The 110,874-nt window shown below is 39.0% G+C and overlaps 6 protein-coding genes across 9 annotated transcripts; 5 read left to right on the forward strand and 1 right to left on the reverse strand.

Moving 5' to 3' along the window:
• Nucleotides 1-830: 830 nt before the first annotated feature.
• Nucleotides 831-8,515, forward strand: soul4 (heme-binding protein soul4). Of its 2 annotated transcripts, none has more exons than XM_063012580.1 (6): nucleotides 831-909; nucleotides 2,684-2,801; nucleotides 3,663-3,754; nucleotides 4,531-4,672; nucleotides 4,798-4,981; nucleotides 5,799-8,515. In XM_063012580.1, the coding sequence occupies exons 2-6, from the start codon at nucleotides 2,720-2,722 to the stop codon at nucleotides 5,971-5,973; spliced, it is 675 nt and encodes a 224-aa protein (XP_062868650.1). In that variant the 5' UTR covers nucleotides 831-909; nucleotides 2,684-2,719; the 3' UTR covers nucleotides 5,974-8,515. The 2 variants fall into 2 exon arrangements, with proteins under 2 accessions (XP_062868650.1, XP_062868649.1); XM_063012579.1 differs by having other exon boundaries at nucleotides 867-909; nucleotides 2,641-2,801.
• Nucleotides 8,516-11,683: 3,168 nt separating this feature from the next.
• LOC134331764 (myeloid-associated differentiation marker-like protein 2) lies at nucleotides 11,684-12,613 on the forward strand. The gene has a single exon (XM_063013277.1). The coding sequence runs from the start codon at nucleotides 11,705-11,707 to the stop codon at nucleotides 12,611-12,613; it is 909 nt and encodes a 302-aa protein (XP_062869347.1). The 5' UTR covers nucleotides 11,684-11,704.
• A 9,789-nt stretch (nucleotides 12,614-22,402) lies between these two features.
• On the forward strand, nucleotides 22,403-30,659 carry pycr1b (pyrroline-5-carboxylate reductase 1b). The gene is made up of 8 exons (XM_063012541.1): nucleotides 22,403-22,521; nucleotides 23,819-23,893; nucleotides 24,112-24,182; nucleotides 25,014-25,193; nucleotides 25,525-25,746; nucleotides 26,327-26,419; nucleotides 27,777-27,940; nucleotides 29,283-30,659. Exons 2-8 carry the CDS (start codon nucleotides 23,827-23,829, stop codon nucleotides 29,440-29,442), a joined length of 957 nt encoding a protein of 318 aa, XP_062868611.1. The 5' UTR covers nucleotides 22,403-22,521; nucleotides 23,819-23,826; the 3' UTR covers nucleotides 29,443-30,659.
• A 6,019-nt stretch (nucleotides 30,660-36,678) lies between these two features.
• On the forward strand, nucleotides 36,679-66,534 carry mafgb (v-maf avian musculoaponeurotic fibrosarcoma oncogene homolog Gb). Its single transcript, XM_063013072.1, has 3 exons — nucleotides 36,679-36,818; nucleotides 65,430-65,496; nucleotides 65,967-66,534. Exons 2-3 carry the CDS (start codon nucleotides 65,461-65,463, stop codon nucleotides 66,441-66,443), a joined length of 513 nt encoding a protein of 170 aa, XP_062869142.1. The 5' UTR covers nucleotides 36,679-36,818; nucleotides 65,430-65,460; the 3' UTR covers nucleotides 66,444-66,534.
• Nucleotides 66,535-76,325: 9,791 nt separating this feature from the next.
• Nucleotides 76,326-85,174, forward strand: cp110 (centriolar coiled-coil protein 110). Of its 3 annotated transcripts, none has more exons than XM_063012348.1 (10): nucleotides 76,326-76,668; nucleotides 76,753-76,878; nucleotides 77,853-79,899; nucleotides 81,222-81,325; nucleotides 82,438-82,683; nucleotides 83,131-83,247; nucleotides 83,423-83,521; nucleotides 83,848-83,964; nucleotides 84,099-84,181; nucleotides 84,823-85,174. In XM_063012348.1, the coding sequence occupies exons 1-10, from the start codon at nucleotides 76,534-76,536 to the stop codon at nucleotides 84,938-84,940; spliced, it is 3,192 nt and encodes a 1,063-aa protein (XP_062868418.1). In that variant the 5' UTR covers nucleotides 76,326-76,533; the 3' UTR covers nucleotides 84,941-85,174. The 3 variants fall into 3 exon arrangements, with proteins under 3 accessions (XP_062868418.1, XP_062868419.1, XP_062868420.1); XM_063012349.1 differs by having other exon boundaries at nucleotides 82,489-82,683; XM_063012350.1 differs by lacking the exon at nucleotides 82,438-82,683.
• Nucleotides 85,175-88,344: 3,170 nt separating this feature from the next.
• On the reverse strand, nucleotides 88,345-108,046 carry trappc10 (trafficking protein particle complex subunit 10). Its single transcript, XM_063012637.1, has 23 exons — nucleotides 107,917-108,046; nucleotides 103,888-103,969; nucleotides 102,292-102,427; nucleotides 101,379-101,575; nucleotides 98,563-98,758; nucleotides 98,328-98,439; nucleotides 97,722-97,969; nucleotides 97,355-97,501; nucleotides 96,452-96,566; nucleotides 96,267-96,343; nucleotides 96,008-96,099; nucleotides 95,529-95,669; nucleotides 95,027-95,139; nucleotides 94,093-94,628; nucleotides 93,743-93,884; nucleotides 93,426-93,584; nucleotides 92,807-93,036; nucleotides 92,543-92,643; nucleotides 91,821-91,947; nucleotides 91,478-91,642; nucleotides 90,557-90,737; nucleotides 90,269-90,463; nucleotides 88,345-89,723 (listed from the first exon to the last, which is right to left on the reverse strand). Exons 1-23 carry the CDS (start codon nucleotides 107,975-107,977, stop codon nucleotides 89,473-89,475), a joined length of 3,804 nt encoding a protein of 1,267 aa, XP_062868707.1. The 5' UTR covers nucleotides 107,978-108,046; the 3' UTR covers nucleotides 88,345-89,472.
• Between the last annotated feature and the right edge of the window lie 2,828 nt (nucleotides 108,047-110,874).

Consider the following 110,874-nt stretch of genomic DNA (forward strand, 5'->3'; position numbering starts at 1 on the left):
CCTGTTGATTATTAAAACATGTTAAGAGAGAATTGTTCTTGAAAAAATGTTAATTTGTTTAAATTAAAACTGAGAATGAATTTTAATGAAATAATTTTTAAATGTTTGGTGTATTCTTAATATAATCTGTACAATCTTGTAGTGCTTGTAGTCCCTTTTTTCACAATATTGTTGCACATTTTAAGGATAATTAAAGCAATTTTAGTTGGAAGCAGTGGGTGTGGTTGAAACACCAGTGCATAATAATTAGGATGGTTTTTTACTGGTTTTTTTACATTTTAGTTTTTGTTGTTTAATTAATTTTTGAAACACTAAAATGTTTTCACTTTGTCTTCATATGTTAAGTGTAGATTAGTATGTAAAATCAAAAACACAATAATCCAAAAAGTCAAGGGGTCTGAATACTTTCCAAATACAAAATAGTAAAGTGGGTGGTGAGTGTATATATTTTAAGGGAGAACGAGTGTTTCTGTATAATGACAAAATTAAAACTGTGGTTGTTTATTTACTATTAATTAGCATATTGAACTATTTCATTAGTTATGGAGCTTGAGATTTTGTGCTAACATTTTGACTGGCCGCTATATGCCACAGACAATTTGAGGCGTAAAATGTTCTTTAAAATGTATAATGACCTGCTTAAAACAAGTATTAACTGAATGTATTATTGACTGTAAAAGTAATAATAAAAGATATTAATAGTAAAATCACATTCGACGCTGAGTTTAACGTTGAGGACCTGTGGGGTTTTGCTTTGAATTATTGCATTGCTGTTGAGGAAGGTCACGTGACCGAGTGCTGTCCTATCAGAGGCGCTGAGCAGCAGGGCAGTGTGTGTGTTTATGTTTATGAGCGAGAGGAGACGGATTACACTACAGCTCTCACTGCTGCTTTATCTCTGTATAACCGGTAAGTATTCATGATAAATTATCTTTAAACGCTTGTAGTTTTGTAATAAACAGGGACATTTTATATTTATGGTTGATGCGTGCTTAGTGGTAACGGCGCAGGACTCGTGATCAGATGGTTGCTGGTTCAAGCCCCACCACTGACAAGTTGCTACTGTTGGGCTCCTGAGCAAAGCTCTTAGCCATCATTGCTTGCATTCTAGTTGTAAGTCGCTTTGAGTAAAAGCGTCAGCTAAATGCCGAAAATATAATGTAATATTTTAGCGTGGCTCTGTATACTGGTTTAGCGACATTGTTTCCAGTTAGTGAGAGTGACATAAAGTTTCCAGTAAATCTAATTATTGTGTGTGTGTGTGTGTGTGTGTGTGTGTGTGTGTGTGTGTGTGTGTGTGTGTGTGTGTGTTGAACGGGTAGAAGACATTTGTATAGAGGTGCTGCTGTTTTCCTGCTGGTTGACCTACTTTCTGATTAAAGGAACAAAAGATGGATGGATGGATTGATGGGGGTGGAAACACACTGACCTACATTCTAATTTGATTTACTGTCGAGCCAAGAACTAAACCTTTACTTTAACTTAACTCAGATACAGCTTATTAACACCATTCTGATTTACTTATTCTAATGGAGTAGTCCACCGACCTCCATCGTAAAAGCAGTTTTAATAAACTCCTGTGATATTCTTATCAAAAATGGGGAATATAGACTCATGGACCAATTTATTATGTTCATCTAGTATATTAATTGGTCATGTTATATGTCTTTGCTGTGCACTCACCACCGGTAGCCAGTCAGGGTGGTAGTATGTCAACAAAAACAAGTTTCATTTTTAGTTTCATTTTCCAGACTACATGAATAATGTCAACAGCACAAGCCAGAGCTCCAGAGTTTATTGTAATGCATTGACATGTAATCATCCGCACACTATTTTAGCAAGCAAGGCTGTGTGTTGGACATTTGATGTTCTTTTAGTTCAAATTGTTTTGTACACCATGTTTCAGCCCTAAGGCTGTTTTTGGGACGTTCATGCCACTGTTGCCAAGTTTTCCTGGAACTATAATGTGATTTGATTGGAATATTATTTTAAATCGCAGTCATTCACGCTGATACTCATCTGTACAGTGAGGGTGTGTGTAACCAAGAGAGGTGTCAGGTAATGAAACATGACTCTTGAACATTTCAGATGGTGATTTTTATTCAGTCAACACAAATGTGAAATTGTCTTATTATTTTCCTGCCTTTGTGCAGGTTTCATCAGTTGTTTTGAAATTTTAGTTTAAATTCAGCTACAATTTTGTTCACTTTTAAAGCACAACATGGTGTTTTGACCAGAAATGGCCAAACACTATATGGCCAAAAGTATGTGGACACCAAAGACTAATCAAAAGCCTAGGTAATAGATATAGAATTACTATAAGTTTTTAATAATATTATAGCTGTAATATATAGACATGTTTTACTAGAATATTTAAAAACTACAAATTTTGTAATATTGTAATTATATAATGTAATAAGCATGACAAAGTCAACAGGAATTTAATTATTAATTGCAATTATTTGGATGACCACCATCAGCAAAAACTCTTTATAGTGACAGGCTGTATAACAGTCAGTTATAAGTGTGTCTTCTCTTCATGTTCCCTATTCTATTGTAACACTGTTTGCTAGTAACTCTCCTCCTTCCACATCTTTTGTTCAGTATATGAAAAGCTTGCTGTGCTTCTGGCTTTTTTAGGTCACGCTGCCATTTCGTGCTAATGGCTCTCATCTCTTTTGAGGATCTTGCTGAACTGGATGATGAGCAGTTAGATGAAATGACGGATGACGGGATGCAAGAAAGGCTACTTGCTCACTGGCGAGATGTGGGTAGGACTCATCATGTCTCAGTTCCAAGAGGTACGGCTTCTGTATTAATTGCCAAAATAATTTTTAATTCCTTCTAATCACCTGAAGTTTCACAAAACCCTACAATACTTTTAGAGGACTTTAGTAGAATTGCAAAGATGCCTGGACTGTAAAAGTTTACGAAAGCATTTTTAAAAAGCAAAGTTTTCATTTATACTAAACATGTTCAATAAGGTAAAAACTTGCACCAGAACATACTTGGACCTGCCTTTGTGCACAAGAGCCCAGCAATGCTAAAACTGGTCATTGACTACAAAGTCTGTGCTACAAAATATGAAGGGTATCACTTTTTTGTTTGTGCCATTTCCATTAATTAAAAAAAAGGCTGCTCCCGTTAGGGTTCGCCACAGTGTATCATTCATCCACATATTTGATTTGTCACAGTTTTTAATGCCGGATGCCCTAACTGAAGCAACCCTCCTGTTTATCAGGGCTTAGGGCTGATAGTAAGGGGCCACTGATTTGTAGACCCCCACCCCCTTCCCATATCCATGCCCTGGTGAAAAATGAATCCCAGAACTCTGGCACTGCTGTTACTAGTAATGTGGCTCTTACAATTACACCACCTAAACTCATCATTATTGATTAAAAAATTCAGTCGTATATCAGAAGAAAGTTTACTGTTCTGTTAAATGTGAAATTAAGAACACTGGCTACAGTTTTGAATTAGAGAAAGCATTGGGTTTTTTAAAGAAGGTTCAACTGTATCAGGTTTTTTGGCCACATTTGTAAGTATTTTAGCATCATTTCTGTACTGTTTAGCTCTGTAGAACCAGCTGCTTCATACAAATTATGATCCATCAGTACAGGTGAAAAGGCCTAATGTTTAAAATCTGCATATCTTTCCACCAGAGATGGCTGGACCTATTGCGGAGATGACCAGGAGGAACCAGGAAATGGAAAATGAACAAGTTCCTTTTGTTACCATCTCAAGACATGAAAAGGTACTGCGCTTCTCTTCATTTTACATTTTTTTTATTTTCTTGCTTTACCACAGCTTTATCCTGGTCTGGGTCACAGTGGGTCCACTTTCCACCTCAGACAGGTCGTCAATCCATCACGGATTCGAACCCTGGATCCCAGTTGTAGTGGGCCAACAAAATTTACTGTTGCTCCACCCAAGCACCTCTCATTACTTTTGCCTTTTAAAAATTCAATAAAAAATGAAAATATACAAACGTCATACAAGTTAGACCAGTACTTTTTGTGAACTGAATGGGGCAAAATATTAAAAAAATAATACCAGATGGGAAACTCTAAACCTACGAGCCCAATGGAAAGTGTGCATCAAAGTTAAAGGAGCAGTAAATGCTGTGATAAGCGTCTTTAAAAGTGTGAAGTCTGGAGCTTTTATCGTTCATTGGATCAGTGGGATGAAGGTAGACTTAGGTGTCCATTAGGCCAACAATGCATATAGGAACAGAAAAAGTAGTTGTCGATCCTTTGTATCCAAAAATTTGTGCCTAATCTTATGAATGATCTTTTGACTAAATAAGCGTAGATTCCCACAGACACTTAAACGTTCTGTGGAAAGTCCATTTAGAAAAGTGGAGGCTGTTATGTCCTTAAATTAATGATCAATGTAAAATGTCTATGGCTTTTGGATCAGAATTTCAACAAGATCATGGTCAAGTCATTGTCATGAACTTGAGAGATGTATTATGAATATAATCTTATTTCTCTCTATTTCTATTTCACTCTCTCTCTCTCTCTGTGTTAGCTTGGGGAGGTGATGTATGAGGAGAGAGTGTATCCACCAGGTAAATGGGCGTGTATCAGTGTAGAAGACAAGCTGTATGAGCAGAGCATCTCGAATGGCTTTATGAAACTCATGCGCTTCATCTGCAAGGAGAACTCAGCTGGTACACAAAGCTCATTTCAGCATAAAAGAAATTCTGACTAGCATTTGGTGTAAATGATGATACTTAGATTCCTTAGGGTTAAAGGTTAATCACTTTCACTGAGAATGTATTTTGTTAATGTCAAGGTCGTTACTTGGGCATGGCAGTGCCGGTTTTGAACGGGATAACGATGCTGGGGGACTCCAGCGGCTTTGATAAAAATGTGCTGACGGCATTCTACCTGCCTGCAGAGTTTCAGGCCGACCCACCCCAGCCTGCTGACCCCGATATAGCCATTGTTCACAGGGACTCGATCCGAGTGGTCACCCGGTAAGATACTGTCCAATATCTGGTAATAGTCAGCCCTAAAGAATCCATTTTTTCTCCTGTTTTTTTTTTTTTTGCTTTATCAATCAGGAACTGTTCAATGCTCAGATATTAGACATTATTGTGATAGATGGTAGTGTGGTAACACAGCTGCATGGTGCCTGGGGAGCAGGGTTCAGTCTTTGCCTCTGGTCACAGTTTAAGAGAAGTTTTACATGTTTTACTGTTTCCTTTAGATTTCCTCCAGCCTTTTACATTTCTGCTAAAGTTTGATTGGCTGCTCTAAATTGCTCCTTGGTATTAATGGATAAGTGAGTGAGTAAACACTGTGATGTGTGCAAAACCGCTTTCTGCTGGCAGTGCCACTGAGAAGCAAGCTTAAGAACAATACGAAATATTTACATGCAGTTTTGTATAAAACATATTTTTGTTTAAAACAAGAAAGCTTTGGCAATGGTCATCATTTACAAGACATGAGAAGATGAAGAAAGCGAGTTAACAAAACTGTTATTTGGCTAATTAAAGGGCTCATTAGCTGCGGCAATTCCAGGATTAGTAAACATGAGATTGCTACCTAACTGCAAATTCAGTCTCGTAGTTTTACAGCTCATTAGTTGCCATGCATTTTTTTACACAGTGTAATTGTACTATTAACATAGAAAACAATAGTTCTTGGTTTTGTGAAACAGTGAAAATCAGTGTCTGTCCACCATGTCTGGGTGCCAAAATGGAGCAGCAGGCAGTTCTAATATTTTGTGTCTGTCATGAAGGCAGCATACTTTCAAATAAATGATTGTTCCTGATCTGACCTTTCAATCAGGGTTTTCTTTGGAACTACCACAGAAGAGACCATCTCACAACAGATCAGCCTGCTCTGGGAGCTCCTGGGACCGTCCGACAACTTTCATCAAGACACATACATGGTGGCCGTTTACGAGAACCCTGGGGTGCCATCTCGCCGCAACGAGATCTGGTTTATCCGCAGGAACCTATAAAGGCATTTCACTGTAACCTTTACCCCACAAACACACACAACCATTGTTCACCCCCACCCCTGTGGCACCAGAGAGAAGGTACAGGGAGTGGCATGAAATAGACTGGATGGAGATTAAATGTTATAGGATTGCGGTGCAGATTTCAGGTCAGGTTGTGTCAATAAGTTTTTGTGCATGATGTATAAGGTGGTGCAGTGCTTTCGAAATCTAAAAATATTGTGGTTTGAGTAGTGTAGCCAGAATCACAGTAGACAAAATTCTCAGCTTGTAAGCTACATGTTATAAAGAATATTTTGTGTCTGTGTTTGGATGATCTCTTTCAGATTGTTTGTACCCCACAAATCTGGATTTATAAAGGTCACTCACTTATGTTTAGAACACTAAAAAGCTGGGGTCAGTGGTACCCACATTGCTGTACCTCAGCCAGGTTGTAGATGACTGGCAGGAGTTACATAATTAGATGTGGACATTTTCATACAGCTTGATGTAAAGGAAGGACAGGGTGCCAATTCATTGCAGGGCTTTAGCTACCCTCAAACATAGCCATGTCTGTGTAGACTCCCTGCAGGCCAATAGCAGTAGTGACGATGGCCTATTAGGTTAATGGGCGATTAACCTGTTGCTCTGTTTTTATCTCCCACCTTTTAAAAACATGCCACTAGGTAGATTGCCCAGTTGTACCTGCGATGTACAGGCACCTGACCAGAAAAAGAGATAAGTGAGAAAGTTCAAAGTCTAACTGTAAAATGCCTAAGGTATAATGCCTAAAATGTCTAAGTTTATGCTTAAATTATAGTAAATACTATATGGAGATTTATTCTTATTCAGTAAGTAGTGAGAGTGAACATTAACAAGTAAACTACTTTGATGTAGTTTTAGGTCAAATAAGATAAGTAATTATTGCTCTTTTTTAAACGTAGCATCCACTGTTTCCCTGTGGTCGGTAAAGTATGATGTCTTTCAGTATTTTATTGCATATTAATGAAAACCAATTTTATTTGTATTAATGTAACCATGATGCACCTTAATGTAACTGTGAAACACTCCACTTGCTCGACAATCATTTAAATCTTTAAAGTGGTCTTATCAAATGAGTTCTCTTAAACCAAGTGCACACTACACAACTTTAAATTATCATACGTCACACATTACTCAGTCTTCTAGAATAAGTGGAATTTTGATTGTAGATCAATGATCAGTCCCCAATTAGGGGGTCATATTGTGTGCAAATTGTAGCTTGGGTTGTGCAGTGGTAAAATACGCTAGCCCACTACCGCCAAGATCTGGGGTTTGAATCTCAGCAGTGCTATCGGCCGATAGGGCTATGTCTGATGGTGGTGGCCAAACAGCCTAGCTATTGGGAGGTGCACTTGTCAGTTTGCTCTCAGTGCCAGTCCCAAGCACAAATAGAAATAAGGAGATTTGCTCCAAAAACAGTAAACTGCATAAAACCAGATATTCGGACCAGAATGATCCGCTGTGGCGACTAAAATATTGGAGCAGCCTAAGAAGTTTGGTGAATTTCCCTGAAAATTTGTCAGTAAATGGAAAAACAGGCATGTAGTTGTGTAGTGTGTGCTAGACAATACAGACGCGGTAAATACATTCACCAACTTTGCTACAACATACCAAAGGTTCATATAGCCAGAGTAATTAGGGGCCATTCCATGGATTAACTACTGTGACTATTTAATACTTTTTATTTAATTGAATTATTTCAGGATAAAATTTAAACATTTTGTTATAATCACAAAAGCACCAAAGAAAATATATTAATATTTTTACTTACTGTGAGCTTACTGAAATGATTTAGAGATTTAAACTTGTGTATATGTAGGCTGACTTGCTGTAGTATACAGTCTATTTGACCACTAGGTGGACAAAGCTTTAATTTTGCTTTTAGGATGTCCTGACCTTGTTCTTAGTTTAGAGGAGCAGTTCTCAACCCAGCACACATAAAGGTACAGCCAGCATTCTCTACAGCAGCATATTTCTCTATACATTAATGCATATGTGCAGCCAGTTGCAGCCCAGCCTACAAAAACTGCTGGTTAAGAAAAAAATGATAAAACTTTATTTTTATTGAAACACACATGGATAATTTGTGAATGTTCCTCTGTGTGCCACTTTCCTTTCTGCATTTGTGTTTCTCATATTTATATAGAATGTCTATTTTATGTTATATACTGATGTTTGTTTCACTGTAAATGTACATTTATTGTGCTGTGGATGTTAAACTGATTGTTAGTTTTTTATTAGATATTCTCTACTGTTCAGAATAAAGCAACATGACAACTTTAATGGTTATTTAATGTGTTTTTTGCACATTATGTTGTGTTTTGGATTTGATTTTGAATCATCTAATGACAGTAATACCTTATTTAACAGATTTTAGAAAATGAAATCATCAAAAATTGATTTGGCCTGTTGCACTTTGAATGTACAGGAATCAAGGCCGTAATTACAATATATTGTGGTGATATGCACAAAATGCCCCCAATATACCCATGTAAAAATATAAATAAACATATTTCACTCACTAGTTTTGCGTAATGCTTGAATTCATCAGTGTTTTTATCAGTTCCTATCAGCACCACCAACTTCCAGCTAAGTCTTCATAACAGCTCTGACCTGCATTAAAAGGTCATGTTTATGTCAGTATGTCATTTTGCGCAAAAAGTGTTATTGTGGAAATAAATAACTTTTGTTTAAATGTGTCAGTAATTGTATGAAGTAGAAACAAACGTTTTTGGTGAAAATGGGCCGACTTGCTAGTGCTAATCAATTACCCATCATCTCTAACATTAGCTATCAGCTAAGTTACCAGGAAAGTTAGTTAACCAAACATTGACGCAGCGACCAGCAATAGTCCTGAGCTTATTCAACCAACGTTAATGTATTTATGTTTTATTTGTTAGAAAACACATGTGAAGTCTCATTAAAGTGTTAATCATTGTAGCGATACATGTGTAACGTAGTAGACGGTCGTAGCTTTTAGTTATTGCATGTTCCCTGTGTAGGAGTGTAAGTGCAAGTCGTTTTATTTTTAACTTAAATAAAAACAACCATTTCCTAAACACAAATTCTGCACTTGCTTTATATAACAATGCATAGTTAGTGTTTGTATGACTGTGGTAGTACTTTGTTAACCCCTATATTAGAATACACAGTTATTAGCCAGACTAAGATGTAAAATAAATCAATAAAAAGTAAGTTCATCTCAGTGAATATTTAGAATATTAAAAAATTATTAAAACTCAGGTCGTTATAAACCATATAGATCTGATAGCAGTATGTATGTAGAGTTTAATTAAGAGGAGGGGTGACCACTGCTGGCCAATATAGTTTATCAGAGTGCTAATTGGCAGAGGTCGTTTATAGATGGTATATGTTGTTAAGTGTAATCAGTTTAGTAAATCTTAACTGTGTAACTAACTATGTTACGTCCATGTCAGGCTCTTTCTTTGTGTGTTTAGTTACCTGTTAAATTTGTATCCCGTTTAAAACTCAACATGCTGTATTTTTACCTCAGTTTGTTATTGTTTCCTCTCTGAACACTAGATGGCGTGAAACATCAGTTCTCTTCTCCTTAACGCGTTTAAACTCATTAGTGTTTAAAGCTTCATGCTAGTACCGCAGCGTATTAGGGCGACTGTTCATTTTTATATTTAACTTTTTTATATTGAACCTTTTTATGTTTAAAGTCGAAATATTTAGTTCCTACAGTAGTACTGCATAGTACGTTTTAATAAGATAAATACAGATTGTTGTGCATATTCGTAATGTAAGTCGATTCGATTGATATTGTGGCGTCGTCCACACTGAGTAAAATAATGCATCATGAAAAATCCAGCTACAAAATAGAATTCATAAACATATTTATGTCAATGCTGTAGTGATACTAACATATACATCAAATTAAAGCTAAAATGTTTGAAATGTACTTATTCAAAGCCTTGAAACAGTACCTCAGCTGTTCATGTGTAACCTACACCTTAGCAAACATGCTAATAATATACAGTAAGTGTATTGTACATTGTGGAATTGTAACTGGAAATCTAAGCAGTAAAAAACTGCAAAGCAACTACACATTCTAAAAGCATAATTAAAGAGAAGGGCAGTAAAACTAAAGTAATAATTTATTAATCCATGAGATCCAAAGAAAATACAGCAGTGTTTAGCAGCATTAATCCAGTATAGGGCAGTTGTAACCTAGTGGTTAGAGTACTGGACTAGTAAGCAGAAGGTTGCTGGTTCAAACCCCACCACTGCCAGGTTGCCACTGTTGGGCCCTTGAGCAAGGCCCTTAACCCTCAATTGCTTAGACTGTATAATGTAAGTCGCTTTGGATAAAAGCTTCTGCTAAATGTTGAAAATGTAAATGTATAGAACAATACAGCAATACAAAATATATTTATACATAAGAATCAATACAAAAATTAAAGAATTAAAAAGAAACAATAAACAAGATGAGGCTGCAAATATAACAGATGGTTGTGCAAATATACACCTAATTCACAGATGATAATAGGCTAGAGATAAACAAATGAGGTAGCATTTAATCCTGATTGGAATAGTTGTCTAAATCAGGTTGTATTGTGCAATTACTGAAATATCAATCCAGTAGCAGCAGTACAATGATGCAAGCTTCACAATAGTACAAGAAAGGATGTGCAATACAAACCAAACTGCTTTAACAAATCTCCTTAAACTTTAAATACATATGAGTATAAAATCACTTTTAGTTCAGGAATTGTTGATACTGTTATCTGTGGTAATTGCTTGTACAATATAAATACAGTAGCCAGACAATTAGGATAAAACATATTCAAGTGCTTCATTAACAGTGGGAAAAGGAATTTCTTATTTGAACTTGGCAGTTCTGCACCTGTAAATATTTCTGTACAGGTGTCTTATTAACTGCCATTTGTCTGGAGTCTAGACATCCTCGAAGTCAGGAGGCATGAAGTGACCCATATCCTATATCCATATCATGGCAGCAGTCTTCAACCCTGTGTGGAATCTACCATTACTATTTATATCTGAACTCTGGTTATTTCCCCCAACAATGCTGGGGTCAGGTGCTTGTTGCCCCCACTGAGATGCGCATACCAACTCTCACCCTCGGACATCCACACCCAAGCTCACACCAGCTTAAATAACTTTCTCTTGGCTTCCTTGGTTACTCAGTTTGAGAGCTGTCCAACACGTGAAGTCGTAAGAGCTACATTAGCGTGGCAGACTTAAACGGATATTTACAGACCGTGCTTGATGCCGTGCTGGGATTTTTTAATACCCTGCTGCTAATCGACTGGAGATCAACTTGTTTGGTTACTTGGTCCCTGAACTGGATGGAAGATTGTAAACCACAGGGAAATAAAATCATTACATCTTGGAATCTTTCATCTTGGAACTTCTAAAGGATTTCCTTCTGCATTCCTGTGGTAAATATTGAACATCCTGAAGATCTAAAGATATTAACTGATGTCATTGTAGTGAATAGTTCATGTTCCAGTAGAGCCGAACTGAATCAGCCGTAATAGGAGTTTGAAGTTTTGACATTTTTCTTGGTGACAGATTGTGAGTCAGACTCTTCAAAATAGAGACTAAGTTACTGTCCATGCCCATGAGGAAGAACTAGCACTAGAGGGAGTGTGAAATTCAAAAACACTTACTGTTACCTTTCCTACTCTGATTGAGAGGGGTCATGTTCGAGGAGCGGAAAGTTGGCATGAACCACCAAGGTGGGTCCTATTTAAACAAGACAGCCGTGCTGTCTCATCATGGCGCTTTACATTTGACTCAGCTTGCTTTGGGATGTACTGTCATCTCCCTGGTGGCTCACATTGCTGGGTATAGTGGCATCTATGGGACTTACTGCATGGTAGCATGGTGCATTTGCTTTGCTCTGTCTGCCTCCATATTCGCCCTAGATGTCACACGTCTCAACTTGTGTATTCAGGTATCCTGGGAGAACCTCACAGTAACCCTGGCAGCATTGGCTGCTTTGCTTTACCTCACAGCGTCCATCGTGTACCCAGCTGTCTTTGTACGTTCAGATTGTCCCTATAAAGACTGCGAGGTGAGGAACTTCCGAATTGCTGTCACTGTCTGCTCCTGGGTGGCGTGTCTGGCATATGTTGCAGAGGTCTACCTATCCCGAGCCAAACCTGGACACAGCTACATGTCCACCTCCTCTGGGATCCTAAAAGTCATCCAGGCTTATGCAGGGTGTGGCATTTTCATCAATCTTGCTAATGGGACTGAGTTCTGGCACCACGGAGCAACTGTGTACTGTGTAGTGGTGTTTGTGTTGTGTTTCACAGTTACAGTACTGGTGGTGGGACTGAATGTGTGCAAACGCACCACCTTTATGCACCTCCCTCTCGACCGCTTTGTGGCACTCTATTCGTTTGCAGCGGTGGTGCTGTACATGAGTGCCGCTGTGATATGGCCTGTCTTCTGCTTTGACAAGAAGTATGGAGCACCGCTCAGACCACAGGGCTGCCCAGGAGGGAAGTGTGCATGGGATAGCCAGCTCATTGTGACTGTGTTCTGCTTTTTGAACCTGGGGTTGTACATCGCCGACCTTTGCTGCTCCCAGAGAAGACGCCAGGTGACACGGCAACCGCGCGTGTAGCAACGACACAATCAGAAATGCAAATTTCTACACTAAATAGTTACCTCTCTAATTCTGAGTCATATGTACTATATGTATGTATTTAATGTGTTCATGCTGTCAGATGTAGCACAGTAAAATAAAACTTGGATGATGTACTGTATTTGCTGAACAACTAAAATATGGGCACTTAACACGCCACATCTTGTAACACAAAACAAAGGACTTCAATAGGACAATAGAACTGATTCGCCTGTTGATAACAGTGGTACTTCTACTTGTTAATGTACATGAAATAAAAAATATGTACTGTACTTAATTAACAGTTGGTTAAGTAAACTGGCAGCATTGAACACAATCCAGTGTGACAAAAATAGTTAATGTTAAAAGCTTTAAGCTCGAATTCCAACATGTAATTAATACTGCATAAGATTACTTTTTTCATTCACCTGGGCTGTATTTAAACGGTGTCACAGCTGGTACAGTGGATACAACAAGGCGGCATGAGCTTTATCCCTGCCTCCAGCCACTGTCTGTGACACTCACACTTAGGGCATGTCTTTGGACTTGTGAGAGGAAAACAGAGCACCTGGAGGAAACCCACAAAGACACAGAGAGAACATGCAAACTTCACACATACAGCACTCTTTTAAATATGTAATTAAAGTTATTTAATTTACTTGTTTTTTATGGGTTTACACTAGATTTCTTGATTTTTTCTGTATGATGTCACTGACTAAATAAATGTACCAATAAAATCACAAACAATTAACTAATTGACTGGTATTTATTGTTTCAAGGGCAGCCTGCATGAACATTTTGTAGGTATTTACCAGACAGTCCAGGATCAGTGATGGACACATCAAAAAGTCAACCATTTGCCATACATTCTCATGGGCTCCTTGGTCCAGTCTACATTGGAACCCTATAGGCCTAGCTTTTTAATTAGCTGGGATTAGGAGCCACCTCGTTTTATTTCAACCCAGTCTTTCTAGATGCAGCCAACTGTGTCTGTTGAGCACTTAACGAGGCCAATATTAAATTCGGGACCTCAATTTGACACTGCTTCACCATCCGAGTGCCCATCTATTTTTATTATAATTATTTACTTATAGGTATTTCTAATTTATATTTAAATGTACAAATGGTTACTGTTTGGTTTTATTGAACCTGTATAATGTGTACAATGTCATTTAACTATGTGGCATGGCCTTCTAAATGCTTATTAGAGATTTTAATTATTTTAGTAGGGATTCAATTAATAAGTCTTCAAGCTTTATTTAATTTAAAAAAAAATTGCATAACAGAATGGATGTGGCAGTAACAGAACAGGAAAATGAACCAGTTTAGCTTTTAAAATGTTGACAAAGTCAGTAGCAAACGGTTTATTAAGGGCTAAATGAACATGTTTATTAAAAACTAAGAGCTTAAAGCTTTTTCTGACAATATTAATGTAGTGTTCTTACAATAATAAGCAGAGTTTTACTTTTATACTGGGACATGATGCAAAATCTTCACATTTTTTGTAAATGAAAAAGTAAAAGGCAAAAAGACAAACAAACAAAAAAATTTACTCCGAGATCCACATGTGCAGAGTATAGCATGCAGGCTAACTCCATACTGTTGCTAACTAGCTTCCACTTGTTATTTTATTTTCAAATAGTTCCATCATTAATGATTTAAATAATATCAATGCTTAAAAAGTTTTTATTTTCTGTAAGGAACTGCAGCATTCTTTTTTTCTGAATATGTAATTGGTTGTTTAATCACCCGTTAATCACTAACCTTCCTTTTTTACTGTTAATAGTTGCTAAATTAGTCTGGCTGACTTAAGAGATTGGTTAGCAAAGACTAGTACATGCTATATTATGTACATGTATTAAATCATAGCAAACAATGTTAAATCAACAAAATCTAATCTAGTAACCTAAAATACACAAGCTATTAAACATTACACATCGCTCCTATCATTTTTGCCATTACTTAAAAATTGCTGAACGATGTTTTTTTTTATCTTTTTACTTGACCCAAGCTAAAGTGCTAATTGACCCTGAAACATGACGTTCTTAAACTGAGACCTCCCGTCCTGATGCACTCTTGAAAGCCAACTCCACTTTAATCCTTTCATAGCCATCTTTTTGAGGCTGGTCCTGAGGGTCTGCACCCCTTCCCCTTCAGCCAGCTGGTTAGCGACTCTCCTTGTCAGCATGTTCTGCTCTCCTGAGGAAAACAACCACCAATTTAGCCAGCTCAGCAACATGCTGTTCAGCTAGGCAGAATTTTACTCTTCTTGTTTTTTTCTATATCAAATCTTCTTGTTAATTTAATATTGCTTATCTTTTCATCCACTGCTGATTTTACATGCTTTTGTCATCCAAAACATGGTGTTAGGTATCTTTTCTCCTCTGTCATATTGGTATTTGTTGGCAAAATGTGTAGTTAGCATTAAGAAAATGTTGTAATGTTTTATCTCATTTCATTTGTATCACTTTCTTTATCCTGGTCAGGATTAATGTGTGTCCTGCGTGGTTAAAATACCCTGCCAATCCTTCGTAGGGTGGGCTAGAGTAATAGACCAATACGCCACTCAAGCTTCCTTTTGTTATGTTTTTTCAATTAGAGAGCACTTCATCCTGGTCAAGATGACCATAAATCAAGAGTTTTACCTTTGATCTGCACTACAATGATGGACTTGTGGTAAATAACAAAGGTGCTTTGTTTTATGCAAAGACATCCTCTAACATTTGTGGGGTGTTATGTACCCTCTCACACTGTAATGGGTTATGCTAGTATGAGGGTTCTTCAAAAAGTGTCCAGTGTTTTTTTTAACTCTATTTATTAAGAAATTCAAAAACAAATGACATCACTTTTTTTAGTCACCTTCCGATGCATATTTCCAGCGTCATACCAACTTTTCAGCAAAAATTGGTTTTGGTTGAGCATGTAGCCACTGATACACCGCTGCTTTCACATCATCATCACGTGAAAATCTTCTTCCCTTTAAAGCTTCTTTAAGCAGACATGACCGATTACTACTCCTCAAACTTTTTGAAGATCCGTCGTAACACAATGCATATACATGTTTCAAATTTTGTCTATACAGATCTTTTTTGAAAAACTAGGGACGTCTGATTTTCCGTATAAATGGGTGGTAAAGGATGTAAAGACTTATTACAAAAGAAGAGTGTTAGTAAGTGCACCACATGCAGTACAAGCTGGCAACTGCATCCATATCAACGTTTATTTTCATACTGTACAACACTTTCATAAATCAGACCTTTAGTCTGGTCTAGTTCATTTTGCATGCTTCATTTGGCACAAGTCTTTTATAAACTTTAAAGAATTAGAGTCTAGGACTTTTAATTAGAACCGGGTCTGTTTTGTACTGTTAAAGAAAAAATGAAGAGAAGGTATTTTAGGGGGTAATTTGGAAATGTATCAGCTGTAATAGAACATTTTTAATACTACTGTTATAGAGTAAGAACGCACTGGCATGTTTAGGTGTGTGTGTGTCTATGTCTGTGTGTTTGACCACCCAACCAACAGCTTCTCCCCTTCAGAAGGTGCTTACTGATAACATAAGCGAGGATAAGACTGCTGACTTGCTGATGCAGATAATCGTTCTCATTTTTTTTCAGGCCATCGTTGATTTTTCTGCTTTGCCTTGCTTTATTTGCTACCACTCTCTCTCTTCCTCTTCATTTATCTCTCTCTTTCTTCCTTTCTCTTTTCTCTTTCTTCCTCTCTATTAAACCCCAGCCCCCATTATGGGGTTCAGGGATGCATCAATAGACAGATGGTAGAGAGCAAAGGTTAGACGTAGAGTGTGTGTGTGTGTGTGTGTGTGTTGTTCATGTTGAATGTGTGTCCCCTCAGGTAGCAATCCTTACAGATTAGCTCAATCCTTCATCGCTGAGCCAGCGTGTGCCACATTTCCGATTTCCCATCTCCCCTCGGGGCTGCTCATAGCCTGTGACATCTCAGAATCATCAGCATCAGACACCGCCAGTCTGGCAGACCTCTCATCATTATGTGTGTGTGTGTGTGTGTGTGCATAGCTCAGAAATACATGGGTACATGTTCCCCATGGGGCCCATCACTCCCCTTCAGAATCAGAGGGGTAATGTGCCAGTGGCATGTTCCTCTCTGTATCTCTGGCTCTGAATGTAATGCTTTTTATTCTTGATGCCCATTTCTCCACTGTGGGCAGCTGAAGTGTCTGAGCAGATTAACCCAGACAGCTTTCCATCAGAAGTCTTAGAACTCTAGAGCTGAGGGCTTCTGGGTAGAAACAGGAATAGTATCCGACTGTCATGCTGAATCCTTCATACCACACATGCAACAGATATTATCATGGCTGTACAGTCTGTCACAACCAAGAATATACAGAGATAACAACTTTGATGGAAATGTAAGGAATACAGTAGGACTGAATACTCTGGACAGTAGAATTAACATGTTTTCCACTGTAGTGTTAAGTACTAATACCTTTGCCCACTCTTATGTGAATTAAGAACTTTCTGTCTAGGGATAAATATAATGCTAAGTTGTATCTCTCAATTCAAGGCTAAGCCAGCTTACCTTCCTACCTTCCTTATTCTTAAAACAGATGAAAGTGTATGAATAAGTCTAGGCTCAGCTCTGCTAGGACTTACCAGAAGATTATGCTAACTGCTTTTTAGTCCAGCTGTCTGAACCAGGTCTGGCAAACAGCTTCCAGCTTCCCTAGGTACAGGTACATGCACAGACCCCAAATGGTGATGAAGCACCTTTGGCCCTTAGACTAGATTAGACATGGTATTTAAATTGACATGTTATTGACATCATTGCAGCAATTCATTTTTAACAATGCAAGCTGTCGGTAAATGAGGGACATAGAGCAAACACAGGGAGGCTTAAACCCTTGTAAATTTTGGGTAGGGCTTCTTCTAGTCTATTTTCTTCCTCTCCTTTTCTCCCAATTGCATTATGCTTCCTCTCTACTGGTGCTGACCCCCGCCCCGATTAAGGAGAGCGAACTGACACGCCCCCTCCGACACATGCGCAGTAGCCGACTGCATCTTTTTACCTGCACGAGGCGAGTTCATATGTGAATCAGCTTTGTGTATGGAGAGCCACACCCTGATCGCATTATTCCTCTACTTTGTGCAGATGCCATCAATCAGTCAGCAGAGGTCGTAATTGCATCAGTTATGAGGTCCCTATCCGGCTCCCTCCCTGGATAAACAACAGCCAAAAAGTTGTTTATATAGCCTCCCAGCTCAGTCGGATGGCAGAGCCAAGATTTGATATGATTCAAAATCCCAGCTCTGGTGCACTAGTGTATTTTTACCGCTGTGCCACCTAAGCGGCGGTTCTAGTCTATTTCAATATACAGTATATCCTATTATTATTATTTATATATAGATATCATTGTATGCTTATATCTACAGACATTGTGGATAAAATTAGGTATATAATGATAGAGGATTCTTCTAAGGAGTAGACTGTTACACAGTATTGCCCTTGTAGTATTTTGCCATGTCAATCAAGAGGAATTAATGTTAATTAGAGGCAATTAGCCGCCTGCCTTTAATAAATCCCAGGCACTGCTCGGTAAATGCAGGCAGACTTTTAATAATGAACTTGTGAAGCATTTCAAAGCACACATTCATTTGTATTCAGTGAGTGTTTCTTGTACACGGCTGTTGGCATAGTGCAAGGTTTAGATACCCTCCTCGACCTGCTGGTTTGTTACTGTGAAGTCTTAGACATCAAAGAGCCCCTCACATTAAGGATTTTGAGATATAAATCCCCTTAAGGATAGGCAAGGGCCGTCAGATCCAACCACCAGTGCTTCACGGCTCCTCAGGTCCTTTGTGCTGTAGTTGTAAATGGACAGTGTGGTAATTTTCAGTACAGACATTCAGTGCAATGCCTTGTGTTGAGTTTTTTCCCTCTTCCTATCTTTCTCTCACTTAACTCGCACTTTTGCCTTTCTTCTTTTTTTGTTGGATCGAAATGAGCCCCTTCAAAAACTGTCAATCTTTGGATTTGGCTTGACGCGTCTTCTTCTACATGCCAAGTCTTTCTAATCACAGCGACATAAAATTGCCACCCATGTTTCGCCTGAATTCCCTTTTAGACCGAACATATTCACATATTTCTGTATTTTAAATCTGAGGGGATTTGAGGGGGGGGCAGAATGAGTGTCTGCACGCTCCGGCGACGATAGAGAGGCACATTGTGCCCACACAGGGAGGATTTAATTGAGTTTTTTTAAAAATTCATTCAGACCTCCTGTGGCAAAGTTGGCTTTTTCCAACTTTTTGTCAAGCACTAAACTTAAAAGCACAGAATTCGAAACGAGATCAGCAGACTTTACTTTTATGGATAAAAACAACAGCAGGGTTGTTGGTGATTAAGGTCATGCGTCTATGATACGAATATTTTGGTGGTTTTTTACGGGTTTAAATAAAGTAGAACGATTTAGATAACACTATGTTTACATTGATTCTACCGGTCACATTACACATTGTTATTACTCACAAATAAAAACATAGTGGACAATCATGCTAAATGGTTGGCAATTTCAAGTTAGTATTGTAATGAAAAAAGGATTTCGCTGCTGTAGTGATAGCTCAGTGGTCAAGGTACTGGACTAGTAAACAGAAGGTTGCCGGTTCAAGCCCCGCCACCACCAAGTTGCCACTGTTGGGTCCCTGAGCAAGGCCCTTAACCCTCACATGCTCATCGTGTTCCGCTCATTGTGTAAGTCGCTTTGGATAAAAGCGTCTGCTAAATGCTGAAAATGTAAAATGTAAAAATGTAGTGGCACTAAGGCAAAAATACCATAAGTCCAATGAAGGCCATAGGCTGACTAGAGTTGCTCAGCTGTTAAACAGACAAAAATGTGTCTAACCTACAAGCATAATTAATTAGTAACTTTTATTATGCTCTTTTTTTGTTTTAATGTAATATAATAGAGTATGATGATAACACTTTCTATGTAGCAGTGCAACAGAACCTCCTGGAAAGGATTAGTTATTTAGGATATGTCAATAAATTAACCAACAGTTCAGGAACAATGATCCTCCATAAGTGAATGCAAGCATTTTAGCTATTTCACCCTCTACAGTGCATGATATTATTAAGATTTTGTGACAGTGATGCCACAAGCCTATACAGACACACACCTGACTCCAGCAATGACTCTGGTCCAGTATGGTGCACCAGCAATTAGCCGTGGAGAAACATTTGGAGTTTTGCCTGTTTTCTTATGCATGTTACAATTCTATGCAGAAGTTCACTGAAATACCTGATGGCTTCACACCTGCCAGAGGAGACGTATGCTACTATGTGGTTCTTTTTAGGCCAGCATCAATGTTGTACATAAGGCAGAGATTAAAAATGTAGTGGGTGGATACATTTTTTATGTCTAAACTGTAAATAATAAAGAAATATGGTTCAGGAAATTCAGGGAAAAAATCTTATAGCCCTCTAGATAATTTACTTGTTTTGTTGGACTGCATGACTTGCATGCCATCCATGCATAATTTTAGACAGCCCCCGAGACCTACCATGGCTCTAATGCTACCCAGCTGACAGTATGTGACAGCTGGTACAGTCTGATCTCTGTAGATACGTCCTGATGTATACATAGAACCATGGCATGAAAGGTATTCCACATGCTGCATTCCTCTCCTTCCTGGTCTTTACATTTGTGCACCAGCCTAGTTATATAGCAGGACGTGTAATGATTCAGCAGTATACAGTAGATCCTACTGTTTTGACAGATTTTTTCTGTCTAAATTTACCTTTATGACATAATCCAGAGTGTAGTTTACCCTGAGGTTAAGAGAGCTTTGTGTGTCTGTATGAATGTGAGCAACATTCTGAAAATGGAAGTATTTAAAAAATATCTGACAGACTGGAGACGTAGCACTGTTCGAATTTCAGACCTATTTGAGATTTAAATGAGTTTAGACTCAGCATGTGTTGTCTTAAACAGAGGAGTGACAATATCATGTTCAGTTCATATTACGTTGCATCATAAAAGTCATAAAGGCTCCATTATTATTTATTCTAGGTACAGATTGTGGGGTTGCTTGGATTTTAATATGTGAAATTGAAGATTTGGAATAGGTTGTCCAACAAGTTCATGGTTAGCTGTCCATATAATTTGTGCCAATACTTATAAATAAATTTGTATTTCTTAAATAACAAAAAAACACCTGTGAAACCCCGTATTTGATGGGGCTAAATACGTTTCTATAATTACATGTTTACTTTAAATAGTACATCTGTTTAAAAAATCTCTAATCCAGGTGTATCAGGTGACATAAGAGGACAGTTGATTATGTAAAGCATGTCAGCTATGTAATGCATGTTAGCACAGCAATTCAAAAAATGTCTTACTTCACAGCTGTCATTACTTTGTCATCTCTGCACTGCTATCAGCCAGCCCGGCGTCTACACAGACATCACTGGCTATGTCTGAGGGGCGACCAAACCTCTATAATGTCTTTCACTGCATCCCTGACCAGGATAAAATGAAATGACATGAATACACTTTTTATTAAGCAAGCAATCAGAAAATTTCTAATTTGGCTAATTTAAGCAAGAGCAAAATATTACAAACCTTGGACATATAATTTGATATAATAATACCCACATGTAATCTTTTACTTTCCTTTTTTCTTCTTTTCATGGAATTTCTTAATCATATCAAGTTTAGTAATGCATCATTTCCCTCCATGAAACGAACATTTCATGTTCTTATTAAAAAATTGCAACCCAAACTGTTACTTGGTCTGTTTGTAGAATAACCTTTAAAGCCTTGGGATTATCCAGATGCCTAGGGCTCAACATATGAGAACAGGTCTGATTAAACACAAGTCTGGATGTGTTTAAATAGTGAAGATTAATTTTAGTTAAAGCTGGCTTTAGTTTAGCTAAAGTGTGGGTAGTTAATTGGTAACAGGGCTGCACAGTGGCTCAGTGGGTGGCACTGTCACCTCACAGCAAGAAGGTCCTGGGTTTGATTCCCAGGTGGAGTAGTGAGTCGAGTTTGCATGTTCTCCCCATGTCCATGTGGTTTTCCTCTGGGGGCTCCTGTTTCCTCTTACAGTCTGAAGACATGCAGTCAGGTTAACTGGAGATGCTAACGTCTCCCTTGGTATGTGTGTACTGAGTAACAAAGAGGGCAAACCATAAACATGCAACAGGTTAGCTGACTGTCCTTAGTCGCCTCTGGGAGTGAGTGTGTCATTGTGCAATGGACTGGCTCCATCTCCAGGCTGTGATTCTACATCGACCAGAGCTAGACCTGCAGCGACCCTGACCAGGATGAACTGTTTAGGAAAAACAATTGAAAAGGAGGAGTCAGCTGTGTATCGGCCATGAATTAATGCTTGTTTTTGATTTGGATTTTAGTTAGAAAGCTAATATTTAGTTAGAGAGACACGTTTCTAGTTCCAGTGCACCGACATCAGTGACTGAATCTGCACTGTGATTTATGAGTGCGAATTATTAAACGTTATTTTGATGTTGTACCAGTTTGCATGTGATATTTTGTCTATGATGTTGTATACGATGGTTTCCATGTGCGGATGATTTGGGGGATTTATTTTGTGTTGTTTTGTGCACATGGACCTGAACATGACTTCTATCCTCCTTCGGTTCAATGTTTGGTAGTGGGAATGATGCAAGGGGATAGCTCACCCGCAAAGCCCGCCTACATCATTATCTTATTGCTGATTGGCTAAACGGGGTAGGAATCTCTTCTGTGATTGGTTGCTTGACAGTTTTGGGTTTGTTGGTGCAACTGCATACACAGAGTAGGCAGCCACGTTGACAGTGGGGAGTAATCTTAATGATTTAAACTGTAAACTGGAGCTTTACTGATAATAACAGTGTGATTGATTTGATCTTATCAGGGAGCTGTAAAGGTAAGTGATTCAGATCATCTGCTGCTGGGAAACGGTTTTTATCTAGTTCATGTCTTTATTATGCTAATGATGCTACACGTGCTACAAAGTAACAACAGCTACTGTATATACTGTGTTACTGTAAAGGTTAAATGCAGCTGATACTAATGATTTGTATTTTACAATACGTGTTCATTATTAAGCAGTTTAGGCAGAAAATAATGCACTAATTTATAATTTACAGCTGTTGGATAGACAAGTTTTGGGTTTAACTGAATGTTGGCTCAGTACAAAGCTTGTAATTTTGCATTATTCCAGACTATTAACAGCCTGTTGTAAATCCTGTTACATTTACATTTTTAGCATTTAGCAGACGATTTTATCCAAAGCGACTTACAGTACTGGGACAGTGTACTGTCTGAGCAATTGAGGGTTAGGGGCCTTGCTCAAGGGCCCAACAGCAGGAACCTGGCAGTGATGAGGCTTAAACCAGCGACCTTGTGAATACTAGTCCAGTACCTTAACCACTAGGCTACAACTGCCAACTGTAACATTTCTCCAAGCAAAACATTAGTTTAAAGATTAGGGATCTTCCTTTTGTTTTATATTTCACAATTATGTAATATTATATGTCACATTAGAAAAGGAGATGGACAAGGCTGGATTCTTTCATCGTTCCAGTTTGTACGCTGAACACATAATGAGAAACAGGACTGCAGGAAGATAGTCAAGGGTTCAAAATTGGAACATTACACTCAACTAAAAAAACAGGATGACATGAAGGCCCTTTTAAGAACAGTTAAAGAGTGAAGATATAAAACAAATAAGTTCAACATTATTAGAGAAGGTGAAGAATAAAGGAACTGAAAAGTTGTAATATTTGTCTTCCAAACAAAGATCAGAATCCTGTGGTCTATCCATGGTTCTTCTTAGATAAAGCTAGACAATAAAAACAGGACTGAAAGAAAATCAATGTCTTTGAAATGTGGTGCTAATGAAGACTTTTGAGAGGCCCATTTAAACCAAACATGCCATTTGAAACCCAGTTAACCAAACTGAAGAGCTTAAATTTTGAACACATAATGAAAAAAAATTATTCACTGGAAGATACAATCATGCTTAGAAGAGGTAAAGGTAGAAGTTAAAAGAGGAAAAGGACAGCAGGCAACAAGATGAATGAATACAATTAGAGAAACCAAACACAAGCCATTAAGAAGCCTAAAGAGCCAAACAGAAGGGAGGATGTTCTGGAGAAATGTTATCCATATTGTTAAAATGTTAATTTTAATAATATTCATGCTCGTATTTTGTATTCCAGAAAACAGAATGAGTGTTGGCTTCATTGGAGCAGGTCAGTTGGCCCATGCCTTGGTGAAGGGCCTCACTGCTGCAGGTAAGATAATGGTGACCTTGACCCAAACTTTTTTTTTATCACACACAGAAGCTTATTTACATATTTAACTCTGACCTTGAACTATCCAATTTAAAATGTAGAACATTTATTATACATGGCTTCTATTTTACAGGTTTGATTAAGAAATGCTGTTTTTGGGTTCCTTTGTAGTGTTCATCTGCTCTTACCTATCTGTTTTTCTGTCATGCCTCTCTCAGGTGTAATTGCAGCTCACCGGATCACGGCCAGCTCCCCAGATACAGATCTACCAACAGTGTCCGGACTCAGGGTCAGTGTGTTCTGTTTTAGTAGGTCTCTCTCTCTCTCTCTCTTTGTGTGTTTAAAGAGCACTGAGTGACTTCTGTGAACCATGAATGTTGTTCATTTATCTGATAAGTAACTTCTGGGCAAACAAAACAACTTCCACCAATGGCTGCACTGTATTGTTTAATGTTAATAGGTCATGATGCAACAAGACAAATGCAGCATGAAGTTAATTGTCAGATGTTGGCAAGAGCAGTAGTGACACAGCGAGTGTTGTGTAAAACAGGTTTGAAACTAGGTGTTTCTACTGTTTCTACTGCTTTTAACATGACAAAATTACCCTATCAAAGGAACGAGCTAAACGTGCCAGTGTGTCCAAATAAATGCCATGTCAAGTCTGTAAACAATCATTAACATCCAAATTCACTTGGTCTCGAAGAAGTCTAAGGGTTTAAAAACATTACTCAATGCCAACTCAAGTACTCTTATTGTCTTAAGTACCCGAGGCTGTTTGTAGCAGCGTGGCCTGGAAGACACCCTGCACACAAAACAGTTAAGAGCTAAGAGCTAAAACAGAGCTAAGAGGTTTTGTAACTGGACTGTAGACATCTGACATGATCAGATTCGATTATTGCTTATCAGTTATTAGTATATAATAGACTAATATACATTGTTGTCAAGCATCTTTACAGTGAGACAAACCGAATGAAAGAAATGGTGAAATTAAAAAGCTTTTTGAATTGTCCATTTACTGGAAGAGCTAAATTGACATGGACTGTCTAATTATCTAAAGGCACTGGTGGAATCATTACCTGATTAAATATTAAGGGGCTGTGTCTATATAATACTGTTTCAGAAAATGGGGGTGAACTTTACAACCAGCAATAAGGAAACGGCCAACAAGAGCGATGTTCTTTTTCTGGCCGTCAAGCCTCACATCATCCCGTTTGTCCTGGATGAAATCGGACCAGATATTGAGGACAGGCACCTGATCATTTCCTGTGCTGCTGGAGTCACCATCAGCTCCATTGAGAAGGTTTGAGATAACAATAATGTCATTGTAAATTCATACTTCAGTTAAAACAACAGCAATTTTTATGCAGTTTCCCCCATTTTCCTAGTCATGTTTGAATACCTGATTTCGCTTCCTCCACTGCTCCAGACCTTTATTCCTGATTGAGGAGGGTTGTGACTAACACACTCTCCATTTGACAATCATGTGGTAGCCGACTGCTCCTTTTTACCCTCATGAGGCAGGTTCATATGGAGATCCTCGCGAGATTAAGATGTCAGCTCTGGTGTGCTAGTGTGCTAGATTTTACATGATCTTATATTACTAACTCCTCTTTTTTCATCCTAATCCACAGAAATTACTGCAGTACCGCACTGACCCCAAGGTGATCCGCTGCATGACCAACACCCCGGTGGTGGTGCGAGAGGGTGCCACGGTGTACGCCACAGGTACACACGCTGAGGTGGAGGACGGGAAGCTCCTGGAGCAGCTGATGGCCAGTGTGGGATTCTGTACAGAGGTGGAGGAGGATCTGATCGATGCCGTAACAGGACTCAGTGGCAGTGGGCCGGCTTACGTGAGTGTAACAGTCACACTGAAGTTTTGCGGTTCTTTAAAATTATGAGGCAGCAGTCTGAACATGGCTTAGGAATTCATGCACTATGTAGCGAAAAGTATTTAGACACCTGACCATGAGCTTGTTGGACATCCCATTTAAAAAACAAATGGTATTATAATAGAATGACCTCTATGTCAGCTTTTCAGCTATAACAACTACTCTTCTGAGAAGCCTTTCTCACAAGACATTAAAGTATGTCTGTGGGAATTTGTGGCCATTCAGTCACATTTGTAAACCACCAGTACTGTGGATTTTTTGCAAGTTTGCTGCTCAGTGGCACAGTCAGCTGCATGCGGTTTTGCCGCATATCATGTAAAAGGCTTATATGTTGCCTCGCAGTGAAGTAAGCGCAAAACCACCTTAGTTGCATGCCGAGCTGGAGTCAATTAAATGGATGCTAATGTTAACCAGTTATGTAGATAAGCTGATATTATTTAAATTAATCACATTGAATCCAAAGATTTATGTATAAACAGGTAAGACTGCTAATCCATGCTGTTTATTGAGGTGAGTATTACTTCTGTTTATATGGTTCCAGGCATTTACAGCTCTTGATGCTCTTGCTGATGGTGGGGTGAAGATGGGTCTGCCCAGAAGACTGGCTGTGAGACTAGGAGCACAGGCCTTGCTGGTATGTAGAAGTAAAACTATTCACACAGCTTTTTACAAGAATTACATCATTCTTACTGCATTCTAAAATCATTCCCTTTTGGGTTTATGAATAAAAGTTATGATGATTGTTCTTTTTCCAAGGGTTTTGGATTCATAACTCACAGAACAAATCTATTTGTGTTTTGCTCAGTGATATGAATTGCTTGCACAACATTTACTGTCTTGCTTTTTTTTTTATTCATTATATTATTTGTACATAAATTTGCATTAATTCAATAAAAGTATATTTAAAATCAGTACTTGTTTAGCATGCAACGTCTAAGTTGTACAATACTAATATTCATCAGTGTTGTAGTCAAAACCTAGACATTTTTTAAATGATCAAGCTCTGGCGGCACGATGGCTCTATGGATAGCACCTTCGCCTCACAGCAAGAAGGTCCTGGGTTCAATCCCCAGGTGGGGCGGTCCGGGTCCTTTCTGTGTGGAGTTTGTGCATGTTCTCCCCGTGTCTGTGTGGGTTTCCTCTGGGAGCTCCGGTTTCCTCCAACAGTCCAAAGACATGCAAGTGAAGTGAGTTGGAGATACAAAATTGTCCATGACTGTGTTTGACATTAAACTTGTGAACTAATCTTGTGTAACGGGTAACTACCATTTCTGTCATGAATGTAAAAGTTTGTAAAACATGACCTTTAAATCCTAATAAACAAATACAGTAAATAAATAAATGATCAAGATCAAACGAAGAGCTATAACACTGAGACTCCACAATCACTTTTTATGTCTATAAGATTATTTACATTTCTATCTTCATTAAACTAAATCCACAGTATATTAGAAACGCCCCCATGTTCTCCTGCCTTACAGTAATAGCATCATTTATCCTGAATCACATACTACTGTAATTAAATAGTGTGTCTAATAAGTGCAGAACCACAGTGTAATTAGCACTGATTCACAAATGTGGGCAAGCTAGATGATGTGTTGGCTGACTGTGTGGATGTATAGTAAGGAGACAGATAGCTTAGCTAAGCAAGATTACACTCAGTTAACAAACCACTTTTGGCAGAATTTGCCTTAAAGACCATAGACCAGTTCCATTTAAATTTAGGAAAAAACACCTTTGATCTACAACAAACGAGAAGGATTGTAGCAAAACAGGCTCAGGAACCACAAGCATTTATTACAGTATAGTGAAGAGTGTTATAATTATAGTGCTTTGATCTCGGCTGTCTCTGGTCACGTTTGTTTTCTTGATAACGTACACGCCCGCTTAACAAAACAAGTGGAGGAAACTGGACAGACTGTTCAACTGTTACAATCAAATCTTGCTAACGTGTACATTATAAAACATCCTGTGTTTGTTTCCTTCCTCAGGGTGCTGCTAAGATGCTGCTGGACTCTGAGCAACATCCAGGCCAGTTAAAGGACAATGTGTGTTCACCAGGTGGCGCCACCATCCACGCCCTGCACTTTCTGGAGAGCGGAGGCTTCCGAAGCCTGCTTATCAACGCAGTGGAGGCATCATGTATCAGGACAAAGTATGTTCACTGTGTTTATCCTCAGAGTGGCTATAGACAGAGAGATTCAGAGTTCAGCAATGACTCCAAAATGTTCACTGACCAGTTTTTTTTTTAATGTTCCAGTGATTATTAATGAAATTTTTCTGGTATTTAGTTCATTGTTAATATGACTAAACTAACATCATAATATTTATATTTTTGCCCTGAAAAGCTGATAGCGTTGGTGCCACACAGGTCAAGAAACCTGGTTTTGATACTCACCTCAGATGTGGAGAATTTGGCTTTTTCTTATCATGTGGGTTTCCTTTTGCTTTAATCTATCAAAATTATGACAAAAAGTAGGTTGGCTATTCAAATTTGTTCTTAGATATAAGTGAGCGAGTGATTGTGATGTCCTCCAGTAGACTGGCTGTACACCGTTTTACCCAAAACCCCTTTCATTACATTACATCATAAAGCACATGCTACATAGTGTAACATTTGATGCCTGGAATGAATTTCACGGAGTAAAAATGGAAAAATATGGATCAGATCTGAATCCAGCTATTTCAGTTCACTCCTCTGAGTCAAGCAACAGAAAGTGTTAGTCATATCGCTAATTCAAAATCTGTTCAGTGCACACTCTGCATCTTCGTCACTTGTGATTGTTAAACACTTTGATTTGGCCAGTGCCAGCACAAATTACAGTGGTACCTTGAAACTTGACATCAGTTGGTTCTGGGACTGGTGATGAGTTTTAAAGACATTGAGTTTCAAGGTATTTTTTTCCCATAAGGATCAATGGGAAACCTGCTGAACAAAGCTGCCATTCATTGTTAATTTGAAATTACATTTTTAAAAACATTTAAGGCTGAACACATCGAATTTAAGGGAATGTACAAATTTCTCCCTGAAGTGCATCGAGTTTTAAATATTTCGAGTTTAGGGGACGTCGAGTTACAAGGTACCACTGTAGATTGTGCTGGCACCTGCCAAATCAGTGTTCAAAAGTTCATTTATAGTTTGTCCCTCCAATGTACAGATATTTTTTTTATGTTTTTGTACAATGTTGTGATTGAGTTGGGTGTAAGGGGGGGTCATTTAATTTCGTTTCGTTTTCTTTTTTACCACTGCTTTATTCTGGTCAGGTTCATTAACTTAAATAACCTCAGTTGAATATGAAGAATAAACTCTAAATAGAATAAATAGGGAAAACGATGATTTTTGTGTTTTTTTGACTGCTGCCTGAGGAGTGGTATTAAAATTTGTTTTTATGGTTTCTGGCAGAAGAAAAATCAGGATCCGGTGTTTATATTCCACATTCTTTGCAGTAGCACGAGTAATAAAATTGAAATGAACACTTCTTGTTGTTTGTTTTTAGGGAGCTGCAGTTCTTGGCTGATCAGGAGAAGATTTCCCCCGCTGCCATTAAGAAAACCACACTGGACAAGGTTATGCAGCAACCTGGTGTCACTGCCAACACAGTGGGCACCAATAGCAGAGTCAACCTTTTTAACAACCGGAGTGGAATTAAGAAATAAGAAAATGAAAAAACATCTCTCTCACTCTCACACACACACACAAACAAAGATTTGCATCTTTCGCCAGATGTTGTTCAAGCTATTCTGATACATTTAATAGGTGGGTGTGATATCTGTACACACATAAACACACACATGTATGACAGAAGTGCATTTCCAGCATGTTGGCTGTCGCCTCATGCTTCTCTACAGCAGCAGACAGTTAACTCTCTCAGGTTCAGCATCAGATGTTACAAGCAGCAAATGCTACATGGGAAAGTACCTTTAAATTGTAAAAAAATTTTTTTGCATATTTGTTATATTAAAACAGAATTTGTTTAAATCTGTTTAACACCCAAAACCATCAGCATTGTATGTAATCAGGCATGATTCTAATTATAAATTTTTTTTCTATTTTTCTTTTTATAAGCATTAAATACAAATGGATAACAAATTACAGGAACTTAACTCAGTGTGTTTTAGTAAGATACTGGCCTGCCACAAGCTGCCAGATCAGCTTTAATGCACTTTGTTATAGATTTAATGGGTTTGATGTTGGTTTTGAAGAGTGCTTCAGTCCAAAAGCTATTTACATTTCGATTTACATTATTTTTATTCTGTCTGCTCGCTCCCTGTGAAAGAGGCATTGGCATCCTAGAAAAAAGAACTACTTCCATCATGATCGTAATGCTTCATAATATTATTCAGGTGACTCATTTTTATTAATTTGCAATGAATTTTTACTAAGTGGACCCAAAACATGCCACCAGAATGCCACTCTACCTCTTCAGTAAAGGGAGCAAGCAAAAAAAAGCATGTAGAATTTTCTAGTAGGCCAAGCATTTATTTTGTTTTAAAAACAGCCCCTGGCAACCTAAACCCCAGTGAAGAACCTCTTTCAATTTGAAGGCAGGAGGATCCCCTTGGCAGGATGTTGTTAACTGTGTAATGCAGATCCAGTGTCTATAAGAAAAAAAAAACTGCCCCTGTTGAACACGCCTGCAGTCAGCAAGAATTTACTGTAATATTTTATCATCTGTAGAAGGAAGTACAGATGCAAAATACCAGACGTTAGTGGTCGTTTTTGCAATGTCATGTCTGCTCTGTCAGCACAGTACCAATATACAGTATAAAGCATATTCAGTGCTAAAAACATTTACTATTATATACTTACTGTATTGAAAGCAAATTGCTTTATATGTAAAGTCACTTTAAATAAACATTTTGTGCTGTTTGTTCATTAGTGTCTAAATAAATCTTTAGAATAAAGATAAATCAGATTTCATCAACCAACATCACTTCCTGACCTTAGTAATGCTCTTGTGTCTGAATGAAAGCAGAACATTGCACACAAGTTTCAAAATAGTGGAAATTCTTTAGCACAAGCGTGGAGCTTGTTGGACCAGCTGTGTATTAATATCTTTCATTTTTAATGTGAGGTTTAAGTGAACTTTTACTATCCTGCAGGTATTTGCTAGAAAGGAATTAAAGGTCATTTTCAAGAACCACTAAACACCTTTAATTCAGAGTTTTACTGATGACCCAAGTTTAAAGAAAAATTTGACTTGAGAGATAAAACGAGTTTCAGATTAGGCAGGAAGTTCCATTTATTTGTTCTCAGTGTGTAATTATAGCAAGAGGATTGTATGCATAATTAATAGTTGGCTAATTGAATTAACTGGAAACCTTTCCCTGAAGTCCATTAATCAGACTTACAGGGCAAGTAGTTTGAAGACCCTTTAATAACCTGCACAATTTATCATTTAGCTGCAGTACAAAAGCACCACTTTTACTGCCTTTGCGTTTCAAAATTATTTGGTTAGTATCACTCTGCATATTAAAATCAACTCAGAAGAATTACATGAAAGCGTCATGTTTTACACTTAGGTTCCATTCATGACAGGACAGGTAGTTACACGTTACACATGATTCATCAGTTCAAGTTCACTCTCAAACACCATCACAATCTCGTATCTCCAGTTAACCTAACTTACATGTCTTTCGAAATCGAAAGTAAATATTTCTGGAAAACATTATTAGGCTGAATGATTGATTTAACCCTTCATATTTGTTACGCCACAGCTATATATTGACTGCTTCATCCTGGTCAAACTTACAGACCACTTGTCACAGTTATTAGCAGCCTTTCATTTTGTAATTGGTCTTACCTCTGTAATAGCAACAAGTCTTCTCTTATAATGCTTAATAAGTAAAGAGAAACCAGAGCCAGGAATCCAGCAGCATTCTTTAATATTGTTCAGGCTCTGAGGTAAATAAAAGTTCTGAATTAGAACTAGAATTGTGTAAGCCATTGTATATTGTTTTATGGAACATTCTAAACCATTCAGTCGTTGTGCTATTTCAGTTGCTTGTAAAACTGGATCTGTGGGGCAAACTGTAATCAAAATGCGTAAAGAAAAATGTTGTGCAATAGAGAACTAAGTCTTTGTTTCCTTCCACATTACTTGTAAAACTACCTAACTGGATTGCATAATAAGAATGTATCACTTTTCTTCATCTGCATAACATTTGATCTTTTTTATAGTCGAATTTGTACACCATCAGTTAAACAACATTACATATTAAATTAAAATAAAAAATAAATATACCTATACCTATATTTAGTCCAAATGTTAAAATATTTAAACACCGACCAGGCATAACATTAGTGGGTGGGATATATTAGGCAGCAAGTGAACATTTTATCCTCAAAGTTGATGTGTTAGAAGCAGGAAAAATGGCAAGTGTAAGGATCTGAGCGAGTTTGACAAGAGCCAAATTGTGATGGCTAGTCGACTGGGTCAGAGCATTTCCAAAACTGCAGCTCTTGTGGGGTGTTCCTGGTCTGCAGTGGTCAGTATTTATTAAAAGTGGTCCAAGGAAGGAACAGTGGTAAACCGGGGACAGGGTCATGGGCGGCCAAGGCTCATTGATGCACGTGGGGAGTGAAGGCTGGCCCGTGTGGTCCGATCCAACAGATGAGCTACTGTAGCTCAAATTGCTGAATAAGTTAATGCTGGTTCTGATAGAAAGGTGTCAGAATACACAGTGCATCCCAGTTTGCATAGCCACAGACCAGTCAGTTAGGAAGGTGGTCATAATGTTATGCCTGATCGGTGTATATCAATATCATTTCAGTAAGTGCTAATAGTGGTGCCGTTAACAGGATTTTATTATGATTACTTCTTATTTAAGATTCAGTTTAACTTTAGTTTGCAGTGTAGCTTTTGTTTACTTTGAGTTTTAAACATTGTTTTTTATATTTTACTGTGAGATTAAAAGTTCTGAAGCCATTTGTCTGCCTGTGATTAGATTTGCTTATAAACAATATGCAACAGGATGAAATTGCCATTTATGTTAAAGTGATCACTTAATGTGGCTAAGTTTTAAAAAGTGGTTTCATGGCCTATATACTGAATCATGAGAAACTGGTTTGTCATTAACAATGTTTTATTTTATTTAGCTGTATGTAAAAAAATGTTGTTTCATCAGATTCTTTCATTTTTCTTGTTTTACGTTTTTAATAAGTACAGAAAATAAATCTCCTGTGACAGAGGATACAACCCCACAGGCACTGGAAGTACCCAGACAGACACAAGTCATGGCTATTTATAGAAGAGAATTTGTATAGATTTTTTTCTGGCTGACATGGAGAGGAGCCAGGATTTGTCACTGGAGATACAGGGTTCCTGTTATAGCAAACTGCTGTCATTGCCATTTGCAACAGGACACCTCAGGGATGACCCACATGTCACACTTTACACTGACAAAAAGACATGAACAAGCAACATAATAGGTTGAAAATCTTTTAAACTTGTCGATTGAATTAATTCAGCCAAAGTTATTACTAATAGGTGCATAAAAGCTCAGGAATGTTCGAAGTGGCACAGTCATAAGATGCCAACCAGTCAGCTGTAAAATTTCTGCTCCGCTTGAAAAGCTCCTGTGACCTACAAGATCCCTGATTGTTCAGTGAAAACATCAAAGTGGTACAGTCATAAAATGCCAACCAGTCAGTTGTCAAATTGATCCTGTAACCTGTAAGTTTGTGTTAAGTGAAAACATTTAGAAGCAAACATCTTAGCCGTGACGTACGACTCACATGCATTACAAAACTGCCTGTCCTCAAATTTAGAGCTTGTTTTTGAGTTCCTAACTTGCGTTTGGTTTCATATAACATTGTATTGGGCAATACCAAGCGTGCTCCAATGTATATGGCCAACTGACTTTAGAGCAGTGATAAAGCATTGCATTTACCATAAGGCAGTTTATTGGTAAGTGCCAGGTGAACACTACCTGTTTAAATACACTGTGCCAACTGTAAGGTTTGGTGGAGGAGGAATAAAGGTCTGTGGCTGTTTTTGGAGAGCTTGGAGAATGTGTCCTCCTGTTTCAGCATGACAACACGCATACAAACACACATAACCTGACCTTAACTCCATCCAAGAAACTTTGGGATGAGCTGGGATGTCTAATGGAAGCTATACTTTAGAGCCTAACATCAGTGCCAAACATCACAATGGGCCTTGTGGAAAAATGGAATATTATCCATGCAGTTTCTGTTTCAAAATCTGGTGAACAGTTGTACAAAAAACTTTTGGCTGTCTGTTTGTCCACTAACTCTTGTGCTGATAATTGTGTATAACTGCTGTTGTGTATGTTCCTTGCTATTATGGTGCACCGTGCAAGCCTTTTTATTGACACATGACTCGCTCCTGGGACTCCGTAATGACAATTTATGTTTCGCACCTGTGATAAATCCAGTTCATTTCCAAACAATGCCACTTAGATTGCTGGCAAATGTGCAGAACAGATTAACCCTCCTCATTATAGATGAGCATGGTAATGAGAAACATGGGAAGTGCCCGTCTCTACTTGAGGGGGATGTTTTTACATCCCTCGAGCATCCTGAATGACAAGCCGTGGCAGGATTAGTTCCAGTGTCAGCGTGGTGATTAGAAATGCCAGCCTTCTGCGGCACTTTCCAAAGGCCACTGTTTATTCTTCTGCATGATGGGAAGTCAAGAAGGCACTAAAGTGTGTAGTTAATCCTTCTTTTATTCCAGCTCACCTGCCCCATCAGTCTTAAACACTGATAACTCCACACTCAAACACCTTCCATTAGGAAGCTATTTTCTTGGAAGATATTAAAATTGACCTCAACCTTGTCTTTTAGAAAAGTAGCCAGAACACCCATCTTGCCCTGGAAAACAGTTCTAAACTACAGGGCCATTTGTAGCAGCACTTACTCCCTTCAAAGCTCCTTATCATCCTGCCCACCCTTGGTCCTTTTGCATAAACCACAACAGAATAAGTGTACAGAGGATGAAGGTGCTTGCTAGGTGGAGGGGAGAAAGAGAAACAGGTCTGTGAAGCAAATTTTTATCATTTCTGTGCAGCTGGTTGCTGGAAGGGAGAAAAGAGCAAGAGAAGGGCAAGTCTGATGCTGGGTAAGACTGCTTTCCTGCAGCCGCAGTGAATCATCTCTTTGGCTTCCATTCCCAAAGCCAGCAGCTCCAGCCAGGCACGGCGCTGATCTCTGAGCCCGGCTTAGATATAATTAGGCTGGAGGACGTCAGTGCAAATGTTGCATGAATCCAGCATTCATTCTATAGGATTTACAAAAGACTGCTTGAGCAAGACGTGCCAACTGTCTAACGCCACAAGGATTAACGTGTTGGATCTATTTACAATATACGATATAAATATACAGGTAATCTCATGCATCACCAGGTGTGATTGGAGATGGAGCAAAAAAAAACCATCTAATTTAATCAATTCCCTTTAGGTTTCTAATTTACTTACCAATATTTAGGGGCAGTTTAGAGCAGCCAATTTATCTTCGAAGTTTTGTACGTAAAAGAAAACCCAAATACCCAAAGAAAATCAAACAAAGGAAACACCAAAGATTAAAGGAGAATGTGCCAAACTGTTGAAACCCAGGTCCCCAGGACCCTGGTGCTGAGCAACCCCCCACCTTCTGCTTTACCATGGCTTCCAATAATAATAATAATAATAATAATAATAATAATAATAATAATAATAATAATAATAATTTGTACCAGGGTGGCGCAGCAGTAAATTATGCTATCCCACTACCACTGGCATCCATACAACACATATACTATCTGCTATATCACTATGGCACACCTGACATTTTATCTTTTTATATTTAAAAAAGCAGAAAAGCTGAAAATTAATCTAATTTTATTATATTTTAATGCAGTCTTTTTTTTTTTACATTAAACTGTCATTAAGCTCTAAATTTGCACTGAGTAATTTGTCTCTGATGATTCTGGCATGTGTGCAGGAGTTTTCTCTCTTTTCCCAAACACTTCCAGTAGGTGGATTGGATACCCCAATCACAATGCTGATCTGAATGAATCGATATTGATGATGAATCAATTAATAAATGAATTTAAAAATATTTGAATAATATTTGACTGAATGTGTTTGCACATGAGTAAATGGACGGCATGGTTGCACATCTGGCAGACTGGGTGCCGCACACCAGCATAGGTCCTGAAAACCTGCGTTCGATCCTCGGCTGCAGTCACTGCTTCTCTCCCACCTTCCAAAAACCAACAGAAAGTGGATTTGCTACTCTTACACTCTCTCCTCCCAAGGTGTTAGCAAAAGGGTAAGTTATATTCCCGTTTGCTTTTTTTGTTACCAATTAGCGCTGGACTCACAGCGACCCTGACGCGTCTCCCACGTCGTCTGCCCGTCTGGCCGCACGAACAGGTGGTAAAGTAACGCGCACCTGCTCCTTTAAGACTTCTTCAGGTTGCGTAGACGCTTCATGAATGAAACCACGTGACCAAACATCATATGACGTCTGGCCTGCTCGGCACAAGAGAAAGCGGATCAACAAGGAGAAGCAGCGGCGGCGTTACAACCATTTCCCAGCCAGCAGCGGATAAACTTCACCTCCACCGCTACGCGCTGCTGGACGCCAAACCCGGGCCGGCGTGGAAGAGGCTCTCTGTTGGGATTCGGTGAGTACAGGGGGTTTTTTTGGAGGGTGTTGGGGGACCTGAGGTTGGGAGAGTCGCGTCGTGTCAGAGTGTCAGAGTCGCGCTGTGGCTGCTGCTTCTGTTTTGCTGAGTGCGCACGCTTGTGTGTGTGTGTGTGTGTGTGTGTGTGTGTGTGTGTGTGTGTGTGTGTGTGTGTGTGAGTGTGAGTGTGAGTGTGTGAGTGTGTGAGTGTGTGAGTGTGTGAGTGTGTGAGTGTGTGAGTGTGTGAGTGTGTTGCGAAATGCGAAGGGCTTATTTAAAGGGGCTCTAAGCCGTGCTGATTCATCACGATCGGGGTCATATCGAGCTGTGTTTCTCATCCAACCAGAGGGGCCTTTAATATAAGCAGCACACAAAGGGGCTTTAAGAGAAATCAGAGCTGTGAGTAGATGTAAATGATTACAGTATTTCCTGAGCGGTCTGTTAGTGGAGGTTTTAGTGTTGATGTAATGATCTGAGTGTCTCTAGATGCCAGGCGGCGCGTCTGATTACGAGAACAGTATTAGTCGGAATGCTTGGTAGCGGCTTGTCAGGAAAATCTCACCGATCCCGGTCTACCGACCCAGTGCCAACCGACCCGGGCATTATTTCTTACAGCTCTATGATTTTGTTGGCTTAACTAATAGAGGGAATAACATGTTGGCATTTGATCTTTGGTAAAAATCTGGCGAAATAAATAAGCGCCTCGCCAGCAGACATTATGGAGCAGGTTACGGACTTACCGTTTATTTGCCCGCTGGAATGAAACAGGACCGGTAACATCGGACCGACCGACCGACCCTGTTATCGTTGTCGTAGTAGCGATTTAGGTAATAACATGTTAACCCCTGTTGGGTCACGGGTATTGTTGCTTTTGGCAGATCTCGGTTGTCACAGGTGCGTTAGTACGAGCCAGGTGTGTGTGTATGTGTGTATGTATGTATGTAGATAGATATGTGTGTATGTGTGTGTGTATGTAGATAGATATGTGTGTATGTGTGTGTGTGTGTGTATGTAGATAGATGTGTGTGTATGTGTATGTAGATAGATATGTGTGTGTATGTAGATAGATGTGTGTGTATGTGTATGTAGATAGATATGTGTGTGTGTATGTAGATAGATGTGTGTGTATGTGTATGTAGATAGATATGTGTGTGTGTGTATGTAGATATATATGTGTGTGTGTATGTAGATAGATGTGTGTGTGTGTATGTAGATAGATGTGTGTATGTGTGTGTGTGTATGTAGACATTTATGTGTGTATGTAGACATTTATGTGTGTATGTAGATAGATATGTATAGATGTGTGTGTATGTAGATAGATATGTGTTTGTGTGTGTGTATGTAGATAGATGTGTGTGTGTATGTAGATAGGTGTGTGTGTGTGTATGTAGATAGATGTGTTTATGTGTGTGTGTGTATGTAGATAGATGTGTGTGTGTATGTAGATAGATGTGTGTGTATGTAGATAGATGTGTGTGTATGTGTGTGTGTGTATGTAGACAGATATGTGTGTATGTAGATAGATATGTATAGATGTGTGTGTATGTAGATAGATGTGTGTGTGTATATATATATAAATCTAAATAAATAAACTCTTACCTTTGTGAGTAAAAGCTTAGTTACAGTTTCTTAATTATTCATCTGATATTTAGATGACAGCAGTATTTCTACCCAAAAATATAAAGAAAGGTTCAATAATGATAATAAATTTAAGAATTTTTAAATGAATTTTTTACTTAAGTAAAACCATTTATTTATGAGCCATCAAAAGATGATATTGCTTTACATTTCTACATGGTTCTTAAAATCCTAAATGTTCCTTATAGACCATTAACATTTTAAGATGTTCTGCCTAAAACCCATTCTCAAAAGCATTACCCTTAGACAAAGTAGAAACTATAAGAGTAACGAGACCTAGATGGAGTGTGTGTGTGTTGGTTTTAAAATATGAATTCATGCTTGGTAAGGCTTTTTTTGCACCTGTAATTAGACAGAGCATGCACTATCATTCTGCAAAAGGTTCCTTCGGTGGCTAGATAGAACAGCTTGTACTTGGTTGTCTTGAGTCTTGTTTGTGAGCCACACGCAGGAATCAGGATTGTTTTATTGCATATGAGGATTCTTTGTGTATCCAGATGTATTATAAACAGTTGCAGAGTTTACTTATTGATTATTTTTGCGAGATTCCAGAAAGCTTGAGCTATATGCAAGCGAGTACCAGCTATCAGAAAAAACGATTCCATAGTGGTGCATTAAATTGTTCTAATCTCATCTACTTTAAGATTGAAATACATTTTCCCTCTGTTAATGGTTTGTTGAACCTAAAAATAATCCTCCAGTTTTTTTTTTTTTTGCTGGGTTCATACGTTTTGGCATGTTTGTGAAAAATAGCTCAGGTTTGCTGATTAATCAGCCCCTGGCATCTATGCAAAATATCTGCATGGTTTACATTTCAAGTTTGAACTGCTTCTACCTGAAGATCTAAAAGATATTAAGAGTCAGTGTTGCAGCATGAAGTAAAAATCGATACTTTAGCCATACAAACTACCCTCCTAAGAAAAAGGTTCCTCCGTGGCTCTTTATATTGTAGACGTTATTGACTGTTTCAACTTGACATATAAAGTCTAGAAAAGCTTGCTACCATGATGGTTAACCAGTGTTGGTAAAACTGTTTCTGCTTTAAGCTGTTTAAAATAAATGCACGTGGTACATTTTTAGGATGATATTAATATTTAAGTAAATGTAAGTACTTATTTAACTAATTACTTACTAATTTAAATGTATAATTGACTAATCAGCTTTTTCTTGTGCTTGTGTGACTGTAAGAAGTGTACGTTTATAAAACTGGTTCCTCAGAGGTTCTTTAAATGGTAGAATTGGTAGTTTTATGTCTACTTAGGACTTTAAAGGACTTTCTCCAGCATTTTGAAACTATAAAGGTTTTCTGAAGTTATAGCATGTTTATGAATGTTGGCTTGGGTTTGAATGAACAGATGGAGATGCTGCTTAACCAGCTGTTGGCATTAATGGCAAATTATCGAGGTGTTTTCATTGTCCTAGGTGAAGCCATTTCTGAATGTAAAATCATGTGTTACTATTGAAATTTAAAGTTTTTTTTGGTTGGTTTACTTTAGGTTCCTTACCCAAGCTAGCCTAAATTAAACTACAGTAGATCAGTGTAAAATGTACTAGGTACTTTGGGGGGGGGGGTATTTTTTTAGAAAAATCTGTTTGGTTTTGGGTTCAGGGACAAACCAAATAACATAGAAGAACTTAAGTGGTATTGAATCAGCAAATTAAATATGCTGATTCGTCTAAGTTAGATTTTTCCAACAAAGAGTCTGGAACAGGGAGCCTGGTATGGGATTGGCAAAAGTATGATATCACCCTGGCAACAGTGGCAAAAAAACCAAACTGGCTGGTAAAATTTCCTGTTGAACTATTTTGATCTGAATAAAAACAAAGGGCTCTTTATAGCCTTAAAATACCTTCTAAAACTTCACATTATAAAGGGTTCGTGCTTGGTTTCTCTCTTTCTTTCTTGAATTCCTTCTTTTAAGAACCATCCACTGTAGGCACAACAAACCCAAAGAACAGAACCCATTAGGGTGCTGAATTAAAAAATAAAGAAAATTGGATTAAAAAAATATATATATTGTAGCATCTGTAATTTTATTTCGAATTGATCAGGCAAATTGAGATGCTGATTCATCAGCCGTTGTGTCCCAGTCTGACTTTACCAGGCACGACTTTGGCACAAAGAGCCTTGCAGCATAACATCTGCCTGGCAACAAAGCAGAAATACCTGGCTGGTTTTATTTTATAGGTATAATCATTTCTATGCTGCCCCAAAGGTTTTTTGTCTTTAGAATTGTTTTTCAAACATTGTTTTGATTGACTATTCATACATTTCTTAACTGGTTCTTTAGAAACAAAATAAGCATCATGTATCTGGAGGAAGAAGTTCAAACCAATTTATGGTGCTGATTGGAACCTTGTTTACTTCATGTAGCAATTGGCAAAGTGCAAAATGTTTTAAGACGCGTTGCATTCTGTTACACCTCTACTTTAGAGCATGTGATCAGTAAATTCTTCTTCTGATTATTGCTTGCATATATATATGGATTTTGCTCATCTTTTGAGAGAGGTGATTGCTCTGTAAACACCTTGGCTTGTATTTGAATGAACTATTTAAAATTTGTCACTTGTATCTGAGTTTGATTGCTATTGTTTGGAAATGTTTCCATTTCTAGATAAAGCCATTTCTTCTTAAATAACATCCACAGGTTCTGGCAGCACCAAAGACTTCCTTAGTCTAAAGTGTTCTTTAGGTTTTTCATTTTAGGTTTATGGTTTTTCTATAATTTATTGAAGTGATGCATTAATTGAGGAAATCAGAACACTGATTCATGCTGCCCAATGCAGTTCTTTCTCTCTTCAAATAGACTACTCCTATTTTAAATTGTTACAACATTGAACCGTTTGTTTTTAGAACCATCTGTTGTAGGGCTTGACAGTGAGTAACATTTTAGAATGCTAAATGAGACTGAGACAAACTCTTAAATCATGAGAAAGGAAAATTTCTCGTCTTATTGCTGATGGCAGGTATATGGATGTTTTATGGATGTTATGTGAATGTCTGACATCAGTGCCAGAAGCTCTGGATCTGTGTGTTTATAAAATAAAAAAAGGTTTTTATGGTTTCTTTTGGTTTACTCTTGTAAGTAAACAGCTTTTTGTAGGATGTTTTACTTCCAAGAACAATTGTAGAACACTAAAGAATCCATTAGGGTTGGGTGGAACTTTTTCCTGGAAGTGCAGGAATGGGCACAGGGCATTAAAAATAATAATAATAATAATAATAATAATGATTGGGTGATTTAGACTGTTGAAATATTTATTCATTGTTCATCTGTCTGATAGAGATGTCTGTTCTGTAATCATTTTGGCTCAGGTTTAAATGACCAAAACAAGATGCTGATTCATCAGCTGATGTGTCTGAGTCTGACATTTGTGGGCGAGACTCTGGCACACTGGCAGCAGCAGGACGTCTGCCTGGAAACAATGACTAAAGACCTGGTTGGTTAACTGTTGTAGGCAGAAGCATTTATACTTTAATTAGATATAGAAGCTCTTGGCTGTTCCGAACGGTTCTTGTTGACTTCCTACAGTTTAGTGTTCACCTTTTCTAAAATGGTCCTTCGTGGAACAGGCAGGGCATTGCATCAGAATGAGATCAGTGTCAAAAGGTTACTAGTTCTAGGAAGAAATGCAGAATACGTCTAAAAGTATTTGGACACCTGACCGTGAGCTTGCTGGTCATCCTGATTAAAAAACAAATTATATTAATATAGAGTGACTTCAAACAACAGCTTCTTTTGAGAGGGCTTCTCACGAAATTTTGAAGTATGTCTGTGGGAATTTGTGCACATTCAGTCAAAAGAGTATTTGTATGGCTGGGTCAAGAAAGCCTCAGTTGATGTTTCAGTTCATTCTAAAGCTGGTCAGTGAGGCTGAGGTCAGTACTCTGTGCAGGATACTGGTTTGTTTTTAAACCAAGCTTTTCTTCATGTCTTTATAGAGCTCGCTTTGAGCATGGGGCACAGTCACGCTGGAACAGTGACGGGCCTTCCATAAACTGTTGCTGTAGAGTTGAAAGCAAATAATTTCTTTTAAGTAATTGATTTATTACACGTGTCACCAGTAGTTGGCTAAAACACATGGATTTAATCATTAGAAGAAGTGTCCCAATACTTGTACGTAGTGTAGTTTGACTAGTTTGAGTTCTTGCTTACTGCCAATTTTTAATTTCCTGAACCATTTGGCACTGGGTTCAACTCTAAGGGGCAAATCAAACAACTCTTTAGTTGAGTTTAAAAGAGGTTTAAAAATCCAATATTCCTGTTAATCCTAAACATACAGAGTGCCAGCACTCGTGTTATCTTATCTCAATAATGATTCTTATTTGAAAGATATGAATCAGAATTAGTAGACGTGTTTCTTATAACGGGAACTGGAAAACCTGAGGACTGTAACCCAATTGCCCTCATGCTCAGATTTTTTCTGCACAAATCAATTACAGATTGTCAATCCCAATAGCAAATTGATTACAGGGGTGCAGTGTAAGGACGCTTGCGGAGAGACATCCTCCCTTTTAAGAGCCACATCCACCATATCCGCCATATTACCCCCAAATCGTCTAATAACATTTGAATTGTAATTTGCGGCCAGCGCTGCAATTAGCAGTGCAAATGGTCCGGTTGAGAGGCCGCGGAACAAGTGTAATTTGATCAGCCGAGTACTTAGGCTGCACTTTAGGCAGTGCAATTTTTGCTCCGCATTCACTTTCTGCTGCTTAATTGAGCACTGACCGATGCTGATGGGCAGAATGTGCTGATGGTCGGATAGAGAAGCCGAAGGAGGAGAGAAAGATAAGATTAAGAACGGGGCTGGTGGAGACTGAGGAGAAGCACAAGAGCATTTTTGTCTTCAAGACATTCTCTCGCTCTATCTCGCTCGCTTGCTCTCAAAATAAAAAAGCAAAAATGCTGAGGCAACCAAAATGCTTTCTCGTTTGACAGATGGCGTTTGCACTCGTTCCTTAGCTTGCTGTTTCATGACTTTGATTAGAATGAAGTGTTAAATATGCGTAGCAGGTTTTTGTGTAATTATTTTAAAAATATTATTTAAAAAGCCCAGTGTTTGTAACTGATAGAGTGACTGGAATATTAACTTTTCTCATTTCTGTGTTTATTTCTATAGGCCTTTCTTTGTATCATTTACTTTTTAATACTAAATAGCTGACATGATTCCGCCTGCATGCTAAAGCAAACACACTTGCACGTAACTGGATACGAGAAGGATTTCTAATCTGTTTAATTTTTTAAGCTTCTCAGAACTAGTGGTAGGTCCCGAATTAATAATATTTTCATATATAAAGCGTCAGATCTGGACTGTAGGTTGCATAAAACCACCTAATTAAAGCTACTATACTGTCTGTATTAAAGCCTAAGAATATCTACTTTTTAGCCATATAATCTTTCATTGTATTCACATTAAATGTTAGCATTGTCAGATCATATATAAAAAGTATGAATAAAGGTTAATATCAGTATATATGTTTTTCACTCATCATTTGATCAAGAATCAACCAATCCAATCAATCCAACCGACTGTCAAGATTAAGATCATGCAAATCACACTTTCCAACTTATTGGGCAGCACGGTGACTCAGTGGGTAGCACTGTCACCTTACAGCAAGAAGGTCCTGCGTTCGAACCCCAGGTGGGCCGGTCTGGGTCCTTTCTGTGTGGAGTTAGTATGTTCTCCCAGTGTCTGCGTGAGTTTTCTTCTGGGAGCTCTGGTTTCCTCCCACAGTCCAAAGACATGCAAGTGAGGTGAATTGGAGATACAAAATTGTCCATGATTGTGTTTGACATTAAAACCTGAACTGATGAATCTTGTGTAACCAGTAACTACCAGTACTGTCATTAATGTAACCAAAATGTGTAAAACATGGCGCTAAAATCCTAGTAAAATAAATAGATAAATAAATAAATCAGTCAAGACTTTATTAAAATTGGATGCACTGAAATTCCTCAATTAAAAAGGCAAAGGAACATAAACAAACAAGCTGCTCCAGCTGTTAACAGGACCGAGTTGAAGAGTTTACATGTTCACATTGGCGTACAGTGAAGCTGTTGGCTGAATAAAGGATTCTAGAGATTGTGTGCATTGGGTGTTAAACAGTGCAGATCATATAGACATCTGATGACTATTAGATAGTTATGGAGTTAAATATAAATTTTTGTACAGCTAATTTTAACATGTTTTATGTTTTTAAGAGTAAGCATTGGAAAATGTCATTTATGTCATGGGCTTTATTTTTCTGCGGATATAAACATGCAGAATTTGGTTTATTGATTTATTTATTGATTTATTGGAAAAATAAAACATTAACTCTTAACTGTGACATGTCTGCATATGGCAAAAGTTCTTTTTTCTTTTTTCTTTTTTGCATAATTGCTATCTTTAGCAAATTTGACTGGTAAGTTTCTAAAAGTGACAATTTGAGATGAAAAGAGACAGAGCAGATGCAGTTGCACTTGCAGAAATAGAATTATCAAAACCTAGTCTTTTCTTGATTTTTTTTTTTTTTTGGGGGGGTTCTCTACTGCATACGAAATACCTTGTACATTATTTTTTGTCTGAACACAATACCTTTGGATTTATTCATTGTGCAATCTCAGGTGGATACAGTGCGAGTAGTTTAAGAGGTTGAGAAATGTTACCTTGTTGAAATCATTTTGTGAAAAAACAAAGGGGGTGGGGTTAAATTTAAAAAAAATGCGCCTCTATGCGAAGCCGTAATGTTCTTGTCTGCATCTGTGCAGCAAGCCGATTGAATGTGTGTTAACTTAAACCAAGTGTACTCTTTTTTGCTTACTGGAGAGCATCGAATGCTGCATGTGCAACTTTTAGGGGAATAAAATGCGACCCTTGCATCACCACTACACCATAAAGAACTGCAACGGTTTGCATTTACAGTATGAGTTTTGCAACAGATGGCAGTTTTTCTGCTTCCTCTTTCTGCTAACAGGTAGTCTAATGCCTCTCGTGTGTTTTTTTTTTTTCTGTCTATGCTGTTCTGCTTTTCTCTTCCAGCAAAATGATGACAGAAGCAAATAAACAGAGGTCTGGAACAGTCATTAATGATCTATGAGTGCAGGTATAAAACTCCCATAAGCTTGTGTAAATGAACAGGTATTTAGAGACTGGGTAATTGGGTGAATGACATTTACAATTCTGTACATATATCTACATTTAATATAGTTAACGAGAGTGGATTTTGTAAGGTATCTAATATTTGTTTTGCCTGTGCGTATGAATTTAATAATAAATTGAAGTCTGGCCCACCCAAAATAGTTTCTGTAAATATTAGCCTTAAACTTAACCTTAAATCTAGAGCTTTAGCTTTACAAATTATTACTGAATGATCTGAATCCTATCCCACTAGCCAGCTTTCTCCACATACACAAATACATGGTCAAGTGCATGTGCTGCATAACACACAGTTCACTTTAAATTACTAATATAACAACAAGTTTATGACTGGACTCTTCGGCCCCATTCGTGATAGAGAATCACATAAGTCTTAACATTAGCCCACCGCTTGTATCTCGAGTTCTTGAGTTTAAATACCAGCTGTGCCTTTGACTGGCTGGGCACTTACGCAGATACACGATTGGCTGAAGCCAGGTTTCATGTTGATGCCAGAATGACCTTTGCTGGCCGGTTGAGGCGCCTGCATGGGGAGAGGCTGATCACAGATGTCAGCACGTGGCTCTCCACACACAATACTGCATACTGTAAGACTCCGCCACCTGGCAGGTGAAAAGAAGCGGCCACTGCACGTGTATTAGAGGGTGCACGTGACAACCACTACCCTTTTTGTCCAGGAGGTCAGAGTTGCAATGGGTCCAGAGCCGATTGGAAGAGACTATAGGAATACACCCTGAACAGGACTCCAGTCTGTCACAGACGTCTCTTACTGACTTACATCTAGGGCCAATGTAGTGTAATCTCTCCACCCACTGGTATGTTCTTGAGAGACTAAACGGGGTACTCACATGCACACAGGGGCAGCTTGTGTATTGCATTTTTTTTTTTGTATTTAACTCCTTCCATAAGAGAACCTTTGACCCAGAGCTAAATACTAATGTACTAATGTCAAATTTGGTTAGCAGGTGTACCAGAGAGTGTCATGTGGGTGGTGCAAGAAGCCATGCAAATTGTTGATTTGTCAAAGAGCATAGTCAAAGAATGACCACTGGAATGAGACCATACAAGTGCAACATTTAAAACCCAACTGCAATAGATTGTATTTACAGGAATGGTGTGACGGAGCCTTGTAAAAGTATGTTATACACCAAAGGTTAAGGATTATTTTTGGTCAGGTGACTAGTTCCAAGCTCTTACCACTGGAAAGGAAGTGTAAGGAGCCATGGCGACCCTCATATGAAAACGTTTTTAGCAAAGTTGTACAGAGAATACCATACATTGTGTACCAACGTACAGCAAGGTGATGCCATAGCAACAAAAGAAACGGCTGCTGAAAAATGAAAGACTGCAAGAACCACAGCAGGACACACAGAAAATCGCTCTTGCTATCGGTCACAGTATTTGCTCTCAGTGTCTGAAGAATGCTGTCAAAGCCTCACCTTCAGCAAACTCCTCCTACGTTTATGAGTACCCTTGTGCAGTTGGAAGCAGTACATTAGGTATGACACGAATAGTTCTGGATTTGGATGCGTACTGTACCATAATTTAGTGTACTGTGCTGTAAAAATGAAGTGTAATTTCTTTCCTAAAATCTAGACTAATTCATTGGTGCTGGAACATGCTGATATGTTAAATCACCCATTACTGCTACTCTGCTCCTTTGTCTGTGTTCAGGTGTTACATGAAGAAGGTGACCAGATTTGGAACTTTTGTGAGGCTGAAAAATGTGTCATCCATTTTTGGAAGAGCAACCTTAATTTATTAATGAGGTTCGGCGGCACATTTTTGCCATAAAGTTCTCAGAAAGAGTGATGGACGTTGCAGCCCTTCCCTCCTGCTATCTGTTCCCTCACACAAAGCTTGAGTCTCTCTGTCTGTTTAGATTCGGTGTGTTGAATTAATGCGTGTTCATGTGTACGCTGCAGTTATGAGGACAAATAAATGCAGACGGTGTTCTGTAAGTAAGTGGAACAGACGACGCTTAGATCTATCATCATTTGGGTAGAGGATTGGAAGCGTGTACAAAGCAGAACTCTGTGCTTTATCAGCTCTGGTTTACTCGCGTGCACATGTTTCTGAAGCAGCTTTATGCTTATGTGTGTAACACCCATCATGTAGGGTACACTTTCGCACCCACTCAGTCACTCGCACCTATGCAGAACCTTAATAAGCTTTGCATTGTGGCAGGTGGCTTAAAGTAAATATATGCTCAGGGTGATCATTAACCGGTTCGTCATGAGTTTAACCTTTTACCCTCTTGCCTGATTTTAACATAGATTAAAATTGCTTGACGAAATCTTAAGGAGTTTTTTGATCAGTCAGGACGTAAAGAAGAAACTTTATGGAAAATTTATGGAAACTGACTTTTAGAGAAACTACAGTCAGTAATTGTAGAACTACAAAGTGCTCCTATATGGTAAGTGGAGCTAATAAAATAGACAATGTGTATGGAAACAAGGAGGTGATTTTAATGTTATGGCTGATCGATGTAATTATAAATAAGTGTAACATGATCAGAATGTTTAAACAGTAGTAAATAACAGATAATAACAAGTTGCAAGTGTATAAGTGCATAAGCTCGGTTGCATTTTGCTTTGAAAATTTGTTAGAATGACTTTAGTTTTACATTTATTTTTGCAGAATGTAAAGTTCATTTCTCCCACCCAAAACTTCAAATCTACATTTACTGAACAAAAAAAACAGCAGAAAATTCATCTGTTCCACTGCTTTATAAAGGATGCCAATCCATAGCGGTGCCTCGTATACCCCCTTCCTCCCCAGACTTAGCCAGTCATGTCTGTATGTAGACACTGGCATCCAATAGCACCGATTATGGACAGTAGTGCGTAAGCATCATTTACAGCTGTGCCACCCGAGCACCTAATCTCCAGATTATTTTTTATTAAAAAAAAAAGAAATATAATTGTTTAAATTGACGTCCTATAAATGAACGGACATATTTGTTAATTCCTTTACATTGATGACAAAAACGTTGGTTCAGTTTTTCTGGCTTTAACTATACAGCTTCATAGTGGATCCACCGTGTGCAGGCATCCGCCAGAGCCCCACAGAGACAAGTTTGAAAGCTTCCACAAGATAAAGAGACCGAAGGTCTCTCGAGAGGGAAGACAGACAAAAGGAGGAGGGAAGAGAACTTTGGGGTGGCAGTAAGGAAGGAGTGGGGATCAGGAGAGTCTGTTTTTTGTTGCTCTCTCTCTTTCTCTCTCACTCTATCAATGATGAAATAGGTTGTAAGAAGATGAAATAGGTTGTAAGAAGCGTAATCTCAGCTCGGCAGTAGAATATCTATCTCTTGCATGATTCTCTCTGCTTTTTCATAAAGAAAGCAGAACAGAGAGCTGGGATGATTTATAGGTGCTTTCTGTGGGGGAATCGTACATTTCACAATGTTCGTTACAGACGTTGACCACAAATGGTTATCAAGGAGGTTTTACTTTGGTGTGTCTGAGTTGTGCAATAAAGGTAATTTAGGGAAAAGCAGCAAGGTTCACTGGGATTGTTTATAGGTTAATAACGACAGGGCTAAATGAGGGCTTTTCTATCAATCCAACCATTACCTGAATACAACAAGGGAGATTATGTGGTATTTGTGGTATATTGCTTTTAATTACTATTCTTTTATATATACTGTAAGTTTACACAAAATGTCATTTGTAATTATAAAGATAAAATAGTAAACAACTATCTTTTATAAACTGCAATTGATTTGGGTGAGAGAGGCGGCGTTTTAAATGTTATATTAATATATTTATATTATTTATGTATGTCATATCCATTGCAGGGCTTCGGCCATCCCACTCCTGGGTACGTTTGTGAGAAGTAACATAGTCCTATTTATTTAGTCATAAATCATAAAATAGAACTTTTACCCAGCAAATTAATAACTGAAGTTGCTATATTAATGTTTTGATAAATCCACCATAATCCTATGAAAGAACTGAATTTTGAAAGTTATTTTTGGACATGTTTTAATAATTTATCAAAGTATTTATATACTTGGTCAAATATTTTTAAGGGTTTAATAATTAATAATAATTTAATAACTTTTGTGTAAGGAGGGGCAACTGAAGTAAAAACTGTGCCAATTTAGGTGCAAATGCTTTTGCTTTTAGAGTGTTTGAAAAAAAAGAATTTAAAAAAAATTATGCTTTTTAAAGTTAAAATCAATCTGAAATTAAGAGCAGCATATTTGGTAGAAAGTAAGAAGATTAATAAAGAATGTAAATAATTTAATGCATTGACAAGGTTATTACCAATCATCAGTATAGTCATATTATAGTTCCAATGTATTTTAATAATCTCATGCCCACTGAAAAATCATCCTGATTCTGACTGGCTGGCAGGTATGTATTAATTACTATTAACAAAAAGCTCTAAAGTTAATAGATTAAATATTTAATGTGGTACAATGATTTCACACTATAATTAGTGTTATGATTACAGCAAACAATAATATCAGTGATATTAAATCCACAGTCACCTGTTGCTGTTGCACCACTGAACTTAAATAAAAAGAAGGAAAACTTAAAGCTTATAACCTTAGATAAATTTTTTTAGAGAGCAAAAAACTAACAGAGCCACGAGAATTATCATGAACCCACAGAAGATCAGTACCAAGGATTTAAGGAAAAAATGTATACAATCTATACAATAGAAGAGGAGAAGCTTAAGGGGTGTAAAAAAACAACTGAACTAAACCCAGGGCATGATGTGATGAAAGAGAAATCATTCATCTTGATTATTTATAATAGGTACATGTTGTACAAGTTGTTAACTGTCAGCTAATGTAATTCATGGATGAAAAACTTTTTTGCACCTTGGTCTCAATACAATATAAAACTGACCTAATTGATTTTTGTTTTTCAAACCCTTGAACGAGAGGAATAATCAACCCTGCAGGCATGTGATGTGTACAGCTTCTCTATCAGACACACTTCAAGAATGATGTTCCACATGAATTTAGATGTAATATTTCTTTTGAGGTTATTAAGAACGAGCGCCGTCTTTCAAGTGTCCCTGATAATGCTGGCTTCAGCCTGCTTATTATATTTTGGAGTGAGTTTTGGTACCGGTGTGTTACTTGACCCAGTTGAGTGGTGCAGCAAGTACTGATATTCATAAGGTCTTGTCTTGTTTTCTTTTTGAGGCGTTGAAGGTTTTTTCGGACTGCGGATTCAGGAATGTCTCAGAGTTGCATCATCTCACCAGCAACATGCCGCAGTTTTTACCCGCAGTGCCGTGCTGCTCCTGCCATGCTTCAGCTACGAAAAAAGAAACTAGGCGGCCAAAAAGTCCCTCCAAAAAATAACTCGGACAGAGAATGAGAGACTTGTTGTTGGTCCTGTGGAGCTTGGTTTCAAGGACAAGTGGGTCTTAAATCTGAAGCTAGAGGGAAAGTTGAAATGGACACGACCTTGTTTTTTGGCAGTAAGAGACCTGTGTGCGGTCCTTTATAAAAGCTGTAAGAAGAAGAAAAGAGGGGAGTAGAAGTAAATAGAGAATCGGGATAAGTGGGAAGAGAAAGGAAGGAAAGAAAAGAGCCGAGCTGAGAAGCAGTGCGGGGTACAGGTTAATGGAACAAGATAAATACTTGGTGATGCTTCAGGGCACATGGAGAGTCGAAGCTTTAGAAATGTTGTCAATCAGGGTCACGTCCGCTCTCGGATTCGTGTGCAGATTTACATAGAATTACACGATGAGGGTGACTTCTGTAAAATGTACCTGTCAACATGTTAACTTTTAAGTTTAGTGCAGGCTTCTTATTGTCAGCCGGATTTTCGAGTCATGATCACACCCAAGTTCAGCCTTCCTCTCAGGAGCACCAATGTACCGTTTCTTGCTTAGAGACCCTGTTTCTTTAGTCACTAATGATACATTAATCCTCTGGAATCTTCCAGCCTGTTCCCAGTCAGTTTCTTCAGTCAGAAATGTAGTGTGCGCTATTCAGGTATTTAAAACCAGCCAATGAGAGAGTGAGAAAACCTAAGAATGGGTGTGTTAATTAAACATGTATAATATGAGGAGCCCATCGCAGGGTTCATGTAATATTTCAGTGGCCAGTTACTCCATTATTTATTAAATAGTGACCCAAGTTGGTTCTCCATCACTGCTGAGGTTACTATTTTATGCAAACTTATACTGTATATGCATAAATAAAGGGTGATTTAACACACAGCCCTTCAGTTTTGCTGCTGATGCAGCATCCTTCCCTAATACACTCAGTCTTGGACTTTAATTTCTAGTATTTTATTTTACAATATTCCATGCACCCCCTAAAACAGTCCTCATGCTTGACTTTATGATTTTGATTATTTTCTAGACTAGTTGTTCTCTCACACCTTTACAGTCAAGCTCTGGTGGGGTGTTTGTTTATAATAATTGTCCATTAATATTTAAATTTGTGCATTATTTCAACAGTTACATAAAGAATGTTTATGTTAATCCCTTTTTTTGGAGGGGGGGTGCAATCAATTTGCGATGAGGTCCTCTGTGTTTCTCATTGATGACTGATGGCAAAATGATAAGCCCAAGCAACCGAGTTGAGCAATGTTAGCCTTGTGGCTCTAGTGCAGACTAAAAAAAAAACAAGCATCAGACAACATTGTGGCCAAAGCTCTCTTAATTCACCCTACTTTGGTTTGTAAGAACCTGACAGGCACAGAGCTTAGCGTATCTGATCCATCTGTAGTAATCCCCCCCACCCTTTGTCCGTTGTTGTTTTTGTGCTGACCTGGAGGAGTTGAGGGGAAAATAAGATTTAGTTAACTTTATCTGTGTGTGCCTATAAAGAGGCTCGGGGAGCAAATTAACCTATGAGCTTCTCTACTGGAAAAAGTCCTTACTAGATAAAAAAAAAAAAAAAAAACACACACACACCCGCTTCCTGACTCTGCTCTTTTTTCTGCTTGTGTTAGGAAAATTTGCCATCACACACATTTCTACCTGAGATGAGAAAAAGTGTTGATAGAAACACTTTTCTTTTCAATTCAACCTTAAACCATGCAGCAGTTTCAACTCGGTTTTGCTTGAACTGTCCTGTCTTTTTTTTCTTGTGTTTTTTCATCTTAACACTTTTCTTTATGCTAGGGTTTGTAGTTTTGTGCTACACCATCAAAATTATGAGGGCAGCCAATAAAGACACCCATTGTGTCCCATTGAACAAGCATTGGCAATGAAAAGTCGGTCTCCACTACATTTTAAAACATGACTATGCGGATTCTCTTTCAATTAATCACCACTTGGCCACTGATGAAGACCTGCTATATTTCAGTCTAGCATGACCTGACTTTAGCATGTTAATCTTAGGCTTGTGTTTAAATCTTGATGAACAGTTCTTTTGCTAATGTCACCTCCAGAGATAGTTTGAATCTTGGTAACAAATCGGTATTGTATGTGCTCTTGGTTCTGTTCTGTGCGCTGTGTTGGCTTGTTGTTTCCCATCTGAGCTGTTGTTGCTTCTAAATGTTTCCTGTCAATAAGGGCAACATTTTACATGAACTGAAGTGATAGAAAGGTGAAATCATCTGACAGTGCAGCACCTAAAATAGCTAAGCTTTTAAGTACCACCCACTCATCTGCCAATGCTTGTTTATGAATATTAGCTGGCGACATGATTCATAAGCATTGTCGTTGTTAACCATAATTCTGTGAAATTGTCAATTTTGAGAACTTATTTTGTAATATTTTCCTAAAGGTCTTGGGTCACTCTTTTAGTTCTGCTGTTGTTGGTATTTTTAAAGGACAAGCACACATACTACATGTTGTAGGTTACAAAATTAGACTAAATGCAGCAGCAAAGTTGAACCATCCACTGAGAACACATACAAATTACAAATGTCCAGCAAAACATGTAATTTAAACATGTAATGGGCAAATACAGCTGATCGAAAATCATAAGAAGGTTCTACTTTCACCATTTCGTTGGCCAGGTGGCACAGCAGTAAAATACACTAGCCTACTATTGGGCGGTTGGGTGTCTACACAGACATGATTGGCTAGATTTAAGGTAGGGGTGGCCGAACTGCCCAGCCACTGGGAGGTGCACTTGTCAGTTCATCAGTCCCAAGACCTGACAAAATAATTAGTGTTGTGTCAGAAAGAAACTCAGGCCGATAAATGATCCAATGGGGTGAGCCCTAATATAGAAACAGCCTAGAAAAGGGCTGTGGGGGGGAACTGGGAGTTAAAAATTCTGGTTTTATCTCCTGACTCCTGTGTTGGCCTGGCCAACAATTTTAATTTACAAGTAGCTTGGGAGTCACAGAATTTGTGAAAGTACAGATGGGAAAATTACTTTTATTCATTCTTAACATAAAAATGCAGATTACTGTAGCACAATATTGCTGTCATTTTATTCAAACCGTGACCATCCTGTGCCTAATTTTATGCACCTGTTAACAGTGAATGTGGCTGACATAAATAGAGCTTTTAACTTTTGACCATATATTGCATTTTCCTCCTTTTCTTTCTCTCTCCTTTTCTCCCTGTTCAATTATTCACTTTTACACTTCAGTGGAGAATGTCTCCAATCGATAGCTTGACTGACTTTTGAAACTTGGATGACAAGGAGACTCCTGAAAGAGATCTTCTTTCTATCCATCACTTTGCCCTGCTGTCTCTTTTTTTTTTTTTTTTTTTTTTTGGTTAAATGCTGGTTCTGTCTGGTTTGCAGATGCTCTTTTGTCTGCAGATCAAATTCAAGCTTTAATTCAAGGATAAACAAGCGCCTGAGATTGAACAACTGAACCGATTTTGATGATGTTTATTACACCCTGCCAGGCATCACAATACAGTGCCGTGTTTCATTCGCTTTAATTGACATGATACAGCTGGGGCTCTCCAGATAACTAAATCCCTTTACTGTGCTGTATTTGAGTAAAGTGTCGTAGGATGGAGCCTTTCTCGGTTAGATCTCACCAAGATGCTCTCGCTTCATACGGGAGCATCAGATGAGATTCATACAGCTAAGACACCAGATGTTGTACTGGCTGCATAGACACATTCTGACAGGAGACGATGCACCGACCTGCCAAACACACAGATCCTATTCAACTGTCCCACAAATAGCTTTGTAAGACAAATATGTTACGAAATTGAAAACCTGAAAGACATATTTGAGAAGACCCCACTCCATAAAATCCTGGATTTCTTGAAACACCTTAATTTAAAGCACCTTATATAGTCACTGCAATATTATAACCACTGTATCTAAGTACTACACTGTAAATGCCAACAAGAGGAAGCCATAATATGGGCCATAAAGGGCTAATATGGCAATAAACAAAACAATAAACATTCATCTAAGCACATTGCATGAAACAGTCCTCTTGCTTTTTGTGCACTACTTTTGTCAACTGTTCATCTTAACTTGCTTGGATTGTATTTTGTCACAACTGTAAGTCAGTTTGGCTTAGTGTGGCCAACTTTGTTGTGATTTGTGCTTCTCTGTAATTGGATAAATATGTTTTAAAGGCTTGATTTTGTTTGTATTTGTTCTGTGGACAGTCTTCATCATGCTGATAGACCTTCCAAATGAAATGGTCTGTGTATCTTAGTAAATGTAATAAAAACAGCTGATCCAGGATTTTTTAATTATCAGCTTGTTAGACTTTACTGTAGATGTGTCTCATGGGTTTGAGTACTTGACATGAGTACTTGACTTTTCCCCACTATTTTCTTTTATTACATTTCAGTAAATTATTAAAATGCTTTGGTTTTTATTCATTTAACATAATGTAATCTAGAAAATGTTTAGGGGCTGAATATTTTCACAGCACTGTAACAAGCTCCAGTAATCACTGAATATTTTCCGTTTTCATGGTTTCCTGATGACGGTTTATAAGCTTATTTGCACATTTCTATGTATTTGCTGCACTAACAGATCTGATTACAAGATCATGTAGTGAATGCACTCTTTATGTGATTGCTCAGATATCTCCCCCAGAAGACCCTAAATTATATATGCATAACTTTTGAAAACCCCCATCAATCACGCACCACCATTTAATTCCCCTTCATCTCATCTCTCCTCATCCATCTGTTTTGCTATCCTTTTTTAGTTGGGACCCCCCCATCCCCCAATCTCATGCTGGGCTTGTTTGGTTGTCTCAGCAGTAGTGCAAGTGGCGTGTTGACGGCCTTGCAGTTTTGTAGCTGCGGATGAAGACAGAAACTTTTCTAATTGGTGGTTTTAGTTGCGCTGGATGCTGAGTTCAGGGCTTTTCTCCCCTCGGCACGACCCCAATCCTCCTCCCAGGCCACTAAGCTCCCACAAATGTGTTGAGGATGCAGTTTTGTCCGGGTGCTTTTCCTCCTACCTCCCTCGCAAGCTCTGCCTCCTTGCACTCAGTTTTGCCGCCCTATCTCTGCACAGCTCCCGGCTTTATAACTTTTCCTTTGTTTCCATCCTTTTGTCTCTCTCGGCTTCTGTTTGTGTAGACCTGCTTCTTGTGCTTTTCCCCCATTTTTTTCTTTTAGTTTCATACTCAGCACTTTTCATTCCCTGTCTTCTGTGTGTGGGTATTAACTCTTGATGTCAGTGTTGTGTGGGCAGATGGGGAAGAATTCAGAAGAATTATTTTCATACCTTTTCAGAATGTACACAAAATAGGCAAAATGATGTCATCACCTATCCTACATTTTGAGTTCAGGTGTTATGGCCACACCCATTGCTAACAGGTAGATAAAATCTATTGGTTTTCGTTTTTTGTTTTCATCAACCTCTTTATCCTGGTTGGGGTTACAGCGGGTCCGGTTTCACCAGGAAACACTTATTGCAAGTCAGAAATATCCTGGACAGGGAGTCAATTCTGCACAATGCTTTGGCCATTCCCCACAGACATAGTCTGTCAAGTTTGTGTTTGTGACTCCCAGCAGGTTGATAGCACCCGGGTTTCAGTGCCTGTGGGCAGGTGTAATGGACCACTGCACCACCCAAGTGCCAAAAAAAGTGCCAACTGTGTGGCAACATTTTGGGAATTCTTTCAAAAACCTGTGCTCAAAGCAAGATTCATAAAGAGACAGTTTGACCTGACGTCAACTGCATTGAACATCTTTGGGATGAATTAGAACATTGATTGCTAGTCAGGGCTTGTCATCCCACATTAGCACCTGACTTTTGAGTCATTTTAGCATTTATAGGAACTACAAATTGTAGAGACATGGCTACATTGTGACTGGGAGAAGAAGTGTAAACAAACCAGTCTGGACCCTCGATTTTTAGGCACTTTATTCTTAGTGGTAGAGTACTTATTTAAAAAATATATATTTATTAATGAAATGTGTTAAAAATAGAATACCATTGTCATATTCATATACAGGTGTACAGTACAACGAAATTCTTTCTTCAGGTATTCCAGCTTGCATCGTACGGCGCCCCTGGGGCAGACAGGGTTAAGAGCCTTGCTCAAGGGACCAACAGTGGCTGCATGGCAGAGAGGATTTGAACTCTCAACCATTCAGCTGCTAGTCCAAAGCTCTACCCACTAGGCTACCACTGTCCCAGTCGTGGTTAACAGTAGTGGTTCATAGCAGTTTAACAGCAATTAAATACTGAATTGTGTATATTAAAAAAATTACATTAATACAATGTACATTAGAATACAAAATTACACATTACACACAATATTAAAAGACAAAATTACTCGTCGTTTCTATATACTTAAAATTATATATTGATCTGGTGATAAGACACTCTCTGGAATGTGTGTCCTTTGTCAGAGTTAATGAGGCGTGTTTTGGCATGGCGGGAAGATGTCCGTTTCTCGTCTGTGACCTCTCCTCAGGAGGAATATTAAACACAATCAGCATAAGTGTGTGTGAGAGAGGGTGTGCTATATGTTTGAGGGTTGGTGGGCTGATAAGTGTGTAGGTGGTCTTTTAAAAACTGGGAGTTATGACGCTGCCCTGATGTCCTTATGGTTACGCATCTTCAAAGTCAGATTGCTGTGTACGGCAAATATGTGAGTGGAGACAAAGTGGGGGAGCTGTTATTACATGGCGTGTACCCATTATCCTGAACGCATGTTTGGTTTAGTCTCCTGTTACCTATTTCCTCTGTTTTATATTGATTAGACAAAACCCAGAGGTCTGTTAATGCCAGTCTGAGGTGGCAGGGAACAGCTGCTGGAGTGTAGTAGCTGCTCTTGCACATTGCACACTTTAGTCCACGTGGGTGAAAACTGAAATGTAGGCTAGACGTTGCCCGCTGTGTGCACCATATGGACGTGTCTTTTTTTTTTTTTTTTTTTTTTTTTTTTTTTTTTTCTCCTCGTCTACAAATGTTGCCCTAAATCATCATCCTAACCTTTTCATACCGGTGTTCTTTACAGACTGGAGGTAGAGAATGTGAGTATGGTACTTTGTGTGGGGGGTGCGTTGCTGGCTGGTGGCATTTCTAGAGCAAGGCTGATGGGGGATGGGGATCGGGCACCAGGGAAATAAGACGAGGCCTGATAAAGATGGAGCCCCTCCTTCTTAGGGTAGTGCATACACTGTGTAGTGATGTATTTGACTCTCTGTTTTTTTCATATACAGTGGGGCCAAAAAGTATTTAGTCAGCCACTGATTGTGCAAGTTCTCCTACTTAGAAAGATGAGAGAGGTCTGTAATTTTCATCATAGGTACACTTCAACTATGAGAGACAAAATGAGGAAAAAAAAAATCCAGGAAATCACATTGTAGGATTTTTAAATAATTTATTTGTAAATTATGGTGGAAAATAAGTATTTGGTCAATAACAAAAGTTCAACTCAATACTTTGTAACATAACCTTTGTTGGCAATGACAGAGGTCAAACGTTTCCTGTAAGTCTTCACCAGGTTTGCACACACTGTAGCTGGTATTTTGGCCCATTCCTCCATGCAGATCTCCTCTAGAGCAGTGATGTTTTGAGGCTGTCGCTGGGCAACACGGACTTTCAACTCCCTCCACAAATTTTCTATGGGGTTGAGGTCTGGAGACTGGCTAGGCCACTCCAGGACCTTGAAATGCTTTTTACGGAGCCACTCCTTCGTTGCCTGAGCGGTGTGTTTGGGATCATTGTCATGCTGGAAGACCCAGCCACGTTCCATCTTCAATGCTCTCACTGATGGAAGGAGGTTTTGGCTTAAAATCTCACGATACATGGCCCCGTTCATTCTTCCCTTAACACGGATCAGTCGTCCTGTCCCCTTTGCAGAAAAACAGCCCCAAAGCATGATGTTTCCACCCCCATGCTTCACAGTAGGTATGGTGTTCAACTCAGCATTCTTCTTCCTCCAAACACGACGAGTTGAGTTTTTACCAAAAAGTTCCATTTTGGTTTCATCTGACCACATGATATTCTCCCAATCCTCTTCTGGATCATCCATATGCTCTCTGGCAAACTTCAGACGGGCCTGGACATGTACTGGCTTAAGCAGGGGGACACGCCTGGCACTGCAGGATTTGAGTCCCTCTCGGCGTAGTGTGTATACTGATGGTAGCCTTTGTTACTTTGGTCCCAACTCTCTGCAGGTCATTCATCAGGTCCCTCTGTGTAGTTCTGGGATTTTTGCTCACCGTTCTCATGATCATTTTGACCCCACGGGATGAGATCTTGCGTGGGGCCCCAGATCAAGGGAGATTATCAATGGTCTTGTATGTCTTCCATTTTCTTACAATTGCTCCCACAGTTGGTTTATTCACACCAACCTGCTTGCCTATTGTAGATTCACTCTTCCCAGCCTGGTGCAGGTCTACAATTTTCTTCCTGGTGTCCTTCGACAGCTCTTTGGTCTTGGCCATGGTTGAGTTTGGAGTCTGACTGTTTGAGGCTGTGGACAGGTGTCTTTTTTATACAGATAACGAGGTCAAACAGGTGCCATTAATACAGGTAACAAGTGGAGGACAGAAGAGCTTCTTAAAGAAGAAGTTACAGGTCTGTGAGAGCCAGAAATCTTGCTTGTTTGTGGGTGACCAAATACTTATTTTCCACCATAATTTACAAATAAATTCTTTAAAAATCCTACAATGTGATTTCCTGGATTTTTTTTTTCTCATTTTGTCTCTCATAGTTGAAGTGTACTTATGATGAAAATTACAGACCTCTCTCATCTTTCTAAGTAGGAGAACCTGCACAATCAGTGGCTGACTAAATACTTATTGGCCCCACTGTACACACACATACACATAAATACTACATACACTGATCAGCTATAACATTAAAACCACCTCCTTGTTTATATACTCACTGTCCATTTTATCAGCTCCACTTACCATATAGAAGCACTTTGTAGTTCTACTATTACTGACTGTAGTATCTCTGCATGCTTTTTAGCCTGCTTTCACCCTGTTCTTTAATGGCCAGGACCCCACAGGACCACCGCAGAGCAGGTATTATTTAGGTGGTGGATCATTCTCAGCACTGCAGTGACAGTGACATGGTGGTGGTGTGTTAGTGTGTGTTGTGCTGGTATGAGTGGATCAGACACAGCAGCACTGCTGGAGTTTTTAAATACCGTGTCCACTCACTTTTGTTTGGTGGACTTTTCTCAGTCCAGCAGTGACAGTGAGGTGTTTAAAAACTCCATCAGTGTTGCTGTGTCTGATCCACTCATACCAGCACAACACACACTAACACACCACCACCATGTCAGTGTCACTGGAGTGCTGAGAATGACCCACCACCCAAATAATACCTGCTCTGTGGTGGTCCTGGGAGAGTCCTGACCATTGAAGAACAGCATGAAAGGGGGCTAACAAAGCATGCAGAGAAACAGATGGACTACAGTCAGTAATTGTAGAACTACAAAGTGCTTCTATATGGTAAGTGGAGCTAATAAAATGGACAGTGAGTGTAGAAACAAGAAGGTGGTTTTAATGTTATGGCTGATCGGTGTAATACTACATATACACATATGCATATATACTTACACAATATACATGTATACCAATTTAAAAGCACATATACACCGGTCAGCCATAACATTAAAACCACCTCTCAACAAGGAATAAGAAATTAATTTATTCACAAAAGTATTTAGATGCTTTGGAGCATCCTGTTTGCTTTAAATATCCTTATGATGTGTCTACAACTCAGTTGGTAGCCGCAATTTGAATTGATTGGACAAAGTTTGGGAAGGCCCACATCTGGCTCCACAATTTACTGTGCATTGTTAAAACAGAAATCAATGAACTCAAGAACTCTCTGTGGATCTCCTTAATCAAATGAGGGCAAGAGTATAAAACAATATACAAGGCTTTGAGTGTTCCCAGGACCACAGTGACCTCAATCATTTTAAAATGGAGGAAGCTCGGAACAACCTTGTTCCTTCCGAGAGCTGGCTGTCTGGCCAAATCGGGCGTCTGAGTAAGTGGGACCTTGGTCAGTGAGGTGATGAAAAAACTGACAGTTACTCCAAAGGAGCTGCTATAATCCTATGCAGATGAAAGAACCTGTTAGACAGACAACCATCTCTGCAGCACTTCATAAATCAGACCTTTATGGCAGAGTGGCAGGACTGAAGCCGCTGATGGGTAAAAGTCATGTGGTGAAACACAGACACTGCACATCACCTGGATAATACCATGATATCATCCCTGTGGTGAAACACAAACACACACACAGACTGTAAGTAATGGCATTAACTGACATGAACTGCTTGGCTGCAATGTTACGAACAACACTGAACTTTCTCCTAGTCGCTGTTACAGGTGCTGAATAATCAAACTCTCACAACATGGCATCAGTTTGTTGTTATTTTCATGTCCTACCTGTTATTTTGCTATTTAGTAAGGAATGGTTTATCCAATCTGTCCAGAATATTTATGATGCACTTGCATTACAGTGAGGTGTGACATCTTGGATCAGAGTGGTTCACAACCAAGTCTCAAAGAATGAGGACTGTTTTACAGAGTGAGCACAATAACTTTATATGGAATAATTGGTTACCATATCCCACAACTCTCTATCGGGCTGCACACTAAGAAAAGAGGACACTGCTTTAGCTGAAAAGGTTGAGGGCTGTGTCCTAATCCACACATAATATCCTATACAGTGTGCTTAAAGTAGAAGTCTTGCCTATTCATTTTGAGATACACTTAAAGTCATTTTCACAATGTACAATGTATGTGTGAAAGGTTCGTAAAAGTCAAATAATTTCTTAAAGCTTTTAATTATTAAGGAATTAATTATATGATATGAAGTTATTAATGATATGACAAGAAACTAATTGGAGACAAAAATGGGTAAAACGGCAGAAACCAGCAATAATAGTTCACTAGTGGTATTAAATAACAAATGATGCTCTGTAATGTAATAAAATGATTAAACATTATTAGTGATTGTGAGCTCATGTGACATATTAAGAACCACACTGCTGGTTACAGAACTGAGTTCCAGTGGTTCAAATCCCAAGCTGGGCTCACTAATACAGAAGGCAGAAGCAGTATATGAATATAGCCATTGGTGGGACACGTCTGTGCACCCTTAGTGCTGGTCCCTAGTCCAGATAAATAGAAGGGCTGCGCCAGGAACACATAAAAGCAGTGTAAAACTGTTTCAAATCAAATATTAATTTGGTTCTAATGGGAGCAGCTGAAAGGAATCATTCATTCATTATCAGTGCAAGAGGGTTGTGTGTCCATGTGATCTTTTGCTATTTTTATTGTTTGTTAACCAATAGACAACAGTTTAGCTTTCTACTCATGTGGTCCAACAGGTGGAGGATTTTTTTAATGGTTATGTTTTCTTTAGTTATTTCTTAATTGTAAAAAGCTCTTTGTTTTGTTGGAAAACTGAACTGATGGATTGATTTGATAAATACAGCCATGTGCTTTTTGTTTTTTCTCTTGATATTCCTTCTACTTTCAAGTATTTATGATGTTCATTTAGTCTCAGTGTTCTGAAATGTCTATAAAATCATGGGGAAATGTACTTTCCTGAGCCAGAAGGAACAAAACAAATAACAGAATTGCTGCTCAGCGTTGATCTTTATTAGCGATGTGTTTTGCATCAGGTGTGTTGCTGTTGCATGCTGTCCATCCTTTGTACTGAGTTTGCTGAAGTGAAAAAAGGAGACAGACAGGTTAATCAGTCTAATCCTGAGCCTGTGGGCTAGTCTACTGCTCTGTACGGAGGGATTTAATTCAACCTGTGCTGGATCAAAACACACACTCGTCTATCTCTCCTATAGGGTCTTCTGGGATTAGTAGATTCTCATTACATGGGGTTGTAGTCGTCCGACTGTGATCTGGTGCTGGTAATGTGTGTAGCTGATGGCAGAGCTCATTCTGAGAAGCTTCTGCCAGGAAATGACTTCCTGTAACACACACACACACACACACACACACACACACACACAGGCTCTTAATCTCTTAATATGCGGCGGGTGTGTTTACCACTGAGACGAAGGTCAAGGCATCTGACTCTGCTTGCTTCCTCGGGTTGAATGACTGGTTTTAAATAAATGAAAAGCCCTCTTTGAAAAGCCTTTCATGTAAAAAGGCAAACCTGGACGGTTAAATTGATGTTGAGAAATCTTCACTTGTGCGTGAGTGGAGAAGTACTTGTGACTTGTGTATACATTTTTAGTCTTATTTACCCAGACATGTCTTGGGGTAAAAGCCACATTATTTTTGCCCCTTGACCTTCTTCGGTTCTGTTTTGATTGACATTGATGTGGTCAGCTGCCGGATGACGGATGTTTTGGAATGTGTCAAGGAATTCTCACTAGGGCTCATAAATAATGTTGGATAACTGGCCAGAACAATGGCTTTATGGAAGCACCCAACTGCCTCAAGTGTGTCATCTCTGTACCCCCTCAATGATGCCTATTGTAGAGGTCTGTGTTTGTGTGTGACGTTAGCTTAGCTAGTAAGCTTTGCCCCTTTAATATAAAAAGGAAAGTGAAGGTTTTTTCCTCCCAAAAATCACTTAAAATTAAAATAAAACATCTAAATGAATAATTTTATTCACATAAATTTTCAGACTCTTTTTTGGCATTTTTATCCCTTTTTTTCCATGACAGATCCTTTCAAGCTCTGTCAGATTAAATAGTAAGTGTCTCTGAACTGCCATCTTCAGTTCTTTCCACCATGTGGTTTAGAAGAATAATGAAGAACACTTCCCAGCTTGTTTGGAAACAGGGGTCAGAGCGTGGGGTCAGAGCGCAGGGTCAGTCATTGTACGGCGCCCCTGGAGCAGACTGGGTTAAGGGCCTTGCTCAAGGGCCCAACAGTGGCTGCATAGCAGAGCCTGGATTTGAATCAACAATTTTCCAATTCATAGCCCAAAGCTCTACCCACTAGGCTATCACTGTCCCTAGGTCTGGGCTTTGGCTGGTCTGCTCAATGACAATCAGAGACTTGCAAGAAAGATACTCTAATGTCATTTTTGTAATGAAAGATGAACTGTTGTAACAGTCTTGTTTTAAGTGTGCTCTTAGAAACACATTTATCCTTCCCTCATTTCTTACAAGTCTCCCTGTTGCTTCTAATAAGAAGTGCCTCTGTAGCATGCTGTTGCCACCGTCATGTTTCAACCTAGGGACGGTATTAGTCAGGGGATTTTGCAGTGCCTTTTTTGCCAGACATAGTGTTTGCTTTTTTGCCCAAAGAGTAGTATTTTTATCTCATCAATGTTTTTTTTTTTTTTTCAAATCAGAGACCTTTACATACTGTTGAGCAAACTTCAAGTGGGCTGCTGTATGCATTTTACTTACAAGTGGCTTCCGTCTTGCCACTTTGCCATAAGAACTTGATTTATGAAGATAATTGTCCATCCAGCAAGTTTGCTTAACTGTGCACAGGGCTTAGGACTCACAGGCTCTTGTAGAGTGACCTTTAAGTTCTTTCCTGCCTCCTAGATCATTTTGGCTAGATGGAAAGTCTATGAAGGTTTATGGCTATGCCAAGTTTTTTTTATTTCTAAACTATTGAGCCACTGTGGTCCTGAAAACACTTAAAGTCATGGATATTATTTTATATCCTGGTCCTGGTCTATGCTTTGTCATAGTTTGATTTCAGAGATTCACAGGCAATTCCTTTGACTTCATAGCTTGGTTTTTGTTTTGACTATGCAGTATATATTTTAGGTCCTTTTAAACCCAGGTGTGGGCAATATGTAAGCTCCAGTTAAGTGCTTGACACATTTTATAGATAATCACAGCAAACTTTTTGCTGTGAGTAAAATCTCCCCTTTACTATTATGCATGGACACTAAATATTAGGAGAAGACCCCAGACTTTGCGAAGAATGTCAGACACCTATGACCATAAAACACATCCTGAACAAATGCCCAAGGTACAACGGTGAAAGACAAAAAGTACATATGCCTAATACATCAACTCTTACACAAGGTAATACAGAAATAACCAAATTATTTGGTAATAGGACTGAAACCATACTGTATATGTGATGCCAAAAAATAAAACTAACGTAAAACACTGATTTCCTGCTGTGAATATCATAAATGTGACGTGGCATTATAAAAACAAACTATTTGTGTACTTTGATGGGTAAAATGGGTAAAAATAAAAAAATATGTATTACCCATTCAAATTCGAATCCACAACTCAGTGTGCTAAAAGTGAATACTTTCTGAATCCACTATGTGTAAAGAGAATGAATGAGTAAACTAAACTTGGTGCTTTTTTCCTGGCACGCTTTGTTAGGCTTTAAATTGTGAAACTTACGAAAAAGTGTTTTTTAAAAGGTAGATATCAGTTATTATTTTAGATTGGTTTCCTTTGTCTAATAAATATTTAAATTCTACCCCATTTGCAAATTGGCAAACATGCTCTAATAAGTCACTCTTTCTTTCTGGTAATCCCCTGGACTGCTGCCCATGCCGCTACTTCCTCTTAGGCTGCTTGGCTCCGCCTTTAGATGTTGTTTCCCAGCCTATCAGGGACAACAGAACTATCATAAAACAAGGTGTTGTAGACGTTAAGTGAAAGCTTCCAACCACCAGAGCCACACAGGAAGTTGGAGACAGGAAGCCAGAGGTTACATGTTGGCACTTTCACTACTCCAGGTCTCTTGTCAGATAAAGCTACACTGTACACGTGGTGGGAAAAAAAGCTTTTCTGTGCCCTTTTTTTTATCCCAGCAGTTATAGATATTTAAAAGTGATTTCATTCAGGCCTTGCTTATTAATTTCTACAGAGAAAAACTTTGACCTTGTGTGTTTTTCCAGCCCATCATACATGAAATTGATGTGTTTTTAACTGTACTTTTCCTGTCTTGCAGATCTGTGTGGTTTGCAGGCGGCTCTCGTGGCATGACGACCGCTAACAAGGGAAACAAAGCCTTGAAGGTGTGTCAGCTCTTCACATCTACTTCTCTTTACACCTGTCCTCCAACCTGTAATTCCCACAAAAACTCTGACTTCTGAGATGGAAGAACATGACATTTTAAAATAACACTGCCTATAGTGCAAAGTGACAACAAAAAATGTTTTTAGCCCTTAAGGCAGACTTCAGGGTTACTTTTAATGTTAAAATGGGTGACAAATTGGCAGAGATTGGCATAGTTTCTGTAGCTCAGGACTCCACTAGATGAGAAACCTTTCTTTTAAAAGATTTTTCCTCAACTGGTGTTTTGCTAATGGTAGAGGAGAGCACAAGCCAGCACATTTTTCTTTTTAACTGTTTAAAATCCATGGACCACCAAATCCCAAACAAATCCTTTTTAAATAAGGCGTATCTGGAAAATTGTAGGTTAAATTAAGACACTTAGTACCACCTAAAATCAAATTCCCAATTCTTCTTTATTTCCTCATTTTAGGTGAAGCGGGAGCCGGGCGAGAATGGCACGAGCCTCACGGATGACGAACTGGTATCGATGTCTGTGCGAGAGCTCAACCAACACCTGCGTGGTCTCACAAAAGAGGAGATCGTGCAGCTGAAGCAGCGACGCCGTACGCTCAAGAACCGAGGCTACGCCGCCAGTTGCCGGGTCAAGCGTGTCACGCAGAAGGAGGAGCTGGAGCGACAGAAGGCCGAACTCCAGCAGGAGGTGGAGAAGCTTGCCTCGGAGAACGCCAGCATGAAGGTGGAGCTCGACGCCCTGCGCTCCAAATACGAGGCACTGCAAAGCTTTGCCAGGACTGTGGCCCGGGCGCCTGCCATGCCCGTCAGCAACGTGATGCACGGCTCTGCACGTGGGCCGCTGGCTTCTGTCATAGGGCCACTTGTACCGGGGAAGGTGGGTGCCACCAGCGTCATCACAATAGTCAAGTCCAAAACGAACGCCAGGTCTTAGTACAGGCTGGAGAGGAAGAAGGGGGAAGAGAGACAGGACGCAAGTGGGTTGGTCAGTGCATCACAGTTTAGGCACGGAACTTTTCTGGTGTGACGGATTATTTAAAAGGTCCATTTTAAAGGTTGATGCCTTCAAGTATTAATCAAATGTGCTACGATTTTTTGAGTTTCTTCCATTCAAGTGTAGTTTATGATTTTCTTTGTGCAGATTTGTATAATAGAGGAAATTCAAAAAGTTTACAGCGGCTAATGCTTCTACAAAAAAATCGTCCACAGTTTCCTCTACTATGATGAAACGGTATAATCAGACCCTGAAGTCAGAAGCTCAAGTATTTGGAAATGATTTCCAAAGCTCCTATTTGTAATGACATGACATTTGTTTTACCTTGTAATAAATCTGATGGCACTTGAAGGCAGCATTAGCACAGATTCCTCACCAAAAAGACATTGTGGTTTTCATCATATCTCGATACTTCCATTGATTGGTCAGTCCACTCTCTTCCAAATGTACACACATACAAAACAGTGATCCCACATTGGGGCCTTTTAACACTAGAAGCTCCGCATGCTGGCCATTCCACCGCTGTGACATCCTACTTAAAACGCCATGCCTGTTTGTCCTACTTATACCTTGTGTCTGTAACAGCATCTTTGCCTAAAGACTCGGCGGTCTTTTGATCGCAACACAGCGTTTGTAGTGTACAGTCAAAAGACCAACACTTGGTGCTTTTAGGTATAAGCAGGTCGACACGGTGCGGCACTTCTAGTGTTAAGATAACTGGGCTTCCAGTTCAATCTCCCGAATAAGGAGATCAAGAAGAGGCAGCAAATTAATTCCTCTTTGATCCTTATGACTGCATGTCTGTTCTGTGGTGTGTTTTTTTTTTTTTTTTTTTTTTTTTTTTTTTTTTTTTTTTCTTGTTTTTTTTTTTTTTCTGTCTTTTTGTATGATAGTATCGGACGTCAGGGTGCAGGGTATCTTGTGTGTTTTTATTTTCTAACAACATTTGTTAAAGTATTTTCTGTTTCACTGTTGTGCTGTTTTAGTCACAACACTGATTACAAAATGCAGACCTTCGTTCTCTTCCGCTCTCCACCTTGTGCTTAAAAACACAAGGATCGTAAGAACAAGGCAAGTTTTTTAATGAATTTCTTTCAAGTTGCAAAAGAGATTTCCTACCACATTAGGAAAGAATGTATCCAGGACCCACATGTATGAATCGTTTTGTATTTGTGTTTTTTTTCTTCCCTGACCCTGTACTGTCATTCCTGACACAGAGATGCTTTGAGTGCCAGTTCTGAGTATGAACTACTGTACAAGCTTTTGTGCTTATATTAACCGTCGCCTAATGTTGTGCACTGACCAGCTGCTGCTGAAAAAAAAGTCGTAAAAATTTGAGGAATCAGCTGTTGTTCGTATGGTAGCTATCAGGATAACTGAGACCAGTTTATGTGATTGGGTAGTCCTTTTTTCCACAAAAAATCTGAAGAATCTGAAGATTTCTTTCTTTTTTTTATGGTAACTTATTGGCAAGGCAATAAGATATTTATGTTGTGAAAACTGAACTGCTGTTATAGTTCCCATTGCAAAGCTAGGGAAAATACTTTTTTTATAGTTTTATGCTGACAAAAGTACTTATTTTGTATTTGTGTTACCCTGATTATAAAGTGTTTTCTGTTTTGCGTATTAGTACTTCACCCCATATGATTTTTAAGTTTGGAAGGGGAATAATGCCTTACTGGTTTGTCCCCTTTTTTGCAAGAAGCTGATCAATGGTAAAAAGGGAACTATCCGGTTGCATAAACCGGCGATCTCTCACAAGCTTTACCATAAATCTGTCGCTGTGAAATTGCGTAACGTATTCTAAGAATTTGTCTATATGGTGAAGTCTTGAATTTTATATTTAAAAATCACACATAGAGTATCTTGCATTATTTATAAAACATTTAAAAAAAGAATATAAAGTTGTTTGATATCTCTTTTTTGCTAATTGTACCAAAAGTGGCTTAACTATTGAAGTCGATAGCTTTTTCTAGTGACTAGGCGCGTAAAACTGTGGACTAGCGCGTGTAGTGTGATGTGTAAGTGATAAGGTGATGGTACTGTTCACTATTTTTGGATGTAATGCTCTTTTATTATTTTTTAGCCAAACCAGGTGATGGACACATTTCCCACAGTCTTGTATTTACTTATTTTTCATGTGGAAACGGGCCAGTCCTATCACATTTGGCACTTGAGGCAAGATTAAAGCCCCCAAATTCCCTTGCAACCCTTCCTTGAATAGGACCTGTATAAACTAGTATGTACAAACAGCCCTAGTACTTTATAATGTTCAGTTTTCAATAAACAGCAAACGGTGTTTATTTCAAAAATGAAATGTCATATTATATTATGATAAATATACAAATGTGGTTTAAAAGTAGACTACATAAAGCAAATAAATAGATAATGGGGGAGGGGTATATTAAACATGTATTTAAAATACATTTTATACCACACACCTTTTACCAGAAAGTTTACAAACCTAAACTTTTAGGGTTTATAAACTGGAAAACTAAAAATTAAGACCTGAATTACCCATTAAATAGCTTTAAATGCTCAATTTCATTAATTATTATTGATATTCTTTTCATCAGCTTTATCCTGGGCAATGTTGTGAAACAAACTAGGCAGAAATTACCTAGACCGGGTGCCAATCTATCGCAGGGCTTTGGCTATGCCCTAGGAGATGTGGGAGTGGCCAATTATGTCTTTGTAGACACTTGGCCTGCTAATAGCCCTGCTGAGATTTGAACCCAAATCTCCATGATGGTGGGTTAGCATAATAGACTGCTGTGCCACCCGAAGGCTTTACCAAGCATTTAGTAAGGCAAAATCAGATGTCCTTAAATGTATCCAGGTAGGCACTACCTATTTTTTTTTTTAACTTTATTTAATAATAGATACATTTTAACCATAGTTTTAGGATGACTGAAGGGCAGGACATCATATGTTACATATATTACCTGATTTCCTCTCCTATTGGTCATTTACAGATCATTTGTTTGGGGACTGGGCACCCCCTTGTGCAGCTTTAAGGCCCTTGTGCCCACCTTCCACCCTCCTGTATCTCCCATGGTTCTGGCACGTAAAGCCGGTTAAATAGAATGCCAGCGGCCTCTTGGAATTGGGTTTAGATAGTATTTTTGATGGCAGCCTTATCTCTTCGTTGTTGCACTTGCTTGAGGAGCAACGGGGAGCAGATGGAGCGAACTATCTTAATCTTGTCACCTCCTTGTCTACGGCGTGTTAAAGTGCTCCCCGGAGGCTTTACAGTGTAGCAGCACTGCTGAGTGCTTTTACACTCTAATGCCAAAGGGACTGGACTCGGTTTCCTTAGCATCAGCAGGAATTGGTCTTTGTGCCCCGTTTAGTAAGGACCGTACTTGCAAACTCTGTATTTATCTGAGGGAAAAGAATTCTCAGGAAAGTAGATGTACAGTGAGGGTCTGTGGGAGGTGTGTTCACGATCCTGCTGTCTCATCACCTCTGTTTGATAAAGTCTTTTTTTGTGATGTGTGATTTTTATATTTTTGGTGTAAAATGTTTCTATGGTAAATTCTATTTAATGTATTGTTTTATTTTTGGGTTTTTTCTTTTTTCTTTTTAAATGCCAGGGATGTGACACTGCACTGATTTCAATAAGAAAAAAACAAAGTAGTGCATATCTGGTTTGACTGTAGGTTGAGGGAGTACTACGAAAAGTAAAAAAAAAAAGGTGGAAGGATGTACCTTTCACATAATACTGAAAAATACACAAGCACTGTATGCAGTAATGGTACTGAATTTTGTTTCATTTTTCTAAGTGTTAATTTTCATAGTTTAATGCAAAGATTTAGCTCAATTAGGCCTTAAAAACCAAACACCAGCTCATTTCTCAGCCCCAACTAGACTGTCCATGTACTTTATAATATAACGTCTCCAGAGTTCAGATTTAGGCTAAGCCAGGTTTCCTCGCTTCTAGAGGACCACAGCATTTTTTGTTTAATGGTATCTCTGCTCGAGTACTGATTCATCTCAAAAAGGGCTTGATAATCAGCAGATGAATAAATTATAGTCACGCTTGAGGAGTGCAGCAGCTCGAGTTTAACAAAGCCTGGTTTAAGCGGACTCTGTACACAGAGCTGAGTGACAATCTGCAGATACAGACAGCACGATCGCTCCCATCTGTTACTTTTTAAAAAAATGACACATCCACCAAGCAATCCACTAATCTGGATTTTAAATAGGTCCAGCTATTCTAAGATCACAGAACAATTTTAGCTCGAGGCTGTAACATGAAACTGTCATTTCGACAGAAACTAAAAGGAATAGTAAAGGCAAAAATGAAAGACAGTTTTTCATTGGTAGTCGATTAGACATTTTACCTGTCTAAAGTTTATTAATCTTATTAGAATAAGTCTGTCACCTTTAACCTATATGGCTGAATTTATCTAAACCAGTGGTTCTCAACCTGCACACTATGGAACTTTTGCTTTCAGCAGTGTTTCTCAAATGAGCATATTAGTACCCCATGCTGGTACTATAAGGAAAATTTATAAAAACACTTATGCTACTGCATAGAACATCACAAATGAGACAGGCTGTAATGGAAGCTAAACTGGTGGGCGATAACTACATCATTGTCAGGCACAGGGCTAAAATACACACTAGACACTTTGTGGGTTGTGAAAAGTAACCAAGGGAAGAACCACTGGATGAACCATAAGGAAAATGTGCAAAACTCTCCATAGACAGTGACCAGGGATCTACCTTGTTGAAATAGATCTACCTTGACCTTTGAGGAGCCCTTTACAGCACTCTACTTTTAGGTGGCGTGCAACTAGCAAATCTGTTTATCTGTTTTATACAGATGTATATTTTTACCCAAGGCTGTAATCTCAATATATAAGGGGGGAGACACCTTCCCCTCCCCAATATTTAGATATGCTCAAAATGTCCCCTCGGTGTGCTGATTTTAAAAGTAATAAATGAACATATTATTCTCACAAGCTATATGGTAAAATTGCAGGAATGTTTTAAGAATGGCAGGAACACACACCGCCCATGCCTGGCAGATTTAGCTCTCCTCAATGTTCATAAAATTGAACTTTAAAATGTGTAGCTATTGCCTTGTTTTTACCACAAACTGTATATTTTTCCCAATTTTCTATAGAGAATAATGATAAAAAGGTAGTTGGATTAAAATGTCTTAAAAGGGAGTACTGTTGCCAAAACAGTTTGTGAACCACTGTTCTAGATCTGTTATTACTATTATTACTATCTAACAAAAATTGAAACCACTATATTTAAATGGTACTTTTTAGAAACACATTCATTTGTCTATGGATAAATGAATCCCATTTTTTCTGATTTGGATACTGATACCCAATTGTGAGATACTGACATTGTAACAATAACCCTTCCGCCAAATTATGCAAAATAGGGTTTGAGGAAAACGACATTTTCAAAAGCAATATAAATGGTGTTGTTAACAGCATAAAATAAAAGTGTATTGGGTCGAAAACTGTATTAAATTCAATTAGATTCTGATGTACTGTTAAAGTAGATAAAGCCCTCACTCAGTATCAGATCAATGCATTCATAGCATCAGCTTTGAGCAGTCCACTTCAGGCTTTACTTACGATCAATGAAAAAAAAAAATCACTGCTGTTGGCAAGAAGGCCTTATACATTCTGAGCTGCACTTATCTGGCATTTAGTCTGAATAAATATTGTAGGTCTATTTCTTGCTTTTCTCTTTCTAAATCAATGTAAATCAAGAAAAAGAACTTCCTGACTGGTTAATCTGTGAATTTGTTCTTTAATGGAGTCTTTTGGTCCAGTTGCTTTCGTGACCAGTGGTGCCGTTCTCCTATTGGCTGTGGCAGTTCTGTGGCGTGTCTGGCGTTGTGTGAGCAGTGTGTTTTTTAGGGGTTTAACTAATGCTACTAGCTTACTAGCAAAAACTCGTGGAAGTGCTTGTGCTCCAGGTAGCGCCACTGCCTTTCTTAATTCTTATGCTTCTCCTCTTCCTGTCCCGTCTCCGGCGGGGGAGGATGGGGTGGCTCGGCTCGTTCACGTACGTCTTTGTTGTCGTCATCGTGGTGACTTGGTGTAGAAGAAAACATATTATGCAAATTTGTGGGCAGTAGGGAAAAGTTACTTTTTTTCCAGCAACCACAAACACTGAGAAAGCAACAGTTTCCTTCCATTTTCCCCCGTTAGTATTACACTGCTATAACATTAAAGTAAGTGCAAAAATTAACCTCATTAATTTACCTCATTTTGTTGGAGTCATTTATAAACACAGCTTTAGTGGTTTTTACATAGAAACTGCATTCACGTTATGTTTCACCTGTCAAAAAAGTGCTATATCCCAAGAGCCAAACACAGGATAATTTGAGACAATCCTGGGAACAGCTTTCAGGATTGGCTCAGACCCTGCATAGTGACCTTGCTGGGAACAAAATGTGTGTAACCACCAAGTCGAACTCTTTTGACCCTGAGCCCTGGCGGTTCTCTTATTGTGAGCTGAGCAGTAGGAAACCTACATGGATTGACTGTTGCTCACTCTGGTTTCAAGTGTCCGTCTGTTGCTGAGCAAAAAACACAAGACTTTGTCCTACTTTCTGAGTGTATTAACTACACTGTTATGGTAATAATCGTACTGAATGACTTCTATTTGTTCTTGCTTTCCTGATTGCCCAATAGTGTTTCTGCTCTGCCGCGTTCCCGGTAGGCTTTTTCTTCAGCTCTCCTGGGACAATTATTAAAAGGTTTCATTTCTCCACACAGACAAATGAGTCTCAAATTCTTTGCATTTTTTAGCCTTTGTTGAGGTTTAACCAAAAAACCCAGTTTTCTTTTTAACTGCTGTGGGTTTATCGGATGTTTAAATCATGGATTCATTATTATTGAAATGGTCACAGTTTTTGCTGTTGATGTTTGGGATGTTCTTATCGTGCCACCACTTCTCATCCGGAGTTTTGACTAGTAAATCAATGAAATGAGGATTCCCACACACCATCTGACATTTTATATGTTTATATTGATGCATCTCGCCATGCTCCTAACATATTAATGCTTGTTGATTTTCTGACTCCCCTGTGTTGAGAAATGAAATCATTTAAATCAAAATAAATTTTTATGCACCACTTGGGAGAGTTACATTTTTGGTTTCTTTTTCAATGACCAATTTTATATATACTGTTATATATAGTTTGATTTCTGTCCTCTGCATTCATTTTTTTTTCTCTGAAACTGCTATCATTACAACAAACCTCATAATAGGAGCAATGTTTTGGTGTTCTCCCAAAGTACACAATAAGAAATTTCAAGCTATAAAAAATTATAAACATGGAAAGTAACATCCTTGTTTGTCTGTTAAATATCTGTTCTGTTTTTTTCTGTATCGGGTGTAATAAATTCTATTGCAGTACTTTGTATGGGAAATATACATACAGTAAAGTCCATTTAATTGTAAGTATTTATCAGCTAAGTTATTGAGTTATTGTACTTTTTGGAATTTGTAGATAAGTAATATAATGTATTGGTATATTAATAATGAAATTAACTGTATCAGTCAGTCTGGGGCGTCTTTTAATTTATTGATGTATATACTGTATGTTTGTTGATATACAGCTTACTTTATTTTGTATATGACCAATAAATACATTTTGAAAAACAGTTTGATTAATGTGGTGACATTGTATGACCTGTTGTAGTTTGACAAGTACCAGAGTTTTTTTTCACTCACTATGAATAGCTTCTGCCACATTTCATTTTACTTTTCAAGGAGCCTTGAAAAGTAATGTAGCAGCGAATGACCTAGTTGCAACAACTTCTTGGCAGACATGTTCTTGGCCTGACATTAGTAAAAACATGACAGTCATGATGGATCATGTAATGGCACCATGCCGCCTCACAAGGGTTTGCAGCCATTTGATTCATTCCAGGTTGTGAATACCTGCTACCGAGTCAAATGACTAAAATATCTAATGTGCACACTGTCCTCACAGGGAATGTTGGTGCTTATTTACACATTAGTCACTGAAGCAATACTGCAGTAATTTGCAAACACAACCACTACTGTTACCGCTATTGTGGGCACAGACTCACTGAAACTGGACCATGTAAGATTGGGGGAAAATGTTGTCTGGTCTATTTAATCTCAATTTCAGCCTACATGTAGATGGAAGGATCAGAAATGGGCATAAACAAAATAAATACGTGAAACTGACCTGTCTTATGTCCAGTGTTTAGGTTCATATTGGTGCTCTAAGTGTGAGGAATGTTTTCTTGGCACAATCTTGCCCCATTAGTACCAGCTGAGCATTTTTTAAGTGCCTTACCCTATTCCAGTAGCTGTACATAAACATAATGGTCACTTGTGTACTAGATTCACAGCAGAAATGTGCAGCTGACAAGTCTTCAATATAATGATTCGGATAAATGGAAAGCAGAATTTTAACTCACTCTTCTTTGCAAACCTGCTTTTATTCCACCATATTAAAGAGCTTTTGAGCTGTTAATTTTGCATCCTGCCACAACTTCTTAATGGGGTTTAAGTTAGGATTTCAACAAGTGGTTGGCAGTGGTTTTCAATTGAAAATCTTTTTTGTCTCTTTCTAATAGTGAAATCATACATGCTGGCCTTATCTGAGGCAGGAAAGGCTTGCACTTAAATTCTTCTTTGAATTCTTTTGTGACTGCCTGGATGAGTTGTCAGTTTGCTCTTCAATTAATTCGGCAGCCCTGCCATTTCTGGAAAGATTAGCTTTTCCATTTGGAGATATTATCTCTCACTGTGGTTTGCTGGAGTTCACAGTAAGAATAATGTATCCATTTCCAGGATGTATTACAACCAATAACACAATGCAGTAAAATGATAAAATATGAAATACTCTTAAATTATTAGTAACTATGTTTTAACAGTCACAAAGTGTGCATGCATAATTACATTAGTTTATAACAGCGGCTTTACTTCATTTTATCATCCAGGCTGCAACAGTGGATAAAAGCCAATCTTTCAGGTTAATAATAAAGAAGTGAAGGCCTGGGGCGCCCGGGTGGAACTGGTCCCACTGGGAAACTCTGGGTTATTTGGGTTTATCCAGCCCATCCTTTGTTCTCCTAAATGACTTTATGTTCTTCCACATCTCCAGGTGGCACTGTGGGAAACTACAAAACCGTTACACTAGATTACCGTAGACAATGGATGACAGGTGGAGAAACTGTATTTTATTCCATACCCATTTTGCGTAAAAGTTCCCTCTGATTGACTTAGCATAACCAAGCCATTGATTGGTGCGCTCATTATCTCGCGCTGTAGGCGGATTCCTTTTAGCCAATCCTAGAGTAGAAGGTGGGATTTGTTGGAATACGGGTGGGAAACCGCCAATAAGATATATTTGGGCTGTGTCTCAAACAGCATACTAGAGCACTAAATAGTGTGCACTATACCACCAAAACTGCCTTTAGAGTTCAGACATCATATTCAGTGTGTAGCATGTGGTTGCAGACACAGCCGTAGTGAAGAGGGTAAAAGTAAACATTGGTTAAGCTTGGAAACGTTATCGAAGACAGAATATAATCGTATTTTTTTACATATTTAATTTTATTTATTTTATATATGTGTGTATTCTTTGTGCGGTATTCGTTTTTTTTCAGGGGTTAATGCGTACATGCAGGGGGAAAAAGCCTTATTGTTTAAGTTGGGCTAAAGTTTGGCATTTTTATCTCGTTGCTAAGCTACGATAATTTAGCTCGCTAGCCCGTTGCACCAGATTGTTGGCTAACCACTAATGAAACCGTTGTTATTCTTTTAAAAAGCTTACTTTTAATCTGCAGTTTTGTTCCACAGTGAAGCAGCATTAGCCTTGTTGATGTTACAGAGCTAAATAATAGTTAGCAAGGTAGCTACTATAATGAAAGTAGTGCCAGCGAATGTACTAGCTTAACGCACTTCTATTTTTCGATGTTTGGAACAATTTGCCGGTGGACTTAGCTTGGTCTGACTTCCTGTTAAGCTTTATTTTGACAAAGTAGCCATTGTGTAGCCATTCTGCAGGATGGAAAGCTATGATGAGTTCATTACAAAACAAACAAACCGAATAAGGAGTAACATCACTGAAACACCTGAGCTAACAACCCACCAACAGTCAACAACAATCCGATTTCACGGGTTTTCCATTCTGCCTCCTGTGGTAAGAGTTTTTCTTTATTTGGTGTACAGTGTTTATATAATGAGAATTACAAATCTAATGATATGATATCAAATACATTTTCAGTTGAACAAGGAGCAGAAAGAGGAAATCCAACGGCTTAGAGAAGCAGCTGCTAATCTACCGAATAACAGAAAACCATCTTTCTCCTCTCGGATCTCACATGTACAGGCAATTCTTGACAGCGTTCAGGTAATAAACAAAACATTACTAAAGCTATGTTTATTAGTATTTGGAGCTTAGGGTAGTACTAAAGAGCTATGGAATGTAACATCAAGCCCTGACTGTCATATACCCAGGATCACTGTCTACCAGAGTTGTTGTTTGCTTAAATACTAAAGCTACTTGATTTCTAGTTTAATTTTACAACCTGTTTGAGTCTTTCTTCAGTAGCACAATGTACAGATCTATAGTGGACTGTAATACATGTGTTTGAATTTAAGCTCACACGATGCTTGAAAGTAATCAAGTGTTTAACTATAACACGAGCCAGACTTAAATTCACTTCAGTTCTATTTTACTTAAGTGGTTTTAGTGTGTAGTCACAGTACGCATTCAGTTATTTTAGAACAAGTAGAAACGTTACAATATTAATAAGATTAAAATAGATAATTGTACACATCTAAAAAGCAGACTTCAAAAAAAGGTTTGCATTAAATAAATTTTCATATTATTGTATTGTATTGTATTGTATTACAACTGGCTGGTTTGTGAATTTGTATGTTGTGCCACTACTTCATTTCCACTTCTAAATTCTACAAGATTTTATATATAAATAATGTAATTGCTTTAAAATGCTTATAACACTGTAATAAATGCATGGAAATAGATAAAGCAAAAGAAAATAGATAAAGCAAAAGCTTTCTTCTACTTCTTTTTAGTCAGTCTGTTAATATAACTTATTTATTCCCAGTGTTATTTAACACTAGTGGCACTTCAACCTGATATAATATTTTTTTTCCTCCTACTACTTGTTACACTAAATCATAAATCTCTGTAAACTGTAAAAACAATTTCTAATCTTATGTGGACTCATTTATGAAGTCAGAAGTAAACGAATTGGCTTTCAAGTCAGTATTTGTAAATGTTATATCTTTAATATTGGAATTGCCTTGTAACACATCATTGATTTCTAGTTGTTACTTCTTTTTCTTTCATTGCTGTAGTTACGAAGGGCACCGACAATAAATGACTTTAAGGATGAGACTGGACCTACAACTACACCGAACACTGCATGCCAAAGTATCACTTTGAGTTCTGGACTTAAAAATATGTGTGATGACATTACTGAAAATCAGTGGAATTTATCCTCCTCACCTACTCTTCAAATACTTGGTGAAAAAGTGCCAATAATGAGCAGTCACCCACTCACGTCTACAGCTTGTGAGGTCCATGCCGGTTCTAGCCTTAAACTTTTTAAAGGAGAGGATTTATTAGAGAGCAGCTGTACAACTGTTCTGTTTGAAGGAGTTCCTGTGTTGGGGCACAGAGTAGAACGAGATGCTGATGTAAACACCAGTTACAGAGCTGACTTTCTGCTGTCTCATTCGGAAAAACACACTCATTTTGATGTTAGCCATCAAGCACTGTCATCCGGATATGTCACCAATGAAACTTCAGATGCAATTTCAAGCTTAGCTGAGGAAACAGAAAAATTCACAGAAGGCACAGAGGGCGAACCATCGGAAGTTGGTGACTTTGTATTAAATACCTTAAACTTGAGAAACAAGAGTGAAATTATCAGCCACACTCCGATAGATGGAGAAGTCCTGGAGGAGGAGTATGCAGTCTCCACCCAGGTTCCTCATAAAGTAACAGAGCCATTAAATCCAGTGGAACCAGACTCAACTGACGGACCTTACCGTACAAGTCTTCAGAACCTTCTGAAGAAATCCCAAGAGCACAGACGGCGCCAGCGTCTGCTCCGCAACCAGGCAAAGGCTTTAAAAGCCACTGAACCTGGATGTGCTGGTGAACGGAGCCTGTCTGACAAAGAAAATGAGCTGATCCTTCCTGGAACAACTGAACTCAGGAAAATAAAGGAGAAGACAATGGACCAGGAGACATGTACATCAGTGGTAGAGAGAGGAAGTATAGAGCCACTTGAAGTGGTCAGCCTTGCTGAACAAACACGCACTACTAAATCGGATGTTTCACTTAATATCATTTCATCTACAAAAAAGTCAAATACTTCCTCTGGAAAAGCATTGTCATCTTTTGTAAACCATCCAAATAAAGCCGGCAGTCCTGCTCGGCCCAGTACAGCACCAGTACCCACCACAGCAAAATCTCTTTACCAGTCAAAGGGAAAGAAAACAGGCAGTTTGCTGCCCAAACCTTGTCTAACAGGGAACAAAAAATTTAAGAATGTCCCAACCCCTAAGTTTTGCTTAAGCCCAGTGCGCAGTAAGAAAGGCAGTGCCATTCCTGGCCCAGTCAACAAGCTTTTAGCAAAAACATCTCTCCCACTAAATAATGAAACAGTGCCAAATCCATTAGTTCATGCCAAATGCGAAACTGTGACCTCAGCAGGTACTGAAGTGGGTGCATCATTTTGCAGGAGCATGGATCAAGCTGAGCAAATTACTCAACTCGAGCTTAACCTGTCCAGCCTTAAAGTACTGATCTCAGATCTGGAGTCCACAATCACAGAGTCTCAGGCACACAATCCAACAGAGTCTGCCAACAACTCCCAGCTTGCAGAACAAAGCATCATCAGTCTGCCTGCCAGTGATAGAAAATCTCCATGTGCTGTTCCCTTCAGTGAGCTGGTGCAGCAAGAAGTCCTAACTAAGGATTATGGGATACAGATCAAACAGCATGAGCTGGGGCAATGTGTCACCTCCCTGGTGCAGAAAATGAGGATGACAGAGGCTTTCCCTGCTATTAACAGTTTAAAACAGAGGACCGCTGTTTTTTCAGATGGTTACAAACAGCCTGAAGAGTGGAAGAATGCCTCAGGCGAGAAAAACAAAGAATCTGAGAACACAGAAGAGTCACTGAATGGCTCATCTCTTAATCGGTCGTATGATGTGGACACTCCTTCAGGACTGTGGTCACAGGCTGGGACTGTAGGCAAACAGTTGACACCGGAGCTGGGAGGTCAAGAGGGAGTGTCACGTGCCAAACGCAGACTGCTTATGAATATTACAGATGGGAAAACACCAGTGCAATGGGGCGAGGAAAAACAGCCTCAATCCAGCACTCCTAGAGGTTTGTGAAACTCTTTAAATGATCTTAGATCTGGGTGGTGATTTTTTTTATAAGTAACATTTCATTGTGGGTTTTCTTTCAGTGATTTTTAAAACAATTTGGCAAATTGTTTACCGATCTTTTACTGTTTTTCATTAAATGGAATTAGACCGAAAAGCCTAATACATTTATTACTATTAATCCAAGAGAAACAAACTCGAGGCATGAGATAATAAACAGCTCTGCTTTCAGAATGTTGTTAGGTAGTATTTTGCTAAAATAAAAATAGGAATAGCTTAGCCTAGCATTAACCGTTAAGTATGGAATGCTTTGTTGCTGCAGGACCTTGACAACATGTCATTATATAAGGAACAATAAAGCAAGTCCACATTAAAATGTTCCAAAATACAAAAGCCAGTCCATGTGTGTATGTAATGTTAATCATGTTTTAATTTCAAGAAAAGCCAAATTTTCATCTTTAACAAATTTAATAAAGAGTAAAAAGTTTATTTTCTTTCTTTGCATTTTTACCACCATTTTATCTGGTGGGTCCGGTCCCCCAGAAGCACTGGGTGCAGTGCAGCAACACCCTGAAGAGGGTGCCAATCAATTGCGGGGCTTCAGCCCCTCCAAGACAAAGCCAATCATCTACCCGACATGCTGGCCGACAGCGCCTGCTGAGATTTGAACTTGCATCTCAGTGGTCGTGGGCTAGCGTAATAGAGTTTTCCACCCAATAACATGAATCTTAAAGAAACAGTCCAGTCAAACAGGTTGTTGGATATCATATTTCAAAACCATGGGCATTACAGTTAAGGTTTTTTCAAAAAGAATAAGGCCATGCTTTAGAAAGTTGTGTATGCGGACATTACAGTGTTATGCTAAATCCTATTTTAAAACCATAACATTTAATTTTGTGAAATAATCACAATTATTTTCTTTTACACCATGGTTATAATGGTCTCACCTGAAACACAAAATTTGGAGTGGCAACCACATAGTTTTGGCCATACAGTATGGTGTATACAGTATATGTATAGAACAGTATGTATATGTGTGTGGAGGTATTATGTGCCATACAGTTATAAATGAGATGTGTTTTTGTCAAGCTGACTTTATGATCCTTTGGAAATGATAAACCCCCTTGTTGTAATGATGATGGTAAGATAATAGTCCTGGCTCACTCATGATGCCTCTTCAGTACTATGTAAGAACCGGTGCTTATTGTGCAGCATCGCTTTAAGTGCTTCTGCAACGATTAGTCGATCTGCCATCATCAGACTGAATTGTAATTAAACAAGCAATATTAACTCACTGTGGGATTATACATCATATGTGTGCAGCGATGCAGAAGCCTGTGCATGAAGAGCAGCAGAGTGATGAACATGAAGCGCAGGGCATGGCTCTGATGGAGGAACAGCGCAGACAGCAACAGGAGCTGCTGCAGGTCAGAAATACATTACCCAACAGACAGACAGTACCCTTCTATTGCATAAGAAATACATTTCTACTAGATCATTTACATTTTATAGCCCAGTTAGAATATGGAGCTGAGATGTGACCTTTGTTGGAGTGCGGTCTAGAAATTGACAATCGGATCCAACATTTAATCATTTAGGTCTGTTTTAGAATTTGTTTCACATATTCATACACGCCAGGGGTTTACCAATACATCATATCATATCATTTAGCACAAAGGATCTGAGCCCACAGCAGCAGAAGGAATAAAAATAAATAATAAATAATTATATTTCACCAAATCTTTGCATTCTAGTGCAAATGTGAATGATTTAGAACACAGCCCATGTGTGTTTGTAATTCTTGGCACAAGTACCTGTAAAGCTACATAGGATTACTTAACGCTATGACACTACTGGAAACATTGTGAATTCACCTGAAATCATACTGGCTGAGCTGAGCTCTCTCTCTCTCAGACTGCTTCCACGTCTCATGTTTGATTGAAACAACATTTGTGCAACTGTGTAAAAAGCCCTAGTATATCATTATGAGAAGCCCAACAAGCTTTGTGTAAAAGTTTAATTAAATTCTTAAGAGAACGTGTAAGCTCTGTTTGTGATGCTCTAATCCAAGGACTCTTCAGTTGGTTTCTATTTCTCCTTCAATATGTTCCCTGGCAGCCGGTGGCCTTGTGCCATTCATTACTTGCTGTAATTGATGCATCTAACAGGCCTTTAATGAACTCGGACTACTTTTTGTCGTGGCTCTGGCATCTCTTTCTCTCTATCTGAGTGTCTGGGCGTGTCAGGTCAAGGAGAAAACCTAGCCCTGTTGTGGGAATTGATGTAGAAAATGGGAGTGAACATTTTGTTTAATTGGTGAGTGTTTGAGCTTAAGTGCCTTATTCCTCAGAACTCTACTGCTTATGTTCATCTTTTTTGTGCTCTCATTGGTGGGCAGCTGGTTTGTGCCACCCTCAAATGATCCTTTATTAACATTTTTGCTCATGCCCAAGCAACTGTCCTTTAATGGCCCTGTTTTTTCTCTTTGTCATTCCCTGTTCTCACTGTGATGTCTTCCTACTTCATTTATCTTTCTCAGCCTTTCTCAACCTTGGTCCATCCATTCATATCTTTTCTCTTTCTCCTCCAGTCTCTAGCAACAAAGTACCAATTCCTTAGGAGCGTGTCCTTCCCGTGTTCCCGTGCAGGGCTACGTCTAGAGGACATGGCAACCTCTTCGCTATGCCCCTCCTCTGTTTCCATGGGTCTGGGCTCCTCCTCACACCTCCCTGAATTTACACTGGCAGAGCTGAGCTCTCTCTCAGATTCCTTCCACATCCTACAGGTACTTACACTGTCAAAGCACCACTGCACAACAGCTGCATACATAGGTCGGCTGCAAATAAAATGTCAGTCAGCAAAGAAATACCTTCATTGCTGCTGACATTACCACTGGAATTAATTCTCAGAAGATTGCTGGTTCAAACCTGTTGTGTCGCAGAGCAAAGTTCTTAAACCTTAATTGCTTGCATTTTATCAGTCACCAATATAAGTTACTTTTAGGAAAAAACATCTAAGTGACAAAAAATAATAAATGTCAGACTACAATTGGGGTAAAAAAAACGGATTTTATTTTGCTGTACTGTATAAAATGACATTGTGATGAAGCAGAAAGCAAAGGGAAATAGCAATGGTGTAGTTACAGGTTACTGAGGCTCGTTGGTGTTGTTACTGTATCTGTCTCTGCTTTGCTTTGTTTTGTATTCAACACCGTGTGCTGGTACCGTTTCAGTCCCGTGGCTCTCTTCCTGCGTGTCATCTCCCCCTGGTGGCAGCAGCTGTGAAAGGCTACCTGACTCGCAGACTTCTCCGCACAGACAGAGTGGTTCAGCTCATCAGGACCATTAAGGTAAACCAGTACTGGTTTCTATTCATGTGAAATCTGCAGCTTTGAAAGGACTAAATGCTTGTTGTAAAAGATGAGCTTTTTATCTGTAGGAATTGTTTTGTATTTTGCATTGATAATTTTACCAACCTAATTTACTGAGTGTCGGTATCAAGACTGTGCTTTGTCCATCTAAAAGGACACTCGGCTCTTCCTTCAAGGCTTTCAGCCTCCCACACCAGGTAGAGAGTACAGCAGCAGGCAGGACCAAGCCCTGCAGGAGCGAGTCTCACTACAGGTAACTATCACAGGCTTAATTCAGAAAATTCATTTCCTTTTCTTGTTTCAACCCACTCCATCTTATTCTGCCCACAGCAAAATGATGCTTAGCTTTTTCATTTGCCAGATAAATAAGTAATGAACTAATCTTATTATCTTGGTCCACCTGGTCTAACCATTCCATTTGTACATCACCATGGAATACCTCATTATATCAAGTCAGGAGCCATATTCACTGAGCTTCTCAACACTGTTTTAATAACAGTTCGTGTGCACATGCCTACACCATCCCCATACAGTGGTATCAGGTATAGTGTGTAAACTAATGTCTGTAATATCTTACAGCTGCGCTCAGCCCGCTTTGAACTGCATGACCTGTTCTTCAGCGTGACTCCTGCAGAGCGCATGCAGGTAATCAGCTGGGACCGACAGCTGGCCAGAGAGAGGGAGCTCAGACAAAAGGTAATATTATGGATTCAAGGTTTTTGTACAGAAAATGTAACAATTGTACAGTGTAAAAAAACATACTTTTATTTAAACGACTGGAAACTGTGTAAAATCGAGTCAGCGTAAGATGGATGGGTTGTATTCTGCAGGAGAGTAAGGAGCTGCAGGGCAGAAGGAAAAGTTCTCTGTCTGCTGCTACCAGGAAAGCTTTGGAGAGGAAAAGGACAGTGATGTGAGTATTTAACATGCAACAGACTGCAACTTGCCCAACGAGTCATTTATTTACATGCTTCTGTTTCCTTTCTAATTTGCATCAGTTTGCTTGTTGTCTTGTCTCACTGTTTGGCAACCTTTTCTAAATAATTACAAGTACTTTGTTAATTATTGAATGCTGGACTAGTAATCAGAAGGTTGCCAGTTTAAGCTCCACCACTGCCATGTTGCCGCTGTTGGGCCTCTATTGTGCAAACTGTATTCAGTTACTTTGGATAAGGGTCTGCTAAATATCATAAATGTATATATCTAAATGTAGAATTTAACTCGACAGGGTGGTTAAGTCTTCAGCCAGGCTCATTGTGGTGAATGCAGCAAAATTTCCTGATACTGCAACTGAAGTGCAACCATAATGCAACTTTTCTTTATAACAATATTCAAAGTGTTTGTACCTTTAGTGAAATGAGGATTCTGTGTATTTCTACCACCTCTGGTGACAGAGAGTACCCAGTGATAGGTTTAGGTTTGGATCTGCAGTAGTCTAAAAATAACAACAGAGGGAGATGTCAAATCCCTGTATTTTTCTTTCTTTCCAGACCCTTAGGGTGACATTTGTTGAGGACAGATGATGCAATTTTTGGTTTGTGTTGCTGTTGTCAGGTTACAGAAGAAAGCAGCAGAAAAGACAAAGCTGGCAGTGGGTGTCGAGAAGGAATGGACATTTGTGCCAAACCCAAAGAGGGTGCCAAAGAAGACCACTCCATTACGGCGCAGGTGAAGAGCTCAAAGCTCAGTCTGCTGCAACCACAAAACACGGAAATGCCAACAGCTCAAGAGGCCTTGCTGACATTCACCACCTCATATTTTTGTTATTGCAAAATGCCTTAATTGTTTTGGAATTTAGAAACATTTACTATTTATTTAAAAAATGTAGTGAGAAGTGTTTAAAAGCCTTGTGACCTTTATCTTATTTTGTATTTGTGTCACTTTCTAATAAATTATTGATAATAAATGCAATCTGTTTTTTTTCAGTTGTGCAACAGCTTTATGTGTCCAATGTATTTAACAGTAACACATCTACCATACTTAGTTAAATATAATAATAATACAATAATTCGAGCACTCTGGTGAGGTAGTGGGTTATTACACTAGCATAGATCCAGTGGTTTTCTCAGCCGGCCAGGCATGTACACAGACACGATTGGCTATATCTGGGGAAGTTGAAAGACGTGGAAGCCACCACCCCTCTCCTCAGACACAGCCAGTCCTATCATCAAGATGCGATGGATTGGTTCCCTGTCAGGGTTGCATCAGAAAAGGCATCTGGCATTGAAACAGTGTGAAATTAGGTTTGCAGACCGGAATGATCCGCTGTGGTTACCACAAAGATTGTGGGAGCAGCTGGAAAATTTTTTAACTTTAAATAGCTTTAACGGAGTTGTTAAATATATTATTTAATGTAATTTTACATCTGGTTGCCTGAACATTTTGTTAATCATTTTTTTGATTCAGTAAAGATTCTGCAATGCATTTTTTACTTCAACAAACAGGTCCACACAACAGCATGTTTTAAAACATATGTATTCTTTTATAATTGTTTAATGCTTACATATTCTTTTCATTTAAATAATTCATCTAAATACAATCTGTGGTGCTCAACTGATGGAATAATTTACAAACAGCTTGTGAAAATTATTGACATTATTTGGCTGACCCACTGATTCACATGATGTCGTCCCGCAGTCCGTCTGCTGAAGTGTGAGACTCCCACATGTATGAAGCGTTTTAAAATTCCAGTGATCAGATCAGGACCCACTCTCTCTGTATTAGCATGTTGATCATCACTCAAACGCTTACAGTTTAAATACGTGAACCCTGAATAATTCGTCTGAGATAGCGTAAAAGATTTATTCACAGAATAAATACTGTGCTAGTCATGAAAATCAGAGGATCTGCCAGCGAAGCGTTACACATACAAGCAACAGCGCTACAACCAGCTTCTTTTATAAAAATCCTACTCTCCACAACAACGCCTTACAGCGACAGAAAAAACAACTGTTCAGCCAGAAAGCACACAGCACAATGTCAGCATTCAAACACACACACAAGTGCTAAACATTTCAGGCTTTCCTCCCCTCCTCACAACAGGCTGGTGCCGATCACTTATCCAAGCTAAACCATGTTATGTGCACTACAAAGTGCATCATGCAGTTTTCAATCACCACAGACTCTTTTTTACTGTCAGTACACAAACACACAAAGCCAAGCATTAAGGGTGGACTGAACCAATGTTTTAACATTTTTTATTTTTTTTTTTAAACCCAATTCTGAGTGGCATACAAAGACACAAATCTGTTTCTGACACCCTCAAAGTAACCAAGTAATATAAAATGTTTAAGAATTGATGGTGGAGGCAACTTTTTTTTTTTTTACAGAAAGTATGATAAGGTGACATAATTGACCAGACCCTCATGGGCAAATTGGGGTGTCCCAACCCCCCGGCTGATCATATTAGAAAAATCCCATATTTGAAATTCCAGCTGCAGCTCTGTTGTTATGTTTCGTTGTATTAAATTGTGATCTTTTTTGTGTAAAATCGACACTCTGAATGCTGAACTAGCTCTGCTGGTGTTCAAGCTCATGTTACTGTTTTACATTACTGCCACATTAGGCAGAAAAGCTTAAAGCCAAGTCGTGTTAATGGCTTGTCAGTTTATGATAAACTAATGACAGTCAACAATTCAAAGAATTTGCATCCTTAGTCAGAACAAAAACCTCATGCAACATATTTAGCATAAGATTGATTCTGGTTCAGTTAAAGAAAAGCATACGTTAAACATCTCACTGCTAAATCAGGCTGTCAAACATAAATAAAACATTCTACAGAACTGTAAACCAGACTAATTTTACCCTTTAATTACCCCTAATAGTCACTTGCCGGCTGTGACCGGACCCCAGTTTGTTAAAGCAAACAGATTACCTGACACTGACCGTGCAATACAAGGTCAGCCTAGTTAACTGGACTTTTTTTTCCAAGTAACGTGTTTCAGAAGTGCTCTCAGACAGGGCTGGAATGTCAGAAATAAAAACTGTTTGTGAAATTGCAGCAGCAGTGGAAACCCGACTGGGTGATTTTTCTTTTCATTTTCATATTTTACCACCGCTTTATCCTGGTCAAGGTCTTCATGGGTCCAGCTTTCTCGTAATCATTGGGCGCAATGTAGTAACACACCACAGACAAAGCCAATCAAGTCTGTATGTAGACACCCACCTGGCCAATAGCACCGCTGGGGATTAGAACCCTATATTCCAGCGGTAGTGGGCTAGTGTAATTTATTGCTGCATACCGAGCGGCAACAGTTAAACTTGTAAAATTGTATTTAAGCTAGTAATACAGCTACAGAATGCATAGTGTCATTAATAAGTCAGGATCAAGTAAATGTTTGTTTTCTCTAACATTCCTCTTAATTATTATTCCAAAATTAGCAAAGCTTTAACTAAAACTATTATTATTATTATTATTTATGTATTTTCTTTTTCTTTTGTTCTTTAATATCCAGGGTGATATTTGAAATATCACTTAAAATACTCTATTTATGCTTTTTTTTCTGTCAAACTTAGTCAGAGCCAGGTACCCAAATATATCACACAGTACTGCTGCAATCTTCCACTATCCTAGCCAACCTTCTTCTTTTCACCTACCCAAGGTAAGTTTACACAGGGATCATAATCACGTATAGTCACGCACTGATAATCATTATTCCCTGCCTCAGTGCAGATGTCATCAAAGCCCCCTTGTTGCACCACATGAGCGACCAACACATAAGTTTAATATTCAGTGTAAATGGCAGATCTATCAATGACTTCGGCACTTCTTCGCCTGCTTTTACACTCACACACCCCAGAGCATTTTGTTCCACAGACACAAGCCAAGAAAATATTTGAAAATGGTTTGCAAGCCAACATAATGTAAGTGCTACGTCTCAGGCTAACATGTAAGCTACTGACTGCATTGTCATTATGGTTTTAAACAAAAAAAAAAACAGGTATCTTTAGCTATAAGTGAATGTGTCTTGTGTGAATTGAGAACACATTAAATATTGTAAAAAATAAATATCCTTTTCCTTGTTGTAGCATTAGAAGGAATCTCTGTACAGGAGGAATTGGCTGCTATAGTCATTACAGTATGAACAGGCTTAAACCAAAACTAAACATTGCACTTTTAGCTATGAGAGAATGCAAAAGTACACCAGTGCATGGAAACACCTCAAAAAGAAACGGAATCAAATGGTAAGCCTATTTTTTTAAACATTCATCTCGAAGATTAAGTGCATATATTCAAAGTTAACCAATATGTTTTACCTGCATTTTAGATTTTGTGATGTCTGAACTGTCAGGTTTCAGAAAGCCTATGGGCGTAGCCTGCACCCCATTTCAACAGAATTTATAGCCAACTTTTGCAACAACATTCCCACAGACAAGATTACAGCATGTGCCAAAGGCTTTCCTCAGATTTAGTAACTCCTGCTCACAGTAACTCATCTCTGTACAGGTGCAGCCTGTACAATCATTAATAGCAAGTAATCAGTCAGTAATACAAATGTTGTAAACTGTATGTACCGGGACTGAAGGATTGCCTTAACAACTTCTACAAATGCTAATGCTACCTTGTTCCTGGCATGTGCATGCACACACGCCACACCAAAACCGTTAAAGCAGCATGATCGAGCAGGGTAATCTGAAGCAGTATCAGCAGGACTTCATGTTTGCATTCTTATAGGGTCCCTGTGTCAATAATCAGTTTGTCATGGTCATGTTTCAGAGCGCATACATGCATGTGAGCCTGGGTCAAAAACCAAACACGGTAAACTAAAAACAAACACAAAAACCCTTATACACAGTTATTTCCACATTCATAATTACAATATCTGTCATCCCTTCTTCAAACATGTGTATGTGTTAACTCAGCGGGTGTGACCTTCGTCACAGGTAGAGTAATGAAAACTCCCTCTACAGGAAGTCTTTTTAAAAAGATGAGCTGCAGCAAAGGATGATGGGAAGCCCAAGCTCCAGAATGATCCAAAGAAAAAGCAGTGGAAACAAAAGAAATAAACCAAAACCCTAAGACAGTAGGTGCATTCTCAGGCTCCAGCCATGGGTTCGTGTTTCTGTGTATATCAGGCCGGGCAGACACCCTACGCCAGTGCAGAGAACGTTTTGCCCGTGTCAGAGCCCCTCTCTCAGCCCATCCCCTGTCCACTAGCAGGAAGTAGGGTCCAGGACCAGGCGGGCTGGGGCTTTCCATGGGTGTCATGTGACATTGACCTCTACCACGTGGTCGTCCGTGCTGGGCAGCACCAGAACCTGGCGTGCCTGGCTGCAGTTAAACACCTGGCCTGAGCTGAAGGGCTCCAGACGAGGTATAGGTACAGACCTCTGGGGCTGCTCTGCGTTGCTGCCCACCGAGTGAACGCTGCCTCGACTGCGCAGGCTCGCCGTGTCAGCCTGATCCTCCAAACCTTTATCCAACAGGGACAGGTTGTCGTTCTCCAAGCAGGAATCTGACAGGAAAATGAAAATTTCCATGATAGTCATTTGACGTTAGTGTAAACTATGTTTAGATACATTCTGAAGATGATATGTTCTGGCTATCAACAGTTTTTAGAAAGCACACATTTGTTTCAGTTTGATATTCAGCTTCCAACAGTTTGGAAAAGGCTGTTTACTGTTCCTGCATGACTGTGACCCTGAGCACAAAGCAAGGTCCATAAAGACATGGTTAGAACAGGAACTCCAGTGACCTGTATAGCTCTCTGACTTGAACCCCGGTGAAAACTTTTAGAATGAACTGGAAAGTCAATAGCAAGCCAGACCTTCATCCAAAATCAGTGTCTGACCTGTGCTTTAAACTAAATAGCACAAACTCTCCACAGACACACTTAAAAATCTAGCAGAAAGCATTTTCCAGACTGTTATAACTGTGAGATGAGTAATGGGTTATCCAACAATCCCTAGCACAGTTGTCCACATACTTAGATAAGTAAAAAGACGCTGGTGGAAAAGGAAGCAAACAGATGTAATAAGAGCGGGAGAGACATAATGTTACCTGTGTCAGACTGGCTTGGGGGTTGCGCAGTGTGGGGCAGGTACTTAAACACTCGGATGCTGGGAAAGGGCAGCTTGCCCGCAAACAGAGGCATGACTTCCATCTGAACTTTGTGAGTAGCCATGGCAGCCATGGGCATGGATACCAACCCCGAACTCTTCCCACACACCGCCCAGTTACTGCTGTTATCCACCACTACAACACAGAGTCAGTTCATTGTAATGCAACACATAGTATATACATATAAATAATAATCATGGGCATTTTCCACAGGTCCAGGTTTCTTACCCTCATACATGAGCCTGGTCGTTCTGAGGCCTTCGCTCTCCGTTAACTCCTCATCCTCTCTCTCCGCCTCATTTGGCTCAGTCAGACGTGTAATTGACACTTCCAGCCGACAGAGGGCACCAGCATGACAGTGCTGCTCTCCCACAGCAGGTTGGATGTCTGCCGTTACACTGTAAGTTGTCTATAGTGTGTGTGTGTGGGGGTGTGAGAGAGAGAGAGAGAGAGAGAGAGAGAGAGAGAGAGAGAGAGAGAGAGAGAGAGAGAGAGAGAGAGAGAGTGAAACAGAGAGAGAGAGAGAAGGAGAGTGAAACAGAGAGAGAGAGAGAGAGAGAGAGAGAGAGAGAGAGAGAGAGAGAGAGAGAGAGAGAGAACATTTGCTTTACTGTGTCTAGTAAATGGAACCATACAAACTAACTCTTATAATCACGACTGAATAAATTACTAACCTGGGCACCCAGACTAAGTTGACTGTGTGTCAAATCTATTTTCGTTTTATTCGTTATTGCTTGTTGAACAATCCACTCAGCAGGCAGCCATACGGGCTGTTCAGAAATATTGATCTGTATTTTAATTAGTTGGTTTATATAATTCTTGGTGGCACAATAAGGAAAATGAGCAAGTTCTGTATTGTTCCATTTCTATTAACCAGTGCTTATGTTTTTAACACTATTGAAATTGTTAAGACCTTTTCCATTAGCCATCTTTTTAAAAATCCCTTTTCAACCATACCACAGCATAGTAGGATATTAAGTGCTTAACTATCAAACAGCAGACCTGAGTGGAATCATCTACACTTTTTCCCTTTGTCACCTATTTATACATCAGACAAACTATTATGTGAACAGTACTTCAGTTCAGAGCAGGTGTGTGTGTGTGTGTGTGTGTGTGTGTGTGTGTGTGTGTGTGTGTGTGTGTTCTGACCGTCACACTCTCTAGCTGGAACTCGTAGCTGTAGGGTTTGAGTGCTGTATCTGGAGCATCGGCAGGAGAGAAGCTGGCTGAAAATATACACTGCAAACACAGCGGTGGCTCAGTGTTCCACTTCACCTCCCACAGACTGAATATAGACTGCCTACTGTACACCAACTGCACACACAGCAAGTAAAAGCACAGCTAGTTAATTTACAAAAACAGAGCACTTAACATTAGATACAAAAAGATTTTGTGTGTGTGTGCCAGTGTGTGTCTATCTGTGACTGACTGCATCTGTGTGCATGTGTCCCTATTATACTTGTAAACCAAGGGTGACTACTGGATCTCTCACCTGGTGAGCTTTAGCATTGAGAGAAAGCAACTCCAATGAAGGGGTGTGCTGATGCACTGACAGGGTTTGGTTGGCGATTCGGAAGTTTGTGTTTGAAACATTTTCGAGGCACACCTGGACGTACTTCCTGTGAGGTTAAAAACGTAAAGTCATTAACATCAAGTACCAATTACATTATCATATAGTCCTATTTCATTTGCTGGATGTTCTCTCTCTTACACACACACTAGATACCATATAAGGGTCAATATTTACCATGTAAGGGCCCTTTTTCATTACAGAGGACCCTACAGTACAACACTACTTCTTTTTCTCTTACCCAATATGACTTGCAATTCTGACCGAATATAATCTGAGCAATGTAGAGTTAAGGGCCATGCTGAGGGGCCCAACAGCAGCAACCTTCAGATTACTAGGTCAGTACCTTAACCACTGAGCTACCACAAGTTAGGAAACATTTACATTTTCATTTTCGGCATTTAGCAAACGCTGTTATCCAAAGCGACTTACAGTATACAGTCTTAAGCAATGGAGGGCCTTGCTCAAGGGCCCAACAGTGGCAACCTGGCAGTGGTGGGGTTTGAACAGCAACCACTTGTTCATGCTTTAAGAATAAATTCTTGACAATAATAAGAAGTTTTATGTGATAAAATGTAGCATTTGTACATTCTGATTTAATATTTTATATAAACAAATTAAGTTTTGTAGTTAGATGTACAAACCTTTTTCCAGCTGACAGTAACGAGTGTTTGGCTCTGAAGGGAGTGTAGAACGTGAGTGATAAGAGGATAGAATATATAGACCAGGGACAGTCAACGGAAATCTGTAATTAAATTATTACACACAAAAAATCATGAACTAAATAACTGGAAAGAAAAACAACCAGTACTATCAGTTGAATAATGTTTATATACTTTTTTTTACACAGCTGAACAACATATTATATATTTTTATTTTCATTTGCTGTGCCAAAGGAGGCTGCAGACCTTTTGGTCAATGGTAACCATGCCACTGTTGTAGCGTGTACGATTCTTTGGCCGGTGACGGATCTCCCCATTGGTGAGACGTTCGCTCTCGGGCCGCCCCAGAGATGATGGAATATGGCACAGCACCTCTAGCTGGAACTCCAGAGTATGGTAGGGTGGAATCAGAGGCAGAGAGATGCTTGTCACCTTCTGTGAGGCCTGGATAGACAAAGCAGCATCTCCCACCAGCTCTGCACAGGAAGCAAAAGAAATAGGAAGAGATAACAGGTTCATTGAAAATGTTATGGCCACAAATCTACACAAACATACTCCAAAGTCTAGTGAGAAGTCTTCTCAAATAAGTGGCTGTTGTCAAAGCAGAAAAGTTCACATAGAGGTAATTCTATTTTGATACAATTTGATTTTGAAATGGGATGCCCAACGAGCTCATGGTGAGGTGTCCAAATACTTTGGGCCATATAGTGTAGTGTATGTATAAGTTGTGTATAGCCTTTGTATTTCAGCAACTGATTTTGTGCATTTATTGTCTATGTTAAATCTGTGATACAGCATTTAGTGACTGTTTTCATTGCCAAGTGAACCATACTGTACCTAAGCACCCGTGCCAAATGTAATTTACCTCCAGTGCTGGAAAGGATGCGGGCAGAGCAGGAGGAAGAGTGCAGGATGGGCATGGAATCAGTGTTGCTTAGCTGTAGAGCGTCACCCTTTTTAATCTCGTAGTGGCCCGTTACAATAGTGAACTTCACCTGCTGAGGGAGCCCAGCCAGCAGGCTCTCTGCAAAACAAACCCCACTACAGTCAGGCATAAACCAAGGAACATTTAGACAAACAGATGCCTCCCAGTGTGTTAAACAGGGTGCAAATTCTTTCAGAAATGCTTGCAGACGTTCAATTCAAAACCAATAAATAGCTCAGAGTAACAGAAAGACAGACCTGTGAGGGGCTCAATGGTCAGTTGAGGTTCCTGAGAGTAGACCTCGTACTGCACTATAGGGTAAATATGAGGCAGCACAAACTGCACCCGACCCACTGTAGCACACAACTGCCGCAGAGTGTAGGTTCCTGCTTGTGTAGTCTAAGAAACAGAAGAGTTTATTTTTGATAAAATGATTAGCATTTGTGTTAAATAAAGCATGCTATATTGAAATTAACGCCTTTTACTGGTTGGAAATTTCATGGCCAAAAATTTTATGCTAACTTTTCTTTATTGATCAGTTTTTACTGCAATGACCCCACCACTTCCCAATCCCAGTAAATTCACATGAGCCAGAAACCTCCCTTACCGGTGCATTAAAAAGGATGCTATTGTTGCCAGGCTGGAGTGTCACGTCTTTGGTCTTTAGCATCTGCATTCCAGCCTCCATGTTAAAGGCAGAGCCTGTGGCACTGGACGTATCCAAAGGAAAAGAGCCCTCACTACCTCGCAGCACCATGTGCACATTTTTACAGACCATGCTGGTGGAGGTAAGTGTGTTGTCTGTGGGACTGCGGTCGTGCATTTCATGAAGCTCCAGTGCAGGCATGGATGTGCCTGGTGCTGCCCCACTAAGGTGACTCAAGAAAGGAAAAGTCATTACACCATCTGGGCTGGGACCCTGGCGCCACTGGGAGCCTGTGGGGCCAGAACGTGTGCCTGGCTGTTCATGTAAAAAGTGGACACTGGCAGCCAGTTGCTCCAGGCACATGGGAACAGGCATTTGGCTGCACAGATGCAACTCCAGCTGCAGGGTAGCACCCACGTGCACAGTCGCAGCAGCCGGAAGGAACCGCAACTCCTTTAGCTGAGCAAATGCAGTCATGCTTAGAGTCACTCGCTGGTCTAGAAAACAAAAAAATAAGAACAAAAAGTCACTGGTGAGAGACAAACTGCATTATTCAGTTGAATCTGAGACATTCTGCTACAAAATATGACTTTTTTCATCATTCATCCAGACTCAAAGGCTAAAGCACCATGTACATTTATGCACATCTTTTTAAAACCTGTTAGACTTTTAAACTGTTAAGACTATTTTCAAATTGCAAGTCAAAGTTCAATTGCTAATATAAGGGGCAACTTCGACCACTGCTATTGGGACACACATACATGAACTTCATGATCAGTATAGAAAATAAAGTAAGGACCATTTAAAATTACTACTGTTATTTTTTTTTCTTTCATAAAGTAACACTTGGAGAGTCTTCTTCCAAGATAATTCCAATCAAATGTCTGTTTCTAACCTTTGGCCTCTGGGGACTTGTTGGCGAAGGTGAGGACCTCCTGGCAAAAGTGCTTCCTCTCCTCATCTGTCAGATTGGTGTCGCTGGCGAGTAGAGCGCTTGTCTGCAGGTAGCTGGCACAGAAGTAAAGGAACCCAAACAACACTGCTATGCTTGTTTTATAACAATAGTGCATAATATAGTAAATGCTGAGCTGATAGCAGTTACTCCAAAAAATTTACTAAAATGTACATAACTAGAAACAAAAAAAAGATGTTGAAGTGATCAGGCAGCGTAGGGGTCCAGTGTCTAGGCACCACCACATTGTCCCCCATCCTGGCAGGACACTCTACAGACACAATTGGATGTGACTAAGGGAGAAAAGGCATCACAAGGGGGTGTCATCCTAGCATTTTATAGACCATAAGATTAGTGAATAGCTTACTGTTGCAAAGCACAAATAGGGGAAATAGGTTTTAAGAAATAGCCGGTTTAGGTACTCTTGAAATTCAGTAAAGGATACTCTTCAGTCTGCTGTAGCTGTTTCAAACATTCTGCAATTTGCTTGCGCGTATGTGTGAGCGGCAGACTCCAGCCTTCCGTTGTGTAGGATTTCAAAGAGTCCTGCAGGAAAGTCTTTGCTGTCTGGGCATCACCTTTCCTCCTACAGATGAACACAAACATGCATTCAGTACTTCTTTTTGCTTTTCTACTGATATGTCTAAAATACACTTTAAAACGGTAATAAACACTGCAAGGTATTTTTTTTTAATTAAAACCACTTAAGAAACACTGCTCATCATGTAAACTGAGAAATAGCATACCCCGGATAAGCGGAAGATAATGGATGGATGGATGGAAAATTGAATTAAAATTATGTAAAAGCGGTATATAACGCCAACAGACTACCATTGTGATCCAGGGTTTGAAATCCCAGATGTGCTATTGGCAAGTCAGTGCAACGTGCCCATTTTCTCTACAAATATGCCCATAAATACTCACATGTAGAACTCAGCAAGGCTCTTCCCCACCAACCGAGCTGAACGCAGCCTCCCGATGGCTCTGTACATCTCCAAAGCAGCATGGGACAACTCCTGAGCAAGAAAACAAATAGATGGAAATATTACATACAATAAAGTTTAGTGAAAAGTAAACCAAAGTGTGTGTCTGCAATTACATGTTACTGAGTAAACAAGGCATTGTTCAAACACATCAACTTCTAATTCATGATACTCATTTTAAAATCCAACATTATTTTTACCAAATAGTGTTTTTCAAAAGCTTCCACCGATGATAAGGCTTCTTTGAGTTTTTTATATGGGCTCTGGGGACTGTTGGCTGCAAAAGACCAAAGAACAAGTCAGCGTCAAGATTTACGATTTAAAAGTGTATTTTGCACACTCACTATAAAAAAAGCAGAAGCAAAAGAAACACTGATAGAAGTACCTGTCTCTGGTCTTTCTGGGCCGAGGCCTGCTAGCAGATCCACGGTGCGGTTCAGCTCCTCAGAGTTGGGACCGTTCTCTGACACCAAACCACACATGCAGCCCAGAGACTTCAGCTGAGACAAACCAACATAAAAAAATTACCAGACCAACACTGATTTCATTTAAGCTCAGAGTGCACACTGCACCACTTGTATCTCACTTGTAGTCACATTCACAATGCAACCCAAAATAATTCTGAATTCAGATTCACAGTCACAACTGATCTTTATGTGCAAAAACACATGATTTCAGTCAGATATCAGCAATACAAACTAAAGTGGTCTAGAGTGGAATTAAAATGTCACAGTGCATCATCTTGCTGTTCACAATCTCATGAAAAATGTTTTCGAAAAAAGATAAATAAAGTATTTAAGCCATGCGCACTGATATCAGAAGTGCAGACTCTAAAACAATGATTAAGCAGATCTTAGTGCTTTCTTAACAGGGCTTAACCCTGACCAAAAGAATCCTAATAAAACAATTTACAGTGCAGTATTTTTTTTACTTGGCACAACTTTAAGCAAACACAGCTGTGCCAGAAGCTTGTTAATGTCTATCAAAAACAGCCGGTTAATAAAAAAAAGCTAAAAAACATCTATACAACACAACTAATATTTGGTTATATTTTAATGCAGTGATTTTTCTTTGCTTACAACAGAGATTGAGTTCATTCTAAAGTTGCGTTAATGTAGCTTTCTGCCCCTCTCCACATTTTTGTAGAGACTGTTGTGTTCCTAGTACAGTGGCTGGGCTGATAAATGTAAATGTCTCTTCCAAGTCATGTCATTTTGCTTCTCCAGTTAGAACAAGTTCTGTCTGTGTGTGCATTCATGTATGAGCCTAAGCAGGAAAGCAGAAATACCTTCTCAGTAGCATATGTCCAGAGACCCACAGTGTGAGAGAAGTTGGCCTCCAGCTGGGTACGATCGCAACACCCCTCAATTCTGTGCAGCACCTCCAGACAGCTGAGAAACACCCAGCAGTCCAGAGCCCCCTGAGGGACTGAGACCTGCACAGAAACAGCAGAAGCACTTGTCAGTTTAACACTCATCATTTTAAAATTGTTGTCATTTTTTAAGCAAACCTCAGCAAAATAATGTTTATATATGATTTCCAACCCCTTATTCTACTTCATTTAGTGACAAATGTAAAGCAATTTAAAATACTATACGTCTTGCTAGAACAGTTTCTGATACAGGCAACAGCACTTCAAATATCTGCCCACTTACCTCAAGCAGACGAAGCTCCTGTACACAGTTGTGCAGAAGCTCCAGTGCTCTCTGTGTAACCTCCCACGGCCTTTGCAGGAAAATGAGCAGAGTGCACTGGCGGGAGAAGAGGTAGCTGCGCAGGTCCAACAGACTGGCCTCGCTACGCTGGATCAGCTCCCTTTTCTCCATGTCTATGGGTCGGCGCAGAAGTAGCCCATTCCAGTTCCGCACCGCCTGGCAAAATGAGCCAAGCCAGTTTGCTCCATCTGGTTAACATGTAATACAGATCACATAAAAAAGAAAATAAAAACAGGTCACAGGTCACCAATTACCACCACATAGCAGGACACCAGATAACACCACACCTTAGCCATTATCTTCTTAAAACAAATTAGTAGCTGAAATTACCCACTCACTAATCACATTTGAAACTCAAAAGAAATGGGCTTATCCACCCAGGATGCATTTTCAAAGTAATTACATTTAAAGGTTTGTAATGCACTCCTCTGGCACGTGCAGAAAACTTTAATTTTGTTTTATCTTAGCAGACATTTCTCCTATTTTAAAACAGTTTTTCACATAACATTGTGAAGATGTAATTGTTGTAAGTAGGGGAAGCTGTACCTCCAGCGCCGAAGTTAAGAACATACTGAGTGAAGAGAGCATCCAGCTCATCATACTGGACCAGAGCGTCTTCGTACTGCTGCAGCATTTCAAACACAAATGCCAACTCCTCCTACACACACAACCAATAATACTGAAATTGTATGTGTCTCCAGACATCAAACATTGCTTATTTCTATAAAATATATATATATATAATTTCACTGTTTTACAGTCCAGCTGGAACTGCATGTACCTGGACCATAAAGTAATCACAGAAGCTCCAGCCCGGCTCAGTTCGTTTTTCACGCATAGTGCGCATGTCGTCCTCAAAGCGGCCCAGGTTTTTGGTAAAGGACATAAGAAGCAAAGTGCGCAGCTTTGTCAAAAATGAGTTCCATGATTCCTGAGAACGAGATGAGTCCTTCAGAGGGTCAGAGAGAGAAACACACCTGAGGGAAAAATGAGAGAGACAGATAAAACAACAGAGAAAAGAACAGAAAGATCAAAAAGAGAGAACCCCACTGAGTTTTTTAAGCTTGATGAACGCAGTAATTCCAGTGTTTGTTTGTTTTTGTAATGCCATGTTGTCATATCTATGACATTCACGGCAGGAATCAGTGTTTTATGCTAGTTTTATTTGAGTAATTCCAATGAATTCCAAAAACATTCTGTTAGCTAAATATCAAGGCATAATCACGATAATATTTCTGCCTTGTTTGCTTTTTAAATAGCTAAATACACTATATGGGTACCTCAAACTAATTTTTAGGGCTCACCTGGTGCTAAAAGACATATAAAAACAAAAAATAAAAAAAATAAATAAAACAGCTTAAACTGCGCCAAACGTTTAGGGAAGGTCTATTACTGTTTTTTAGGCCCTTTTTACCTCATTATTTCTCCTGTATTTTAGGGGTCACCAGCACATCATCCACATACCTAAATTGGAAAAGATTTTCTGCTGGATACCCTTCCTGACGCAACCCTTATTATTGTTAACTGGGCTTGGGACCCTCACTGAGAGTGCTGTTATCTCAGCGGTAGTGGGATATACTTAATAAGAGTACTTATTTTCTAGAATTGTTATAAATTCTTACAGATGCCACAACTTTAAGGTCTAACATTTGATTCAGTGACACTATTAAGTACAGTGTATCACAAAAGTGAGTACACCCCTCACATTTCTGCAAATATTTTATTATATCTTTTCATGGGACAACACTATAGAAATAAAACTTGGATATAACTTAGAGTAGTCAGTGTATAACTTGTATAGCAGTGTAGATTTACTGTCTTCTGAAAATAGCTCAACACACAGCCATTAATGTCTAAATGGCTGGCAACATAAGTGAGTACACCCCACAGTGAACATGTCCAAATTGTGCCCAAAGTGTCAATATTTTGTGTGACCACCATTATTATCCAGCACTGCCTTAACCCTCCTGGGCATGGAATTCACCAGAGCTGCACAGGTTACTACTGGAACCCTCTTCCACTCCTCCATGATGACATCACGGAGCTGGTGGATGTTAGACACCTTGAACTCCTCCACCTTCCACTTGAGGATGCGCCACAGGTGCTCAATTGGGTTTAGTCCATCACCTTTACCTTCAGCTTCCTCAGCAAGGCAGTTGTCATCTTGGAGGTTGTGTTTGGGGTCGTTATCCTGTTGGAAAACTGCCAGTTTTCGAAGGGAGGGGATCATGCTCTGTTTCAGAATGTCACAGTACATGTTGGAATTCATGTTTCCCTCAATGAACTGCAGCTCCCCAGTGCCAGCAACACTCATGCAGCCCAAGACCATGATGCTACCACCACCATGCTTGACTGTAGGCAAGATACAGTTGTCTTTGTACTTCTCACCAGGGCGCCGCCACACATGCTGGACACCATCTGAGCCAAACAAGTTTATCTTGGTCTCGTCAGACAACAGGGCATTCCAGTAATCCATGTTCTTGGACTGCTTGTCTTCAGCAAACTGTTTGCTGGCTTTCTTGTGCGTCAGCTTCCTTCTGGGATGACGACCATGCAGACCGAGTTGATGCAGTGTGCAGCGTATGGTCTGAGCACTGACAGGCTGACCTCCCACGTCTTCAACCTCTGCAGCAATGCTGGCAGCACTCATGTGTCTATTTTTTAAAGCCAACCTCTGGATATGACGCCGAACACGTGGACTCAACTTCTTTGGTCGACCCTGGCGAAGCCTGTTCCGAGTGGAACCTGTCCTGGAAAACCGCTGTATGACCTTGGCCACCATGCTGTAGCTCAGTTTCAGGGTGTTAGCAATCTTCTTATAGCCCAGGCCATCTTTGTGGAGAGCAACAATTTTATTTCTTACATCCTCAGAGAGTTCTTTGCCATGAGGTGCCATGTTGAATATCCTGTGGCCAGTATGAGAGAATTGTACCCAAAACACCAAATTTAACAGCCCTGCTCCCCATTTACACCTGGGACCTTGACACATGACACCAGGGATGGACAACGACACATTTGGGCACAATTTGGACATGTTCACTGTGGGGTGTACTCACTTATGTTGCCAGCTATTTAGACATTAATGGCTGTGTGTTGAGTTATTTTCAGAAGACAGTAAATCTACACTGCTATACAAGCTGTACACTGACTACTCTAAGTTATATCCAAGTTTCATGTCTATAGTGTTGTCCCATGAAAAGATATAATGAAATATTTGCAGAAATGTGAGGGGTGTACTCACTTTTGTGATACACTGTATATACTCTATACGGTTGCTTATAGTTGCAGTTGAAAAACCTAAGAACCATGCTGTGCGTGTACAGCTCCTATACAGAGGAGTGAGTCATGTCTTTACAGAGCAGCTCTGCTGTAGTCAGACACCATAAATAGGGCCTGCCAGCAAGGCCTTTCTAATTTAGCACAGTAAAAGCCTCATAATCAACAGCACTCAGTACACCTGATAGCACAACATGCATCTGATCACAGAGGCACTCATTTACCCCTTTCTAAAAAAAATCAGGAGAAGGGGACTGACCTTTAGGCCTTAAGTGAGCAGTGATCCTGCTGTAAGTGCAGCTGCTGCTAAGCTGTTCTCACCTGTCGCTCTGCTTGTTGCAGAAATCGTTGCGGATCTTGTCCATGATGGAGGTACGGGGCAGGATGTTGGTCTTGTTCTTTTTCTTGCCATCATTCTCCACCACCACGATAAGCCAGTCGACCGATCCATGCTGCCGCAGCGTGCTCTGCCACCGCTGCATGTCCTCCTTTACAGAGGACTTGTATGTCTCTGTGTCCTGTTACACAGGCATAATATATGAACAATAAAATCCTCTGACTGGCAGACTTTGTTGTCCGAAAAAAAACGAATAATTACATAAACAGCCCTTACGATTTTCTAATCTGATAGAAAATAAAGCAGACATTATCTATTGATAGATTTTTTAAGTAGCTTAATTGGTGCTTGGTGGTGCAGCAGTCATTATGCTAGTCCACGGCAGGTGAGATCTGGGATCTAATCTCAGGTGTGCTATTAGCCAGTCAGGTGTCTACACAGACATTATTGGTTATGGCTGAATGGGCTATGGTTAAAGCCATATGATGGGCTGGCACACAGTCCAGGGTATTTCTGCTTTGCACCCAGTGTTTCCCGGTGCAACTGGACCTGCCGTGAGCCCAATCATAATAAAGTGGTGGTGAAAGTAAAATAACAGTACTTTAAAATGCATTTTGAGATCTAGATTTTACTAATTTAAATAGGTAAGTATATGAGTTCTTTCATAAACTGAATTATTTAAGATGACTTCACATACACTACACACATACAATTTATCTGCATCTTATTGATGCGTTATTCTCAATTAACATACCATTCACTTATCACTTGAATCCAATTATCTCTTCTTTAAAATCTATTTTAAACACCCTTCAAACAGCCATAACCATGTCCTAAATCATTCTCCTGTTATGAATGTGTATGACAGTGTTTGAGAACGCCAACGCCGACACTTACGCAGCAGTCAGTCCAGTAAATGTGCAGGAAGGGAAATGTGAGCAGAGCTTTGTTTCCCTCTTTAGGAAGCAGCTCCTCTTTGAACTGAACCAAGTTTGCTTCTAGGTGGATCATCTTTGGTGCTCGACCGTAAGACCTGGGGAAAAGTCAAATTAATTTAATGACAAACGATAGTCAGGTTCAAACACCAAGCACAGTCCCTAATATCTTCTTAGAAAGATTCAGTGTCTGTAGTGTAAGTCATGTGAGTGTTATGTCTAGTGCTTTAACCTGGAGTAACCTCACTGACAGGTTGTTAGTATTATAACAGACTGTTCACTTTTCACTTTCAGGAAGCACAGCCTGAACACCACATAGCTGAGAACATGAAAGTGCTGTCCTAGTTTCTGCTGGTCTGCCTAATGGAACGTTTGGGAGTTGACTTTAAGGCAAAACTGGAAAATTCTATAAGGCTGCAGTTTTTAGCATGTCAAATTAGGGAGTATAATGCAGGAAGCTCTGTAACCATAATAAAATGCTGAACAGCTCATTTCTGCTGGTTTTGAACGCTGACTTAATGGCTTATTGACTTATCATCAAGAAGCACTTAATATTGGGAATTTTGTCTGTCAAGAATAGAACTGAATGAACTGACTTTAAAGCAGAAATGAAAGGTAATACAGCTGAACTGAAAGCAAAACAGTTTTACCTTGGGAACAATTCAGAGCGAGAGCCATAAAACTGATATCCTGGGTTTTCGTCATTCTCCTGCTGACACTCCGTTACAGCCAAGAACAAAAACTGAGCTAATCTTCTTCATTACTGCATCCACATTCTGCAAGCACCAGGTCCACATGTAGCAGGACCGCCCAAGAGCATAACACCATTTCCAACATGCTTGACAGTGTTGTTGGTTTTGAATCTTTTAACATTTCTGCTTAAAAAATACTTCTGGTGAGTGTGGCCAAATAACATCCACAAGACCTTCACTTCAAAGGCTTTGCTCACATGTGTTGCACAGCAGCCAGTAGACACCAATGTAAAGCTCACTTGACAGCAACACCTGTGTTCCAACAGCTTCTGACCTCCAACCTGTTTTGTGGTGATTCTTGAATTCTGAGCAAATTATCTTTAATTTTGAGGTGACAATGGGATTTTTCCTGTCCTTGGCAAACAGACTATTGGTCCATGTACTATGTACATAGTGGACAGTTAATAAACGGCTTCAATGACATTCCTACAAACACATGACCAACTTTCTGTGTCAACAGTTTAGGCTGCATTTAATATTGCAGACCATAATAAGTAAGGCCATAATGCAGTTATCTTATTGCTTTTGTATTTATCATTTAGTTCAGCTTTTTCATACTTCTTTTGCTGGCTCTTTTTGTCCTTCCTGGTGCTCAAAAATATGTAAATACTCTGATAATACATCGATATGCACAACAATGCACTGTTTTTTTTCCTCCTGTAAAAACAAGTGCCCCAGGATCTCTCATCTTGTATGCTAATAACCAAATTAACAGAAAGGTTTAAAGCAAGCTCTGAACACACCAATCTAAATATTCCAGTCATGACTGTGTTTTTAATGTTGTGTTAATAAGTAGATAGCCTTACCTTCTCCATTCCATCGGCTCCCTGGGAAGCTGCTGGGCCAGTAAGCTATAAAGAGCAGTAAAGAGGTTCTGGTCCCCAGCACCTACAAAATAACAGATTACACAAGATTACGCATACAGTGAGAGGAAACAGGTTTTCAACCAAGTTTGTATTGTTATGTAAATGCTTGCAGTAAACATACACATTTCAAATTTATAAATATTAACAATACATTTTATATTTATAGGCACAAACAAAAAAAGCATTGGTGTATCTAATGCACACACTGTATTAGAATGTCATTATAGGCTTTAGTATAAAGACGTTCCTTTACCAGCCCAATCTAGTGCTAAAATTCTTAAATGTACAAATTAATACATTAAAAACACATTTTTCGGCATTTGGGCATCTTTTAACAATTAAACCAGCATGTTGTTTTCAGTCCTTATATCCAGTATTACAGAAGAGATTGTAGCTCACACATATTTATAGCTGTGTCCCAATCCACATCATTCTGTTCTAAATACATGAATAGAACTACACTGCTCTTAATGGCATTACTACTTAAAATACTGTTCAGTATGAGAGATCTGTAGCTCTGAAATAGATTGCTTTTAATTATTTGCCTGACAATCATTCTGACAGAAATGATTTACTAGGTGGTTGCTAAATGACTGATCGATCATTTTGACTCATTCCTTTTACTGAGACAAGCATCCTTTTATTGCACAAGACATTTATGCACTGCAGAAGTAACAGAAATGGAAATGGTTGTTTCTACATTGTGTTATTTCTTTCTAAACCAATGCTGCTTTGTTCCAGAATTGTTAAAAATACAGTCATATCTAGGAAACACTGAAGCATAAGAGTGTGTGTCCTTTTTCTTTTATCCTTTAAGAAATATGCCACAAAGGTGAATGGAACTCCCTTAGTAAACAAGCATAACACGTATTTAACAATTTGTAGTTACACAGATGCAGCAGAATTATTATTTAATGAAATACAAGACAGCTCTGACAGCACTGCATAAGTGATCAAGTCAGCTGTTCTTGTTTGAACATGTGCTATTGGTTTTAAATTTTTAAACTAGGTACCTGTGCCAACTGCACATTAGTGAGATCATTACATAATATTTTCTCTTTACAGTCACCCTGGCCTGGTTTAATTGTTGGTTTAATCTAAGCTGCTTAGCAAACACATTGAAGCTTGTGTAACAAACAGAGTTGTGTCGATTTTAGATCCAATTTTAAAGATCTGACAGCTGGCTAGTCCTGTTACCCTGATGTCACTGATAATTAAGCCAAACCTCAACGCAACAGCCTGAGTCATACATGCCTGTATTAATATTTCATATAGAACCCAGTTATAAGTACATATAAATGTAGACACTGGGGATGTCAAGGTTTAACCAGTTCAGTTAATCCTGTCACTAAAAAAAGGAAATTTAAATTTATTTTTAACAGCTGACACTAATCCAAGCACAAAAAACTTTTATGTGGACTTACATTACAGTATTTAATAAACAGTGAAGGCAGTTTGCGTCAGAATGGGGTCAGACTGCATGTGTGACAGAACAAAATGATGTGGATGTTTTGCATCATACCAGCATCTACGAGTGTAAAGGTAAAACTCTGCTTATCATCTAATAACTACATTCATGTTGTCGGCAAGAGCTTTAAATTACCAACTAAATCTTGATTATTTGATTAGCCTGTTTGCTACAGACTCAGTTTTAAATCTACATTTTGAATGCTGGTTTTGCCCACTTTGCATCTGTCTGAGTGTGCACTAGGAAAAACAAAGTGATTAAAGCACTATTTTCTGACCAAACATGCTGATGCAAACTGCATGCTAGTAAAACTAAAATTGCTAGCAAATTGTATAAATAAATTAAAGTGATGAAGCATTTATAAACAAGGAATTTCCTTAGTTTTACCTATTAATGCAACTATATTGATTAAATATAGAATAAAAAGCAATGTTCAAACAACTATGCTAAAACTGCCAGCTTCATCTTCTTCATCTCTCTCTCTCTATCTCACCCCAATAAACACACAGTGATGTATAACGGTACAAAAAAATCCCAAATAGACAAAACCAAGATGATATAAAGTGATGTTTATTTAAAAATGAACAACCACTTCTAAATCGTTTAGTCCGTCAAACACATGCAACCGGAAACAGTTTATAGCGCCATCACAGGTTTTATTTATTTTTTAATCATTTGTCACTAGTTCAGTTTTCTCTGTATTGCAAATGGTTTGAGTGAAAGTTTTGTGTGGGCCTGTGGTTTTTACACTGAGCTGAGCCAATCACAGTACAAGAGGGCACAAGCACATCTCGACTGTTCAAGTTGGCTTGTGTGGATTTCTGTGCAGCTCTTCTGTAGTGTTTCTCTAAGTGTTTTTTTTTGCCTGCATGAAGAAACTTAAACAGACATATTCTTTCAGACTTTGTTCAATAGGACTACTGTTGATTCTGAAAACATCATAACATGACTGAATCAAAGAGTTATGTGTCAAATATTTTGTCATTATAAAGCCATATTTGAGGGCACAGTTTTAGTATAATGTGTCTTTATGCACCAAAACAGCACAAATACACAGTTGTTATAATGAGTAAAGTTTGAGGAAAAAAAATAGGTTGACTATTAAAAGTTCCTAATTTCCTTTATTAAATGTCTCATAAATTGTGCATTCACTGCTGCAAGTTTTTCTTTTACCCCTTGTTTAATGGACATCTAAGAATCTTCTACTTTTCTAAAAGCTTAGTTTGACAGCTGTTTTTAGACAAACCTCATAAGAAGCCTGAAACAGCCTTAAGCTAGCACGCATACACTCCCCAAAGGGCTATGCAATCCTCAACTGTAGGGCAGAGGTAGATCAGCGGTTTAGGTACTCTAAACAAGTACTAGAGAAGCCGTATGTTTAAAAGTCAAGAAAAAATTAAAATGAAAATATTGTGGACTTCTGTGGTTGAAAGAGAAAATGTAACATTGTTATAATGTTTTACAGCTTTCATTTTAACATCATGTTTTACACTCTTTGGTTACATTCATGACAGAATCGGTAGTTACTAGTTACACAAGATTCATCAGTTCACAAGTTCGATGTCAAACAGTCATGGACAAGTTTGTATCTCCAATTCAACTCACTTGCATGTTTTTGGACTGTGGGAGGAAACTGAAGCTCCTGGAGGAAACCCACGCAGACACGGGGAGAACATGCAAACTCCACATAGAAAGGACCCGGACCGCCCCACCTGGGGATCAAAACCCAGGACCTTCTTGCTGTGAGGTGACAGTGCTACCCACTGAGCCTCCCAAGATAATTGTAACAATAAAGTGAAGCTGTTTTAAACTTAAAATGTTAAAAAGAAAATTGTCAAGCTAACTAACTGGAACAATGACATCATAGTGTCTGAGTTATTCAGGCAGATAATTTAACTATTTTCCCCAGGCTGTGTTTCTTTCCCCACCAGACACCTGTCACACTACATTTTGTTTTGTTTGTTTTTGGGGGGTTTTTCTGCTACTTCATCAATAGTTTTAAAGAGAAAACTGAATTTTTTTTTCAGGCTTTAAAAAAAAAAAAAAAACAGATACCAATTGACATGTTTCCTTTTAGGAACTTTTTTGCTTGTGTGGTTTTTTTTACATTAAAAAAATATTTAGAATGAAAAGTGTAATTAAAATAAGTTGAATATAACATTACAAATGCTAAGTCTGACCTGAAGAAAAATAACCAGCAATGTTATTCTTTAAATGTAACGACAGTCTACCTGACATGTACATGTACTGAATATTAATGCAGTCAATACCTTCTATTAGCATTTCATTCATATTGATTTTATTTAACATAAGTGTATAACATGCTGCGTGACATGAATACATAAATATACAATGCGAGAATATATTTATTTATAAATATATGAGTGCATTACGTGCTAGTCTTAGTTCTGCAGTGCACTGCAATGCTCATACATACAGCTAGCCTCAACGCCTAACCGGCTAAGCTAAAGTGCTAACAACAAGCGAACGCTGAAACTTACAGGTCACTATGGGCTTGTTCTCCATGGTGTAAATGATGGGTTTCTCCTCATGGGACTCCATAGCTTCTGTAACTTAGCATTTAGTCCAGCAGGAAAACACGAATAAAGAGCGAAAGCCTTGATAAGTGCAGGACGCTACAGTATCACCGAGCCTCTTCTCCTCTCCATTTCCCTATCTGCTAACACTGACGACTTCCGGCCGTCAACAGCACGAAAGAGGGAAGTTGGACTCTGGCGGTGTCCCAAACCACAAACTATCTTACAAAAAGTGCCCTACATTTCCATACATATTCCAAACCTCATCCGGTGGGCATTGTCATAATGTTGATTCCCTTTATTTTCTGGAGTTACAGCTTCCACTGCTCTGAAAGACTTCCCACTAGATTTTGAAACTGCAGAGACTGCAGCACAGCTGGCAGAGTGGGTGCCACACAGCCACTAAAGACCTGGGTTTGATCCTTGTACTTGTGTGAGATGTTTCACATGTATTCCCTGTGTCTGTGGGTTTCTCTCAGGTAATCCGGTTTCTCCCTACCTCCCAAATACTGGAGGCAGCTCTAAATTGCCGATATATAGATATAGATATACAGTAGATATAGATAGATAGATAGATAGATAGATAGATAGATAGATAGATAGATAGATAGATAGATAGATAGATAGATAGATAGATATACTTTATTTGTCATATATACATATACATTACAATGAAAGTCTTCCTTCACATATCCCAGCTTGTTTGGAAGCTGGGGTCAGAGCACAGGGTCAGCCATCTTACGGCACCCCTGGAGCAGACAGGGTTAAGGGTCTTGCTCAAGGACCCAACAGTGGCTGCATAGCAGAGCCTGGATTTGAACCACCAATCTTCCGGTTGATAGCCCAAAGCTCTACCCACTAAGCTACCACTGTCCCCTGTCACTGTCACTGTCACTGTCACTGTCACTGTCACTGTCACTGTCACTCATTACACAAGATTCATCAGTTCACAAGTTCAATGTCAAACACAGTCATGGACAATTTTGTATCTCCAATTCACCTCACTTGCATGTCTTTGGACTGTGGGAGGAAACCGGAGCTCCTGGAGGAAACCCACACAGACACGGGGAGAACATGCAAACTCCACACAAAAAAGGACCAACACCGCCCCACCTGAGGATCAGACCCAGGACCTTCTTGCTGTAAGGCAACAGTCCTACCCACTGAGCCACCGTGCCACCCAAGTGACTATAAAGATTTTAATCCAGTTCATTCAAATGATCCTCCAGGCCACCCAAGGAGGATGGGTACCTGCTGAGTCTGGTCTGAGTTGTTTCTTGTCACTGTTGCCCTCGGCTTGCTTACCAGGGGTTTTTGGTCTGTCAGTTTTGGATGCTATTAAGTTGCTTTGAGACAATGTCTATTGTAAAAAGCTTTACACAAATACATTCATGTTGTATCCAGTATTTCCAGTGACTTAATAATGGATAAATTAATTAGTGAATATTAATCAGTGATAAAGACAGCCTGGATGTACTTACTAGGTAAAGTCACACAGTTAGAGTTTCATTCATTTATGTATTCATTCATTTTCACCAACAGCTTTGTTCTTCTCAGGGTCATGATGGGTCTCGCGACCACTGGGAGCCTGACCAGGATAAAACACGTGAAAATGAAATTATACTAAAAAATCAACAGAAGAGGGAACCAGAGTGCAAATTTAGCAGCCTGGCCGCGTCATCAGTACATCTGTCATATGATTTTATTCCTATAGATAAATCTACACAAATATACTGTATTGTAATATTTACATTTACACGCAAAATATAATAATAATAATAATAATAATAATAATAATAATAATAATAATATAATTTTATTTATAAGCGCCTTTCAGGACACCCAAGGACACTGTACAATTCAAATATAATCAAGACAAATGACAACCAATAAGGTATAATAAAACAAATAAGAATACAAACAACACAAAACAGCAAAACAAGCCAGAGAAAGCAGGTAAAAAAGGAATGGGGATTAAAAAAAAAGCTAAGAAACTAAAGATTAAGAGATCGAGAATAAAAAGAATACAAAGATTAAAATAAATATAATAATAGAATTTTATTTATAATATAATATAAAATATCAGCCTTTACCAACCACACTGCTGTATGGTACCAACTTCCACTATATAATAATAATAATAATAATAATAATAATAATAATAATAATAATAAATACAAATAACAGTAAGAACTACAGTTTGTCGTTCACAATACAACGTATTTCTTTCTGTTATAATAGTATTTTATTCATATTATTCAAGTGCCAGGGTGCAGGCCCATCAGCAGTTGCAAAAACTGAAATTATGAACTTACTTAAAAATACAATTTCTTCAGAAAATAAGTATTGTTTTAAGAAGTAAAACAATGAAGTTTCGCATGGTTTCACAGACCAGAAAGGGCAGGTATTTTTGCATTTTAGGTCAATTACGATTAAGTTAATGTCTAACATAATTCAATCAGGGGCCTACAAAATGATTATTTTATTCATTTATTTTGATTAATTAGATGTTGTTGATAGGAAGAACTGATACGTTGCTGGATTTAAGGTTGCTGTTAGATTACATGCTTCAAACACAGGTAAAGAAGCATTTGATTAAAAAAAAATCAGACAGCTATAAAATTTTGTATAAAAGTTTGGTGTAAAGTAAAAAAGTTGGCTTTACCCCAACAGGGCGGCACGGTGGCTAAGTGGGTAACACTGTCACCTCACAGCAAGAAGGTCCTGGGTTCGATCCCCAGGTGGGGCGGTCCGGGTCCTTTCTGTGTGGAGTTTGCATGTTCTTCCCGTGTCCGCGTGGGTTTACTCCGGGTGCTCCGGTTTCCTCCCACAGTCCAAAGACATGCAAGTGAGGTGAACTGGAGATACAAAATTGTCCGTGACTGTGTTTAATATAATCTTGTGAACTGATGAATCTTGTGT

Source organism: Trichomycterus rosablanca, chromosome 17 (genome assembly GCF_030014385.1).
Source record: "Trichomycterus rosablanca isolate fTriRos1 chromosome 17, fTriRos1.hap1, whole genome shotgun sequence".
Taxonomy (NCBI): Eukaryota; Metazoa; Chordata; class Actinopteri; order Siluriformes; family Trichomycteridae; genus Trichomycterus; species Trichomycterus rosablanca.

Coding starts and splice junctions, on each gene's coding strand:
- pycr1b (XM_063012541.1), top strand. CDS start 23,827: ATGAGTGTTGGCTTCATTGGAGCAGGTCAGTTGGCCCATGCCTTGGTG. Junction 24,183..25,013: donor CAACAGTGTCCGGACTCAGG/GTCAGTGTGTTC, acceptor ATACTGTTTCAG/AAAATGGGGGTGAACTTTAC. Junction 27,941..29,282: donor GCATCATGTATCAGGACAAA/GTATGTTCACTG, acceptor GTTTGTTTTTAG/GGAGCTGCAGTTCTTGGCTG.
- trappc10 (XM_063012637.1), bottom strand. CDS start 107,977: ATGGAGTCCCATGAGGAGAAACCCATCATTTACACCATGGAGAACAAG. Junction 96,344..96,451: donor CCCAGAAAGACCAGAGACAG/GTACTTCTATCA, acceptor GGTCTTTTGCAG/CCAACAGTCCCCAGAGCCCA. Junction 90,464..90,556: donor GACCAGGCTCATGTATGAGG/GTAAGAAACCTG, acceptor TCTGTGTTGTAG/TGGTGGATAACAGCAGTAAC.
- LOC134331764 (XM_063013277.1), top strand. CDS start 11,705: ATGAACCACCAAGGTGGGTCCTATTTAAACAAGACAGCCGTGCTGTCT.
- mafgb (XM_063013072.1), top strand. CDS start 65,461: ATGACGACCGCTAACAAGGGAAACAAAGCCTTGAAG. Junction 65,497..65,966: donor AGGGAAACAAAGCCTTGAAG/GTGTGTCAGCTC, acceptor TCCTCATTTTAG/GTGAAGCGGGAGCCGGGCGA.
- soul4 (XM_063012579.1), top strand. CDS start 2,663: ATGGCTCTCATCTCTTTTGAGGATCTTGCTGAACTGGATGATGAGCAG. Junction 2,802..3,662: donor TCATGTCTCAGTTCCAAGAG/GTACGGCTTCTG, acceptor TCTTTCCACCAG/AGATGGCTGGACCTATTGCG. Junction 3,755..4,530: donor CCATCTCAAGACATGAAAAG/GTACTGCGCTTC, acceptor TCTCTGTGTTAG/CTTGGGGAGGTGATGTATGA.
- cp110 (XM_063012348.1), top strand. CDS start 76,534: ATGGAAAGCTATGATGAGTTCATTACAAAACAAACAAACCGAATAAGG. Junction 81,326..82,437: donor AGCAACAGGAGCTGCTGCAG/GTCAGAAATACA, acceptor TATCTTTCTCAG/CCTTTCTCAACCTTGGTCCA. Junction 82,684..83,130: donor ATTCCTTCCACATCCTACAG/GTACTTACACTG, acceptor GTACCGTTTCAG/TCCCGTGGCTCTCTTCCTGC.